Source organism: Tiliqua scincoides, chromosome 2, assembly GCF_035046505.1.
Source record: "Tiliqua scincoides isolate rTilSci1 chromosome 2, rTilSci1.hap2, whole genome shotgun sequence".
NCBI lineage: Eukaryota > Metazoa > Chordata > Lepidosauria > Squamata > Scincidae > Tiliqua > Tiliqua scincoides.
This window is the reverse complement of record NC_089822.1, coordinates 265,624,706-265,766,297: the sequence shown is the minus strand read 5'-3', so window position 1 is coordinate 265,766,297 and position 141,592 is coordinate 265,624,706. Positions and strand designations below refer to the sequence as shown.

The following is a 141,592-nucleotide window of genomic DNA, read 5'->3' as shown; positions in this document are numbered from 1 at the left end:
GAGTCTTTTTATGGAAGATAAGATCTGGGCTGGTGCTGAAGCTCTTTCTTGTCTCAGACGATATAAATGCTGGCCTTCCCTCCTCCCACCTTGATCCATCCTGGTCTCTAGAAGTTACTTCCTGTACATCATGCATGTTTGTTTCTGGTGACACCACATGTGGGTCTCTTTTATCCTCTTCTCTGTTGCTTCCTGGAACAGAAAGAGAAGCCTGATGAGCAGCCCAATAGAGAAATGGGACCTCTAATGCCCACAATTTGGTGTATTTTCTCAGAAGGAAACGCCGGCAGGTTCAGTGGCACTGACTCCCAGAAAGGTATTTATTAATTTATTTTCAGTATTTTCCTCCTTCCTTTCTCCCCAGAGGATTCCAAGGCGGTAATTCAAAGCATTGCTTAGGACTGCAGCCCTCTCAGCAAACCATTCAAAGTTGGCTTTTGTTCAGGAGTAAAAAATTACGGCTGCCTGGCTTGTTGCAACCTGACTCAGCCTGGGATTGGGGCAGCTTTTTTCTCCTTTGTAGACAATGTTTCTTTGGAGAAGTCACAAGAGGGGTCCTCCCTCTGGATTTCCTAAGGCTTCACAACAGTTTCAATGCCATATTATCTGTGCCACAGGGCAGCACAGACGTCAGGTCTGCAACTGCTTTTTCCTCAGAGGACATGTGGCCAAAATTTTGCTTACAGTGGTGAGGTGTCCCCATTCAGCCAGCACTCACTGATCCAAAGCTACTGTTGTATTAAGCAGTATTGTGTGTAATGGAATTACCTGCTGAGACCTCTTCTTCCTGAAGCTTCTGGAAAAATGTACTCTCCTCTTTCTTCAGCTGAGTAACAAAGGCAGGTTTGGGAAACTCCTCTGAGAAAGAAACAAGAGAATGAGTTCCTTCTAGATACAAAATATCAACCCTTCCTCCCCACCTGCAAAATGGCTTGGAATGGGACAGGACAAGAGGTGACCTCGCAGACCTCTTGCACATGAATGAGCTGCATGGTCAGCTCTGAAAGTGTCTGTCTGGTTTATGTAAGTACGGGCTCACTGCTCATGAGCGCTAGAATGATGGACCAGTTGGGAATACAGTTGCGAATGTGAAACCAGCCACACTCTCAGCACATGGAATGGAAGCCTCAACCTGATGGCCAGCTGTCCCCCTCCTTTTCTGGCAATTCCCTCTCTGCAAAAAGACTGGGAATTTAGACAATCAGAGAAACGAGGTGGCCTTCTCCTGCCTTTTCATCTCCTCAGCAAGACTCTCCCTAGAGCACCAGATTCTCACTCTGGAACAGCCATAGCTAAGTGGATGAGTACTTGTTTTGCACAAAAAAGTCCCAAAATCTATCCCTGGCATCAACTCAAGAGAGAGCAGGGAGACATCCCTGCTTGAACCCCTGGACAGCTTCTGTCAATCAGTGTAGACAGTATTGAGCCAAATGGGTCAGACACAAAAGGCAGATTCCCTCTGTCCCAGAACACCATGAATACCTCCCCAGACAAACCCAGACTGAGGAGGAAGAGCTGCTTAAAGGGCTAAGACCCCCTTGGCTCACAATGTTCTTGAGCAAACCCGTTTTTCATAACAGGAGAAAATGCTAAGATCTGTCACTGAAGGAAAACAAAACAAGGAGGACTTAAGTTGACAGTTTCTCCATTTGCATCCAATGCCCAAATAGCGGTGGTACTCCAGCAGGTTCAAAAGATTTTGCTGATCCAACATCCAAGACGGCATCAACCACAAGCCCTGATCTGGCAAACATACACAGCTCTTGGTATCAAAAAGAGATGAAAATAATCTTGATTCCTCATTCCACTCCTCCCACATTCTGACATGAAAACCTCCCACATGCTGGAGAAAGAATGGCTTTGAGGAACAAGAGACCCCTGGGCTATCATTTGACTCAAACTGGCAGTTGAACCTCCTCCTGTACAAAGCCATTTCTCCTAACAAGAAAAAGTATCAAGATCTGATCACTAAAGCACACCAAGAGATGGGGGGATGCAGTGGCCTCTTCGTCTGGCAAAAGTGGCAAAAGCCTTTTTTGACACCTGCACAGACCAAGTCCAAGATGGCATCAGCCACAAGCCCTGGAGGTGATCTGGAAAACATATGAAGAAATAATCTTCAATCCCGAGCCCCCTTCACTTTAGACCTAAAACCTCCTATACAGTGAACGAGAGGAGACCCACATCATGCTCCCAGCACAACACACCAGTGTTGCTCTGGAGACATCAAGAACATATCACGGATACGCATGTCATGGATCCTTCAGTCAGCCAGAGAAACCCCAGATTCCACTGGTGATAGGACCAACAGGGCAGGTCATACGAAATCCCCCAAACAGCAGCATCTAATCCTCGACAAATCACCAATTCATTGGATAAGAAGCTGAAGAATACAGAAGGAGGACTGCAGGAGGTGTAACAAGCATGGTCAGGTACAAGTGGTGCATTTTGAAGGTCCAGAGAGCATCTGTCAGGCCATGTTCAGCTATCTAACAGCAAGGAATATCAGGCATATCCAGGACATGACTTCCATCCTCACATCCCCCATTTTATGGTGCAATCCTAACAGTGGGAAACAGGAAGAGCAGCTCACGCCTTTGGTTCCTACACACCAAGAAGAAGGACACCCTTACCCACAGAGGCCACCATCCCGTAATTCTCTGGCATGACATCCCTGTACAAAGCCTTTTGGCCTGGATCTGACAGAGCCCCCTCTTCCTCTTTGACATGCACACTCATCACCTTGGAGGATACCAGACCCTGGAAGGAAAAAATAAAACAGTTCTGTTCCCAGAGATAACGTCCCACCCTTTTGATAGAACATTTCGGCATTCACTGAGCCTGCTCTTGACCTGGGCCATAATCTGGTTGGGCCACATCACAACCTCAGCCTGTCTTCAACCACCTTCTCTTGCTCACCCTCACGCACAAGCATCCTGTTGCGTCCATCTGGCATTCATTCAAACCCTGAAATCGAAAACAAATCATGATGAAGCAAATGCCAGCAGAAGCAGCTGGGCCATGGTTTCCAACTGGAAGAGGAGGGGGTAGAGGCTCCCTGGCGAGACTCACAGGACACTTAAAACTGTTTGGAAGGACAGTGCAGTGTGTGACGGACTTATAAAGGGCTCGGGAGAAAAGGTTCCCTGCCACTCCTCACTCCAGCCACCATGATCAAGGCCCCTACCCCCCGATGCAGTGGAAAAAGGAAGAGTGCTGCTTAGAGAATCAGATTCTCAACTTTAAGAAACATCCGACAACATGCGATGGCATCTTATTAAATGGAGACAAATTATAGGATTTTACTGGTTAACTGACATTCCAGCCGTTGGAGATCTCTGGAGTTCACACACTTCTTCTGAGTGGTCAAATACAATATTTAAAGCACCAAACAAAAAGCCCTGGAAGACAGAATGACAACAAGGTGTCCCTTGCACATTGCTCTGATGATCTGCCCCTTACCTGAGCAGGCTGCATAGTAGCTGATTCTGCTCCATGAGGAAGAGGAGACGGTCTGGAACGTGGCCCTGATGGCATCCCACTGCCTGTGAGGGAGACAAACCTGATGACCCTTCGTGCCTTCTTCCTTCTGCAACTTCACTATTTCCCTAACCCAAAAATGCCTCTGTTGGGTGAGACACTCACATCCTCATTCTTCCCCTCTCTGCCTGTCTAGTCACCTCCATCCTCTCCTTGCAGTCCTTGCTCCTTCAGAGCGTTTCAGGCACACTGAGACCCACATTTCCTGCTGCAGTGTCTGCCTTCACTCAGGCCCCCTGCAGCTATTCTTTCACAAAGCCCAGTCCCTAGGAGTGACCTTGAGCAGCACACAAGACAGGTGTAGTACCCATTCCAGGTGATGTCCTGGAACTCAGATCATTATACCTGATGGTGGGAACGGACCCTGATTTGCCAATGCATGGGGCAGGAGGAAGTCAAATGTAATGGGGGCATCTTGGCAGGGCTGTTTCCCAGAACAGCCGCAGGTGGAATCTCTCTAAGAGCCCAGTAGTAAATGGGCAATAGTGCTGCAGCTCAGGGCCAGTGCTAGGTCTCATAATGTTGGCATTCTTCAGTCTCGGAAGACTATGGTATCACGCTCTGAATAGTGGTTCTGGAACAGAGTGTCTTCTCCAGTGCGCGAAGCCTGGGTAAAGTAGATATGGAGGATAGACTGTTACCCATGCAGCAAATCCCCCCTGTCCATGTCGCTGAAATGGTCCAATGGAAAGGCAGAAGCCAATACGATTGGTTCCAGCAGTGTCGCAGGAGTTGCCAGAACATGACTGTGTTCAGCCATGAACTGCCTCAGTGACTCTGGCTCCGGATTTTGCCTCAAGGTTGACTCCTGAAGCCTTTTCCATAACTGGATGTAGCCACAAGGCAGTGGAGGTTTGGGATCAGAGTTTTCCTTCTCTCAGATGAGCTGCCTTCCTAGGCGAACGAGTTCCATTTACCTGATGGCTGTTTAGTCGCCTCTTACGACAAGTATAGCCAAATTGAGGGCCTGTTCTTATCCCCAGCCCCCAGGGGAGTAGGTATCATATACATGCCGTAAAGCATGTTTATGGGACCCTTGAGTACCTCCTGTAGAAAGCCATTTCTTGTGTGCCGTGAGTGGTCCACGGGTATGCCACAGGAATTTGGGGGAAAGTCATTTATTAATAGGGACAATGGAAGATGTGAGTCCCCACTGGCAGCATGGTGTGCCTTGTCAATTGTAAAAACCTGATAGTGTGCCTTGACCATTTTTGTGCCTTGTCAAGTGTGCCGTGAGATGGAAAAGGTTGACAATCACTGATCTAGTCACTAAAGAACACCAAGAGATGGAGGACTCCATTGGCTTCTTCTTCTGTTTGGATGCCAAATAGGACTGGCAAAGTGGCAGGTTGCAAAAGCCTTTTTTGACACCTGCACAGACCAAGTTCAAGATGGCATCAGCCACAAGCCCTGGAGGTGATCTGGAAAACATATGTGGGTGTTAGGAGAAATAATTTTCCATCCTGAGCCCCCTTCACTTCAGTGCTAAATCCTCCTATAGAGGAAACCAAAGGAAACCCACATCATGCTCCCAGAACAACAGGATGTCTTCTGTGGAGACATCAGGCACAGGTCATGGGTCCACAGCCCCTTCAGTCAGCCAGAGAAACCCCAGATTCCCCTGGTGATAGGACCAACAGGGCAGGTCACTCAAAATCCCCCCAGCAGCAGCGTCTAGTCCTCAACAAACCACCAATTCATGAGGTAAGAAACTGTACAATACAGAAGGACTGGTGGAGGTGTGATCAGCACTGTCAGGTATAAGTGGTGCATTTTGCAGGTCTAGAGAGCATCAGTCAGGCCAAGTGCAGCTCTGTAACAGCAAGGAACATCAGGCATGTTCAGTACACGAGTTTCAACCATACATGCCCCATTTTATGGTGCAATTCTAACAGTGGGAATCAAGATGAGCAGCTCACGCCTTTGGTTCCTACACATCAAGAATGAAGGACACTCTTACCCACAGAGGCTACCATTCCATAATTCTCAAGCATGATATCCCTGTACAGAGCCTTTTCGCCTGGATCTGGCAGAACCCCTTCTTCCTCTTTGACACACACAGTCACCACCTCAGAGGACACGAGACCCTAGAAGGGAAAAAAAAGTTCTGTTCCCAAAGATAACATCGCACCCTTTTGATAGAACATTTTCCTGCTCTTTTGCCCAAAGTTGGAAAGAGAAATTCAGTTGGGATCAACTGGCGTTTTCCTGTAGTATATTTAGCAAATCAGAACTGTTTTTGCATGTGATTTTCTCCTCCCTTTTCTAACGGAACTGGCGCCATCTGTGTATGACACACGTGGCCCTCAGGAAAAATACCACATCGCTTGAGTGACCACATCTATGGAATTCAGTGGCCACATCTATGGTATTAAGTGGCCACATCTATAGTATTAGACTGAGAGGCAGGACGGCTTACCAGCAATTGAAAAGTAGTCCAGGAAACATTCAGACTCTGTCAGTGTTTCATCACATACACAACACGAGACACAAAACATGATTTAACCTTCCTTTCAATAGTTGATATTCCCAAGAGAAGGATGAAGGTGCTTGAAGACAGACTCCAGCGTGCAGAGAGGGCAGCAGCCACATAGTTGTGTTGTTTCTTACAGAGAACCATGAAGTTCATGACATCACTGTGCTGCATGTATCAGGAATAGCAGACTCTAGTACACCAGGCCAAAGTTTGGACATGCACACACTCATCCCGTCCTGAGTGAGCAACCTCCATCGTGTTGCGGGTTGCATCCCTTTTTGACCCTCCCTCTTTGGCCCTTTTGCCTCCCTGGGAACTCCTCTCCTCAGCCACTGCCCACTCAGCACTGTACTGCTCTTCCTGTGGGCAGAGTTTGTTCTTAACACACAGCCTGCCATTCCAGGTTTTGTAGCCGTTTGCTTGCTCTTTTCAGCTACTCACAATGGAAGCTCTGCCTGGGAAAGGAGGATAGCCAGTTCACTGAGCCTGCTCTTGCCCTGGGCCATAATCTGTTGGGTTGAGCCACATCACAACCTCAGCCTGTCTTCAGCCACCTTCTCTTGCTCACACTCATGCAGAAGCAACCTGTTGCGTCCATCTGGCATTCATTCAAACCCCAAAATGTAAAACAAATCATGACGAAGCGAATGGCCAGCAGCAGCAGCAGCAGCTGGGCCACCGTGTCCAATGGCAGAGGAGGGCCAGAGACTTAAAGACGCTTAAAACTGTTTGGAAGGACAGTGCTGTGTGTAATGGACTCAGGAGAAAAGGCTCCCCGCCGCTCCTCACTCACTTTACCTGATCAGGCTGCAGAGTTGCTCCATGCAAAAGAAGATACGGTCTAGAATGTGGCCCTGATGCCATCCCACTGCCTGTGAGAGAGAGAAACCTGATGACCCTCTGTGACGTCTTCCTTCTGCAACTTGACACTATTTCCCCAACCCAAAAATGCCTCGGTTAGGTTAGACACATCCTCATTCTTTCTCCCTCCGACTGTTTTGTCACCTCCATCCTCTCCTTGCAGTCCTTGCTCCTTCAGAGTGTTTCAGGCCCACCGACACCCACATTTCCTGCTGCAGTGTCTACTTCCATTCAGTCCTCCTGCAGCTGGCCTTTCACAAAGCCCAGTCCCTTGGAATGACCTCGAGCAGCACACAAGACAGGTGCTGTATCCATTCCAGGTGATATCCTGGAACTCAGATGATTATACCTGATGTGGGGGGATCCTGATTTGCCAATGCAGGGGACAGGAGGAGGTCAGATGTAATGGGGGCATCTTGGCAGGGCTGTTTCCCAGAAGAGTCATTGGTGGAAGGGTGGAGCATTGGGAGGAACCAACCCAGGAGAGGGTGGGACCAGCAGAGGCCTCTTCTGCCAGATCCTATCCTCTGTGTTGCGCTGAAAAGCCCAACACCAATCTTTTTCCAATCTGCACCGGAAAGGATCTGGCACAGGTTTGAGGATTCCCATTGTGGGATCTGTGTCCTTATTCAGGGGAAGAGTACAAGTGTCCCGTGAGGATACCTCAGGCCATCTTCACTGGGCAGCTGGTGGCAATGCTGCACCTGGCGCCACTGGAGCGCTTAAGATTTCGCTCATTGAAATGATTCAGATGTTTTGATACAGGCTGTGTGAGGGCAGGGCAGAGATCTGGGGCTTTGTCGTCCCTGGGTCAGGCCTGGACACTGGAAGGACCCTTTTCGGCTGCAAACTCCAAGTCTCTTAGGAAAGAGTTTTATTCCACCTTCCTCTGTTCACACCAGGAGCAAAGAAGCAATAGAGGATGATGGTAAAGATATAACATACAATGAAAATACACTTTAACACACTTGAAAGCACCCACCCCCTTCCACTTCAGGGACAGTCCCAGGCCTCGTAGTTCTCCAGCGTCCCTCCTTCATCCTGCTATCTAGTGCAACTCCTTTAGCTTTGACACTGTTCAGCCTTCTGTGTTGTCCCTGTGAAACAAACCTCCCAGCAAAGTGGGGGAGGGATGGAATTGTCACAGGTCTTCTTTCCAGACATCCCCTCTGCTGACTTTTGAGTCTGCGTGTCTCCCCTCAGGTGGGGTCTTCTCTCCCCCCTCCCATGACTTCCCATTCACTCCCACCCTTCACCCATCTAGGAATCTGGAGCCACTGCTTTTAACCCTGAGAATGCCTGTGAGCAAAGGAAAGACTCCTTGCAGAGGATTCCGGGCTGGACGCTCCACTCCCAGGCGGGATGGGAGACACATTTCTGGCCAGGCATTCTGTCGTCCTCCTCCCTGATGCAGCATCTCATGCACAATGAGCAGCTAAGACTCTGCGGCTCAATCCGGAGTGATGAGCTTCTCTCCCCCAAAGGCTGCAAGTAGCAAACTCTGACCCAAGCTGTCAGTACCACACTGGTGGTACTTCTGGAAGTGTCTGGTGGTATGCATGGGACCCCTGGACACCAACTGCCTGGCTGTGGGACCAGCAATGCAACACAACAGCTGTCCCATCCATCCAAAGCCCTTCCTGGTGTCTGTCACATCATATCTGGGCTCCCAACCTGGAAGTGACTATTGATGATGTCGCCAGTTCCTTCCAGTGGCAGAAGACAAACATGGAGAAATGCTGTTTACGGGGAATGAAACCCCCACCACCACCCGCCTCGCTGAGACACACACCTGGAATGATGACACAGGCTATGGGAGGCAGGGCAGAGATCTGGGGTTTTGTCTTCTCTGGGCCAAGTCAGGAAGCTGGATGGGTCCTTTTCGGCTGCAAACTCCAGCTCTCTTATGAACTATTTTTATTCCACCTGCTGCTGCTCACACCAGGAGCAAAGAAGCTAAAAACAGTCCAAGCAAGAAGGGAGGATCTGAAGGGTATACAATTAAAAGACAACACTTGAGTAGCCCCCACCCCCTTCCGTTTCAGGGACAGTCCCAGGGCTCAAACATGGTTCTCGGATGTCCCTCCTGCACCCGGCTCTTCCTGCCACTCTTCCGGCTCTGACACTGCTTCCCCTTTGGCATTGTCCTTGTCACACAAACCCAGGCAGAGCCCTCTAAGGCAGAGGGTAGCATGCAATTGGGGGGGCAGGAGTGTCACAGTTCCTCTCCAGCCCCCCCTTCCCTTCCCTGGCTGGTCTTTCAGCCTGGCTGTCTCTCCCCTTTGGGGCTTCTCTCCCACCACTCCCTCTCCCACCCACCCCCAGGAACGCTGGGACCCACTCACTGCCCCAAAGGGACCCACCAGGGAGGACTGCAGGCCTGGAGGAGGGAGGCAGAAGAAGGGCGGAGCAGGAACTGGCTTCCAATTCACTCCTCCTGTTAACCCTCGCGGTGCCTGTGCAGAGGAAGGACTCCTGGCAGAGCTTCCAGGCTGGACCCTCCACTCCCAGGAGGTGCATCTCCCGCAGGGCTTCCCTCCTCCTCCCCCGGGACGCAGCATCCGATGCACAGCGAAGGGCAAGAGTGGGGTTTCTGCTGGTCCCCCGCCTGGTGCTTGCAGCGGGGCGGGCGAGGGGCATCTTTTGGGGGCGGGGCTTCCTGTCTCCCTCCTGCCTGGTCTCTCTGCAGCCCTGCGGGGCAGGCCTGAAAGGCCCTCCGGGCGCCCCTTCCCTCTGCTGTCCTCCCACGGAGGCTCGGGTCTTGATACCACATCCCATTCCCTGCATCCAGGTCCTTCCTACTTGTGCGCAGCCCCCCTCTGGGGGTCAACATCGGATGCCTCCCAGGCAGGTCCTGATGGCTTTTGGATGTTGCTTCCCACCTGTTCTCCTGCCTGCTCCTTCCTGGGGCTTCCACTGACCTGGGCTAGTCCTGCGAGGGCACCGCATCAGGCCCTGGAGACACTGCTGTCTGTGCCCCACACATCCAGCTGCACAGGGTGGGAAGCCACTGAAGCCGAGAGGTGAGGGCTTCACCTGCCTGCCACAGGCCTGACTCCCAACTCAAAGCACACCATATCAGTAGTTCCCAAACTTTTTAGCATTGGGACCCAGCTTCTAAAAAGTTTCACTTTACCAGCCACTCAAGTCTCTGTGGCTTTAATGGGAATTGGGCAACAGTGCACCCCCCCCCCCAAGAAGTGGGCATGTGTGTCTGTCATTAAAAATGCCCATAGCTGTCTCAATTCACACAAGGGAAATCTGGCTGCTACTTACTCAGTTACAATCAAGCTTTTCAGCACTACAAACAGGGTACATATCATGAGTGGTTTGGCCATCATCATCACTGGCATCCTTCAGTCTCGGAAGACTCTGGTATTGCGCTCTGAAAAGTGGATCTGGAACAGCGTCTAGTGTGGCTGAAAAGGCCAATTCGGGAGTGACAATCCCTTCCACACTGAGAGCATAATATTGGGCTATTAAGCCTGCAGTCCTGTGCATGCTTACAATGAAAGTAAGGCCCATTGAATTCCATGGGTCCAGCTTCTGAGTAGACATGCTTGGGATTGCACAGTGAGTCACTTTCTTTTTGCCCCTGGCAGAGTAAGAGATCCAGCGAGGCACTGGTTTCATCCAATTTTTCACTGGATCCCTCTCCTTGCCAGCCACCACTGTCACCATCCTGGCTTTCTCTGCTTCACCAGACATGGACCACACCTGTCCAAGCCTCTTTTGGCATAGTAAGGGCCAGAAACTTGCTTTCCTGTTATGGAAGAAAAGAGATGGAATTGTTCAGATCCTCACTCTGCAGACCTCCAGAATCAACTTCTGTGCCTTTGGATCAGAGCCCAGTTCATATTCCTTCTTTCCTGGGTGTGTTATTTTGTGCCCACTGCTGCCCAGTCTCGGAGGCCTGAACTGGACATTGAGCACAGTGGGGGCAGAAGAGAATCAGAGGAGGAGGTCTAACCAGGAGACTTTCAGAACAGGCACCTCCCAGGCTATTCCCAGCTTCATCTCCTGCCAACAGAGCACCTCAGACATGCACAAAAGAAAGAGGCCTCCTCTCTCTCTCTCTCTCACACACACACACACACACACACAGCACTGAGTGGCCTGTGGAGGCCAAGTCTTTTCTTTGAATGGCCAGGGCTGGACTCCATGGGGGTGTCTCAGGGCTCAGCCCATGTGTCACTTCAGGAGCATGTTGGGACCCTAGACTGCATGATCCTACCAGCTGAAGGGAGGAGGTGTTGGCATGAGGGCTTCACCTGGTGCTGGTTGGAGTACAGGCCCCCACTCTCAACACCCATCCCCTATCCCTGGGAATTTGGCCCAGATTCCACCTCGCTGCCCAATTGCTCCTCCTTGCTCCTGGGCTGTGCTTCTTCATCTTGAGCTTCTCTTTTCACATGCTTTTGTCCCAAACAGGTCCCCTCCCTTTGTCAACCCCCCTTCTCCTTTGTCTCTCCATACATCCCTTCAGCTCTTCGAACTCTTGGAAGAGTTTTAAGGGCTGAACCTCTTTACACCTCTAAAGCATTTAAATGGTTCTACTTTTGACAGGATTTGTTACTGAACTGTGAGCAATGAATGAAACCTTTTCCCACACTCCAAGCGTTTATACCAGGGGTATATAGTTTGGTACAGTTTCTCCCCTGTGTGAGTGATGCAGTCAGGTCTGAGCTCTCGTTGAACCAGTTTTCACACTCCAAGCAGTTATACCTGGGGTGGCCAAATTGTAGTTTGTGAGCCATTTGAGCCTCTTTGACATGGAACAGGTGGCTTGTGGAAGTAGGGTGGCGGAGCTTCTTTCTGCATCACAGTTAATATAAAAGGTTAAAAAAAGTGAAGGTGGATACAGTGGCTCTCACACCTGTCTTTACAGCACCAGACAAAAGAGCTTCCTTCAAGGCCTGGAAGACAGAAGGAAGACAAGCATTTTCTTGCACGTTGTTCTTGTGATCCGTCCCTTTCCTGCGCAGTAAGATAAGGCATCCTGATCTCCCCCTCTGCTGAGGCTGGAGACAGAGCTTGCCTGGTCCTGGTAGAAGTGACTGAGTTTAGAGTTCCTGACCCTCTCCATGCTTGGCGATGGGGCTCAGCAGAGATTGGGTCACAGTGCAAGAGTTTATTTTCCTCCCACAGACTTAACCTGCCAAATGGAAGTGCCTCCGCAGTAAGAGGTGCACTGCACATGTCTGGGGGAAGGCATGGCCGTGACTGGGGCTTTTCCTCGCCAGGTCCAGGATCCAAGCCTCCAGTTTCTGAGAGTGCACAGCACAGGACACGTCAACTCCATAATGGCCAACCCTGCAGGGGAGCTACGTCTCCCTGCAACATAGCAGCAGCCCCAGTGTCCATTCTGAGTGACAGATGCTGCAATCCTGTTTCAGCCCCTCCATCCCTGCCAGGTTCACACCTGAGGAGTAGGAGGAGCCTCAGCCCCCTCCTCACAGGAAGCCCAGTCCTCAAGTGGCCACAGCACTACTTCTGAGAAAGCACAGAACATCTGAGACTGTGTTGCCCGTTCATGCCTCAACACAGTGAGGCAGAATGTTCAGGAGCTCACAGGGCTCCTGCCGGCTATGCTCCTTGCTTTGGCACATTGAGTATCAGGCAACCTTAAAAGAGATCTCGTGCCCAGCCTGTCCTGCACTCCCCAGCTTTTCCCCTCCACGTTTGCTGAGGAGCGCCTTATGGACACCATTTTATGAGTTGTGGTTCCCTCGAGGGAGGCTTCGACATGACAACCAGCACTCACTTAAGGGTACTGGGGGAAAGTTTGGCTGGAGGTCATCCTGAGGGGGATTTGGGGATGCCACTGGGGCAGCTGTTTCTCCCAAAGGCATAGGCTGCCTTGCAGTGTCCCTGGAAGCACAAAATTTAGTGTGAGGCTTATTGAAGGGTGTATGGACCAGACAGTGGCTGACAGAGGTGACAAACCCTCACCTCAGGACGACTTTGTAACCTCACCTGCCTGCTTGAGAGGGAGGAGCTTCCCAGATGAACCTGTCATGGAGACCACCGAGAAGGGGGATTCACCTGTAAGTCCAAACCTCCCCATTTTCATATGTAGTAGGAAGGAAGGACCTTATATGATGCCAAGAACGGCCTAGAGGAATGGTGGGATATAAATGAAATAAATCCTTAGAGGGGCACATGCAAAATACTGGCCATTATTTATTTATAACAGTGTGATTCACCTTTTTGCTCCATAATGAAAGCCCAAGAAGTTAAAAACACCCTTTACAAAAATACAGTGTAAAAGAAAAGTCTAAAAATGAAGCTAAAAACACAAAGAGAATGTGCAGCACCAGTAGAAACAACAGATCACCAAAGGGGACAACTTACAAAGCAGCAAACCAAGATGACTAAAATATACAACTAACCAACACCCTTTTTTGTTGGTGTACAATGAGAAAAGCTAACAGGATTTTCTCTGTTTAGGACTTGATACACTCAAACCAAAAAGGGAAGTCAATGCAGGAATTTCTCATGATCAGGAACCTCTGATGCAATGACTGACTTGCACATGCAGAGCACCTCACAGGAGCCTCGAGAGGGAATCGGTCTGCAGAGAATTGGTCTGCAGATTCATTTTGCTAATATCTCACACGTGACATAACAGTAGTTGGGGTCCCTTCCGGAGAGAAACAATATAATCAAATCATAGGGTGGTGGCCATTGGCAAAGCCACCTCAGGCTTACCTCCCTTGAGGGCTCCAAGTGTCCAGAATCAGTGGCACCAAGTCTTCCAGTCCACAAGAATGGACGGCCAGGGTGTCTCAGGGCTCAACCCAGGTGTTGCTAACTGGACTCCAGGATCCTACCAACTGCAGGGAGGAGGAGCTGGAAGGAGGGCTTGCCCTGGAGCTGGCTGGAGTTCAGGATCGTGTAGAAACAAGACCCCCACTCTCAGTGCCCCTCCCCATCCCTGAGGATTTGGCCCATCCTCCTCCTTACGTCCAATTCCTCCTCCTCTCTCCCGGGCTGTGCTTCTTCTTGAGCCTCTCCTTTCACATGCTCTTGCCACCAACAGGTCCCCTCCCTTTGTCAACCCCCCTTCTCCTTTGTCTCCCCATATATCCCTTCAGCTCTTCAAACTCTTGGGTGAGTCAAAAGGGCTGAGATTCTTTACAGGCCTACAGCACATACATGGTTCCGCTTTTGATTGGATTCGTAACTGAACTGTGAGCAATGAATTAAAACTTTTCCCAAACTCCAAGCATGTACACGAGGGGTATATGGTTTGGTGAAGTTTCTCCCCTGTGTGAGTGATGCAGTCAGGGCTGAGCTCTGCTTGAACCTGTTTTCACACTGTAAGCATTTATACCTAGGGTGACCAAACTGCAGTTCTGTGAGCCATATGAGCCTCTTTTACATGGAATGGGTGGCTTCTCAGAGCTGCTTTTTGCATCACAATTAATATAAAAGCTTTTTTAAAAGTACAGCTGGATACAAACTAAGAGTCTAGTGCAGGGGTGCCCAAACCCCGGCCTGTGCGCCACTCGCGGCCCTCAGGGGCTCTCAATCCAGCCCACAGAGAGCCTCCAGTCTCCAATGAGCCTCTGGCCCTCCTGAGACTTGCTGGAGCCCATGCTGACCCAACGCAACTACTCTCGGCGTGAGGACGATTGTTGGACCTCTCACCTGAGCCGAGGGCTCCCTCTACTACATGCTGTTTCATGTCTGTGATGCAGAGTGGCAGTGACATAAAGGCTGTCCTTGCTTTGTGCAATCCCTTGTATAGGCCTTGAGCTACAGCAAGACCTTCATTCATTCATATAAGTTCCATCTCAAATATATTCATTACGTAAATTTATTCAAATTTAAAATGTAAATTAATTTTTTTTTTTCTCGGCCCCAGACACAGTGTCAGAGAGATGATGTGGCCCTCCTGCCAAAATGTTTGTCCACCCCTGGTCTAGTGCAGGGGTGCCCAAACCCCAGCCCTGGGGCCACTTGCGGCCCTCAAGGTCTTTCAATGCAGCCCTCAGGGAGCCCCTGGTCTCCAATGAGCCTCTGGCCCTCCGGAGATATGTTGAAGCCCACACTGGCCCGATGCAACTGCTCTCAGCGTGAAGGCTGACCTCTTGCATGAGCTGTGGGATGAGGGCTGTCTCCACTGCTTGTTGTTTCACATCTGTGATGCAGTAGCGGCAGCAAAGGAAGGACCAGCCTTGCTTTGTGCAAGGCCTTTTATAGGCCTTGAGCTATTGCAAGACCTTCATTCATTAATATAAGTTCATCTTTAATATATTCATTTATGTAAACTTATGTAAATTTATTCAAATTTTAAAATGTAAATTAATTATTTTTTTCCCCAGCCACCGACACAGTGTCAGAGAGATGATGTGGCCCTCCTGCCAAAAACTTTGGACACCCCTGGTCTAGCGAATTAAAGCCTATGTTTAAGTGAGTAAATATATAATATGTAAATCTTTTGCCAAATTTAAATACTTCTTAACTATTGTGGTTCTCAAATTTCCAAAGTCTACTGCATGTGGCTCTTATGTTAAGTAGGTTTGGCAGTCCCTGATTTATATGATTTCTCCTCTGTGTGCGTTGTTTGATGTCGGATCAGATGCGAGCTCTCACTGAAGCTCTTTCCACACTCCAAGCATTTATACGGCTTTTCCCCGGTGTGGTTTCTTCGATGCACGGTCAGGCTGTAGCTCCTAGCGAAACACTTACCACACTCCAAGCATTTATATGGTTTCTCCCCTGTGTGGTTTCTTTGATGAACAGTTAGGTTGTAGCTCTTAGCGAAACACATTCCACATTCCAAGCATTTATATGGTTTCTCCCCTGTGTGGTTTCTTTGATGCGCAGTCAGGCTGTAGCTCCTAGCAAAGCACATTCCACACTCCAAGCATTTATATGGTTTTTCCCCTGTGTGGACTGTTTGATGATTACTCAGGTCTGAGTTGTGATTGAAGCTCGTTCCACACTCAACACTTTCATATGGTTTCTCCTCTTTGTGGGTTCTTTGATGCCGGATCACATGTGAGCTCTGACTGAAGCTCTTTCCACACACCAAGCATTTATATGGTTTCTCCCCTGTGTGGTTTCTTTGGTGCAAAGTCAGGCCTCTGCTCTCACTGAAGCTCTTTCCACACTCCAAGCACTTATATGGTTTCTCTCCCCTGTGGTTTCTTTGATGCACAATCAGGCCTCTGCTCTCACCAAAGCTCTCCCCGCACTCCAAGCATTTATATGGTTTCTCCAATGTGTGGCTACTTTGATGCTTAGTCAGGGAATCACTCCTGCTGAAGCTCTTTCCACACTCTAAGCACTTAAATGGTTTCTCCCCTGTGTGAATTCTCTGATGCAAATTCAGGCTTGAGCTCCGACAGAAGCTCTTTCCACACTCAATGCATTGATATGGTTTCTCTCCTGTATGAGTTCTGAGATGCAAAGTCAGCTCCCCACTATGAATGCACCTCTTTCCACACTTTGAGCATTGATATGGTTTCTCCCCTGTGTGAGTCCTTCGATGCACAATGAGGTTTGAGGAAAGACTGAAGCTCTTTCCGCACTCCAAGCATTTAAATGGTTTCTCCCCTGTGTGGGTTCTTTGATGCATAGTCAGGCGTTTTCTCTCACTGAATCTCTTCCCACACTCCAAGCATTGATATGGTTTCTCCCCTGTGTGGATTCTTTGATGCACAGTCAGCGATGAGCTCACACTGAAGCTCTTCCCACACTCCAGGCATTGATATGGTTTCTCCTTTGTGTCATTTATTTGATGCACAGTCTTTCCAGTTTCTCTTTCTGGATCAACTGGGATGACACTGAAGTCCCTCCCATGAAGAGCATCACCTTTATTACTCCATTCCTTTGTGTCACTTCCATGCTGCTCCTCTGATCTGTCGTAATGCCCAGCTTTCTCCCTTGCATGAGTGTTTTTATGAAATGTAAGATCTGGGCTGTTGCTCAAGCTCTTTCTTGTCTCAGACAATTTAAATGCTGGCCTTCCGTCCTCCCTCCTTGATCCATCCTGGTCTCTAAGTGTTACTTCTTGTCCATGATGCATGGTTGTTTCTGGTGAAACCCCACACGGTTCCTTTTTCTCCTTTTCTCTGTTACTTCCTGGAACAGAGAGAGAAACTTAATGAGCTGCCCAATAGAGAAATGGGACCTCTAATACCTGCACCTCAGCATATTTTCTCAGAAGGAAATGCCTGCAGGTTCAGTGGCACTGAATCCCAGGAAGGTGTTTATTAATTTATTTCCAATATTTTTCTCCTTTCTTTCTCCCCAAATGGTCCCAAGGCAGCAGTTCAAAACATTGTTTAGGATTGCAGCCTTCTCAGTAAACCATCCATGTTGTGCCAGAATAATAAATTACAGCTGCCTGGCTTGTTTTAACCTGATTCACCCTGGGATTGGGGCAACTGTCTTATCCTTTGTAGACAATGTCTCTTTGGAAAAGTCACAAGGGGGGTCCACCGTCTGGATTTTCTCAGGCTTCACAACAGTTTCAATGCCATATTATCTGTTCCACAGGGCGGTACAGGGGTCTGGTCTGCAACTGCTTGAGTACTTGCCAGATGGGACTGGCTCAGAAGGCAGATTCCGCCTGTCCCTGAACACCAGGAATGCCTCCCCAGACAAGCCCAGGTTGGGGTGGAGGAGCTGCTTAAAGGGCTAAGACACCCCTTGTCTTCCTCTTAGCTCAAAATGTTCTTCTTGATAAAACCCATTTTTCATAACAGGACAAAATGCTAAGATCTGTCACTGAAGAAAACCAGAAGAAAAACAATTTAGGTTGGCACTTGGATCTGATGCCCAAATAGGGCTGGCACACCAGCAGGTTCCAAAGATTTTGTTGATGCTACAACAGACAACGTCCAAGATGGCATAAGCCACAAGCCCTGATCCTGCAAACATACATGATGTCAGAAAGAGATGAAAATAATTTAGATTCCTCATTTCATTGCTACTGAAATGAAAACTTTCCATATGCTGGAGAAAGAGTAGCTTTATGATAGGCCAAGAGACTCCTCACCTATCCTCTGACTCAAACTGGCAGTTAAACCTCCTCCTGTACAAAGCCATTCCTAACAAGAAAAAGTATCAAGATTTAGTCACTAAAGAACACCAAGAGATGGAGGACTCCAATGGCCTGTTTGGCTCTGATGCCCAAATAGGACTGGTAAAGTGGCATGTTCCAAAAGCCTTTTTCGACACCTGCACAGATCAAGTTCAAGATGGCATCAGCCACAAGCCGTGCAGGTAAACTGGAAAACATATGTGGGGCTCAAGAGGTATAATTTTCCATCCTGAGCCCCCTTTACTTTAGACCTAAAACCTTCTATAGAGGGATCCAGAGGAGTCCCTCATTATGCTGTGAGCATAACAGGTCAGTGTTTCTGTGGAGACATCAGGCACACGTCATGGATCCACAGCCCCTTCAGTCAGCCAGAGAAACCCTAGATTCCCCTAGTGACAGCACCAACAGGCAGGTCACCCAAAATCCCCCCAACAGCAGTGCCTAGTCCTGGGGTCAGCAACCTGTGTTTTTGGAGCCGCATGCGGCTCTTTCAGTCCTCTGATGCGGCTCCCCAGTGGGGGCTGGAAGCGGGGCACCTTGGCCGCCACCCAGCCAGCCCAGCCCCGAGGGCGCCTCACTCCGGAGCGATGTGCTGCGGGCGCTGGCTGCTGGTGAGTGCAGGGCCAGGGCGCCACTCCTCTCTGCAAAGCTGCAGCTCCTTCCCTGCAAGCTCCTTCCCTGCAAAGCGCCCCCCACGTGCACAGCAGCTCCTTCCTCGGCAGGCAGGGAGGGGCAGCGGCGGCTCCTGGACCTGCTCTCCGCACCCCACTGCAAGCAGGCGCCCGCAGGCGCCCCACTGCGAGCAGGTGTGGGGGGCAGCCGGGCACCTCTCCCCTGCACTCTTCCTTCTTTCGCCCTGCAGCGGGCAGGGGGCTGAACAGAAGAGGCGAGGCTGGTTGGAGAAGTGCGGGAGAGGCAGCGCTGCTGAGGTGATGGGCAGGAAGGAGCGAGGTGAGCTGCACTCCTGTCCACACTTCCCTGGGAGGAAGCCCCGTTGACTCTGCTGGGGCTGACTTCTGAGTAGACAGGGAGAGGAGCCGCTCTCAAACTGCACTCCTGTCCACACTTCCCTGCGAGGAAGCCCTGTTCACTCTTCTGGGACTGACTTCTGAGGAGACAGGCAGAGGATGTCCCCTGGTTCTGGTGTTATGTGAGAGTGTAAAGAGCATCTCTCTATCCACTCTGTCCATCCCCTGCATAATTTTGTATGTCTCAGTCATGTCCCCCCTCAGGCGCCTCTTTTCTAGGCTGAAGAGGTCCAAACGTAGCCTTTCCTCATAAGGAAGGTGCCCCAGCACCTACAAGAGACCTACAAGAAGGGGCTACATTATAAAAATGGGACCTGTAAGAGGGGAGCGCATTATAAAAGTTGCATATACAAGAGGGGAGTGCATTATAAATTGGGACATACAAGGGGGAGTAATAACTATAAATCTCTTTATTGTATTGAAAAATACTAGTCATTAGATTTTGTATTTCATTGTACCTCTTTTACATTACTGTGGAAAAGACACAAAGATGACTATTTACTGTTGGTCAGGATTTTCTGCTAGGGAGGGCACCAGCCCAAGTCTTGCCAATAGCACCAAATTGGCTAGGGCAGGCCCTGAGAAAATAAATTAGTATTTAATTTAAATGTATTTTATTTTAGCTCTTTTGTTTTTTATATGTAATTCTAAATTTAAGATTATGGTGATCTTGTAACATTAAAATATGTTACATATTGTTTTCTCTGTAGCAGTTCATTTCAAAAATGCAACACACTATAGTTTTTTTTTATACATAGCATAAAGGTAAAAAAAACTATATATGCAGTGTTATCTTCATTTTAGATGTCAAAAGGGTTTTGTGGCTCCCAAGGTTTTTTTTCCTCCGGAAAATGGGTCCAAATGGCTCTTTGAATGCTTAAGGTTGCCGACCCCTGGCCTAGTCCTTAACAATCACCAATTCATGGGGTAAGAAGCTGAATAATACAGAAGGAGGAGGCATGACAAGCACTGTCAGGTACAAGTGGTGCATTTTGCGGGTCCAGAGAGCATCAGTCAGGCCATGCTCAGCTCTCTAACAGCAAGGAACATCAAGCATGTCCAGGACATGACTTCCAGCTCACATGCCCCATTTTATGGTGCAATCCTAACAGTAGGAAACAAGAAGAGCAGCTCATGCCTTTGGTTCCTACACACAAAGAATGAAGGACACCCTTACCCACAGAGGCCACCATTCCATAATTCTCAAGCATGACATCCCTGTTCAGAGCCTTTTCGCCTGGATCTGGCAGAACCCCTTCTTCCTCTTTGACATGCACAGTCACCACCTCAGAGGACACGAGACTCTAGAAGGGAAAAAAAAGTTCTGTTCCCAGAAAGAACATCCCACCCTTTCAATAGAACATTTTCCTGCTCTTTTGCCCAAAGTTGGAAAGAGAAATTCAGTTGGGATCAACTGGCGTTTTCCTGTAGTATATTTAGCAAATCAGAACTGGTTTTGCACATTATTTTCTCCTCTCTTTTCTAACGGAACTGGCGCCATCCGTGTATGACAGATGTGGCCCTGAGGAAAATACCACATTGCTTGAGTGACCACTATGGTGTCAGTATATATGGTATTATGGTATTGGGGCTATGGAATTCAGTGGCCACATCTATGGTATTAGACTGGGTGGCAGGACAACTTTCCAGCAATTGAAAAGTGGTCCAGAAAACATTCAGACGCCATCACTGTTTCATCACATACACAACACGGGACAAAGAACATGATGTAACCTTCCTTTCAATAGTTGATAGTCCTAAAATCTCTTTCTGAACCATTCCTTGAATTCCTCAATTATATTGATACCCAAGGGCAGGAGGCAGGCGGTTGAAGGCAGCAGAGAGGGCAGCATGCAGAGAGGGCAGCCGCCAGCAGCCACACTGGTATCTTCGCAGACCTGGAAATCCCTCTGTCCCAGCAGAGGTCAGACAGGAATGCCCAAGAGTGGCTTCCCTTTGAGGGACTGCTACCTACTTGGATCTTGCAAAGAAGCTGTGTTGTTGCTTATAGAGAAGCACAAAATTCATGACATCACTGTGCTGTGTGTAACAGGAATAGCCAACTCCAGTTTAGCAGGCCAGAGTTTGGACACGCACATGCTCATCCTATCCTGAGTGAGCAACCTCCATTGAGCTGCTGTGCTAAGTCCCTTTTTGACCCTCCCTCTTTGGCCCTTTTGCCTCCCTGGGACCTCCTCCCCTCAGCCACTGCCCACTCAGCACTGTACTGCTCTTCCTGTTAGCAGAGTTTGTTCTTAACACACAGCCTGTCACTTCAGGTTTTGTAGCAGTTTGCTCTGCGCTCAGCTGCTCACAACAGATGCTCTGCCTGGAAAAGGCAGCCGGTTCACTGAGCCTGCTCTTGCCGTGGGCCATCATCTGTTGGGTTGGGCCACATCACAACCTCAGCCTGTCTTCAGCCACCTTCTCTTGCTTACACTCATGCACAAGCAACCTGTTGTGTCCATCTGGCATTCAGACAAACCCCAAAATCTAAAACAAATCATGACGAAGCTAATGAGCAGCAGCAGGGCCATGGTGTCCAATGGCAGAGGAGGGGCAGAGACTCGAAGACACTTAAAACTGTTTGGAAGGACAGAGCTGTGTGTGACGAACTCAGGAGCAAAGGCTCCCTGCCACTCCTCACTCCACCCACCATGATCAAGGGCCCCCTCCCCTATGCAGTAGAAAAAGGAAGAGAGCTGCTTAGAGAACAGATTCTCAACTCTAAGGAGCATCAGACAACATGTGAGGGCATCCTAATAAATGGAGACAAATTACAGGATTACACTGGTCGACTGACGCTCCAGCTGTTGGAGTTCTCTGGCGTTCACAGGCACTCTTATGAGTGGTCAAACACAATATTTAAAGCACAAGAGAAAAAGGCCTGAAAGAGAGAATCACAACAAGGTGTTCCTTGGATGTTACTCTAGTGATCTGTGCCTTACCTGATCAGGCTGCAGAGTTGCTCCATGCAAAAGAGGAGACGGTCTGCAATGTGGCCCTGATGCCATCCCACTGCCTGTGAGGGAGACAAACCTGATGACCCTTCGTGCCTTCTTCCTTCTGCAACTTGACACTATTTCCCTGACCCAAAAATGCCTTGGTTGGGTGAGACACATCCTCATTCTCTCTCTCTCCGCCATCTAGTCTAGTCTCCGTCTAGTCACCTCCATCCTCTCCTTGCAGTCCTTGCTCCTTCAGAGTTTCAGGCCCACCGACACCCACATTTCCTGCTGTAGTGTCTACCTCCATACAGTACTCCTGCAGCTGGTCTTCCACAAAGCCCAGTCCCTAGGAGTGACCTTGAGCAGCGCACAAGACAGGTGCTGTATCCATTCCAGGTGATGTCCTGGAACTCAGATGATTATACCTGATGGGGGGATCCTGATTTGCCAATGCAGGGGGCAGGAGGAGGTCAGATGTAATGGGGGCATCTTGGCAGGGCTGTTTCCCAGAACAGTCATTGGTGGAAGGGTGGAGCATTGGGAGGAACCAATCTGGGAGAGGATGGGAACGTCAGAGTCCTCTTCTGCCAGATCCTATCCTCTGTGTTGGGCTGAAAAGCCGAACACCAATCTTTTTCCAATCTGCACCGGAAAAGGATCTGGCACAGACTTGAGGATTCCCATTGTGGGGTCTGTGCCCTTATTCAGGGGAAGAGTACAAGTGTCCTGTGAGGATACCTCAGGCCATCTCCATTGGGTAGCTGGATGCAGCAGTAGCCTGCTTGGCAATGCTGCACCTGGCACCACTGGAGCGCTTAAGATTCTGCTCATTGAAATGATTCAGATGTTTTGACATGGGCTGTGTGAGGGCAGGGCAGAGATCTGGGGCTTTGTCTTCCCTGGGTCAGGCCTGCATGCTGGAAGGATCCTTTTTGGATGCAAACTCCAGCTCTCTCAGGAAAGAGTTTTATTCCACCTGCCTCTGTTCACACCAGGAATGAAGAAGCTGAGAAAACTCCAAGCAAGAAGGGAGGATCTGAAGGATACACAATTAAAAGACAACACACTTGAGAAGCCCCCACGCCCTTCCCTTTCAGGGACAGTCCCAGAGCTCAAACATGGTTCTTGGGCGTCCCTCCTGCGCCCGGCTCTTCCTGCCACTCTTCCAGCTCTGACACTGCTCCCCTTTGTCCTTGTCCCTGTCACACAAACCCCAGCACAGAAGCAGAGCCCTCTAAGGCAGCCCCAGAGGGTAGCATGCAGATGGGGGGGGGGGGAAGGAGAGTCACAGTTCCTCTCCAGCCACCCCCTTCTCTTCCCTGGCAGGACTTTCAGCCTGGCTGCCTCTCCCCTCTGGGGCTTCTCTCCCACCCACCCCAGGAGCCCTGGGACCCACTCACCGCCCCGAAGGGACCCACCTGGGAGGACTGAAGGCCTGGAGGAGGGAGGCAGAGGAAGGGGCGGAGCAGGAACTTGCTTCCCAGTCACTCCCCCTGTTAACCCTCGCAGTGCCTGTGCAGAGGAAGGACTGGCTGGCTGGACCCTCTTTTCCCCTCCTCTTCCTCCTCCATCCGAAGCATCCAATGCACAGTGAAGGGCAAGACTGGGGTCTCTGCTGGTCCCCCGCCTGCTGCTTGCAGCGGGGCGGGCGAGGAGCATCTTGGGGGGGGTGCTTCCTGTCTCCTTCCTGCCTGGTCTCTGTAGCACTGCGGGGCAGGCCTGGAAGACCCTCTGGCGCCCCTTCCCCCTGCTGTCCTCCCACCCAGGCTCAGGTCTTGATACCACACCCCATTCCCTGCATCCAGGTCCTTCCCACTTGTGCACAGCTCCCCCTCTTGGGTCGCCCTGGGATGCCTCCCATGGAGGTCCTGATGGCTTCTGGATGTTGCTTCCTACCTGTTCTTCTGCCTGCTCCTACCTGGGGCTTCCACTGACCAGGGCTAGTCCCGTGAGCCTGCCGCATCAAGCCCTGGAGACACTGCTCTCTGTGCCCCACACATCCAGCTGCACAGGGTGGAAGCCTCTGTAGCTGAGAGGTGGGGGCTTCAAGCCCACCGCCCTGCCACAGGCCTGGGCACACCATATGAGTGGTTCCTAAACTTTTAGGATCGGGACCCACCTTTAAAAATGTTTCCCTTTACCAGCCGCTCAAGTCTCTGTGGCTGTAATGGGGATTGGGGAGCAGTGCACCCCCCAAGAAGCGGGGTGTGTGTCAGTGGTTAAAACTGCCCATAATCCTCCATAGCTGTATCAGTTCACAAGAGGGAGGTCTGGCTGCTACTTACTAAGTTACAATCAAACTTTTCAGCACTGCAACCAGGGTGTATATTGTGAGTGGTTTGGCCATAATATCAGGCTATTAATCCTGCAGTCCTGTGCATGCTTACAATGGAAGTAAAGCCCATAGAATTCCATGGGTCAAGTTTCTGAGTAGACATGCCTGGGATTGCACAGTGAGTCACTTTCTTTTTGCCCCTAGCAGAGTAAGACATCCAGCGAGGCACTGGTTGCTTCCAGTTCTTCACTGGGATCCCCCTTTTTCTCAGCCACCACTATCATCATGTTGACTTCCTCTGCTTCATCAGACACTGAGCACAGCAGTACACCCCCCAAGAAGTGGGCATGTGTGTCTGCCATTAAAAATGCCCATAACCCCCCATAGCTGTCTCAATTCACACAAGGGAAATCTGGCTGCTACTTACTCAGTTACAATCAAGCTTTTCAGCACTACAAACAGGGTACATATCATGAGTGGTTTGGCCATCATCATCATTGGCATCCTTCAGTCTCGGAAGACTCTGGTATCGCGCTCTGAAAAGTGGTTCTGGAACAGCATTTAGTGTGGCTGAAAAGACCAATTTGGGAGTGACAGTCCCTTCCACACTATCAGGCTATTAAGCCTGCAATCCTGTTTAAAGCCATGCTTACAATGGAAGTAAGGCCCATTGAATTCCATGGGTCAAGCTTCTGAGTAGACATGCCTGGGATTGCACAATGAGTCTCTTTCTTTTTGCCCTGGGAGAATAAGAGATCCAACGAGGCACTGGTTTCATCCAGTTTTTCACTGGGATCCCACTCCTTGCCAGCCACCACTGTCACCATCCTGGCTTTCTCTGCTTCGCCAGACATGGACCACACCTGTCTAAGCCTCTTTTGGCATAATAAGGGCTAGGAACTTGCTTTCCTGTTATGGAAGAAAAGAGATGGAATTGTTCAGATCCTCAGTCTGCAGACCTCCAGAATCAACTTGTTGTCTGGTGTGCTCCCTGGAGCATTTGGTGGGCCTCTGTGAGATACAGGAAGCTGGACTAGATAGGCCTATGGCCTGATCCAGTGGGGCTGTTCTTATGTTCTTAACGTCTGTGGCTTTTGATCAGAGCCCAGTTCATATTCCTTCTTTCCTGGGTGTTTTCCTTTGTGCCCAGTGCTGCCCAGTCTAGGAGGCCTGAACTGGACATTAAGCACAGAGGGGGCAGTGGGGGCACAGAAGAGGATCAGAGGAGGGGGTGCTGACCAGGAGACTTCTAGGGCAGGCTCCTTCCAGATGATTCCCAGTTTCATCTTCTGCCACCAGAGCACCTCAGACATACAGAAGGATCTCTCCAAACTGGCAGAATGGGCAGCAAAATGGCAAGTGCGTTTCAATGTAAGTAAGTGTAAAGTCATGCACATTGGGGCAAAAAATCAAAACTTCACATATAGGTTGATGGGTTCTGAGCTGACTGTGAAAGATCAGGAGAGAGATCTTGGGGTGGTGGTGGACAAGTCGATGAAAGCATCGACCCAATGTGCAGCAGCAGTAAAGAAGGCCAATTCTATGCTTGAGATCATTAGAAAAGGTATTGAGAACAAAACGGCTAATATTATAATGCTGTTGTACAAATCGATGGTAAGGCCACACCTGGAGTATTGTGTCCAGTTCTGGTCGCCGCATCTCAAAAAGGATATAGTGGAAATGGAAAAGGTGCAAAAGAAGGCAACTAAGATGATTGCTGGGCTGGGGCACCTTCCTTATGAGGAAAGGCTAAGGTGTTTGGGCCTCTTCAGCCTAGAAAAGAGACTCCTTGCCACAGGATGTGATGATGGCGTCTGGCCTGGATGCCTTTAAAAGGGGATTGGACAAGTTTCTGGAGGAAAAATCCATTACAGGTTACAAGCCATGATGTGCATGTACAACCTCCTGATTTTAGAAATGGGCTATGTCAGAATGCCAGATGCAAGGGAGGGCACCAGACTGAGGTCTCTTGTTATCTGGTGTGCTCCCTGGGGCATTTGGTGGGGCCGCTGTGAGATACAGGAAGCTGGACTGGATGGGCCTATGGCCTGATCCAGTGGGGCTATTCGTATGTTCTTATGTACACAGGAAAAGCAGGCCCCTCACACACACAAACACAACAGTGCCTCAGACACAAATGCACACAAAGACATAGTGTGGGGTAGCATGAGGTGAGGTGAGGTGATGTATCGTCAAATGCACCAATAAGTGACCTGTGAAGGCCAAGTCTTTGCTTTGAATGGCCACGGCTGGACTCTGTGTGTGGGTGGGGGGTCAGGACCTCAAGGCAGAGCCAGGAGAACCAATGGCTTTGAGCAGCTCCACCTGGGTGCCCAATACTTTAGGTACACCACTGACAAATTGCACTCTTTGGAAACCAATTACACTGCGCTATCAACTTTTCACACTTTGCCATTTCACACATTGCCCAATGATAACCTGAACAGACAAGTGACAGTGCCCTGCGTTGCACCCAGTACAGGTTAGTTGCAGGCTTGAGGTCACCTCACGGTAAGGGGATATTTCTTCCCTTACCCCTATGTCCCCCCAGCCTGCCCAATGGGACTAGTTAGATAGACCTGAGCAAGCTATTTAGCTGGCACAAATCCAAGTAGCCCATGTAAGGCTGCCTGGACCAGGACGGGGGTTAGGATGCAGCCCGCACCACCATGGCTGATCCTGCCCCCTTCACAGGCCCAGTCTGCCTCTTCGTCTGCCCTCCACCCAAAAAAACACCCCCTCCTCATCTGGAATGTCCTCCCACCACCCTGTCCCACCCCCTGCACTGCGAGGCAGAAACTTACCCCGTTGGGCCGGCGCAGGGTCCACATCTGGCCTTCCCAGCGGACTCCTGAGTCGACCCAAACATGCCTTATGGCACATTTATGACATTTTGGAGCTGGTGCAGGGGACCTGCGCCAGCTGAACACATTGTCAGGATTGTGCCCGGATGCAGTTTGCTATTAGCTCCAGATGCTGCTATTTTACAGAAACATCCTGCTGACCTGTGTACATTTACTGACTATAAAAATGAAGAGTTGGCTGGTCCCAACTCAGATAGGGGTGGGCCTTGCGACAGGCCTTCCTCGGAGGCCCGCAGTGTGTGGGCAGGTTTACACAGGAAGTCCGGTCCCTTTTGGACCCCAAACAGTGCTCGGCTTTACAGGCTAAAGACGTTGCTTTGATATGAGCCCAGAAACAAATAGGAAGATAAGGAAGCTGGTAAGGCAGCACTTTCATGTGAACAGAAAATCAGCTCCCCTCAGCCACCCCTGCTGCATTCTCCACTGAAAAACTTGCACTCACAAAGCACCTCACAGGAACCTCAGGAGGGAATTGGTCTACAGGGCAACACAGACGTCTGGCCAAGGAGGCGCATGACCTGGCACATATGAAAAGCCCGGCTGGATTGTGCCAAAGGGGGCTCATCCAGTCCACCATCCTTTTGCCCATGGTGGCCCATCACCTGCCTCTAGGAAACCCCAAACCTGGACAGAAAGACCTGTGTCTCTCTCGCTGCTGATCCCCTGCAAATGTGATTCAAGGCAGAAATGAAAGACAGCAGAAAGGTGCCCTTCAGTGGATGGATTCATTTCACTAATGTCTCACAAGCGACAAAAGAGTAGCAGGGGAGGACTCTTCTGAAGAGAAACAATATAAACAAATCATAGGATGGAGGCCATTGGCAAAGCCATCCTTGGGGGCTCCAACAGCCCATGAATCTGGAGCTTTCAGTGGCACCAACCCCTAGGAATGGACAGCCAGGGTGTGTCAGGGCTCAGCCCACGCGTCGTTCAGGAGCATGTTGGGATCCTAGGCTGCACGATCCTACCTGCTGCAGGGAGGCAGTGTTGGCATGAGGGCTTGACCTGGCACTGGCTGGAGTTCAGGCCCCTACGCTCAGCACTCCTCCCCTATCCCAGAGGATTTGACCCAGATTCCACTTCACCACCCAATTCCTCCTGCTCTCTCCTGGGCTGTGCTTCTTCTTCTTGACCTTCTCACTTCACATGAGAACGCAACCGTTCTCAGCAGAACTCAACTGTTCTCAGCGGAAGCAACAACTGTTGGATCTCTTGCGCGAGCTGTGGACTGAGTTTTTTCTCTGCTGAATGTCTGTGTAGTAGCAGCAGCAGTGAAAGAGAGTCTGGTCTTGCTTTGTGCAAGGCCTTTTATAGGCCTTGAACTATCGCGAAACCTTCATTCATTCATTCATATGAGTTCCACCTCTAATATATTCATTTATGTAAATTTATTCAAATTTTAAATGTAAAATTAATTCCTTTATTCCCAGCCCCTGACACAATGTCTGAGGGATGATGTGGCCCTCCTGCCAAAAACTTTGGACACTCCTGGTCTAGTGAATTAAAACTTATGTTTAAGTGAGTAAATATTTAGTTCATAGTAAGTAAAACTTTTGCCATATTTAAATACTTCTTGACTATTCTGGTTCTCAAACCTCTCTGTTGTGCTCCTCAAATTTCTAGTCAATTGTAAGTGGATCTTACATTAAGCAAGTTTGAAGTTCCCTGATTTATATGGTTTCTCCTTTGCGTGTGTTCCTTGATGCCGAATCAGATGTGAGCTCTCACTGAAGCTCTTTCCACACTCCAAGCATTTGTATGGTTTCTCCTCCATGTGGGTTCTTTGATGCACAGTCAGGCTGTAGCTCCTAGCAAAACACTTTCCACACTCCAAGCATTTATATGGTTTCTCCCCTGTGTGGTGTCTTTGATGCACAGTCAGGTCTTTGCTATGACAGAAGCTCTTTCCACACTCCAAGCATTTATATGGTTTCTCCCCTGTGTGGGTTCTTCGATGCACAATCAGCTTTGAAGTATCATTGAAACTTATTCCACATTCGAAGCATTTATATGGTTTCTCACCAGTGTGGGTTCTTTGATGAATAGTCAGGCTGTATCTCCTACTGAAACATATTCCACACTCCAAGCATTTATATGGTTTTTCCCCTGTATGGATTCTTTGATGATTAGTCAGGTCTGAGCTGTTACTGAAGCTCATTCCACACTCTAAGCAATCATATGGTTTCTCGCCTGTGTGGGTTCTTTGATGCAAAGTCAGATGTGAGTTCCGACTGAACCTCTTCCCACACTCCAAGCATTTATATGGCTTCTCCCCAGTGTGGCTGCTTTGATGAATGGTCAGGGCTGAGCTCTGACTGAAACTCTTTCCACACTCTAAGCACTTATATGGTTTCTCCCCTGTGTGGCTTCTTTGATGGTAATTCAGGCTTGAGCTCCTAGAGAAGCTCTTTCCACACTCAATGCATTGATGTGGTTTCTCTCCTGTGTGAGTCCTGAGATGCAAAGTCAGCTTCCTGCTATGAATGAACCTCTTTCCACACTTTAAGCATTGAAATGGTTTTTCCCCTGTGTGCGTTCTTTGATGCAAAGCCAGGCTGTCACTCCTACTGAAACACCTCCCACAGTCCAAGCATTTATACGGTTTCTCCCCTGTGTGGATTCTTTCATGCACCGTCAGGTGTTTTCTCTCACTGAAGCTCTTCCAGCACTCCAAGCATTGATAAAGTTTTTCCCTAGTGTCATTTATTTGATGCACAGACTTTCCAGTTTCTTTTTCTGGATCAACTGGAATGACATCGAAGTCCCTCATATGAAGAGCATCACCTATATTACTCCATTCCTTTGTGTCACGTCCATGCTGCTCCTCTGGTCTGTCATAATGCACAGCTTTCTCCCTTGCATGAGTCTTTTTATGGAAGATATGGTCTGTGCTGGTGCTGAAGATCTTTCTCGTCTCAGACAATATAAATGCTGGCCTTCCCTCCTCCCTCCTTGATCCATCCTGGTCTCTAAATGTTACTTCCTGTACATCCTGCCTGTTTGTTTCTGGTGACACCCCACGTGGTTTCCTTTTATCCTCTTCTCTATTGCTTCCTGGAACAGAAAGAGAAGCTTAATGAGCAGCCCAATAGAGAAATGGGACCTGTAATACCAATACCTTAGCATATTTTCTCAGAAGAAAACACCAGCGGGTTCAGTGGCACTGACTCCCAGGAAGGTATTTATTAATTTATTTCCGGTATTTTTCTCCTTTCTTTCTCCCTAAAGGGTACCAAGGCGGAAATTCAAAGCACTGCTTAGAACTGCAGCCCTCTCAGTAAATAATTCAAAGTTGGCTTTTGTTCAGGAGTAAAAAATTACAACTGCCTGGCTTGTTGCAACCTGACTCACCCTGGAATTGGGGGAGTTTTAATCCCTTGTAGACAATATTTCTTTGGAAAAGTCACAAGAGGGGTCCTCCCTCCAGATTTTCTAAGGCTTCACAGCAGTTTCAATGCCATATTATCTGTGCCACAGGGCAGCACAGGGGTCAGGTCCGCAAATGTTTCTCCCTTAGAGGACATTTGGTCAAAATTTTGCTTACAGTGGTGAGTTGTCCCCATACAGCCACTACACACTGATACACAGTTACTGTTGTATTAAGCGGTGTTGTGTGTAATAGAATTACCTTCTGATTCCTCTTCTTCCTTGAGCTTCTGGAAAAATGCACCCTCCCATTCCTCCAGCTGGGTAACAAAGGAATGTTTGGGAAACTCCTCTGAGAAAGAAACAAGAGAATGAGTTCCTTCTAGATACAAAATAGCAAGCCTTTACAAACGACCGCCCCCCCCACCTCCAAAATGGCTCAGAATGGGACAGGACAAAAGGTGACCTCACTGAACTCTTGCACATGAATGAGCTGCATTGTCAGCTCTGAAACTGTCTGTCTGGTACAGGCTCACTGCTCATGAGTGCTGGAATGATGGACCAGTTGGGAATCCAGTTGTGAACCCAGCCAAACTTCTCTCATCAACCTCACAGCACATGGAAGGGAAGCCTCCACCAGAAGGCCTGCTGTCCTTCTTCTCTTCTGGCAATTCCCTCTGCAAAGAGACTGGGAATTTAAGCAAGCAGACAAATCAGGTGGCCTTCTCCTGCCTTTTCATCTCCTCAGCAAGACTCTCACAAGAGCACCAGAGTCTCAGTCTGGAGCAGCCATAGCTAAGTGGATGCATACTTGTTTTGAACACAAAAGACCCAGAAACCATCCCTGGCATCGACTCAAGAGAGAGCTGGGAGACATCCCTGCTTGAACCCCTGGACAACTTCTGTCAATCAGTGTAGACAGTACTGAGCTGTTTCTCTGAACAAGAAAAAGAATCAAGATCTAGTCACAAAAGAACACCAAGAGATGGAGTACTCCAGTGGCCTCTTCATCTGTTTGGCTCTGATGCCAAATAGGTCTGGCAAAGTGGCAAGTTGCAAAAGCCTTTTTTGACACCTGCACAGACCAAGTTCAAGAAGGCATCAGCTACAAGCCCTGGAGGTGATCTGGAAAACATATGTGGGAGTCAGGAGAAATAATTTTCCGTCCTGAGCGCCCTTCACTTTAGACCTGAAACCAGTAAACCAGAGGAGACCCACATCATGCTCCCAGCACAACACACCAGTGTTGCTCTGGAGACATCAAGAACAGGTCACAGATCCACATGTCATGGATCCTTCAGTCAGCCAGAGAAACCCCAGATTCCACTGGTGATAGGTCATACAAAATCCCACCAGCAGCAGCACCTAATCCTAGACAAACCACCAATTCATGGGAGAAGAAGCTGAAGAATACAGAAGGAGGACTGCAGAAGGCATAACAAGCATGGTCAAGTACTAGTGGTGCATTTTGCAAGTCCAGAGAGCATCGATCACGCCATGTTCAGCTCTAACAGTAAAGAACATCAGGCATATCCAGGACATGACTTCCAACCCCACACCCCCCATTTTATGGTGCAATCTTAACAGTGGGAAACAGGAAGAGCAGCTCACGCCTTTGGTTCCTACACACCAAGAAGAAGGACACCCTTACCCACAGAGGACACCATCCCGTAATTCTCTGGCATGACATCCCTGTACAAAGCCTTTTGGCCTGGATCTGACAGAGCCCCCTCTTCCTCTTTGACATGCACAGTCAACACCTCGGAGGATACCAGACCCTGGAAGGAAAAAATAAAACAGTTCTGTTCCCAGAGAGAACATCCTACCCTTTTGATAGAACATTTCAGCATTCACTGAGCCTGCTCTTGCACTGGGCCATAATCTGGTTGGGCCACGTCACAACCTCAGCCTGTCTTCAGCCACCTTCTCTTGCTCATTCTCATGCACAAGCACCCAGTTGCATCCATCTGGCATTCATTCAAACCCCCAAATCTAAAACCAATCATGATGAAGCGAATGGCCAGCAGCAGCAGCTGGGCCAAGGTGTCCAACTGGTGGAGGGGGCAGAGGCTCCCTAATAAGGACACTTAAAACTGGACAGTGATGTGTGTGAGGGACTCCTGAAGTGCTCAGGAGAAAGGCTCCCAGCCATTCCTCACTCCAGCCACCATGATCAAGGGCCCCCCCACCAATGCAGTAGAAAAAGCAGGAGTGCTGCTTAGAGAACAGATTCTCAACTCCAAGGAACATTACACAACATGTGAGGGCGTCTTAATAAATGGAGACAAATTACAAGATTTTACTGTTTTTCTGACTCGCCAGCCCCTTGAGTTCACATGCATTCTTCTGAGTGGTCAAATACAATATTTAAAGCACCAGACAAAAAGGCCTGGAAGACAGTAGGAGGACAAGGTGCTCCTTGCATGTTGCTTTGGTGATCTGCTCCTTACCTGAGCAGACTGCAGAGTGGCTGATTCTGCTCCATGAGAAAGAGGAGATGGTCTGCAATGTGGCCCTGATGCCATCCCACTGCCTGTGAGGGAGACAAGCCTGATGGGAATTTGTTGACCCTTCGTGCCCTCTTCCTTCTGCAACTTGACACTATTTCCCCGACCCAAAAATGCCTCAGTTGGGTGAGACACTCACATCCTCATTCTTCCCCTCTCTGCCTGTCTAGTCACCTCCATGCAGTCCTTTCTCCTTCAAAGCATTTCAGGCCCACCGAGACTCACATGTTCTGCTGCAGTGTTTGCCTCCATACAGTCCTCCTGCAGCTGGTCTTTCACAAAGCCCAGTTCCTAGGAGTGACCTTGAGCAGCACACAAGACAGGTGCTGTATCCATTCCAGGTGATGTCCTGGAACTCGGATGAGTAGACCTGATTGGGGGGACACCCTGATTTGCCAATGCAAGGGACAGGAGGAGATCTGATGTAATGGGGGCATCTTGGCAGGGCTGTTTCCCAGAACAGTCATGGATGGAAGTTCTGTTATCTCTCTAAGGGCCCAGTCCTCATGGCCATTGGTGCTGGAGTTAGCACCAGCTCTAGGGGTCATAAATGTGCCATACAGCAGGCTCCAGGCTAGTGCCAGGTGAAGGATGTGCAGCCACTGGAGGCAAGTCTACTGGGCAGCAGTGCAGAATTTTGGGGCAGTGGAGAGGTGCTCTGGAGTGAAAGATGGGCAATGCATTGGGAGGAACCAACCCGGGAGAAGGTGGGGCCAGCAGAGACCTCTTCTGCCAGATCCTATCCTCTGTGTTGGGCTGAAAAGCCCAACACCAATCTTTTTCCAATCTGCACTGCCAAAAGAGCCAGCACAGACTTGACGATTCCCATTGTGGGGTCTGTGTCCTTATTCAGGGGAAGAAGACAAACGTACCATGAGGATACCTCAGGCTGTCTCCGTGGGGACACTGGATGCAGCAGTAGCCTACTTGGCAATGCTGCACCTGGTGCCACTGGAGCGCTTAAGATTCGGCTGATTGGAATGATGCAGAGGTTTTGACAAAGGCTGTGTGAAGGCAGGGCAGAGATCTGGGGCTTTGTCTTCTCTGGGCCAGGCCTGGAGGCTGGAAGGACCCTTTTCGGCTGCAAACTCCAGCTCTCTTAGGAAAGAGTTTTATTCCACCTGCCTCTGTTCATACCAGGAGCAAAGAAGCAATAGAGGATGATGGTAAAGATATAACGTACAATGAAAATACACTTTAACACACTTGAAAGCACCCACCCCCTTCCACTTCAGGGACAGTCCCAGGCCTCGTAGTTCTCCAGCGTCCCGCCTTCATCCTGCTATCTAGTGCAACTCCTTTAGCTTTGACACTGTTCAGCCTTCTGTGTTGTTCCTGTGAAACAAACCTCCCAGCATAGAAACAAAGCCCTTTAAGGACAGACCCAGAGATTAGCAGGCAAAGGGGGGGACGGATGGGATAGTCACAGGTCTTCTTTCCAGACATCCCCTCCACTGACTCTTCAGCCTGCTTTTGAGGGGGTCTTCTCTCCCCCCTCCCATGACTCCCCCTCCCTTCTCTCCCCCCTCCCCCTCCTCTCCCCCCCATCTTCCCATTCACAACCACTCTTCACCCATCTAGGAATCTGGAGCCACTGCTTTTAACCCTGAGAATGCCTGTGAGCAGAGGAAAGACTCCTTGCAGAGGATTCCTGGCTGGACCCTCCACTCCCAGGCGGGATGGGAAGCGCATCTCCTCCAGCCAGGCATCCCATCAACCTCCTCCCTGATGCAGCATCTCATGCACAATGAGCAGCACAGACTCTGTGGCTCAGTCCGGAGTGATGAGCTTCTCTCCCCCAAAGGTTGCAAGTGGCAAACTCTGACCCAAGCTGTCAGTACCACACTGGTGGTACTTCTGGAAGTGTCTGGTGATATGCATGGGATCCCTGGACACCTACTGCCTGACTGCGGGACCAGCAATGCAACACAACAGCTGTCCCGTCCACCCAAAGCCCTTCCTGGTGTCTGTCACATCATATCTGGGCTCCCAACCTGGAAGTGACTAGTGATGATGTCCTCACCAGTTCCTTCCAGTGGCAGAAGGTCAAACGTAGAGAAATGCTGTTTAAGGGGAATGAAACCCCCACCACATCACCCACCCAAGTGAAACACATACCTGGAATGATGGTTTGACAAAGGCTGTGTAAGGTTAGAACAGAGATCTGGGGCTTTGTCTTTCCTGGTTCAAGCCTGGACGCTGGAAGGATCCTTTTCAGCTGCAAACTCCAGCTCTCTCAGGAAAGGAGTTCCTCTGCCTCTGTTCATGTCAGGAGAAAGTTGAGAATAGTCCAAGCAAGAAGGGAGGATCTGAAGGATACGCAATTAAAAGACAAGACACTTGAGAAGCCCCCACCCCCTTCCCTTTCAGGGACAGTCCCAGGGCTCAAACATGGTTCTCAGGCATCCCTCCTGTGCCTGGCTCTTCCTGCCACTCTTGCAGCTCTGACACTGCTCCTCCTTTGGCCTTGTCCCTGTCACACACACCCCAGCACAGCCCTCTAAGGCAGACCCAGAGGGTCACATGCAGCTGGGGGGGGGATTGTCACAGCCCCCGCTTTCCCTTCCCTGGCTGAACTTTGAGCCTGGCAGTCTCTCCCCTCTGGGGCTTCTCTCCCATCTGTCCCTCTCCCACCCACCCCCAGGAGCCCTGGGACCCCACTCACCGCCCCAAAAGGGATCCACCAGGGAGGACTGTGGGGTGGGGGAGGGAGGCAAAGGAAGGGGCGGGGCAGGTACTGACTCAGGGATTCACTCCTCCTGTTAACCCTCACAGTGCCTGTGAAGAGAGGAAGGCCTGCTGGCTGAGCATCCCTGGCTGGACCCTCCTCCTGGATGCAGCATCCGAGGCACAGTGAAGGGCATGGACTGAGAATCTCTGCTGGTCCCCCGCCTGTTGCTCACAGTGGGGCAGGCGAGGGGCGTCTTCGGAGGGGTTTTTCCGTCTCCCTCCTGCCCGTCTCCCTCCTGACTGATCTCTCTGCAGCACAGCAGGGTAGGCCTGGAAAATCTCATCCGGGTGACTCTTCCCCCTGCTGTCCTCCCACCCAGGCTTCGGTCATGATACCACATCCCATTCCCTCCATCCAGGTCCATCTCACTTGTGCACAGCTCGCCCTTTTGGGTCATTCTGGGATGCCTCCCAGACAAGTCCTGATGGCTTCCTGATGCTGCTGACCACCTGTTCTTCTGCCGGCTCCTACCTGGGACTTCCACTAACCAGGGCTAGTCAAACTAGGACGCGGCATCAGACCCTGGAGACACTGCTCTCCGTGCCCCACACATACAGCTGCACAGGTTGGAAAGCCTCTGAAGCCAAGAGGTGGGGGCTTCAAGCCCACCATAAGAACATAAGAAGAGCCCTGCTGGATCAGGCCAAAGGCTCATCTAGTCCAGCTTCCTGTATCTCACAGTGGCCCACCAAATGCCCCAGGGAGCATGCAAGACAACCGACACAATCTGCATCCTGGTGCCCTCCCCTGCATCTGGCAATCAGAGGCAGCCTGCCTCTAAAAACAAGAGCTTGCACATACCTTCTCTTCCACCTACCCCACTATGTAGCGGAGTGGGGAAGAGAAGAGTAGCTCCCCTACTATGACTTATAACCCGTAATGAACTTTTCCTCCAGAAATTTGTCCAATCCCCTCTTAAAGGCATCCAGGCAAGATGCCGTCACTACTTGGCAAAGAGTTCCACAAACTAATTACATGCTGGGTAAAGAAATATTTTCTTCTGTTTGTCCTAACTCTCCCAGCACTCAACTTTTGTGCATGTCCTCTGGTTCTGGTGTTATGTAAGAGGGAAAAGAGCATCTCTCTGTCCATCCCCTGCATGATTTTGTATGTCTCAATCATGTCCCCCCTCAGGTGCCTCTTTTTCTAGACTGAAAAACCCCAAACGCTGCAGCCTTTCCTCATAGGGAAGGTGCCCCAGCCCAGTAATCATTTTGGTTGCTCTCTTTTGCACCTTTTCCATCTCCACTATATGGATAAAACCGATGACCTCTCACAGTGGTTTTATGAAGATGTTAAACAGCATGGAGGATAGGATTGAACCCTGTGACACCTCACACCTCAAGGGCCAGGGTGTCAAACAGACATCCTGCAGTACCACCATCTGAGACCTGAATGTGAAGTTGAAGTAGAATCACCACAACTCAGTGCCACCAACCACTCACTTGGCCAGTGAGCCTGGTAGGACACTATTGTTGGTGGTGTCAAAAGCCACTGAGATGTCCGGCATGATGATTGAGGATGCACTCCCCCTGTCCAGTCCATGGTGTAGGACATCTAGCAAGGTGACCAAGGCTGTTCCTGTCCCAAAATCTGGCCTAAAACCAGATTGAAAGGAATCCCAGAATCTTCGGAGCTGAGATGTCATGAATTATGTTCTGAACCCTAGCAAGGTACAAGTGTTTTGTTAATACCCCTTCTTTTTTCATGTTAGAATTCACTGTGACAGCCTTTAGAGCAGGGGTCTCCACACTTTTTGGCCAGAGGGCCGCATCAAAGATCTGGCATGGTTTTGAGGGCTGGGAAAAAAATTTAAATATAAAATTTAAATAAACAAATTGGAGATGGAACTTAGATGAGTGAACAAATGAATGAATGGGCTCATTTTCAGCACTACGAACAGGGCACATATCATGAATGGTTTGGCCATAATATCAGGCTATTAAGCCTGCAATCCTGTGCATGCTTACATGGAAGTAAGGCCCACTGAATTCCATGGGACTTGCTTTGGAGTACCATGCCCAGGGTTGCACAGCGAGTCTGCTGTGTTTTGCCACGGGGAGAGAAAGAGATCCAGCAAGGAACTGCTTGCTTCCAATTCTTCACTGGGATCCCTCTCCTTGTCAGCCACCACTGAATTTCGCCATCCTGTCACCATCCTGAATTTCTCTACTTCACCAGACACTGACCACACCTGTCCAAGCCTCTTTGGGCATAATAAGGGCTAGAAACTTGCTTTTCTGTTATAAAAGAAAAGAGAAGGAAAGGTTCAGATACTCCAGACTTCTGTGCCTTTGGGATCAGAGCCCAGTTCATGTCCCTTTCCTGGGTGTGTTCCTTTGTGGCCACTGCTGCCCGGTCTCGGAGGCCTGAACTGGACATTGAGCACAGAGGGGGCTGTGGGGGCAGAGAAGAGGATCAAGGAAGGGGTGCTGACCAGCAGACTTCTAGGACAGGCTCTTCTCAGATGATTCCCAGCTCCTGCCACCAGAGCACCTCAGACATATACAAGAAAAGCAGGCCCCCTCACACACACACACACACACACACAACAGTGCCTCAGATACAAATGCACACACACACACACATAGTGTGAGGTAGCGTGAGGTGAGGTGATGTATGGTCAAATGCACAACTAAGTGGCCTGTGAAGGCCACGTTTATCCTTTGCTTTGAATGGCCAAGGCTGGAAACCATGAGGGGGGTCAGGACCTCAAGGCAGAGGACACATCAACCAATGGCTTTGAGCAGCCCCACCCTGCTTGCCCAATACTTTAGGTACACCACTGACAAATTGCTCCACAGCTGATTGGCCAGCTTCTCCTCCGTTCCTGGCAGGCACCCTCTCCACATGCCCTGATCCTTGGTGAAGCAGGGCTCAGCTGCCCTGGCCAGAGATACCTAAGTAAGGCATCTTGCTGGCTTGCTCCACTGTCCCTACCCTCCTGTCATCCCCTCTCCCTTCAGCAGACCAGTGGCACATAGAGGGCTTAGGAGTTAAGGGTGCTACAATCCTATTCATGCTTACCTGGGACTAAGCCCCATTGACTATAATGGGACTTACTTCTGAGTAGGCATGCCTACTATGGGGCTCTCAGTGTCTCATTTCCTCCACACATCCCCACCCTGTCAATCTCTGCCAGGTTCATTTCAACCTCCTACCATCCTATCCCACCGCCTGCGCTGCCAGGCATAAACTTACCCCGTTCGGCCGGCGCAGGGTCCAGATCTGGCGTTCACTGACTGTAAAAATGAAGAGTTGGCTGGTCCCAACTCAGAGGGGCGGGCCATGCAACAGGCCTTCCTCAGTGGCCCACAGTGTGTGGGCAGGTTTACACAGGAGGTCCGGTCCCTTTTGGGCCCCAAACAGTGCTCGGCTTTACAGGCTAAAGACGTTGCTTTGAAACGAGCCCAGAAACAAATAGGAAGACAAGGAAGCTGGTAAGGCAGCACTTTCATGTGAACAGAAAATCAGCTCCCCTCAGCCTCCCCTGCTGCATTCACCACTGAAAAACGTGCAATCACAGAACACCTCACAGGAGCCTCAGCAGGGAATCGGTCTGCAGGGCAACACAAAGCTCTGGCCAAGGAAGTGCATGACCTGGACGTAAGGAAAGTCCAGCTGCATCACACCACAGGGGTTCATCTAGTCCACCATCCTGTTTCCCCTACATAATAATAATAATAATAATAATAATAATAATAATAATAATAATAATTATTATTATTATTATTATTATTATTATTATTATTAGCCACTCTTTATAGCCTTCATAGATCTCACGAAGGCTTTCGACCTGGTCAGCAGAGACGGCCTCTTCAAGATTCTCCCCAAGATTGGATGTCCACCCAGGCTCCTCAGCATCATCAGATCTTTCCACAAGGACATGAAGGGCACTGTTGTCTTCGATGGCTCCACATCAGACCCTTTTGACATCCGAAGCGGAGTGAAGCAGGGCTGTGTTCTTGCACCAACCTTGTTTGGGATTTTCTTCGCTGTCTTGCTGAAGCAGGCCTTTGGAACTGCAACAGAAGGCATCTATCTCCGGACCAGATCAGATGGAAAGCTCTTCAACCTCTCCAGACTGAGAGCAAAATCCAAAGTCCAGCTGAAATGTCTGCGTGACTTCCTCTTTGCCGACGATGCAGCTGTCACTACCCACTCTGCCAAAGATCTCCAGCAGCTCATGGATCGTTTTAGCAAGGCCTGCCAAGATTTTGGACTGACAATCAGCCTGAAGAAAACACAGGTCATGGTTCAGGATGTGGACTCACCTCCCTGCATTACAATCTCTGAGCATGAACTGGAGGTTGTCCATGACTTTGTGTACCTTGGCTCAATGATCCCCGACACTCATTCTCTCGATACCGAGCTAAACAAGCGCATCGGTAAAGCATCTACCACGTTTTCCAGACTCACAAAGAGAGTCTGGTCCAACAAGAAGCTGACGGAACATACCAAGATCCAGGTCTACAGAGCTTGCGTCCTGAGTACACTTCTGTACTGCAGCGAGTCATGGACTTTCCGCTCACAACAGGAGAGGAAAATGAACGCTTTCCACATGCGCTGCCTCCGACGCATCCTCGGCATCACCTGGCAGGACAAAGTTCCAAACAACACAGTCCTGGAACGTGCTGGAATCCCTAGCATGTATTCACTGCTGAAACAGAGACGCCTGCGTTGGCTCGGTCATGTCGTGAGAATGGATGATGGCCGGATCCCAAAGGATCTCCTCTATGGAGAACTCGTGCAAGGAAAGCGCCCTACAGGTAGACCACAGCTGCGATACAAGGACATCTACAAGAGGGATCTGAAGGCCTTAGGGATGGACCTCAACAAGTGGGAAACCCTGGCCTCTGAGCGGCCCGCTTGGAGGCAGGCTGTGCAGCATGGCCTTTCCCAGTTTGAAGAGACACTTTGCCAACAGTCTGAGGCTAAGAGGCAAAGAAGGAAGGCCCATAGCCAGGGAGACAGACCAGGGACAGACTGCACTTGCTCCCGGTGTGGAAGGGATTGTCACTCCCGGATTGGCCTTTTCAGCCACACTAGACGCTGTGCCAGAACCACCTTGCAGAGCGCGATACCAGAGTCTTTCGAGACTGAAGGTTGCCAATACAATACTGCTGCCCAGTCTCGGAGGCCTGAACTGGGCATTGAGCACAGTGGGGGCAGAAGAGGATCAGAGGTGGGGGGGTGCCGACCAGGAGACTTCTAGGGCAGGCTCCTCCCAGATGATTCCCAGTTTCATCTCCTGCCACCAGAGCACCTCAGACATACAAGGGAAAAACAGGCCCCTCACACACACCAGTGCCTCAGACACAAATGCACACACACACACAAAATTATGCAGGGGATGGACAGAGTGGATAGGGAGATGCTCTTTACACTCTCACATAATACCAGAACCAAGGGACATCCACTAAAATTGAGTGTTGGGCAGGTTAGGACAGACAAAAGAAAATATTTCTTTACTCAGCGTGTGGTCGGTCTGTGGAACTCCTTGCCACAGGATGTGGTGCTGGTGTCTAGCCTAGACGCCATTAAAAGGGGATTGGACAAGTTTCTGGAGGAAAAATCCATTACAGGGTACAAGCCATGATGTGTATGCGCAACCTCCTGATTTTAGAAATGGGTTATGTCAGAATGCCAGATGCAAGGGAGGGCACCAGGATGAGGTCTCTTGTTATCTGGTGTGCTCCCTGGGGCATTTGGTGGGCCGCTGTGAGATACAGGAAGCTGGACTAGATGGGCCTATGGCCTGATCCAGTGGGGCTGTTCTTATGTTCACACACACACATAGTGTGGGGTAGAGTGAGGTGAGGTGATTTATGGTCAAATGCACCACTAATTGGCCTGTGAATGCCAAGACTTTGCTTTGAATGGCCAGGCCTGGACTCTGTGTGTGGGTGGGGGATCAGGACCTCAAGGCAGAGCCAGGTCAACCAATGGCTTTGAGCAGCTCCACCTGGGTGCCCAATACTTTAGATACACCACTGACAAATTGCACTCTCTGGAAACCAATTACACTGCGGTATCAACTTTTCAAACTTTGCCATTTCACAAATTACCCAATGATAACCTGGACAGGCGACAGTGCCCTGCGTTGTACCCAGCACAGGTTAGTTGCAGGCTTGAGGTCACCTCACAGTAAGGGGATATTTCTTCCCTTACCCCCATGTCCCGTCCCCGTCCCCGTCCCCCCCCGCAGCCTGCCCTATGAGACTAGCTAGACGGACCTGAGCAAGCTATTTAGCTGGCACAAATCCAAGTAGCCCATGTAAGGCTGCCTGGACCAGGACAGGTGCTAGGATGCAGCCTGCATTGCCGCAGCCAATCCTGCCCCCCTCACAGGCCCAATGTGCCTCTTGTTCTGCCCTCCCCCAAAAAACACTCCCTCCCCAGCCCGGAATGTCCTCCTGCCTCCCTCTCCCACTCCCTGCGCTGCCTGGTATAAATTTACGCCGTCAGGCCAGCACAGGGACTGGATCTGGCCTTCCTGGGTTGGTGGAGACCTCTGCGCCGGCCAAGTGGACTCCTGAGTTGACCCAAACATGCCATGGCACATTTATGACACTTTGGAGCTGGTGCAGGGGACCTGCGCCAGCTGAACCCATTGTCAGGATTGTGCCCGGAGGCAGTTTGCTATTAGCTCCAGATGCTGCTGTTTTACAGAAACATCCTGCTGACCTGTGTACATTTACTGACTATAAAAATGAAGAGTTGGCTGGTCCCAACTCAGAGAGGGGTGGGCCATGCAACAGGCCTTCCTTGGAGGCCCACTGTGTGTGGGCAGGTTTATGCAGGAGGTCCAGTTCCTTTTGGACCCCAAACAGTGCTCGGCTCTACAGGCTAAAGACGTTGCTTTGAAACAGCCACCCCTGCTTCATTCTCCACTGAAAAACTTGCACTCACAGAGCACCTCACAGGAGCCTCAGGAGGGAATCGGTCTGCAGGGCAACACAAAGCTCTGGCCAAGGAAGTGCATGACCTGGAACATAAGGACAGCCTGGCTGGATTGTGCCAAAAGGGGGCTCATTTAGTCTACCATCCTGTTTCCCCTATATCCTCTTTCCACACTCAGGGTTGGTCAAACCATGGTTTGTGAGCCACATGCGATTCTGACATGGAATGTGAGGCTTGCAGAAATATGGTGGCTGAGCTCCATTTTGCTTCACCAGTACAGGTGTGCACCATTTAACAACAGGGATATGTTCTCCAGTTCCCGTCATTAGGCGACTAGGTCATTAGGTCATTAGGTCATTAGCCCAATCTAATATCTTTGTTGTGTTAAGAGACACTCTGCTACAGGATATGGGAATACTGACTGCTTCATTAAGAGCCTCTTTGCTGTGCTTTGACCACCACTGTATATGTGGTCTGTTGTTGAGCGGAAGGTTGTTAAGCAGCGCACACCTGTAATATAAAATGTAAATGAAAATTTTTCAAGCTTTGTAATTATTTACTGGGTGTAAACTAAGTCTCAAGTGGAGTAAAATGGATGTTTTATGTACATGCTAAGTAAATATATTTAGGAATTGCGATAGTTGCTCAAACACTCCAGGCGGCAGCCCCCCCCCCCCCCCAGTAAAAAAGGATGAAAACAGGGTTGAGCAGCAGATAATGGTAAACTTAGGGGAGGGGGTCTCTTAAAGTTAGGTGGGTTCCGATAGAACCATTTTGAAAAGTGGGTTGTGGTGCTCAAATGTTGGTGTATGATTCGCCTTTTCTTGCCAAGACAATTAAAAACACTCTACCAAAAAAAAAAATCATGTAAGATTCTGAAATTGAAGCTAAAAATCACACCAGAAGCTGTATAAATACTGCATTATATAGAGACAGAGCTTACAAAACAGCAAATCAAGATGACCAAAATATACAACTAACTTCTTCTTCTTTAGCGTTTGTCCGTGTGGTGGCGGGGTTCGCTATTTTGGATTGGAGTTGCCATTTTTCTCAATTGTAGGCTTGGTCTGGGTATAGGCGGGTGATTTTCATGTTGCTGTGCAGGGTGTTGAACCAGTGCTGCTTTGACCAGCCCTTTGGTCATTTGCCATTGACCTCCAATTGAAGGCCCTTCTGCACCAGCATATCGCTGTTGGCACGCAGTTCAAGCTCAAGTTGATCAGCACATAAGCCATACACCTATTTATCTAAAATCTTAAAGACAGAGGTTAAAACCACACAGAAACAGAATTTGGCTATATCCACAACACACTCTTTGCAAAGACTACTTATCAGTAATTTCAATCTTAAAGGTCCGAAAACATAGAAAATTTATGTATCCATTTCTTTAAGAATCTATCTCTCCCTGCTGTATATTTTGGGCATCAGAAAACGATATGCGCCAGGGTGTCTAATTCAGTTAAGGGACAATCACAGTAACACTGCTCAGGAGGGATCCTTTGAAAACGACCCTTCATTTGTGCAGTTGGTAAAGCATTACATTGTGCAATCATATAAGCAGGCCTCAACTTTCAGTACATAAAAATAAATGGGTAAAGAAAATTTAGTGGAAAATTTAATTCCGAAATAAGAAGGGGAGCATTTACGCTTAGCCTCCCTTAGAAGGCAATCCCAATCTTGAATTAATAGCTTTTCAACAAGCAGCGAATGGCTTCTTCCACTGAATTTTTCTAGTGACTGTAAGCCCAGCGCACGTATTTTCATATTAATGTTGTTATTCCATTTTACCCAGCAGCATTCTTGTGCTGCTAGTTTTGTGAAAATAGGAAGATTTTCAGCAATTGTAAGTCTGTATTTAAATCCAGACTTTAATAGCTTTCCAAATCATAGCTTTCCAAATCAAGGTTGAAATCTTTTTAAGTCCCAATTCCAACCATATACCTTCAGAGGCTATACATGGGGATAGGGCTAAAAGCTTCTGAAAAAAGACTTGCAGGAGTCACTCAAGCTGTTCTATTGGTCCCAAAAACCAGATCGATGAGCCATATAACATACGTGGCAACACCATTGCTTTATATGTCTTTAGGAGTGCTGGCACATATTGTCCTCCTTTGATGTAAAAAAAAAAAAATTTCCTCAATGCTAGTAGCGTCAATTCAATTTTCCCCTTAAGGTACTGGATATGTCTGGACCATGCAAGGTTAGACTGGAACACTACTCCAAGATAGCAAAATTCATTAACCAGCTGCAACTTATAGGGGCCAATTTTCCATCTTTTATTGGTCCTTCTTATTGATTTTGTAAAAACCATTATTTTAGATTTATCCTCATTTATTTCTAATAGTACTTCACTATAGTAAGCAATAAATGCTTTAATAACAGATTAAGACCAATCTGAGTTCTGGACAATAGAACAAGACCATCAGCATATAATAAGGCAGGAACTGGTTTGTTATCTAGGCACGGTGCATGTATATCTAAATCAAGTAATTTAGGAACAAAGTCATTGAGATAGAGATTAAATAAATGCGGCGCAAGAACACATCCCTGCCTAACCCCTCTTTCAACAGATATGGGGCGGGAAATACCTCCAACTTTGTTTAGTTTAACGTATAAGGAGTTTCCAGTATATACATTCATTATTAATTTTAAAAACCTTTTAGGCATAGATGTAGAATTCAATTTATTCCAGAGTCTTGCGTGAGACACTGAGTCAAAGGCAGCTCTTAGATCTATAAATGCTGCATATAATGTGCCAGGAACATTTAATGCATATTTACTTATCAATGATGGTTGGGGCGTAGAATGTGGCCGTATCATTGAAACCGGGTTTCTCTCAACTTGTCGGCGATTGGAGCGACACCGTTGCGCTGCCAGATGTCGTCACTGCAGATGTGTTCAAAACGAGTGATACCACTGATTCAACACAGCATCTTTGTCTCCATGACACCAAGGCAATGTTCGACTTCCCTTGTCGCCGGCCAGCATTCAGTTCCATAGCGTGCAAACAGCCAGATGACCATTCGGTAGATCTTCGACGTGAGACAGTCGCTGATCTTCTTGTCACAAAGGACACTGGTCATTGTGCGCCTATACATGTGTGAATATACAGCTAACATGCTTTTTTATTGGTGTCCAAAGAGAAAAGCTAACAGGATTTTCTCTGTTTAGGACTTGATACGCTCAAACCAATGCTTTGAATTCGGACCAAAAACCAAAAGGGAAGCCATGGAGCTGCTAATGCAGGAATTTCACATGATCAGGAAACCAGCTCCTGCTGCATTCACCAATGAAAAACTTGCACCCCCAGAGCACTTCATAGGAGCCTCAGGAGTGAATTGATCTGCAGGGCAACAGAGGTCTGGCCAAGGAGGCACATGACCTAGAACATATGAAAAGCCCGGCTGGATTGTGCCAAAGGGGGCTCATCCAGTCCACCATCCTGTTGCCCATGGTGGCCCATCACCTGCCTCTAGGAAACCCCAAACCTGGACAGAAAGGCCTGTGCCTCTCTCAACACTGAACCCCTGCAACTGAGATTCAAGGCAGAAATGAGAGACAGGAGAAGGGTGCCCTTCAGTGGAGGGCACCCTTCACTAATCATTTCACTAATGTCTCACAGGTAACTAAAAAGAGTGGCAGGGGAGGACCTTTCCAAAGACAAAAAAAACAAAAACAAATCATAGGATGGAGGCCATTAACAAAGCCACCCTTGGAGGCTCCAACAGCCCATGAATCTGGCCCTTTCAGTGGCACCAACTCCCAGGAATGGACAGCCAGGGTGTCTCAGGGCTCAGCCCACGTGTCGTTCAGAAGCATGTTGGGACCCTAGGCTGCATGATCCTACCAGCTGCAGGGAGGCAGTGTTGGCATGAGGGCTTGACCTGGCACTGGCTGGAGTTCAGGCCCCCACGCTCAGCACTCCTCCCCTATCCCTGAGGATTTGGCCCAGATTCCACTTCACCACCCAATTCCTCCTGCTCTCTCCTGGGCTGTGCTTCTTCTTCTTGACCTTCTCATTTCAAATGCTCTTGCCCCCAACAGGTCGCCTCCCTTCGTCAAGCCCCCTTGTCCTTTGTCTCTCCATACAGTGCTTCAGCTCTTCAAACTCTTTGCTGAGGTTTCAGGCCTGAAGAGGTCTGAGTGGTTGAACCTGTTTTTAAGCATTTTTACCTGGGATAGCCATGTGTGGCCCTCAGGGATGCCCAATCCAGCCCACAGGGAGCTCCCAGTCTCCAGTGAGCCTCTGACCCGCAGGAGACTTGCTGGAGCCCTCACTGGCCCAACGCAACTGTTCTCAGCGGAAGGGACAACTGTTGGATCTCTTGCGTGAGCTGCGGACTGAGTTTTTTCTCTGCTTCTTGCTGTTTCATGTCTGTGTAGCAGCAGCAGCAGCGAAAGAGAGTCTGGTCTTGCTTTGTGCAAGGCCTTTTATAGGCCTTGAGCTATCGCGAGACCTTCATTCATTCATATGAGTTCCACCTCTAATATATTCATTTATGTAAATTTATTCAAATTTTAAATGTAAAATTAATTCCTTTATTCCCAGCCCCTGACACAATGTCTGAGGGATGATGTGGCCCTCCTACCAAAAACTTTGGACACTCCTGGTCTAGTAATTAAAACTTATGTTTAAGTGAGTAAATATTTAGTTCACAGTAAGTAAAACTTTTGCCAAATTTAAATGCTTCTTGACTATTCTGGTTCTCAAACCTCTCCGTTGCGCTCCTCAAATTTCTAGTCAATTGTAAGTGGCTCTTACATTAAGCAAGTTTGAAGTTCCCTGATTTATATGGTTTCTCCTTTGTGTGCGTTCCTTGATGCCGAATCAGATGTGAGCTCTCACTGAAGCTCTTTCCACACTCCAAGCATTTGTATGGTTTCTCCTCTTTGTGGTTTCTTTGATGCACAGTCAGGCTGTAGCCCCTAGCGAAACACTTTCCACACTCCAAGCATTTATATGGTTTCTCCCCTGTGTGGTGTCTTTGATGCACAATCAGGTCTTTGCTATAACAGAAGCTCTTTCCACACTCAATGCATTGATGTGGTTTCTCTCCTGTGTGAGTTCTGAGATGTAATGTCAGATTCCTGCTATGAATGAACCTCTTTCCGCACTTTAAGCATTGAAATGGTTTTTCCCCTGTGTGCGTTCTTTGATGCAAAGCCAGATTGTCGCTCCTACTAAAACACCTCCCACAGTCCAAGCATTTATATGGTTTCTCCCCTGTGTGGATTCTTTCATGCACAGTCAGGTGTTTTCTCTCACTGAAGTTCTTCCCACACTCCAAGCACTGATATGGTTTCTCCCCTGTGTGGGTTCTTTCATGTTCAGCCAGGTGTGAGCTCTGAGTGAATCTCTTTCCACATTCCAAGCATTTATACGGTCTCTCCCCTGTGTGGATTCTTTGATGCACAGTAAGTTTTGCAGTTTCAGTGAAGTTCTTTCCACACTCCAGGCATTGATATGGATTCTCCCTTGTGTGGATATTTTTATGGAAGATAAGGCCTGTGCTGGTGCTCAAGCTCTTTCTCATCTCAGACAATATAAATGCTGGCCTTCCCTCCTCCCTCCTTGATCCATCCTGGTCTGTAAGTGTTACTTCCTGTGCATCCTCCCTGTTTGTTTCTGGTGACACCAACCATGGTTTCTTTTTATCCTCTTCTCTGTTGCTTCCTGGAACAGAGAAAGAAGCTTGATGAGCAGTCCAAGAGAGAAATAGGACCTGTAATACCCATACCTCAGCATATTTTCTCAGAAGGAAACACCAGAGGGTTCAGTGGCACTGACTCCCAGGAAAGTATTATTAATTTACTTCCAGTATTTTTCTCCTTTCTTTCTCCCCAAAGGGTCCCAAGGCAGAAATTCAAAGCACTGCTTAGGATTGCAGCCCTCTTAGTAAACCATTCACAGTTGGCTGTTGTTCAGGAGTAAAAAATTACAGCTGCTTGGCTTGTTTTACCTGATTCACCCTGGGATTGGGACAGCTTTTTTCTCCTTTGTACACAATGTTTCTTTGGAAAAGTCACAAGAGGGTGCTCCCTCTGGATTTTCTCAGGCTTTCACAACTGTTTCAGTGCCATATTATCTGTGCCACCGGGCAGCACAAGGGTCAGGTTCACAAATGATTTTCCCTTAGGGGACATTTGGTCAAAATTTTGCTTGCAGAGGTGAAGTGTCCCCCATTCAGCCAGCACACACTGATCCACAGATACTGTTATTAAGTAGTTTTGTTTGTAACAGAATTACCTGCTGATTCCTCTTCTTCCTGGATCTTCTGGAAAAATGCACTCTCCCATTCCTCCAGCTGGGTAACAATGGAATGTTTGGAAAACTCCTCTAAGAAAGAAACAAGACAATGAGTTCCTTCTAGCTACAAAATATCCAGCATTTCCAAAATGACTGCCGCCCACCTCCAAAATGGCTCGGAATGGAACAGGACAAGAGGTGACCTCGCTGAATTCTCACACATGAATTAGCTGCATGGTCACCTCTGAAAGTGTCCGTCTGGTTTATGTAAGTACAGGCTCACTGCTCATGAGTGCTGGAATGATGGACCAGTTGGAAATCCAGTTGTGCACATGACATCAGCCATGCTTCTCTCATCAACTTCACAGCACATGGAAGGGAAGCGTCAACCTGAAGGATAGCTGTCCCCGTCCTCTTCTGGCAATTCCCTCTCTGCAAAGAGACTGGGAATTTAGGCAAGCAGAGAAACAAGGTGGCCTTCTCCTGCCTTTTCATCTCCTCAGCAAGACTCTCACTAGAGCACCAGATTCTCAGTCTGGCACAGCCATAGTTCAGTGAATGAGTACTTGTTTTGCACACAAAAGACTCAGAAACCATCCCTGGCATCAACTCAAGAGAGGGCTGGGAGACGTCCCTGCTTGAACCCCTGGAGAGCCTGCTATCAATCAGTGTAGGCCAGTGGTTCTCACACATTTAGCACCAGGACCCACTTTTTAGAATGAGAATCTGTCAGGACCCATCAGAAGTGTTGTCATGCCCAGAAGTGACATCATCAATCAGGAAAATTTTTCACAATCCTAGGCTGCAATCCTACAAACTTACCCAGGAGTAAGTCTCATTGACTATCATTGTTAAAAGCAGTGCTTTTTTTGTTTAAAAAAAAAAAAAGTGCAGGAACGCATAACTTGTTAATCTTTCATTTATTTATTTATTTATTTTTAAAACGAACTTTGAGGAGTTTTGCAGCCTCAACTGGCCCCCCTTTTGGCAACTGGCAACCAACCTTTATATTTTGCAGCCATGGAGCACCTCCTCTCCTAAAAAAAAAAAATTTCTTCCTCATAGGGATTTGAACCCCTAGCCTCTGGCTCCACAGACCAGCACTTTAACAATTGAGTCATAGGAATTCTTAGACTCAAAGTATTTGGAACGAATACTTGAGGTGCTGATGGCCACCAGCTGGGCTCAAGACCTTATATATTGGTTCTGAGCACTTTGACTACAGGCTTTCCTATAGCCCAATAGAGAGAGTGCTGGGCTGTGGAGCACGAGGTCAGAGGTTCGAATCCCTCCCTAGCCCGCAGTATTAAAAAAAAGGGTGGAGCACAAGGTCAGAGCCAGGGGTGCCAAAAAAAAAAAAAAGGTGGAGCACGAGGTCAGAGGTTCGATTCCCTCCCTCAGTGAAAGGGGAAAAAAGGTGCCGGAACGCCGTTCCGGTGCGTTCTATTACAAAAAAAGCCCTGGTTAAAAGAATATACATAGTAGCTTGTTAAAAGTAAAGGTCTGTAACATTTCTCCAAATGAAGTCACATACCATGGTAGCATCAAGTCTAATATATTAAAAATAAAACTTTGAAATGAATGGGGACTCACCTGAAATTGGCTCACAACCCACCTAGTGGGTCCCGACCCACAGTTTAAGAAACACTAGTGTAGACAGTACTGAGCCAGATGGATCTGACTCAGAAGGCAGATTCCCTTTGTCCCAGAACACCATGAATACCTCCCAAGACAAGTCCAGCTGAGGAGGAAGAGCTGCTTAAAGGGCTAAGAGACCCCTTGTCTACCCCTTGGCTCACAATGTTCTTCATGAGCAAATCCATTTTTCATTATAGAACAAAATGCTAAGATCTGTCACTGGAAACCAAAAGAAGGAGGACTTAAGCTAGCACTTTCTTTGTTTGGATCTGATGCCCAAATAGGGCTGGCACACCAGTAGTTTCCAAAAACTTAGCTGATGCCACCACAGACGACCTCCAAGATGGCATAAGCCACGAGACTTGGACGTGGTCCAGGAAAGATACATAGCTCTTGGTATCAGCAAGAGATGAAAATAATCTAGATTCCTCATTCCATTCCTACTTAAATGAAAACTTCCCACATGATGGGATGAAGAGTAGTTTTATGGGCCAAAAAACCCCTGGGCTATCCTCTGACTCAAAATGGCAGTTCAACGTCCTCCTGTACAAGCTGTTTCTCCTAACAAGAAAAAGTAGCAAGATCTGGTCACTAAAGAACACCAAGAGACGGAGGACTCCAGTGGCCTCTTCCTCTGTTTGGCTCTGATGTCAAATAGGGCTAGCAAAGTGGCAGACTACAAAAGCCTTTTTTGGCACCTGCACAGACCAAGTCCAAGATGGCATCAACCACACGCCCTGGAGGTGATCTGGATAATTTATGTGGGAGTCTGGAGAAATAGTCTTCAGTCCTGAGCCCCTTTCACTTTAGACCTGAAACCTCCTATAGAGTGAAGCAGAGGAGACCCACATCATGCTCCCAGCACAACACACCAGTGTTTCTCTGGAGACATCAAGCACAGGTCATGGATTCACAGCCCCTTCAGTCAGTCAGAGAAACCCCAGATTCCCCTGGTGATGGGACCAACAGGGCAAGTCACACAAAATCCCACCAGCAGCAGCACCTAATCCTCGACAAACCACCAATTCATGGGGTAAGAAGCTGGACAATACAGAAGGAGGAAAACAGGAGGCGAAACAAGCACTGTCAGGTACAGGCTCAGCTCTCTTAACAGCAAGGAACATCAGGCATATCCAGGATATGACCTCCAGTCCCATATGCCCCATTTTATGGTGCATTCCTAACAGTGGGAAACAGGAAGAGTAGCTCACACCTTTGGTTCCTACACACCAAGAAGAAGGACACCCTTACCCACAGAGGCCACCATCCCGTAATTCTCTGGCATGACATCCCTGTACAAAGCCTTTTCGCCTGGATCTGGCAGAGCCTCCTCTTCCTCTTTGACATGCACAGTCACCACCTCGGAGGATACCAGACCCTGGAAGGAAAAAATGAAACAGTTCTGTTCCCAGAGATAACGTCCCACCCTTTTGATAGAACATTTCGGCGTTCACTGAGCCTGCTCTTGCACTTCGACATAATCTGTTTAAGTCACTGTGTTGGGCCAAGTCACAATCTCAGCCTGCCTTCAGCCACCTTCTCTTGCTCACACTCACACACAAGCACCCTGGTGCATCCATCTGGCATTCACTCAAACCCCCAAATCTAAAACAAATCATGATGAAGCGAATGGCCAGCAGCAGCAGCTGGGCCAAGGTGTCCAACTGGCAGAGGGGGCAGAGGCTCCCTGGCGAGAGTCGCAGGACACCCAAAACTGTTTGGAAGGACAGTGCAGTGTGTGACCGACTCTTGAAAGGCTGGGGAGAAAAGGCTCCCTGCCACTCCTCACTCCAGCCACCATGATCAAGGGCCCCCCCCCCCCATGCAGTAGAAAAAGCAGGAGGAGCAGGAAAAAGATTCTCAACTCCAAGGAACATCACACAACATGCCAGGGCATCTTAATAAATGGAGACAAATTACAGGATTTTACTGGTTATCTGAGTCTCCAGTGGTCAGTTTACACACTTCTTCTGACTGGTCAAATACAATATTTAAAGCACCAGACAAAAAGGCTTCCCTCAAGGCCTGGAAGACAGAACGACAACAAGGTGTCCCTTGAACGTTGCTCTGGTGATCTGCCCCTTACCTGAGCAGGCTGCAGAGTGGCCGATTTTGCTCCATGAGAAAAAAGAGATGGTCTGGAATGTGGCTCTGATGCCATCCCACTGCCTGTGAGGGAGACAAGCCTGATGGGAGGTCATTGAATCTTCGTGCCCCATTCCTTCTACAAGTTGACACTTTTTCCCTGACCAAAAAATGCCTCATTTGTGTTAGACACATCCTCATACTTCCTCTCTCCACCTGCCTAGTCACCTCCATCCTCTCCTTGCAGTCCTTTCTCCTTCAAAGCACTGTAGGCCCACATTTCCTGGTGCAGTGTCTGCCTCTGTTCAGTCCTCCTGCAGCTGGTCTTTCACAAAGCCAGTCCCTAGGAGTGACCTTGAGCAGCACACAAGACAGGGGCTGTATCAATTCCTGGCGATGTCCCGGAACTCAGGTGATTATACCTGATTGGGGGGGGGGGAGAGAACCCTGATCTGCCAATGCACAGAGCAGGAGGAAGTCAGATGTAATGGGGGTGTCTTGGCAGGGCTGTTTTCCAGAATCGTCATGGGTGGAAGTTCTATTATCTCTCTAAGGGCCCAGTCCTAATGGCCAATAGTGCTGGAGCTCAGCGCCAGTGCTAGGTATCATAAACGTACCATAAAGCATATTTATGGCACCCTTGGAGTAAGGAGTGCCCAACCAAGAAGTGACTATTGATGTTGTGTCACCAGTTCCTTTCAGTGACAGAAGAAAAACATGGAGAAATGCTGTGTAAGTGGAATGAAACCCCCACCACCAGCAGCCCCGATGAGACACACACCTGGAATAATGATGCAAGCTATGGGCAGGGCAGAGATCTGGGGCTTTGTCTTCTCTGGGCCAAGCCAGAAAGCTGGATGGATCCTTTTCAGCTGCAAACTCCAGCTCTCTTAGTAGCAAGTTTTTTTATTCCACCTGCCTCTGTTCAAGCCAGGAGCAATGAACCTCCCACGCTTCCCTTTCAGGGACAGTCCCAGGGCTCAAACATGGTTCTCGGGCTTCCCACCTGTGCCCCGCTCTTCCTGCCACTCTTCCAGCTCTGACACAGCTCCGCCTTTGGCCTTGTCCCTGTCGCACAAACCCCAGCACAGAAGCAGAGCCCTCTAAGGCAGCCCCAGAGGGTAGCATGCAGCTGGAGGGGGGGGGGCGGGTAGGAGTGTCACAGTTCCTCTCCAGCCCCCCCTTCCCTTCCCTGGCTGGCCTTTCAGCCTGGCTGTCTCTCCCCTTTGGGGCTTCTCTCCCACCCACCCCCAGGAGCCCTGGGACCCCACTCACCACTCCACCCACCAGGGAGGACTGTGAGGTGGTGGAGGGAGGCAAAGGAAGGGGCGGAGCAGGCACTGACTTCCCATTCACTCCTCCTGTTAACCCTCGCAGTGCCTGTGAAGAGAGGAAGGCCTCCTGGCTGAGCATCCCTGGCTGGACCCTCCTCTCCCCTCCTCCTCCTGCCCCCCCCCCATGCAGCATCCGAGGCACAGTGAAGGGCATAGACTGGGAGTCTCTGCTGGTCCCCTGCCTGGTGCTCATAGCGGGGGTAGCGAGGGGCGTCTTCAGAGGGGCTTTCCCGTCTCTCTCCTGCCGGCTCCCAACCTGGAAGTGACTAGTGATGATGTCCTCACCAGTTCCTTCCAGTGGCAGAAGACAAACGTGGAGAAATGAAACCCCCACCACCATCCACCCAGCTGAGACACACACCTGGAATGATGCAGATGTTTTGACACACACTGTGTGAGAGCCGGGCAGAGATCTGAGGCTTTGTCTTCTCTGGGTCAGGCCTGGACTCTGGAAGGATCCTTCAACTCCAGTGCTCTTAGGAAGGATTTTTATTCCACCTGCCTCTGTTCACGCCAGGAGCAAAGAAGCTGAAAACAGTCCAAGCAAGAAGGGAGGATCTGAAGGATATGCAATTAAAAGACAAGGCACTTGAGAAGCCCCCACCCCCTTCCCTTTCAGGGACAGTCCCAGGGCTCCAACATGGTTCTCGGATGTCCCTCCTGTGCTCAGTTCTTCCTGCCAGGTCTGACACTGCTCCCCCTTTGGCCTTGTCCCTGTCGCACAAACCCCAGCACAGAAGCAGAGCCCTCTAAGGCAGCCCCAGAGGGTAGCATGCAGCTGGGGGGGAGGGGCAGGAGTGTCACAGTTCCTCTCCAGCCCCCCCTTCCCTTCCCTGGCTGACCCTGGCTGTCTCTCCCCTCTGGGGCTTCTCTCCCTCCCACCCCAGGACCCCTAGGACCCACTCACCACCACAGAGAGACCCACCAGGGAGGACTGTCTGCCTGGAGGAGGGAGGCAGAGGAAGGGGCGGAGCAGGGACTGACTTCCCATTCACTCCTCCTGTTAACCCTCGTGGTGCCTGTGCAGAGGAAGGACTCCTGGCAGAGCATCCAGGCTGGACCCTCCACTCCTGGGAGGCGCAACTCCCGCAGGGCTTCCCCCTCCTCCTCTCGGACGCAGCATCCGGTGCACAGCGAAGGGCAAGACTGGGGTCTCTGCTGGTCCCCCGCCTGGTGCTTGCGGCAGGGCGGACGAGGGGCGTCCCCAGAGGAGCTTCCCGTCTCCCTCCTGCCTGGTCTCTGCAGCACTGCGGGGCAGGCCTGGAAGACCCTCTGGGCGCCCCTTCCCCCTGCTGTCCTCCCACCTGGCTCCGGTCCTCACGCCGCATCCCATTCCCTGCATCCAGGTCCTTCCGCTTGTGCGCAGCCCCCTCTGGGGATTGTCCTGGGATGCCTCCCAGGCAGGTCGTGGTGGCTTCTGGATGCTGCTGCCCACCTGCTTGTCCTCGGGGCTTCCACCAACCAGGGCTAGTCCTGCAAGGGCACAGCATCAGACCCTGGAGACACTGCTCTCTGTGCCCCACACATCCAGCTGCACAGGGTGGAAGCCTCTGTAGCTGAGAGGTGGGGGCTTCAAACCCACCGCCCTACCATGGGCCTTGGCACACCGTATGAGTGGTTCCTAAACTTTTTAGCATCAGGACCCACCTTTAGCATCCTAAATTTATCGTAAATTTAGCATCCTAAATATTCCCTAAACATTTTCAACATGTGAAAAAACTTTTTGTGGCTTCTCTTCAGTCTGGTCTGTCTCTAAAATGTCTTATTCTCATAAACCAGAAGCCCAGAAAAGACAAAAAAGAACGAGATGAAACTCATAGAAGGAGTCAACAAACACTATTTCAGTTTGGGTGAGGTGCAGCTTCACATGCACAGAGTTCTCCATTGAGCTCACCTGTAGAATTGGAACAGGAAGAAGATGTTGAAAGCCTTATCCCCAAATTGATTTGGGTGCTTCTGCACAGAGTTTTGATAAAGAGGCAGATGCAAAAAATGAAAATGAAAAGCAGAAAGAAGCAGACATAGAGATGCATGTGAAAGTGAATTTGGAAGGAGAGATCATAATGTAGACCTTGACACTGGATATATCACAACTGAGTTTCCACCTCAAAAGGAAATAGAAAAGTATGAGTTATGAGTGGAGCCTTTACCATCAGTGCATAAAGCAAATTCTAGCAACAGTAGCTTCTACAGAGTGGTCATTTAGCAAACTAAAGCTAATTAAGAATTATTCAAGATCTACAATGTCTCAGGGACGTCTTGTGGCAAATTTGGCCAGGCTAAGTATCAAATCAGGCGTTGCCACAACAATTAATTTCCATGTTGTGATTCAAAACTTTCCACAGAAAAAGGCCAGGAAAGCTCTTTTTGCAAAGTAAATACTAAAGCTACAATTCTATACACACGTTTCTGGGTGTAAGCCTTATTGAACACAATGAGGCTTACTTATGAGTAGACATGAATAGGATTGCACTGTAAGTTTTTAATAATAGTTATGTCTTCTGATGTTAATATCTGCATATTAATATAAAATGATGTTTCAGTGTGAATTCGGTTTCCTTATCTGTATTGTTCTTTCTCATCTGCATTATAGTGTAAACAAATATGTTCAAATCAAATGTGCTTTGTTATCAACTTTTATTTAATATACTCATTGACCCCTGTCACTACCCTCCCCCTTGACCCCTCCCCCTTTGGGAAGGGGCCCAAAAGAAACTTTGTATCCCCTGCCAAAATTCCTCTCAGAGGCCCTGCCCTTACCCCTCCTTTCTGCCCCTCAACTGCTCCACAGCTGATTGGCCAGCTTCTCTTCAATTCCTGGCAAGCACCCTCTCCACATGCCCTGATCCTCAGTGAAGCAGGACTCAGCTGTCCTGGCCAGAGATACCTAAGTCAGGCATCTTGCTGGTTTGATCCACCGTCCCTACCCTCCTGTCATCTCCTCTTCCTTCAGCAGACCAGTGGCACATAGAGGGCTTGGGAGTTAAGGGTGCTACAATCCTATTCACGCTTACCTGGGACTAAGCCCCATTGACTATAATGGAACTTACTTCTGAGTAGGCATGCCTAGTATGGGGCTCTGAGTGTCTCATCTCCTCCACCCGTCCCCACCCTGTCAGTCTCTGCCAGGCTCATTTCTTTAGGGCAGTCAACTCCTCTCCATCCTTTCTCCCATCTGCAGGAACCATTTCCACACACCTCTCCCCAGTCTGTGTTGTCCTTCTCCTCTTCTGCCCCCATTTTCTCTGTCACACTCAGCCACTGCACTCTTCCCCCCTCCCACAAGTCCATCAATGAATTAGCAGCGACCAGGAGCTGATCAATCAATGGTCTGGAGGAAAAGACTGCAGCTGTTGCTGCATAAATCATGTGAGAGCTGTGCCAGGCTGCTGGAGGTGTTAAATGAGAGCAAGTTGGAGGCTTGAAAAGTCATTGTCATTGTTAAATAGTAGGTCCATGTGAATAAATGAAGGCCAAGCAATAATAGCTCAATGCATTTATATAATCTTATGAAGAGCACCTAGTACATAAGAACATAAGAACAACCCCACTGGATCAGGCCATAGGCCCATCTAGTCCAGCTTCCTGTATCTCATGCTAGGGATTCCAGCATGTTCCAGGACTGTGTTGTTTGGAACTTTGTCCTGCCAGGTGATGCCGAGAATGCGTCGGAGGCAGCGCATGTGGAAAGCGTTCAGTTTCCTCTCCTGTTGTGAGTGAAGAGTCCATGCAGTACAGAAGTGTACTCAGGACGCAAGCTCTGTAGACCTGGATCTTGGTATGTTCCGTCAACTTCTTGTTGGACCAGACTCTCTTTGTGAGTCTGGAAAACGTGGTAGCTGCTTTACTGATGCATTTGTTTAGCTCGGTATCGAGAGAAAAAGTGTCGGAGATCGTTGAGCCAAGGTACACAAAGTCATGGACAACCTCCAGTTCATGTGCAGAGATTGTAATGCAGGGAGGTGAGTCCACATCCTGAACCATGACCTATGTTTTCTTCAGGCTGATTGTCAGTCCAAAATCTTGGCAGGCTTGCTAAAACGATCCATGAGCTGCTGGAGATCGTTGGCAGAGTGGGTAGTGATAGCTGCATCATCGGCAAAGAGGAAGTCACGCAGACATTTCAGCTGGACTTTGGACTTTGCTCTCAGTCTGGAGAGGTTGAAGAGCTTTCCATCTGATCTGGTCCGGAGATAGATGCAGCGAGTCATGGACTCTTCGCTCACAACAGGAGAGGAAAATGAACGCTTTCCACATGCGCTGCCTCCGACGCATTCTCGGCATCACCTGGCAGGACAAAGTTCCAAACAACACAGTCCTGGAACGTGCTGGAATCCCTAGCATGTACGCACTACTGAAACAGAGACGCCTGCGTTGGCTCGGTCATGTCGTGAGAATGGATGATGGCCGGATCCCAAAGGATCTCCTCTATGGAGAACTCGTGCAAGGAAAGCGCCCTACAGGTAGACCACAGCTGCGATACAAGGACATCTGCAAGAGGGATCTGAAGGCCTTAGGGATGGACCTCAACAAGTGGGAAACCCTGGCCTCTGAGCGGCCCGCTTGGAGGCAGGCTGTGCAGCATGGCCTTTCCCAGTTTGAAGAGACACTTGGCCAACAGTCTGAGGCTAAGAGGCAAAGAAGGAAGGTCCATAGCCAGGGAGACAGACCAGGGACAGACTGCACTTGCTCCCGGTGTGGAAGGGATTGCTACTCCCAGATTGGCCTTTTCAGCCACACTAGACACTGTGCCAGAACCACCTTTCAAAGCGCGATACCATAGTCTTTCGAGACTGAAGGTTGCCAACATACATAATTTTGTATGTCTCAATCATGTCCTCCCTCAGGCGTCTCTTTTCTGGGCTGAAGAGGCCCAAACGCCGTAGCCTTTCCTCATAAGGAAGGTGCCCCAGTCCAGTAATCATCTTGGTCACTCACTTTTGCACCTTTTCTATTTCCACTATGTCCTTTTTGAGATGTGGCGACCAGAACTGGACACAATACTCCAGGTGTGGCCTTACCATCAATTTGTACAATGGCATTATATTAGCTGTTTTGTTCTCAGTACCTTTTCTAATGATCCCAAGCACAGAAATGGCCTTCTTCACTGCCGCCACACATTGGGTCGACACTTTCATCGAGCCGTCCACCACCACCCCAAGATCTCTCTCCTGATCTGTCACAGACAGCTCAGAACCCATTAGCCTTTATGTGAAGTTTTGATTTTTTTGCCCCAATGTGCATGACTTTACACTTACTTACATTGAAGCACATCTGCCATTTTGCTGCCCATTCTGCCAGTTTGGAGAGATCCTTCTGGAGCTCCTCACAATCACTTCTGGGCTTCACCACTCGGAAAAGTTTGGTGTCGTCCGCAAACTTAGCCACCTCACTGCTCACCCCTGTCTCCAGGCCATTTATGAAGAGGAAAAGCACCGGTCCCAGGACAGATCCTTGGGGCATACTGCTTTTCATCTCTCTCCATTGTGAAAATTGCCCATTGACACCCACTCTCTGTTTCCTGGCCTTCAACCAGTTCTCAATCCATGAGAGGACCTGCCCTCTAATTCCCTGACTGTGGAGTTTTCTCAGCAGCCTTTGGTGAGGGACCGTGTCGAACGCCTTCTGGAAGTCCAGATATATAATGTTTACAGGTTCTCCCGCATCCACATGCCTGTTGACCTTTCCAAAGAATTCTAAAAGGTTCATGAGGCAAGACTTACCCTTACAGAATCCATGCTGATTTTCCCTCAGCAAGGCCTGTTCGTCTATGTGTTTTGAGATTTATCTTTGATGAGGCATTCCACCATCTTACCCGGTATAGATGTTAGGCTGATCAGCCTACAGTTTCCCAGGTCCCCCCTCCTTCCCTTTTTAAAAATCGGTGTGACATTTGCTATCCTCCAATCCTCTGGCACCGTGGCCGTTTTGAGGGACAAGTTACATATTTTAGTCAAGAGATCAGCAACTTCATTCTTCAATTCCTGAATAACCCTTGGGTGGATGCCATCAGGGCCCGGTGATTTATTGATCTTTAACTTATCAATGAGGTCTGAAACATCTTCTCTTTTCACCTCTATCTGACTTAATTCTTTGGTCAGGAGGGACCGTTTGGGCAGCAGTATCTGTCCCAGGTCTTCTGCCGTGAAGGCAAACGCAAAGATCTCATTTAATTTCTCTGCCATCTCTAAGTCTCCTTTTAGCTCCCCTTTCCCTCCCTCACCATCCAGAGGTCCAACCACTTCTCTGGCGGGTTGGGTTTCCTGCTTCTAACATATTTGAAGAAGCTTTTATTATTCCCCTTAATGCTGCTTGCCATGTGTTCCTCATAGTCTCTCTTGACTTCCCATATCACCTTCTTGCATTTCTTTTGCCACTGTTTATGTTCCTCTTTATTCTCCTCATTAGGGCAAGACTTCCATTGACAGAAGGGCTTCCTTGCCCTTTAAGGCCTCTCTAACTTGGCTCGTTAGCCATGCGGGCACCTCCTGGACTTAGTGAAGCCCTTCTTCCTTTGCAGTATACACTTCCGCTGGGCCTCTATTACTGTTGATTTGAGCAACCTCCATGCACTCTGGAGAGATTGAACTCTTTTTAACTTCCCTTTCAACCTCCTTCTAACCAACCTCCTCATTTGAGGGAAGTTCGCTCATTGGAAGTCAAGGGTTTTTGTGAGAGATTTGCCTGGTATTCTTCCCCCGACGTGCATGTCGAAATGTATCGCAGCATGATCACTGTTCCCCAATGGCTCAGTGACATTGACAGGTCTTACCAGGTCCTGAGTACCGCAAATATTAAATCCAGAGTCACCTGTCCTCTGGTGGGCTCCATGGCTAGTAAACACAAGGCAAACATCCCTTGCTTTATGCCCCTTAGCTCTGCCCAGATTCTTCAGGATTGGTACTGTTGAATCAGCCTCAGTCCACCTGATTGGCAGGCTAAACTAGAGGGCCAATCGATCCACCTCCTGATTGGCCAGCCATAAGACTGGGCCAATCAGTTATGCAGGATTTCAATCCTTATAAACTTGCATTCATAACAGTAATAATGACAGTGGGGAAGAGGAGCATCTTAGATGTTTCCTGCTTACACTCCCCCCCGCCCCCACTGCACAAGTTGTCGATATCAAGAGGCAGAGGTGGGGCACTCAAGTAAGAGGGCTTGCTAGCAGTTCCTTCTCCTGCTCCCTCTCCCTTGACTCGCCGGGCTTCAGTGTGGAGAGGGGTGGCAAAGCATGTAAAAATATGGAAGCCCAGTTCTTGGATCCTCTGTGCAGTTCATACAGGGAGCAAGGCCCAGCCTGGACTTGGTTGACTTGCTCCTTATCAAATGGCATGGGATGCAGCTGGCAGGCTCCCTTTGAGGAATGGTGGACAATGGGAATGATTGGAGTGTGTGTGTCACTCCTTACTTCCCCCTTACATTTTTTCCTCTCCTTTCTTGAAAGGGGGTGTGTGTGCAGGAGGGATTCTAGTATTAAGGAGGAGCCCCCTTGAGGAGTGGAGATGGGTTGATGGGGCAGTGTCCTCTCTCTCTCTCTCTCTCTACTGTGTGTTCCATTTAATTGCAATCTCCTGTTAAGTAACCAAGGCCAAAGTCCTAACCAACTTTTCAGCACTGACATAAAGGCAATGCAACTCTGAGGTAAGGGAACAAACATTGCCTTACCTTGAGGAGGCCTCCATGACTGCCCCCCAACTGCAAGATGCAGCACATGCCCCACTGGTACTGCTACGTCAGTGCTGGAACGTTGGTTAGGATTGCACCCCAACTCATGGTGCTTAAAGCTTTGCCTCAGTTTGCAGGCAGGCAAGGCCAGAGGGGGCTGCCTGGATGTTTTTGAAGCAAGGAAAGAGTAACGCTCTACTTGCATCACCCTTTGCTTGCCTCCCACTTCACCCACAGCAATTGGATTCTAAGCAAGACACTCTGGACACCCAAGAAATTCTTCCATTTGGAAGGTGGGGGTTACAGTAGTAGAGGTGAGGAGAGCAATGTATTCCCTGGTTGATTTCTGTTGTGGATTATTTTTCCCTCTTAGCAAGTAGCATGTTTTCCCCTGATCAAATATAGGTGCTGCCTAATGTGTGAGACCCACCTTCCTCAACAGGTCTCACTCCCCGGAAAGTACATAGAATCACGGCCAAGTCTGGGAGGAGGTTTGGGCTGACTGGAGATTCAGGGCAGCTCAGTCCTGTTTGTTAAACTGGATATTCCACCTTTCCCGATAAGGTCACCATGACAGGACGCAGCAGTCAGTCTTGAGGAGTACAGTTTATTAGCCCAACTCTGAGCTATACAGGTTTATGCTGTCAGCTGTAGTGGGGTGAGAGATTGAAGGGGGCCCAAAATACCTGAAAGCCTAGGAGCCAGGCCATGGGTTAATTCGGCCCTGCCTGCACTGTACCCAGAGCAGGTTAGCTGCAGGGTGGAGGTCACCTCAGGACAAGGGGATATTTTTCACCTTACCCCCATGTACAGCCCCAGCCTGTCCTATGAGACTAGATGTACCTGAGCAAGCTATTTAGCTGGCACAAATCCAAGCAGTTCATGTAAGGCTCCCTGGACCAGGACAGGGGTTAGGATGCAGTCTGCACCGCCACGGCTGATCCTGCCCCCTTCACAGGTCCAGTCTGCCTCTTCTTCTGCCCTCCACACAAAAAACACCCCCTCCTCATCTGGAATGTCCTCCCACCACCCTGTCCCAGCCCCTGCACTGCCAGACAGAAACTTAACCCGTTGGGCCGGTGCAGGGTCCACATCTGGCCTTCCTGGGCTGGTGGGGATCTCTGCACCGGCCCAGCAGACTCCTGAGTTGACCCAAATATGCCTTATGGCACATTTATGACACTTTGGAGCTGGTGCAGGGGACCTGCGCCAGCTGAACCCACTGTCAAGATTGTGCCCGGAGGCAGTTTGCTATTAGCTCCAGATGCTGCTATTTTACAGAAACATCCTGCTGACCTGTGTACATTTACTGACTATAAAAATGAAGAGTTGGCTGGTCCCAACTCAGAGGGGCGGGCCATGCAACAAGCCTTCCTCAGAGGCCCACAGTGTGTGGGCAGGTTTACACAGGAGGTCCAGTTCCTTTTGGACCCCAAACAGTGCTCGGCTTTACAGGCTAAAGACGTTGCTTTGAAACGAGCCCAGAAACAAATAGGAAGACAAGGAAGCTGGTAAGGCAGCACTTTCATGTGAACAGAAAATCAGCTCCCCTCAGCCACCCCTGCTGCATTCTCCACTGAAAAACATGCACTCACAGAGCACCTCACAGGAACCTCAGGAGGGAATCGGTCTGCAGGGCAACACAAAGCTCTGGCCAAGGAAGTGCATGACCTGGAACATAAGGAAAGCCTGGCTGGATTGTGCCAAAGGGGGCTCATTTAGTCTACCATCCTGTTGCCCATGGTGGCCCACCACCTGCCCCTAGGAAACCCCAAACCCGGACAGAAAGGCCTGTGCCTCTCTCGCCACTGATCCCCTGCAACTGGGATTCAAGGCAGAAATGAGAGACAGCAGAAGGGTGCCCTTCAGTGGATGGATTCAATTCGCTAATCTCTCACAGGTAACAAAAGAGTGGAAGGGGAGGACCCTTCCAAAGACCAAAAAAAAAAAACAAATCATAGGATGGAGGCCATTGGCAAAGACACCTTTGGGGGCTGCAACAGTCCAGAATCTGGCCCTTTCAGTGGCACCAACCCCCAGGAATGGACAGTCAGGGTGTCTCAGGGCTCAGCCCACATGCAGCTTCAGGAGCACGCTGGGACCCTAGGCTGCACGATCCTACAGGCTGCAGGAGTTGATGTTGGCACGAGGGCTTGACCTGGCACTGCCTGGAGTTCAGGCCCCCACGCTCAGCACTCCTTCCCTATCCCTGAGGATTTGACTCAGATTCCACTTTGCCACCCAATTCCTCCTGCTCCCTCCTAGGCTGTGCTTCTTCTTCCTCTTGAGCTTCTCATTTCACATGCTCTTGCCCGCAACAGGTCCCCTCCCTTTGTCAACCCCCCTTCTCCTTTGTCTCCCCATATATCCCTTCAGCTCCTCGAACTCTTGGGTGAGTCATAAAGGCTGAGATTCTTTACATGCCGCAGCACTTACATGGTTCCGCTTTTGACTGGATTTGACTGAACTGTGAGCAATGAATGAAACCTTTCCCCACACTCCAAGCGTTTATACCAAAGGAATATAGTTTGGTGCAGTTTCTCCCCTGTGTGAGTGATGCAGTCAGCTTGAGCTCCAGTTGAACCTGTTTTCACACTCCAAGCATCTATACCTGGGGTGGCCAAGATGCAGTTCATCAGCCATCTGAGCCACTTTGATATGGAAGGGGCAGCTTGAGTAGGTTGGCGGAGCTTCTTTTTGCATCACAATTAATATAAAAGTTTGTTTTTTTTAAATGATGGATATAAACTAAGAGTCTAGTGGATTAAAACCTCTATTTCAGTGAGTAAATATTTAGTTTACAGTAAGTAAATTTTTGGACAAATTTAAATACTTCTCCACGATTGCGATTCTCAAATTTCTAGTCTATTGTAAGTGGCTCTTTGGCATTCCCTGATTTATGATTTCTACTCTGTGTGGTTTCTTTGATGCACAGTCAGGCCTCTCCTCTCACTGAAACTCTTTCCACATAACAAGCATTTGTAGGGCTTCTCCCCTGTGTGGGATTATTGAGGTCTGAGCTGTGACTGAAGCTCATTCCACTTGAATGGAATGGAACCATTTATATGGTTTTTGCCATGTGGGTTCTTTGATGCACAAGCAGATATGAGCTCTGATTGAACCACTTTCCACACTCCAAGCATTTATATGGTTTTTCCCCTGTGTGGATTCTTTGGTGAATGCTCAGGCCTGACCTCTGTCTGAAGCTCTTTCCACACTCCAAGCATTGATATGGTTTTTCCCCCGTGTGGGTTCTCTGATGGGCAGTAAGTTTTCCACGCTCACTGAAGCTCTTTCCACACTCCAAGCATTTATATGGCTTCTCCCCTGTGTGGGTTCTTTGATGCTTAACCAGGGATGAGCTGTCGTTGAAACTCTTTCCACACTCCAAGCACTTATATGGCTTCTCCCCTGTGTGGCTCCTTTTATGGAAACTCAGCTTTGAGCTCCTAGAGAAGCTCTTTCCACACTCAGTGCATTCATATGGTTTCTCTCCGGTATGAATTCTTTGATGCACAGTCAGATCCCCGCTATGAATGAACCTCCTTCCACACTTTAAGCATGGATATGGTCGGTCCCCTGTGTGAGTCCTTCGATGCACAACTAGGTTTGAAGAACGAGTGAAGCTCATGCCACACTCCAAGCATTTATATGGTTTCTCCCCTGTGTGGATTCTTTGATGAAAGCTCAGGCCTGAGCTCTGTCTGAAGCTCTTCCCACACTCCAAGCATTGATATGGTTTTTCGCCTGTGTGGGTTCTCTGATGGACAATAAGTTTTCCACGCCCACCGAAGCTCTTTCCACACTCCAAGCATTTATATGGCTTCTCCCCAGTGTGATTCCTTCGATGGAAACTCAGGCTTGAGCTCCCAGAGAAGCTCTTTCCACACTCAATGCATTCATATGGTTTCTCTCCAGTGTGTTTCCTGTGATGCAAAATCAGCTCCCCGCTATGAATGAACCTCTTTCCACACTTTAAGCATTCATATGGTTTCTCCCCTGTGTGCGTTCTTCGATGCACAACTAGGTTTGAGGAACGAGTGAAGCTCATTCCACATTCCAAGCATTTATATGGTTTCTCCCCTGTGTGGCTTCTTTGATGCACACTCAGGTCTGAGCTCTGACTGAAGCTCTTCCCACACTCCAAACATTGATATGGTTTCTCCCCTGTGTGCGTTCTTTGATGCAAGGCCAGGCTGTCACTCCTAGCGAAACACTTCCCACACTCCAAGCATTTATAGGGTTTCTCCCCTGTGTGGATTCTTTGATGCACAGTCAGGGTGTCACTCCTACTGAAGCTCTTCCCACACTCCAGGCATTGATATGGTTTCTCCTTTGTGTCATTTATTTCATGCATAGTCTTTCCAGTTGCTTTTTCTAGGTCAACTGAGATGACATTGAAGTCCCTCTCATGAAGAGCATCACCTTTATTACTCCATTCCTCTGTCTCACTTCCATGCTGCTCCTCTGGTTTGTCGTAATGCACAGCTTTCTCCCTTGTGTGGATATTTTTATGGAAGATAAGATCTGTGCTGGTGCTGAAGCTCGTTGTTGTCTCAGACAATATAAATGCTGGCCTTCCCTCCTCCCTTCTTGATCCTTTCTGGTCTCTAAATGTTACTTCCTGTACATCCTGCCTGTTTGTTTCTGGTGACACCCCACGTGGTTTCCTTTTATCCTCTTCTTCATTGCTTCCTGGAACAGAGAGAAAAGCTTGATGAGCAGCCTAATAGAGAAATGGGACGCCAAACACTTTAGCATATTTTCTCAAAAGGAATCGCCAATATGTTCAGTGGCACTGACTCCCAGGAAGGTATTTATTAATTTCCAGTATTTTTCTCCTTCCTTTCTCCCCAAAGCGTCCCAAGGCAACAATTCGAAGCATTGCTTAGGACTGCAGCCCTTTAAGTAAACCATTCACAGTTGGCTGTTGTGCAGGAGAAAAAAATTAAGGCTGCCAGGCTTGTTGCAACCTGACTCACCCAGGGATTGGGACAGCTTCTTATCCCTTGTACACAATGTTTCTTTGGAAAAGTCACAAGAGGGGTCCTCCCTCTGGATTCTCTCAGGCTTCACAACAGTTTCAATGCCATATTATCTGTGCTACATGGTGGCACAGGAGTCATTAGGTCCCTTAGGGGACATTTGGTCAAAATTTGCTTCCATTGGTGAGGTGTCCCCATTCAGCCAGCACACACTGATCCACAGCTACTGTTGTATTAAACAGTTTTGTGTGTAACAGAATTACCTGCTGATGCCTCTTCTTCCTGGAGCTTCTGGAAAAATGCACTCTCCCATTCCTCTAGCTGGGTAATAATGGAATGTTTGGGAAACTCTTCTGAGAAAGAAACAAGAGAATGAGTTCCTACTAGCTACAAAATATCAAGTCTTTCCAAACGACTGCCCCCCACCTCCAAAATGGCTCGGAATAGAGCAGGACAAGAGGTGACTTCGCTGAATTCTCACACATGAATCAGCTGCATGGTCAGCTTTGAAAGTGTCTGTCTAGTTTATGTAAGTACAGGCTCACTGCTCATGAGTGCTGGAATGATGGACCAGTTGGGAATCCAGTTGTGAACGAGAACCCAGCCATGCTTCTCTCTTCAACATCTCAGCATATGGAAGAATCAACCTGAAGGATAGCTGTCCCTGTCCTCTTGTGGCAATTCTCTCTCTGCAAAGAGACTGGGAATTTAGGCAAGCAGAGAAACAAGGTGGCCTTCTCCTGCCTTTTCATCTCCTCAGCAAGACTCTCACCAGGACACCAGATTCCCAGTCTGGAACAGCCATAGCTCAATGGATGTGTACTTGTTTTGCACAAAAAAAGATCCAGAATCTATCCCTGGCATCAACTCAAGAGAGGGCTGGGAGACATCCCTGCTTCAACCCCTGGACAGCTGCTGTCAATCAGTGTAGACATTACTAAGCCAGATGGGTCTGACTCAGAAGGCAGATTCCCTCTGTCAAAGAACAACAAGAATGCCTTCCCAGACAAGTTCAGGCTGAGGAGCAAGGGCTGCTTAAAAGGCCAAGACACCTCTTGTCTTCCCTTCGGCTCACAATGTTCTTCTTGAGCAAACCCGTTTTTCATAACAGGAGAGAATGCTAAGATCTGTCACTGAAGGAAAACAAAACAAGGAGGACTTAAGCTAGCAGTTTCTCCATTGGATCCGATGCCCATATAGGGCTGGCACACCAGTAGGTCCAAAAACTTTGCTTATGCCCACAGATGACATCCAAGATGGCATAAGCCACGGGCCCTGATTGGGCAAACATACATGGCTCTTGGTATCAGCAAGAGATAAAAATAATCTAGATTCCTCATTCCATTCCTACTTAAATGAAAACTTCCCACATGATGGGATGAAGAGTAGCTTTATGGGCCAAGAAACCCATGGGCTATCCTCTGACTCAAAATGGCAGTTCAACCTCCTCCTGTACAAAGCTGTTTCTCCTAACAAGAAAAAGTAGCAAGATCTGGTCAGTAAAGAACACCAAGAGGTGGAGGACTCCAGTGGCCTCTTCCTCTGTTTGGCTCTGATGCCAAATAGGACGGGCGAAGTGGCAGCTTGCAAAAGCCCTTTTTGGCACCTGCACAGACCAAGTCAAAGATGGCAGCAGCCACAAGCCCTGGAGGTGATCTGGAAAACATGTGGGAGTCAGGAGAAATAATCTTCAATTCTGAGCCCCCTTCACTTTACGCCTAAAACCTCCTATAGAGTGAACCAGCGGAGACCCACATCATGCTTCCAGCACAACACGCCAGTGTTTCTGTGGAGACATCAGGCACAGCCCCTTAAGTCAGCCAGAGAAATCCCACATTCCCCGGGTGATAGGACCAATGGGTCATGAAAAATCCCACCAGCAGCAACGCCTAGTCCTCGACAAACAACCAATTCATAGGGAAAGAAGCTAAACAATACAAAAGAAGGACTGGAGGAGGTGTAACAAGCACAGTCAGGTACAAGTGGTGCATTTTGCAGGTCCAGAGAGCATCAGTCAGGCCATGCTCAGCTCTGTAACAGCAAGGAACATCAGGCATATCCAGGATATGACTTCCAGTCCCACATGCAATCCTAACAATGGGAAACAGGAAGAGCAGCTCACGCCTTTGGTTCCTACACACCAAGAAGAAGGACACCCTTACCCACAGAGGACACCATCCCGTAATTCTCCGGCATGACATCCCTGTACAAAGCCTTTTGGCCTGGATCTGGCAGAGCCTCCTCTTCCTCTTTGACACGCACAGTCACCACCTCGGAGGATACCAGACCCTGGAAGGAAAAAATAAAACAGTTCTGTTCCCAGAGAGAATATCCCATCCTTTTGATAGAACATTTCGGCGTTCATTGAGCCTGCTCTTGCCCTGGGCCATAATCTCAACCTCAGCCTCATAATCTCAACCTCAGCCTGCTTTCAGCCACCTTGTCTTGCTCACACTCACGAACAAGCATGATCAAGGACCCCACCCCCGATGCAGTGGAAAAAGGAAGAGTGCTGCTTAGATAAACAGATTCTCAACTATAAGGAACATCCAACAACATGCGAGGGCATCTTAATAAATTGAGACAAATTACAGGATTTTACTGGTTATCTGACTCTCCAGCTGTTGGAGTTCTCTGGAGTTCGCACATTTCTTCTGAGTGGTCAAATTCAATATTTAAAACATCAGACAAAAAGGCCTGGAAGACAGAACGACGACAAGGTGTTCCTTGCATTTTGCTCTGGTGATCTGTCCCTTACCTGAGCAGGCTGCAGAGTGGCTGATTCTGCTCCATGAGAAACTGGAGACGTTCTGCAATGTGGCCCTGATGCCATCCCACTGCCTGTGAGGGAGACAAGCCTGATGGGAAGTCATTGAACCTTTGGGCCCTCTTCCTTCTGCAAATGGACACTATTTCCCTGACCCAAAAATGTCTCAGCTGGGTGAGACACATCCTCATTCTTCCTCCGTCCGCCTGCCTAGTCACCTCCATCCTTTCCTTGCAGTCCTTGCTCCTTCAAAGCATTTCAGGCCCACCAAGACCCACATTTCCTGCTGCAGTGTCTGCCTCCATTCAGTCCTCCTGCAGCTGTTCTTTCACAAAGCCCAGTCCCTAGGAGTGACCTTGAGCAGCACACAATACAGGTGCTATATCCATTCCTGGTGATGTCCTGGAACTCAGATGATTATACCTGATGGGGGGGGGGACACCTTGATTTGCCAGTGCAGGGGGCAGGAGGAAGTCAGATGTAATGGGGGCATCTTGGCAGTGCTTTTTCCCAGAACAGTCGTGGGTGGAATTTCTATTATCTCTCTAAGGGCCCAGTAGTAAATGGCTAATAGTGCTGCATCTCAGGGCCAGTGCTAGGTGTCATAAACATGCCGAAAAGCATGTTTATGGTACCCTTGGAGTAAGTAGTGCTGTGCCGTAAAGCATGTTTATGGTACCCTTGCAGTAAGTAGAGCTGGCTCCAGGCCAGCCCCAGGCAAAGCTGCAAAAGGGCCAGGAGGTGGAGGATGCACTGTAACTGGAGGCAAGTTTGATGAGTGGCGGTAAGGAGATTTGAGGCAGTGGAGAGATGCTCCGGGGTGGTGGAAGGGCGGAGCATTGGGAAGAACCACGGTCAGGTACAAGTGGTGCATTTTGTAGGTCCAGAGAGCATCAGTCAGGCCATGCTCAGCTCTCTAATAGCTAGGAACATCAGGCATATCCAGGATATGACTTCCAGCCCCACATGCCCCATTTTATGGTTCAATCCTAACAGTGGGAATCAAGATCAACTCATGCCTTTGGTTCCTACAAACCAAGACTGAAGGATACTCTTACCCACAGAAGCCACCATCCCATAATTCTCTGGCATGATATCCCTGTACAAAGCCTTTTGGCCTGGATCTGGCAGAGCCTCCTCTTCCTCTTTGACACGCACAGTCACCACCTCGGAGGATACCAGACCCTGGAAGGAAAAAATAAAACAGTTCTGTCCCCAGAAATAACATTCCACCCTTTTGATAGAACATTTCGGCGTTCATTGAGCCTGCTCTTGCCCTGGGCCATAATCTGGTTGGGCCACGTCACAACCTCAGCCACCTTCTCTTGCTCACACTCACAAACAAGCAACCTGTTGAATCCATCTGGCATTCATTCAAACCCTGAAATCTAAAACAAATCATGATGAAGCAAATGGCCAGCAGCAGCAGCTGGGCCACGGTGTCCAACTGGAAGAGGAGGGGGTAGAGGCTCCCTGGCGAGACTCGCAGGACAGTTAAAACAGTTTGGAAGGACAGTGCAGTGTGTGACAGACTTATAAAGGGCTCGGGAGAAAAGGCTCCCCTCCACTCCTCACTTCAGCCACCATGATCAAGGCCCCCCTCCCTGTGTTACGTGAAAATCCCCCTTTTCCTTTTCAGTTGTGATTTTATATCTGGTTATGTTATTATGGACTAAAATATCATATAGGACACACTTCTCATACAGGCCAAAAAGGAGTCAAGTCATTTCTCACTCATTTCTCTAGGGACACTGGAAGAGGAAATCCATTGTTTAAATGTCTTTATTGTTTAAGTCAATCACTGAATGTGCAAACACCTTAGGGGAGAAAAACTCTAGCAACAAAGACTCTAGCAGCAAAGTCTGAATCATTGTATTACTTAACCTCCACCTAAATCGTTGCTTATTGTTAACTCAATCACTGCTTATTGTTTACATCCTGACTCCAAATTCCCCACAGAGGTGACAGAAAGCAAGCTACCCTCCCCCAGGAGGTCAGCCTTTGCTAATAGCTGACTCCTTGATCTTCCTGATTTTTTCTTGCATGCTCCAGTGTCCCACTGTATGTAGTGAGCATGCGCATCCAGCTCTAGGCCACATCCGGGTCATTCAGGTCAGCAGAAACCCTTAAAAGAAGGCTGCCATGTACTCCCTCTCTCTCTCTCTCTCTCTCTCTCTCTCTCTCTCTCTCTCTGGCTGCCTTCCAAGGCAGAGGTCCTCAATAAGGACTCTTCCCCCCTCCCATCCAACTGCTCCTCAAGACAGGTAACTATATCTTGTGTCTGGAACCTTTTCCCTTCTCCCCCCCCCCTTTTTTTCTCCCCTTCTCTACTCATCTTTAGTCAGCAACTGGGTTGGCAGATCTGGGACCCCTAAAATCCTTTCCTAAAATCTATCCTTTTCTGATCTCCTCGGAATGCACCAAATACACTCCACATGCAACCACCAGAAGCTAGGTACACTAGACACAAGTACTAGAAACATATACTTATCAATTTTCCATGTGCATTATGTATTCCTGTGTGTTTTTGTAATAAAAATATAATCTTTGATTGAAAGTTCTCTTTCTCCCAGTCTCTTTTCAAGCTAAAAAGGAATTTCTTTGCATTATGCTGTCTTGTTATCTAGCCTGCGATCCTGAAGTTTCCAAAAGGGTAATATAATAATTCCCCTTAAAACATAACAGCCCTTTTTGGTAACACCCTGATGCAGTGGAAAAAGGAAGAGTGCTGCTTAGATAAACAGATTCTCAACTTTAAGGAACATCCGACAACATGCGAGGGCATATTAATAGATGGAGACAAATTACAGGATTTTACTGGTAATCTGACTCTCCAGCTGTTGGGAGTTCTCTGAAGTTCACACACACTCTTCTGAGTGGTCAAATACAATATTTAAAGCACAATACAAAAAGGCCTGGAAGACAGTAGGACAACAAGCTGTTCCTTGCATGTTGCTCTGGTGATCCGCCCCTTACCTGAGCAGGCTGCAGAGTAGCTGATTCTGCTCCATGAGAAAGAGGAGATGGTCTGGAAGGTGGCCCTGATGCCATCCCACTGCCTGTGAGGGAGACAAACCTGATGACCCTTCGTGCCCTCTTCCTTCTGCAACTTGACACTATTTCCCTGACCCAAAAATGCCTCAGTTGGGTGAGACACTCACATCCTCATTCTTCCCCTCCCTGCCAGTCTAGTCACCTCCATCCTCTCCTTGCAGCCCTTGCTCCTTCAGAGCATTTCAGGCCCACCGAGAACCACATTTCCTGCTGTAGTGTCTGCCTCTATTCAGTCCTCCTGCAACTGTTCTTTCACAAAGCCCAGTCCCTAGGAGTGACCTTGAGCAGCACACAAGACAGGTGCTGTATCCATTCAAGGTGATGTTCTGCCACTCAGATGATTATACCTGATGGTGGGGATGGACCCTGATTTGCCAATGCAGGGGGCAGGAGGAAGTCAGATGTAATGGGGGCATCTTGGCAGGGCTGTTTCCCAAACAGTCGCAGGTGGAATTTCTATTATCTCTCTAAGGGCCCAGTCATAATGGCCAATAGTGCTGCAGCTCAGGGCCAGCGCTAGGTGTCATAAACATGCCGTAAAGCATGTTTATTGTGCCCTTGGAGTAAGTACTGCTGTGCCATAAAGCATGTTTATGGTACCCTTGGAATAAGTAGTGCTGGCTCCAGGCCAGTGCCAGGCAGAGCTACAAAAGTGCTGGGAGGTGGAGGATGCCCTGTCACTGGAGGCAAATTTGATGAGTGGCGGTAAGGAGATTTAAGGCAGTGGAGAGATGCTCCGGGGTGGTGGAAGGTCGGAGCATTGGGAGGAACCAACCCGGGAGAGGGTGGGACCAGCAGAGTCCTCTTCTGCCAGATCCTATCCTCTGTGTTGGGCTGAAAAGCCCAACACCAATCTTTTTCCAATCTGCACCAACAAAAGAGCCAGCACAGACTTGATGATTCCCATTGTGGGGTCTGTGCCTTTATTTAGGGGAAGCGGACAAACGTCCCGTGAGGATACCTCAGGCCATCTGCGTGGGGCAGCTGGGTGCAGCAGTAGCTGCTTGGAAATGCTGCACCTGGCACCACCAGGGCATTTAAGATTGGGCTTAATGTCCGAGTTCCTCAACCAGTGATAGGGGTACCACTGGTGGTATTTGAGGCATTGTCTGGTGGTTTGTATGGGACCCCTGGACACCTACTGCCTGGCTGTGAGACCAGCAAAGCAACACAATAGATGGTAGTAGGAGGTTGTGCTCGGAGTTGAGAGCTTCAAAGCATGCTCTTCTGCACTTGAAAAATCCTTCCCATCCACCCAGAGCCTCTTACTGGTGTTTGTCACATTGCATAAGACCTCCCAATCCAGAAGCAACTGGTGATGATGCCATCACCATTTATTCCCAGTGGTAATTCCAATAGGTGCACCACATCAAGTGGTCCGGAAGATGGGAAACGTTGAGAAATGCAGCATAAGTGGAATGAAACCCCCCCCCCCACCAGCTCCACTGAGGCACACACCTGGAATGATGCAGGTGCTTTGACAGAGGCTGTGTGAGGGCAGCGCAGAGATCTGGGGCTTTGTCTTCTCAGGACACTTGTAGCCTTTTTGGCTGCAAACTCCAGCTCTCTTAGTAGGAAGGATTTTTATTCCACCTGCCTCTGTTCATGCCAGGAGCAAAGAAACAATAGAGGATGATGGTAAAGATATAACATACAATGAAAATACACTTTAACACACTTTTAAAGCACCCATCCCCTTCCGTTTCAGGGACAGTCCTGGGCCTAAGAGTTCTCCAGCGTCCCTCCTTCATCCCGCTCCCTGGTGCAACTCCTTTAGCTTTCACACTGTTCCGCCTTCTATGTTGTCCCTGTGAAACAAACCTCCCAGCATGGAAACAAAGCCCTTAAGGGAGATCCAGAGATTAGCATGAGAGGGAGGGAGTGGGAGGGTATTGGGGCAGGTCTTCCTTCTAGTTACCACCTCCACTTTTATGCCTGTGTGTCTCCCCCCACATGGGACTTTTCTCCCCCCTCCCATGACTTTCCATTCACTCCCACCCTTCGTCCCTCTAGGAATCTAGAGCCACTGATTTTAACCCTTAGAATGCCTGTGAGCCAAGGAAAGACTCCTTGCAGTGTCTGCAAGTGTCTGCAGTGTCTGGGCTGGAACCTCCACTCCCAGGAGGGGAGACACATCTCTGGTCAGGCATTCCGGCATCCTCGATGATGCAGCATCTCATTGCACAGTGAGCAGCACAGACTCTGCAGCTCCTCCGGGAGTGATGAGATTCTCACCCCCAAGGCTGCAAGTGGCAAACTCTGACCCAAGCTGTCAGTACCACACTGGTGCTACTTCAGGAAGTGTCTGGTGGAATGCATGGGACCCCTGGACACCTACTGCCTGGCTGTGGGACCAGCAATGCAACACAACAGCTGTCCCATCCACCCAAAGCCCTTCCCGGTGTCTGTCACATCATATCTGGGCTCCCAACCAAGAACTGACTAGTGATGATGTCCTCACCAGTTCCTTGCGTGGAGAAATGCTGAGTAAGTGGAATGAAACCCCCACCACCATCCGCCCAGCTGAGACACACACCTGGAATGATGCAGATGTTTTGACACACACTGTGTGAGAGCCGGGCAGAGATCTGGGGCTTTGTCTTCTCTGGGTCAGGCCTGGACTCTGGAAGGATCCTTCAACTCCAGTGCTCTTAGGAAGGATTTTTATTCCACCTGCCTCTGTTCACGCCAGGAGCAAAGAAGCTGAAAACAGTCCAAGCAAGAAGGGAGGATCTGAAGGACATGCAATTAAAAGACAAGGCACTTGAGAAGCCCCCACCCCCTTCCCTTTCAGGGACAGTCCCAGGGCTCCAACATGGTTCTCGGACATCCCTCCTGTGCTCAGTTCTTCCTGCCAGCTCTGACACTGCTCCCCCTTTGGCCTTGTCCCTGTCGCACAAACCCCAGCACAGAAGCAGAGCCCTCTAAGGCAGCCCCAGAGGGTCGCATGCAGCTGGGGGGGGGGGCAGGAGTGTCACAGTTCCTCTCCAGCCCCCCCTTCCCTTCCCTGGCTGAGCCTGGCTGTCTCTCCCCTCTGGGGCTTCTCTCCCTCCCACCCAGGAGCCCTGGGACCCACTAACCGCCCCAAAGGGACCCACCAGGGAGGACTGCTGGCCTGGAGAAGGCAGGCAGAGGAAGGGGCGGAGCAGGAACTTGCTTCCCATTTACTCCTCCTGTTAACCCTCGTGGTGCCTGTGCAGAGGAAAGACTGGCTGGCTGGACCCTCCTTTCCCCTCCTCCTCCATCCGAAGCATCCGATGCGCATTGAAGGGCGTGACTGGGGTCTCTGCTGGTCCCTCACCTGGTGCTTGCGGCGGGCGGGCGAGGGGCGTCCTCAGAGGGGCTTCCCGTCTCCCTCCTGCCTGGTCTCTCTACAGCACTGCGGGGCAGGCCTGGAAGACCTTCCAGGCGCCCCTTCCCCCTGCTGTCCTCCCACCTGGCTCCGGTCCTGATGCCGCATCCCATTCCCTGCATCCAGGTCCTTCCCACTTGTGCGCAGCCCCCTCTGGGGGTCGTCCTGGGATGCCTCCCAGGCAGGTCCTGGTGGCTTCTGGATGCTGCTGCCCACCTGTTCTTCTGCCTTCTTTTATCTGGGGCTTCCACCGACCAGGGCTAGTCCTGCAAGGGCACAGCATCAGATCCTGGAGACACTGCTCTCTGTGCCCCACACATCCAGCTGCACAGGGTGGGAAGCCTGTATAGCTGAGAGGTGGGGGCTTCAAGCCCACCACGCTGCCACAGGCCCGACTCCCAACCCAAAGCACACCATGTGAGTGTTCCCAGATTTTTAGCATGGAGACCCACCTTTAAAAAAGTTTCACTTTACCAGCCGCTCCCATCTCTGTGGCTATAATGGGGACTGGGCAGCAGTGCACCCCCCAAGAAGCAGGTGTGTGTCTGTGGTTACAAGTGCCCATAACCCTCTATCGCTGTATTAGTTCACAAGGTGGGGGGGGCAGGTCTGGCTTCTACTTATTCTGTTACAATCAAGCTTTTCAGCTCTACAAACAGGGTACATATTGTGAGTGGTTTGGCCATAACACCAGGCTATTAAGCCTGCAGTCCTTTGCATGCTTACATGGAAGTAAGGCCCATTGAGTTCCATGCAACTTGCTTCAGAGTAGCCATGCCCGCCTGCTTGCATAGCGAGTCTGCTTCTTTTTGCCCCTGAGAGCATAAGAGATCCAGCGAGGCACTGGTTGAGTCCAATTCTTCACTGGAATCCACCTCTTGCCAGCCAGCACTGTACCATCCTGACTGTCTGCTTCGCCAGACACAGACCACACCTGTCCAAGCCTCTTTGGGCAATAATAAGGACTAGAGACTTGCTTTTCTGTTATGCAAGAAAAGAGAAGGAAGGGTTCGGATCCTCAGTCTGCAGACCTCCAGAATCAACTTCTGTGCCTTTGGATCAGAGCCCAGTTCATGTTCCTTCTTTCCTGGGTGTGTTCCTTTGTGCTCACTGCTGCCCGGTCTCAGAGGCCTGAACTGGACATTGAGCACAGAGGGGCAGTGGGAGCACAAGAGGATCAGAGGAGGATCTCCTCTGATGACAAGGAGAGTTCTAGGGCAGACTCCTCCCAGATGATTCCCAGCTTCATCTCCTGCCACCAGAGCATCACACACACACACACACACACACACACACACACACAACAGTGCATCAAGCACACACTCACAGATAGTGTGGCATAGCATGAAGTAAGGTGAAGGATGGTCAAATGCACCATTGAGGCCTGTGGAGGCCATCCTTTGCTTTGAATGCAGGGCTGTGGAGGCCATCCTTTGCTTTGAATGGCCAGGGCCGGACTCTGTGGGGGGTCAGTACCTCAAGGCAGAGGTCAGTGCCCATGGCTTTGAGCAGCCCCACCCTGCGTGCCCAATACTTTAGGTACACCACTGACAAATTGCACTCTCTGTGGAAACCAATTATACTGCTCTACCGGCTTGTCACACATTGCCATTTCACATTGCCAGATCTTAACTTGCGCTGGTACAGACAGGCCACAGTGCCCTGTGCTCAGGGTCGTAAGTACCTCCATTAGGCTCCATTAGGCTGAGTAAGCTTCAGGCTAGGGGGCCATCAGGAACATACAGCAGTGCTGGAGCTATTGAGGAGGTGTTGGTGCAGCGCTGGCCCATCCGAGCTATCCAGGAGGAGGAAGGGGGGATGCCACACAAGCCTATCCTCTGGCAGGCATCTCCCTTACCCCTCCTTTCTGCCCCTCAACTGCTCCACAGCTGATTGGCCAGCTTCTCTTCAGTTCCTGGCAGGCACCCTCTCCGTGTGCCCTGATCCTTGGTAAAGCAAGGCTCAGTTGCCCTGGCCGGAGATACCTAAGTCAGGCATCTTGCTGGCTTGCTCCACCCTTCCTACCCTCCTGTCATCCCCTCTTCCTTCAGCAGACTAGTGGCACGTAGAGGGCTTGGGAGCTAAGGGTACTACTATCCATGCTTACCTGGGACTAAGCCCCATTGACTATAATGGGACTTATTTCTGAGTAGGCATGCCTAGTATGGGGCTCTGAGTGTCTCATCTCCTCCACCCCTCCCCACCCTATCAGTCTCTGCCAGGCTCATTTCCATAGGGCAGTCAACTCCTCTCCATCCTTTCTCCCTCAGCCCCCATCTGCAGGAACCATTTCCACACACCTCTCCCCACTCTTGTGTTGTCCTCCTCTTCTGCCCCCATTTTCTCTGTCACACTCAGCCACTGCACTCTTCCCCCCTCCCCACAAGTCCATCAATGAATTAGCAGCGACCAGGAGCTGATCAATCAATGGTCTGGAGGAAAAGACTGCAGCTGTTGCTGCATAAACCATGTGTGAGAGATGTGCCAGGCTGCTGGAGGCGTTAAATGAGACCAAGGCTTGAAAAGGCTTGAAAAGTTGGAGGCTTGAAAAGTCATTGTCATTGTTAAATAGTAGGTCCATGTGAATAAATGAAGGCCAAGTGATAATAGCTCAATGCATTTATATAATCTTATGAAGAGAACCTAGTAAACACAAGGCTTCATGCCCCTGGTAAGGCAGCACTTTCATGTGAACAGAAAATCAGCTCCCCTCAGCCACTCCTGCTGCATTCTGCACTGAAAAACATGCACCCACAGAGCACCTCACAGGAGCCTCAGGAGGGAATTGGTCTGCAGGGTCTCACCAAGGAGGTGCATGACCTGGAACATAAGAAAAGCCCGGCTGGATTCTGCCAAAGGGGGCTCAACTAGTCCACCATCCTGCTGCCCATGGTGGCCCATCACCTGTCCCTAGGAAACCCTAAACCTGGCCAGAAAGACTTGTGTCTCTCTCGCCGCTGATCCCCTGCAAATGGGATTCAAGGCAGAAATGAAAGACAGCAGAAAGGTGCCCTTCAGTGGATGGATTCATTTTGCGAATGTCTCACAGGCGACAAAAGAGTAGCAGGGAAGGGCCCTTCTGGAGGGAAGCAATATAAACAAATCATAGGATGGAGGCCATTAGCAAAGTCACCCATGGGGCTCCCTTGGGGGCTCCAACAGTCCTGAATCTGGCCAACCCCCAGGAATGGACAGCCAGTGTGTCTTAGGGCTCAGCCCACGCGTTGCTTCAGGAGCATGTTGGGACCCTAGGCTGCATGATCCTACCAGCTGCAGGGAGGCAGTGTTGGCATGAGGGCTTGACCTGGCACTGGCTGGAGTTCAGGCCCCCACGCTCAGCACTCCTCCCCTATCCCTGAGGATTTGACTCAGATTCCACTTCGCCGCCCAGTTCCTCCTAATCTCTCCTGGGCTGTGCTTCTTCTTCTTCTTGAGCTTCTCATTTCACATGCTCTTGCCCCCAACAGGCCCCCTCCCTTTGTCAACCCCCCTTTGTCTCTCCATACATCCCTTCAGCTCTTTGAACTCTTGGATGAGTTTTAAGGCCTGAAGTTCTTAACACGCCTAAAGCATTTACATGGTTCTACATTTGATTGGATTTGATACTGAGCAATGAATGAAACCTTTCCCCAGGTGCCAAGCATTTATACCAGGGGTATATGGTTTGGTACAGTTTCTTCCTTGTGTGAGTGATGCAGTCAGGTCTGTGCTGAAGTTGAACCTGTTTTCAAGCAATTATACCTGGGGTGGCCAAACCAGTTTGTGAGCCATTTGAGCCTCTTTGACATGGAACAGTCATGCACATTGGGGCAAAAAATCAAAATTTTACATATAGGCTGATGAGTTTGTCTGTGACAGATCAGGAGAGAGATCTTGGGGTGGTGGTGGACAGGTCGATGAAAGTGTCGATCCAATGTGCGGCAGCAGTAAAGAAGGCCAATTCTATGCTTGGGATCATTAGAAAAGGTATTGAGAACAAAACAGCTAATATAATGACGTTGTACAAATCTATGGTAAGGCCACACCTGCAGTATTGTGTTCAGTTCTGGTCACCACATCTCAAAAAAGACATAGTGGAAATGGAAAAGGTGCAAAAGAGAGCGACTAAGATGATTACTGGGCTGGGGCACCTTCCTTATGAGGAAAGGTTACGGCGTTTAGGCCTCTTCAGCCTAGAAAAGAGGCGCCTGAGGGGGGACATGATTGAGACATACAAAATTATGCAGGGGATGGACACTCTTTACACTCTCACATAATACCAGAACCAGGGGACATCCACGAAAATTGAGTGTTGGGAGAATTAGAACAGACAAAAGAAAATATTTCTTTACTCAGCATGTGGTTGGTCTGTGGAACTCCTTGCCACAGAATGTGGTGATGGCATCTGGCCTGGATGCCTTTAAAAGAGGATTGCACAAGTTTCTGGAGGAAAAATCCATTACGGGTTACAAGCCATTATGTGCATGTACAACCTCCTGATTTTAGAAATGGGCTATGTCAGAATGCCAGATGCAAGGGAGGGCACCAGAATAAGGTCTCTTGTTATCAGGTGTGCTCCCTGGGGCATTTGGTGGGCCGCTGTGAGATACAGGAAGCTGGACTAGATGGGTCTATGGCCTGATCCAGTGGGGCTGTTCTTATGTAACAGGTGGCTTGCGGAAGTAGGTTGGCGGAGCTTCTTATTGCATCACAGTTAATATAAAAGCTTTTAAAAAAGCAAAGATGGATATAAATTAAGAGTCTAGTGGATTAAAATCTATATTTAAGTGAGTAAATATTTAGTTCACAATAAGTACATTTTTTGTCAAATTTAAATACTTATTATTAATTAACAGTATTTATATACCGCTTTTCAACTAAAAGTTCACAAAGCGGTTTACAGAGAAAAATCAAATAACTAAATGGCTCCCTGTCCCAAAAGGGCTCACAATCTAAAAAGATGCAAATGAATACCAGCAGACAGCCACTAGAACAGACAGTGCTGGGGTGAGGTGGGCCAGTTACTCTCCCCCTGCTAAAAGAAGGAGCACCCACTTGAAAAAGTTACTTCTTAACTATTGTGATTCTCAAAACTCTTGCTTGTGGTTCTTAAATTTCTAGTCTATTGTAAGTGGCTCTTTTGTTAAGCATGTTTGGCAATACCAGATTTATATGGTTTCCCCTCTGTATGCCTTGTTTGATGCCGGATCAGATGTGAGCTCTCACTGAAGCTCTTTCCACACTCCAAGCATTTATACGGCTTCTCCCCTGTGTGATTTCTTTGATTAATAGTCAGGCTGTAGCTCCTATGTGTTGGCAACCTTCAGTCTCAAAAGACTATGGTATCGTGCTCTGAAAGGTGGTTCTGGAACAGCGTCTAGTGTGGCTGAAAAGGCCAATTCGGGAGTGACAATCCCTTCCACACCAGGAGCAAGTGCAGTCTGTCCCTGGTCTGTCTCCCTGGCTATGGGCCTTCCTTCTTTGCCTCTTAGCCTCAGACTGTTGGCCAAGTGTCTCTTCGAACTGAGAAAGGCCATGCTGCACAGCCTACCTCCAAGCGGGCCACTCAGCGGCCAGGGTTTCCCACTTGTTGAGGTCCACTCCTAAGGCCTTCAGATCCCTCTGTAGCTCCTACTGAAACATGTTCCACACTCCAAGCATTTATATGGTTTTTCCCCTGTGTGGGTTCTTTGATGATTATTTAAGTCTGAGCTGATTCAATACTCATTCAGTACTGAAGCTCATTCAATACTCTAAGCATTTATATGGTTTTTTTCCCCTGTGTGGGTTCTTTGATGTGCAGTCAGATATGAGCTCCGATTGAACCTCTTTCCACACTCCAAGCATTTATATGGTTTTTCGCCTGTGTGGATTCTTTGATGAAAGCTCAGGCCTGATCTATGACTGAAGCTCTTTCCACACTCCAAGCATTTATTAGGCTTCTCCTTTGTGTGGCTTCTTTGATGAGCGGTCAGGCCTGAGCTCTGACTGAAACTCTTTCCACACTCCAAGCATTTATACGGCTTCTCCCCTGTGTGGGTTCTTTGATGCTTAACCAGGGATGAGCTGTCACTGAAACTCTTTCCACACTCCAAGCACTTATATGGCTTCTCCCCTGTGTGGCTCCTTAGATGGAAATTCAGGCTTGAGCTCCCAGAGAAGGTCTTTCCACACTCAATGCATTCATATGGTCTCTCTCCGGTGTGAGTTCTGTGATGCAAAATCAGATCCCCGCTATGAATGAACCTCCTTCCACACTTTAAGCATGGATATGGTTTGTCCCCTGTGTGAGTCCTTCGATGCACAACTAGGTTTGAGGAACGAGTGAAGCTCATTCCACACTCCAAGCATTTATATGGTTTCTCCCCAGTGTGGCTTCTTTGATGTAAAGTCAGGCGTTTTCTCTCACTGAAGCTCTTCCCACACTCCAAGCATTGAAATGGTTTCTCCCCTGTGTGCGTTCTCTGATGCAAAGCCAGGCTGTCGCTCCTCGCGAAACACTTCCCACACTCCAAGCATTTATACGGTTTCTCCCCTGTGTGGATTCTTTCATGCACAGTCAGGTGTTTTCTTTCACTGAAGCTCTTCCCGCACTCCAGGCAATGATATGGTTTCTCCTTTGTGTCATTTATTTGATGCACAGTCTTTCCAGTTTCTCTTTCTGGATCAACTGGGATGACATTGAAATCCCTCCCGTGAAGAGCATCACCTTTATTACTCCATTCCTCTGTCTCACTTCCATGCTTCTTCTCTGGTCTGTCGTAATGAACAGCTTTCTCTCTTGTGTGGATATTTTTATGGATGGTAAGATCTGTGCTGGTGCTGAAGCTCTTTCTTGTCTCAGACAATATAAATGCTGGCCTTCCCTCCTCCCTTCTTGATCCATCCTGGTCTCTAAGCATCACATCCTGTACATCATGCATGGTTGTTTCTGGTGACACCCCACGTGGTTCCCTTTTCTCCTCTTCTCTGTTACTTCCTGGAACAGAGAGAAAAGCTTGATGAACAGCCCAATAGAGAAATGGGACCCCTAATGCCCACACTTGAGCATATTTTCTCAGAGACTGGCCACCCAGTCTCAAGCTTGGATCCTGGGAGTGGCCAGAGACCCAAGGCCCACAGGGGGAAAGAAAAAGCGTAAAAGGAAACCCCCCACCCTCCTCCTCCACCTCTGACTCCAGTAGCCCCGAAAGGGAGCCCCCCGCAAGCGGCACCCATGCTAAGTAGGCCAAGGAGTCAAGCAGGGCTGCCTCATCAGATCCCTGGGAATCAGTCATCTCAGACCCATCTGAAGACTCCAGGGAGGAGGGGGAGCTCACGGGTAAGGAAGAGGAACACGCAGAGGAAGGCAGGGGCAAGCTCTTCCTGCTGGATATATACCCCCGCCTACTGGCTAAGGCAGCAGGCATTTTGGATCTAGCCCCTGAAAGAGAAACCAAGGCGCCTGAAGCCTCAGAGCCTCGCAGGCCTAGCTCAAAGTTCCTTCTTCCCCAGAAAATTTCCTTCAGGCAGGTTCTGGAGGCAGAATGGGCAACACCCACCAGACCCCACCCAGAGCGCACCCCACGCTCTGTAGACAAATTCTACTTGCTACCAGTGGATGTCATGGAGCAGCTAAAGCTCCCGGGGGTAGATCCCCCAGTGGCAGCACTGTCCTCCTCTGCCATGCTACCTTCTAAGGGGGAGTGGGGCCCCAGGGACCCGTGTGATCATAGGGTGGAGAGCGCCCTCAAGAGGGATTTGGAGGCTTCTGCCCTAGCCATTAGGGCACCAGCTGCCAACTTCATCATGTCAAGGGCCCTCATGACTTGGGTGGAGGACCTGTTGGCATCAGATAAGTCCCTATCTAGACCTACTCTTAACACCCTCAAAAGATTTAACTAGCTGCAGCCTTCTCAGCAAATGCATCCCTGGAGACCATGCAGTTCAGCACTAGAGCAGTGGCGGCCAATGTGGTAGCAAGGAGAAACATCTGGCTATGGTAGCCTGGTGGCTTTCCCCTTCATGGGGTCTATGTCCCAGTGGCATAGTAGAAATCTGCTACTAGAAAGCAGGGACAAATGCAAGGTGCTCCCCACAGCCCACAAGGAGGCCAGCAAGTCAACCAGACCGGGCCGGCCCTTTCGTTCACAATGCCCAGCCTTCAGGCCCAGAGGCTCATTCAGGGACTCTGCCAACCACAAGCCCAGGTGGGCCAAGTCTAAATTCTTTCCGAAGTCTCGCCCCTCAGTGGAAGGAGACTCTTCCTCTTCCCACAGGCCTGCCAAGTCCAGCTGCTCCACATGACGCCAGGCCCCAGGCGGAGGGTCTCCAGATTGGGGGGGGGGGGTGTCTCCAGAACTTTGCAGCATACTGGAGCAAGATTGCCACAGACACCTGGGTGCTGAGACAGTGTCCAGGGGCTATTCCTTGGAATTCAAGACACAGCCCAGGAACCGCTTCTGGAGGGTCCCACGGTCCAAGGTCCAGGAAAAATACCAGTGCATGCAAGCAGCGATACAGCACCTCCTGGACATAGGAGCGGTAGAGCCAGTCCCACCAATGCAGAGGGGCAAGGGAGTCTACTCCATCTTCTTCCTGGTCCCAAAGAAGAACGGCAGCATGAGATCGGCTGAGCCAGTTCCTGAGGAAGCACCAGTTCAAGATGGAAACCTGGAAATCCATAGTGGCAGCACTGGAGGAGGGGGACATGCTTTGTTCGGTGGACCTCTCTGAAGCTTATATGCATATTCCTGTGCGCCTGGACCATCGCCACTTTCTGCGCTTCTGCTATTGTTCATGTCATCTACAGTTCCGTATTCTTCCTTTCAGGCTCATCACAGCGCCACGCGTGTTCACAAAAGTCCTTGTGACCCACCTATGCCTACATGGGGTTTTCCTGTATCCCAACTTGGACGAACTTCTCCTCCGGGCCCCCTCCAGGGCGTGTGCCCTGACGGACATCCAGATCACAGTGGGCACTCTCGTGGAAGCGGGGTTCGTGATCAACAGGGAGAGGAGCTGCCTGCAGCCAAGTCTCCAGCTAGAACATCTGGGCCTGCTCCTGATCACTACCAACACCACAATTTCCCTGCCCCCAGAGAGATGCGAGAAAATGCGGCAGCTTCTGGAAGCGCACCTCTCTGCGCAGCAACAGGACGTGTTGGCACTGGGCAGGCTACTGGACATGATGGTGTCTTGCCAGTACATTATCCCATGGGCACATTTCCATGCCAGAGTGCTTCAGAGATTCCTCCTTCGATTCCAGCAGGAGATAAGAGGACAACTCCCACTTCAAGACTTCCACTCCCCCCAAGGTCAGGAAGGAGCTAGAGTGGTGGCGGAGTCACTCCCGTCTGGCAACAGGCTCCCCTTTCCCCAACCCGGAATGGACAGCGATCACCACAGATGTCAGCCTTTTGGGTTGGGGAGCCCACACCAAGGGGGTGGTGGCTCAAGGGACCTGGTCCAGGGAGGATTCCCACAGGCACATTAATCTCCTGGAGCTCAGAGCCATCTGTCTGGCACTGGACAAGTTCTCTCTTGTGATCTAGGGCCACCAGGTCCTGGTGAAAATAGACAATGTGAACACTGAGGTCTATGTGAACAAGCAAAGAGGCCTGCAGTCTACAACTCTCCACAGAGAGGCAGCGGCCATCATCACTTGGGTCGAAACACACCTTGGAGCCATACGGGTGGAACACGTGGCCGGGATAGACAATTCCACAGCAGACTGGCTAAGCAGGCAGCAGATCCTGCAGATGGAATGGCAACCAAACCCACGAGTCTTCACCCTGCTGAGCGAGAGATTTGGGTCGCCACTCATGGACCTCTTCGCCACAAGGGAGAACGCGCAGCTCCAAAGATTCTTCTTACGGGGCCCTCAAGAGGGAGCAGAGGCCATAGATGCTCTATGCAATCCCTGGCTGCACAGTCTGCTGTATGCCTTCCCGCCGGTACCACTACTGCAGAGACTCCTCAAAAGAGTAAAGCAACTCCAGGCAGAGATCATTCTGATTGCCCCAAGGTGGCCCAGACGACCATGGTTCCCAGAGCTCCTATGCCTGTCAACATACAACCATTGGACCCTTCCGCTACAGCAGGACCTTCTGCTCCAGGGTCCGACTGTCCACCCCCAGCCACACCTCTTCAATCTAGCAGCGTGGAGGTTGAGCAGGGCCTGTTAGCCAGGTTGGGTGATTCTGACAGGGTCACAGCTACCATGTTGGCCTCACGGAAGGCCTCCGCTAAGAAGGTGTACCAGCCCACCTGGCACACCTTTACCAGGTGGGTGGAGGCTAGGGGGGTCAGAGTGGTGAGAGCCAAGGTGAAGCACGTTTTGGCTTTCCTTCAGCAGGGCCTGGACAAGGGGCCGTCCACCAACACTCTCAGGAGGCAGGTGGCTGCCCTAGGCAGCATCCTGGCAACAGGCTCAGGGGATTCCCTCTCATCCCACCCTCACATCCACAGGTTCCTGCTGGCAGGGGGGGGGGGAGTCACGTTCCTGAAACCCCTGACTGTCCACAGGTTCCCCAGCTGGGATCTGAACAAGGTCCTAGAGGCTGTTACTCAGGCACTCTTCGAGCCACTGGACTCAGTCCCCATCAGGGAACTCACCTTCAAGGTGTTATTCCTGGTGGCAATTACCTCAGCTAGGAGGGTCTCAGAGCTTGGGGCACTCTCCATCAACCCCAAGCTCTGCATTTTTCACAAAGACCAGGTGGTTCTCCACCTGGACCCGACCTTCATTCTGAAGGTCAACTCCTTATTCCACAGTGCACAGGAGCTTATTCTTTCATCTTTCTGCCCCAAACCAATCCACCCCAGAGAAAAGGCATGGCATACCCTGGACGCGCGCAGAGCTCTGCGTTACTACGCCAAGCACCCCAGGGCTTTTAGAAAGTTGGAGGGCCTGTTCGTAACCTATAAGGGTTCCAACCAGGGCCACAAAGCCTCAGTTAGCTCACTAGCGTGCTGGCTGAGGGCATGCATACAACTGGCCTACCAGGCCAGAGGGGATTATGGTACACTCCCTCAGGAGTGCCGCCACCACAGCAGCATTTGTTGCGTACGTATCCCTTCTTGAAATCCATAGGGGAGCGACGTGGTTCCACACCTTTGCCAAGCACTACCGGATAACCTCAACCACTTCATCAGATGCCGCTAAGGGGCATAAGGTGTTGCAACAGGTGGTAAAACAGTGAGCAAACCCTCACTGGCCCAGCCTCCTGGTTGGCTCTGCTATATCCCAGCAGTAGGAATGCCAGCCCTTCCTTCCCAGAGAAAGTAGGAATTTCTTACCTGAGAATTCCAGTTCTGGGAAAGGAAGGGTGGCATTCCACCCGCCACTTCTCCAGCTCGGGGGGGGGGGGTACACTGCTAGCTCAAGTTCCCCCACAGGGTACAACCATCCTCCCTTCCTGCCTGGGGCAGGGTGGTTTTCCAGTTAGTTTATTCAATACTGTTTTTGGTTGTTATCTCTGTAGTTGTTCATCTACAGTTCATTAGGGTTTCTTCTACCAAGTCAGCCCTGGCAGTGGACACATCAAGAGACAGGCCATAGCCAAGGCACAGGGGAGCATTCAGGTTTTTTCCTGCTTTTTGAGTCTGGACTGGGGACCAGAAGGGACGCCCCCCAACGCGGGAGGAGTATCCATCAATCAAGGTTCCGATCCTGCCTCCCAGGAAGAGGGGCATCCCAGCAGTAGGAATGCCACCCTTCCTTTCCCAGAACTGGAATTCTCTGGTAAGAAATTCCTACTTTTATTTCCAGTATTTTTCTGCTTCCTTTCTCCCCAAAGGGTCCCAAGGCAACAATTCGAAGCATTGCTTAGGATTGCAGCCCTCTCAGTAAACCATTCACAGTTGGCTGTTGTGCAGGAGAAAAAAATTATGACTGCCAGGCTTCTTGCTACAACCTGACTCACCCAGGGATTGGGGCAGCTTCTTATCCCTTGGACACAATGTTTCTTTGGAAAAGTCACAAGAGGGGTCCTCCCTCTGGATTTTCTCAGGCTTCACAACAGTTTCAATGCCATATTATCTGTGCTACATGGCGACACAGGAGTCAATTGGTCCCTTAGGGGACATTTGGTCAAAATTTTGCTTGCAGTCGTGAGGTGTCCCCATTCAGCCAGCACACACTGATCCACAGCTACTGTTGTATTAAACAGTTTTGTGTGTAACAGAATTACCTGCTGATTCTTCTTCTTCCTGGAGCTTCTGGAAAAATGCACTCTCCCATTCCTCCAGCTGGGTAACAATGGAATGTTTGGGAAACTCCTCTGAGAAAGAAACAAGAGAATGAGTTCCTTCTAGCTACAAAATATCAAGCCTTTCCAAACGACTGCCCCCCACCTCCAAAATAGCTCAGAATGGGACAGGACAAGAGGTGACCTCACTGAACACCTGCACATGAATGAGCTGCATGGTCAGCTCTGAAAGTGTCTGTCTGGTTTATGTAAGTAGAGGCTCACTGCTGATGAGTGCTGGATTGATGGACCAGTTGGGAATCCAGTTGCAAATTTGAAACCAGCCACACTTCTCTCATCAACCTCTCAGCACATGGAAGGGAAGCCTCAACCTGAAGACCAGCTGTCCCCCTCCTCTTCTGGCAATTCCCTCTCTGCAAAGAGACTAGAATTTAGGCAAGCAGAGAGCCTGGATGGTGTAGTGGTTTGGTGGACCTAGACCTGGAAGATCCAGGTTCATATTCCCCCTCAGCCATGAAGCTTCCTGGGTGAACTTGGGCCAGTCACTTCCCCTCAGCCTCATCTACCTCACAGGGTTGTTGTGAAGACAAAAGGAGAGGAGCAGCTGTATACACCACCCTGAGCTCTTTGGAGGAAGAGTGGTATAAAAATGTGAAAAATATAATAAAATAAATAAATAAACGATGGCCTTCTCCTGCCTTTTCATCTCCTCAGCAAGACTCTCACTAGGGCACCAGATTCCCAGTTTGGAACAGCCATAGCTCAGTGAATGAGTACTTGTTTTGCACACATCCCAGAAACCCAGAAACCATCCCTGGCATCAACTCAAGAGAGGGCTGGGAGACATCCTTGCTTGAACCCCTGGACAGCTGCTGCCAATCAGTGTAGACAGTACTAAGCCAGATTGGTCTGACTCGGAAGGCAGATTCCCTCTGTCCCAGAGCACCATGAATGCCTCCCCAGACAAGACCAGGCTGAGGAGGAAGAGCTGCTTAAAGGGCCAAGGCACCACTTGTCTTCCCCTCAGCTCACAATGTTCTTCTTGAGCAAACCCGTTTTTCATAACAGGAGAAAATGCTAAGATCTGTCACTGAAAGAAAACAAAACAAGGAGGACTTAAGCTAGCAGTTTCTCCATTTGGATCTGATGCCCATATAGGGCTGGCACACCAGCAGGTTCCAGAAACTTTGCTGATGCCCAACAGATGATGTCCAAGATGGCATAAGCCACGAGCCCTGGTTGAGCAAACATACATGGTTCTTGGTATCAGAAAGAGAGGAAAATAATCTTGATTCCACATTCCATTCCTACTTGAATGAAAACTTCCCACATGATGGGATGAAGAGTAGCTTTGTGGGCCAAAACTCCCCTGGGCGATCCTCTGACTCAAAATGGCAGTTAAACCTCCTACTGTACAAAGCCATTTCTCCTAACAAGAAAAAGTATCAAAATCAAGAACACCAAGAGACGGAGGACTCCATTGGCCTCTTCCTTTGTTTGGCTCTGATGCCAAACAGTGCTGTGAAAGTGGCAGGTTGCAAAAGCTTTTTTTGACACCTGCTCAGACCAAGTCCAAGATGGCATCAGCCACAAACCCTGGAGGTAAACTGGAAAACATATGTGGGAGTCAGGAGAAATAATCTTCAATCCTGAGCCCCCTTCACTTTAGACCTAAAACCTCCTATAGGAGGAGACCCGCATCATGCTCCCAGCACAACAGGTAAGTGTTTCTGTGGAGACATCAGGCACAGGTCATGGATCCACAGCCCCTTCAGTCAGCCAGAGAAACCTCAGATTTCCCTGGTGATAGCACCAATGGGCAGGTCACCCAAAATCCCCCCAGCAGCAGCACCTAGTCCTCAACAAACCACCAATGCATGGGGTATGAAGTTGAACAATACAGAAGAAGGACCAGAGGAGGCGTAGCAAGCACTGTCAGATACAAGTGCTGCATTTTTTTGCAGGTCCAGAGGGCATCAGTCAGGCAGTGCTCAGCTCTGTAACAGCCAGGAACATCAGGCATGTCCAGGACATGACTTCCAGCCCCACACGTCCCATTTTATGGTTCAATCCTAACAGTGGGAATCAAGAAGATCAACTCACACCTTTGATTCCTACACACCAAGACTAAAGGACACCCTTACCCACAGAGGCCACCATCCCGTAATTCTCCAGCTTGATATTCCTGTACAAAGGCTTTTGGCCAGGATCTGGCAGAACCCCCTCTTCCTCTTTGACATGCACAGTCACCACCTCGGAGGATACCAGACCCTGGAAAGAAAAAATAAAACAGTTCTGTTCCCAGAGATAACGCCCCACCCTTTCGATAGAACGTTTCCCTGCTTTTTGCCCATAGTCTGAAAGAGAAACTAAGTTGGGATCAACTGGTAATTTCCTATAGTATATTTAGCAAATAAAACCAGTTTTTCCATGTGATTTTCTCCTAAGAACATAGGAACAGCCCCACTGGATCAGGCCATAGGCCCATCTAGTCCTGTATCTCACAGCGGCCCACCAAATACCCCAAGGAGCACGCCAGATAACAAGAGACCTCATCCTGGTGCCCTCCCTTGCATCTGGCATTCTGACATAACCCATTTCTAAAATCAGGAGGTTGCGCATACACATCATGGCTTGTACCCCATAATGGATTTTTCCTCCAGAAACTTGTCCAATCCCCTTTTAAAGGCATCTAGGCTAGACGCCAGCACCACATCCTGTGGCAAGGAGTTCCACAGACCGACCACACTCTGAGTAAAGAAATATTTTCTTTTGTCTGTCCTAACCTGCCCAACACTCAATTTTAGTGGATGTCCCCTGGTTCTGGTATTATGTGAGAGTGTAAAGAGCATCTCCCTATCCACTCTGTCCATCCCCTGCATAATTTTGTATGTCTCAATCATGTCCCCCCTCAGGCGTCTCTTTTCTAGGCTGAAGAGGTCCAAACGCCGGAGCCTTTCCTCATAAGGAAGGTGCCCCAGCCCCGAAATCATCTTAGTGAAATCATCCTCTCTTTTCTAACGGAATAGGTGCCATCCATGTATGACACACGTGGACCTGAGGAAAAATACCACATCGCTTGAGTGACCACCTCTATGGTATTCAGTGGCCACATCTATCGTATTAGACTGGGAGGCAGGTCGACTTACCAGTAATTGAACAGTGGTCCAGGAAACATTCAGACTGTGTCACTGTTTCATCACATACACAACATGGGACACAGAACAAGATGTAACCTTCCTTTCAATAGTTGGTATTCCTAAAGATCTCTTTCTGAACCATTCCTTGAGTTCCTGAATTCTATTGATGCCCAAGAGAAGGATGAAGGTGGTTGAAGACAGACCTCAACTTGCAGAGAGGGCAGCAGCCACACTGGCATCCTCACAGACCTGGCAATCCCTCTGTCCCAGCAGAGGCCAGACTGCTGCCCACTACGATTGTGCAAAGAAGCTGCATTGTTGCTTACAGAGAAGCATGAAACGCATTACACCACTGTGCTGCATGTAACAGGAATAGCCAACTCCAGTTTAGCAGCCCAGAGTTTGGACATGCACACGCTCAGCCTGTCCTGAGTGAGCAACCATCGTGCTGCAGGCTGTCTCTCTCTTGGACCCTCCTGCTCTGGCCCTTTGCTTCCCGGGACCTCTTCCCCTCAGCCACTGCCCACTCAGCACTGCACTGCTCTCATGGCCTCTTCCTGTGGGTAGAGTTTGTTCTTAATACTGTCTGCTTGCTCTGCTCAGCTGCTCACACTGAAGGTCTGCCTGGAAAAGGAGGGCAGCCAATGTGCTCTGAGCTCTACGGCTCTTGTCCTGAGCCATAATCTGTTGCGTTCAGCCACATCACAACCTCAGCCTGTCTTCAGCCACCTTCTCCTGCTCACACTCATGCACAAGCACCCTGTTGCATCCATCTGGTATTCAGACAAACCCCCAAATCTAAAACCAATCACGATGAAGCAAATGTTGAGCAGCCGCAGCTGGGCGATGGTGTCCAAGGGCAGAGGAGTGGACCGAAGATCCCTGGTGAGATTCACAGGACACTTACAACAGTTTGAAAGGACAATGCTGTGTGTGACTTGGGAGGACAGTGCTGCCTGTGACTTGGACTCCTGAAGGGCTGGGGAGAAAAGGCTAACTACCTCTCCTCACTCCAGCAACCATGATTGAGGCCCCTCCCATGCAGAGAAAAAGGGAGAGTGCTGCTTAGAGAAACAGTTTCTCAACTCAAAGGAACATATGACAAGATCTGACAACAATTAGGACGTCCTAATAAATGGAGACAAATTACAGGATTTTACTGGTCAACCAACACTCCAGCCATTGGAGTTCTATGGAGTTTACATGTACTCTTCTGAGTGGTCAAATGCACTATTTTACAGCACCAGACAAAAAGGTTTCCTTCAAGGCCTGGAAGACAAAAGGAGGACAAGGTGTTCCTTGCATGTTGCTCTGGTAATCTGCCCCTTACCTGAGCAGGCTGCAGAGGTGCTGATTCTGCTCCATGCAAAAGAGGAGACGGTCTGGAACGTGGCCCTGATTCCATCCCACTGCCTGTGAGGGAGACAAGCCTGATGGGAGGTCATTGAACCTTCATGCCCTCTTCCTTCTGCAACTTGACACGATTTCCCCAACCCAGAAATGCCTCCATTGGGTAAGACACTCACATCCTCATTCCCTTGCTTCACATTCTTCCTTCTGCCACCTGGTCCCTGTTTCTTCCCTTCCCTGCCTGTCTAGTCACCTCCATCCTCTCCTTGCAGTCCTTGCTCCTTCAAAGAGTCTCAGGTCCACCGAGACCCACATTTCCTGCTGCAGTGTCTGCCTCTATTCAGGCCTCCTGCAGCTGTTCTTTCACAAAGCCCAGTCCCTAGGAGTGACCTTGAGCAGCACACAAGACAGGTGCTGTATCATTCCAGGTGATGTCCTGGAACTCAGGCGATTAGACCTGATGGGGGGAACCCTGAATATCTATTATCTCTCTAAGGGCCCAGTCGTAATGGCCAATAGTGCTGCAGCTCAGGGCCAGCGCTAGGTGTCATAAACATGCCGTAAATCATATTTATGGTACCCTTGAAGTAGTGCTGTGCCGTAAAGCATGTTTATGGTACCCTTGGAGTAAGTAGAGCTGGCTCCAGGCCAGCCCCAGGCAGAGCTGCAAAAGTGCCGGGAGGTGGAGGATGCACCGTCATTGGAGGCAAGTTTGATAAATGCCGGTAAGGAGATTTGAGGCAGTGGAGAGATGCTCCAGGGTGGCGGAAGGGCGGAGCATTGGGAAGAACCACGGTCAGGTACAAGTGGTGCATTTTGTAGGTCCAGAGAGCATCAGTCAGGCCATGATCAACTCTCTAACAGCAAGGAACATTAGGCATATCCAGGACATGACTTCCAGCCCCACATGCCCCATTTTATGGTTCACTCCTAACAGTGGGAATCAAGAAGATCAACTCATGCCTTTGGTTCCTACAAACCAAGACTGAAGGATACCCTTACCCACAGAAGCCACCATCCCATAATTCTCCGGCATGACATCCCTGTACAAAGCCTTTTGGCCTGGATCTGGCAGAGCCTCCTCTTCCTCTTTGACACGCACAGTCACCACCTCAGAGGATACCAGACCCTGGAAGGAAAAAATAAAAAAGTTCTGTTCCCAGAGATAACATTCCACCCTTTTGATAGAACATTGCGGTGTTCACTGAGCCTGCTCTTGACCTGGGCCATAATCTGGTTAGGCCACTTCAGAACCTCAGCCTGCCCTCAGCGCACACGCACCCTGCTGCGTCCATCTGGCATTCATTCAAACCCTGAAATCTAAAACAAATCATGATGAAGCAAATGGCCAGCAGCAGCAGCTGGGCCACGGTGTCCAACTGGAAGAGGAGGGGGTAGAGGCTCCCTGGCGAGACTCGCAGGACACTTAAAACTGTTTGGAAGGACAGTGCAGTGTGTAACGGATTTATAAAGGGAGAAAAGATTCCCCTCCACTCCTCACTCCAGCCACCATGATCAAGGCCCCCCTCCCTGATGCAGTGGGAAAAGGAAGAGTGCTGCTTAGAGAAACATATTCTCAACTTTAAGGAACATCCGACAACATGCGAGGGCATATTAATAGATGGAGACAAATTACAGGATTTTACTGGTAATCTGACTCTCCAGCTGCTGGAGTTCTCTGGAGTTCACACACACTCTTCTGAGTGGTCAAATACAATATTTAAAGGACAATACGAAAAGGCTTGGAAGACAGTAGGACAACAAGGTGTTCCTTGCACGTTGCTCTGGTGATCTGTCCCTTACCTGAACAGGCTGCAGAGTAGCTGATTCCGCTCCATGACGAAGAGGAGATGGTCTGCAAGGTGGCCCTGATGCCATCCCACCGCCTGTAAGGGAGACAAGCCTGATGGGAACTCATTGACCCTTTGGGCCCTCTTCCTTCTGCAAATGGACACTATTTCCCTGACCCAAAAATGCCTCAGCTGGGTGAGACACATCCTCATTCTTCCTCCATCCGCCTGCCTAGTCACCACCATCCTCTCCTTGCAGTCCTTGCTCCTTCAAAGCGTTTCAGGCCCACCGAGACCCACATTTCCTGCTGCAGTGTCTGCCTCCATTCAGTCCTCCTGCAGCTGTTCTTTCACAAAGCCCAGTCCCTAGGAGTGACCTTGAGCAGCACACAAGACAGGTACTGTATCCATTCCAGGTGATGTCCTGCAACTTGGATGATTATACCTGCTTTGGGGGGGGGGGGGAGGACACCCTGATTTGCCAGTGCAGGGAGCAGGAGGAAGTCAGATGTAATGGGGGCATCTTGGCAGAGCTGTTTCCCAGAGCAGTCGCAGGAGGAATTTCTATTATCTCTCTAAGGGCCCAGTCGTAATGGCCAATAGTGCTGGCGCTCAACGCCAGCAATAGGTGTCATAAACATATCATAAAGCACATTTATGGCACCCTTGGAGTAAGTAGAGCCCAACCGAGAAGTGTCACCAGTTCCTTAGAAGACAAACATTGAGAAACACTGTATAAGTGGAATGAAACCCCCACCACCACCCGCCCCGCTGAGACACACACCTGGAATGATGCAGATGTTTTGACCCAGGCTATGGGAGAGCAGAGCAGAGCAGAGATCTGGGGCTTTGACTTCCCTGGGTCAGGCCTGGATGCTGGATGGATCCTTTTCGGCTGCAAACCCCAGCACACTTAGGAAGGATTTTTATTCCACCTGCCTCTGTTCACGCCAGGAGCAAAGAAACTGAAAACAGTCCAAGCAAGAAGGGAGGATCTGAAGGACATGCAATTAAAAGACAAGGCACTTGAGAAGCCCCCACCCCCTTCCCTTTCAGGGACAGTCCCTGGGCTCCAACATGGTTCTCGGGCGTCCCTCCTGCGCCCGGCTCTTCCTGCCACTCTTCCAGCTCTGACACTGCCCCCCCTTTGGCCTTGTCCCTGTCACACAAACCCCCAGAACATGACCCACTCACCACCCCAAAGGGAGCCACCAGGGAGGACTGCCGGCCTGGAGGAGGGAGGCAGAGGAAGGGGCGGAGCAGGGACTGGCTTCCCATTCACTTCTCTAGGAATCCGGAGTCGCTTCTGTTAACCCTCGCAATGCCTGTACAAAGGAAGGCCTCCTGGCAGAGCATCGCTGGTTGGACCCTCCTTTCCCCTCCTCCTCCTCCTCCTCCATCCGAAGCATCCAATGCGCTGCGAAGTGCAAGACTGGGGTCTCTGCTGGTCCCCCGCCTGGAGCTTGCGGTGGGGCGGGCGAGGGGCATCCTCGGAGGGGCTTCCAGTCTCCCTCCTGCCTGGTCTCTCGGCAGCACTGTCGGGCAGGCCTGGAAGCAGTGGCGTAGCTAAGGAGGTGCAGGGGGTAGCAGTTGTACTGGGCATCTAGCTTTAGGGGGGCAACAAGCTGAGCTTGACACTAGTGACCAAAATTGTGAAAATCTTGGTATGTATGAATAATACCATCATGTTATATATCGTTGGAAAGGTAATTTAATGCAGAGTGCAATGCAACAAGCTACACTGGAATATCTGTATTCTATCAAAAGTTATGGCCAATTAACCATAAAATGAAAACACAACTGCCTTATGGAACAAAAAGTGGATTTTCTTAACTCAAAACCTATTTATGAGACTGATTGTTCTCAGAGCCAGTGACATATTATTATGTTATTGACAGGTTGCAATATGTTGTCATGATACAGCATGAAACCAATTGTGTTAATATGAGTCAGCTCTCATTTACATATATCATAATACAATTCCCCCTGCTAACTGGGTAAAAGGCACTTTTTCAAGAGGTGCCCCTCTTATATTTAGCAAGGAGAGAATAACCATCCCTCTTCACCCCAGTACAGTGTCTCGAACCTATCAGGGGCACACTTTTTATTTATTGATTGATTTTGTCAGGGGGGGGGGGCTACAAATCTTTGACTCCAGGTAGCATATAGATGCCTTAGCTATGCCACTGACTGGGGGGAGGCAGCAGAGCAAGTGGGTAGAGAGCTGCTGGGGGGAGGAGGTGGGTTCCTCCCAATTTTCACTTTTAAAAAAGCCCAGGTGTGACATCACTTCCGGTCATGACATCACTTCTGGGGCAACAATTTGAGCATGGCACCAGGCTACATGATCATTAGCTATGCCACTGGGTGCATCTAACAAGAAAAGAAGACTCAGGGATGTGCAGTGAGTGGGGAGGCAGGGGAGTCCTTCAAAAAGCGCTACTGCCACGTGAGGCATACAACCCACGCTTTTTTGAGCTGTGCCCACCAAAGCAAGCCTCCTACTGCTGTTGTGTTGTTTTCCTGGTCTTGCTGCCAGATGGCAGGAGTACCACCAGATACCACCTCAAGTAGCACTGCTGGTACTGGTTGAGAAACGCTGCCTTAGACCAATTCCCTTACCATGGCAGCCAAGGCTTAAGTCCGTGGGACTGAAGCTGGCTGCCTTGGCACTGACCTAAGCTCTCTCCTGGGCTGCAGTTCATGGGACTGAGCCCATAACAAAACTTTTCTATCCATTATATACTCTGCTGTCAGAAGATTGCAGACCCCCATGCCCACACTTGGCAATGGGCTAGAAGGTTCTAGCCTTCTGAGGCAGTATCTGCTTGTTTAGCCAGCTCCAGCCTTTTCACTTGAGGCAGGAAATTCAATTTAGGTGGGAATATTCTTTAACATTTTCAGGTTCTTTAGTCCTATTGGTGGTAGCCCTTACACTTAATACCAGAGTCTTAGAACATTTGCACTGGTTTCCTCTCAACAGTTAGGCTTTTCCTTTTATCAACTTAAGAGGGGTTCCCCCCCTCCAACAATTGCATAGGAGGCTTTTGTCTGCTACAGCAAGGACACAGAGAGTCCACTTCCACTGTTCTGCAGATAAGATCCACAAAATGGGTAGATAACTCCGAAGAATATAAGAGTCTACAAATGTCAATGCAGGTTATAAGACAAAACTAATTTCCCTCCCTCTGATCTCCCCCCTCCCCTCTTACTCCTTCCTCTCTTATCCCTCCACCAGTCCTTTAAACAGACTGGTAGCAGTGCCCCCACCCTTGACTTAGCTGATTGTTGTCTCCATGTGTATGTGCAACCTCCTGATTTTAGAAATGGGCTATGTCAGAATGCCAGATGCAAGGGAGGGCACCAGGATGAGGTCTCTTGTTATCTGGTGTGCTCCCTGGGGCATTTAGTGGGCCGCGGTGAGATGCAGGAAGCTGGACTAGATGGGCCTATGGCCTGATCCAGTGGGGCTGTTCTTATGATCTCCTGCACTACTTCTCGCAGCTGTGACAACATCCAACTCAGCAGAGTCATCAAAGGCCTAGCAAGGACATCATTGCTATGTGCTGTCAGCCCCACTGGAGCCTTGACTCCAATCAGACATGAGCCAAGCAAAAACAGGGAGAAAACAGATGGATGCCACCATTTTTCTGCAGTCCCTTGGCTGGTGGGCCAAGAAGGGACAGTGGTATGTTTTGGCAAGCACATGTTTGCATATGAGTTTTTCAATCTCATTTTCAGATTGGGTTGCTGCTCTCCCACAAACTTACCCAACTCAGAAGAGTTGCTCCTCATTCCTGCCAATAAAAAAAAAACTCTTGCCAGCTGTCCCTCCCTAAGCCACAGCAGGCCCATAGTCAGGATTCTAGAGATGGGTGGATGACTATTTTTTCAGGGTGGGCAATTATGATGGGTATATAAAATACTGGTGTGCAAAGTTAAAGGATAAATATGGAGAAACATCAAAGGCCCATAAATGAGAAGGTGGGCAAACTGCTGGACAATTCCCACCCTGGCCCCCCTCCAGCTACAGACCTGAGCCACTGATGGAAGAACAGTCAACTTATTTGTGGAAGCTGAGGGCATGTCGTCTGCACGCAGCCCTGTACTGATAAAGGGAAGAGGCATGGAATGAAAAACATAGTAGGTTGGACAGAGGGAAGTTCTTTTCCTTCCTGCACAACACCAGAACCAGGGGACATCTGCTCAAATTGACAGGCGGGAGAGCTAGAACAGACTCAGGGCACAATCCTAACTCCTTATGTCAGTGCTTTCCAGCACTGACATAAGGGCAATGCAGCTCTGAGGTAAGGGAACAAATGTTCCCTTACTTTGAGGAGGCCTCCCTGAGTGACACCCAACTGCAGGATGCAGCACACGGCCCATTGGCACCGCTATGCCAGTGCTGGAAAGCACTGACATAAGGAGTTAGGATTGCGCCCAAAAGGAAATATTTCTTGACCTAGTTAGTGTGTAATTAATCTGTGGAACCCCTTTCCACAGGATGTGGTGATGGCAGCTGGCCTAGAGGCCTGTAAAAGTGGATAGGACAAGTTGATGGAGGAAAAGTCCAACACAGGTTACAAGTGTTGTACAGCAGAGTGGGAGGGAATATAAGAAGAGCCAGGCTGGATGCCAGTGATCAGGCCCCTGAGTTCTTCGCACCTGTCTTCATGGCAGAAGTGCTCAGGCAGATTAGGCCGGCGGACCAAAACTCGATTGGCAAAGAACAGGTAAAAAGCAAGGCCTCCGTCTGATTCCATCTTGAGAACCTGCTCCATTTTGCATCAGCAGTAAGAACTTAGTCTGCATTCTTTTTTTAGATAGAAAATATGAGGAAGCGACATTTCTAGCCTGCTAGTAGCATGTTTGGTGTGATTCTAGCACAATTCATTTAAAAACAGAAAGCAAATCACGTGGAACGTACTTTGGGGTATTTTTACATTTAATCATTGCCCACTTTTTTAAAACAACACTCTTTTGGGACCCACCTAGGTTTACCTGGTCTGTTAAAAAGGAGATCAAAGCGTTCACCTCCGTTTTGCTCCCATCATCCGGAATGGCTCTGAAGGAGAGGAGCCGCTTTGCATGGCGCATTCAGGCACCTGTAAAACTGATGCTTAATGCTTTGGTACCCCCCCCCTTAAGAAATTACCAAGAGTCTCAAAGGCCATTGTCATGCTGGGCCACTAATAAAAGTCACAAGTGAGCATGGGATCAAGCAGGATACATTTCATTACATGGTGCACACTTCCAGTATGGTGGGTGGGGGAAATAAATGTCACGCACTTGATGAAGGCTGTTTTTAATTTTTCTACAAATGAGGTATCCCTTCCCAGCCAGAAACATATAGCAACACCATTCTGAAAGCAAAATTACTAGCAAGATACATTGCTAATCACACTTAAGGAGAAAAAGCTAGTGACAAATTGGAAAACAACACACAAACCTGGACATCACTTTCCCCTCAAAATAGTACATTCATCAAGCGAGACAGTCCTAACATTAGGAAGGACAGGGACAGCCACAAATCTCAATCGGCACATGCAATGCCATAAAAGGAGATGAATAAGCTACTGGGGAGGGGGGGTTATGATCCACAGCAGCCATTTTCAACCGATGTGCCATGGCACATTGGTGTGCTGCAGGAATTTGGAGTGCAGTGTTTGAAAAGAGCTGAAAATCTCTCCTGGGTTCTGCAGCTCTGTTTTGAGGGCAACTGTCTGTAGTAACAAACAAATAAACAGAGCCGGCACAGGAAGAGGGTCACACAATTCATTACTACAGACACTTGCCCTAGAGAAAGAAGTGCAGAACCCAGAACAGCCGAAACCCAGAAGTGACATCACAAGAGGCGAAGACCATAGAGGTCAGGGACATGTGGTGGGTGGGGAGGCAGAACCTCCCCACCAGAGTCCTTCGAAAAGCGCCACTGCTGGGGGAGGCACACAAGTGCTCTCAACCCATGCGCAAAGCTTTGCATGTGGGTTGAGAGTGCTTGCATGCCTTTCACAGCAGCAGCGTTTTTCAAACCTCCAGTGGGGAGGCTCCGCCTCACCTGCCTCCCCACCCACTGCATGTCCCTGATAGAAGTCAGTGTGCCATGTGAAGAGAAACATTGAAAATTGCTGACCCACAGGGTACCAGACTTCTGTTCATGTCAATGAAACCTGAGCAGGAGAAAGCCATTATGGATTGTGTCCTCTGTTAATGAGTGGGAGAAAAGTCCATTCGGCTTTGCCAAATGGAACAAGAAATCTGATCAACTTGCGTCCTGAGTACACTTCTGTACTGCAGCGAGTCATGGACTCTCCGCTCACAACAGGAGAGGAAACTGAACGCTTTCCACATGCGCTGCCTCCGGAGCATTCTCGGCATCACCTGGCAGGACAAAGTTCCTAACAACACAGTCCTGGAACGCGTTGGAATCCCTAGCATGTATGCACTGCTGAAACAGAGACGCCTGCGTTGGCTCGGTCATGTCGTGAGAATGGATGATGGCCGGATCCCAAAGGATCTCCTCTATGGAGAACTCGTGCAAGGAAAGCGCCCTACAGGTAGACCACAGCTGCGATACAAGGACATCTGCAAGAGGGATCTGAAGGCCTTAGGGATGGACCTCAACAAGTGGGAAACCCTGGCCTCTGAGCGGTCCGCTTGGAGGCAGGCTGTGCAGCATGGCCTTTCTCAGTTTGAAGAGACACTTTGCCAGCAGTCTGAGGCTAAGAGGCAAAGAAGGAAGGCCCATAGCCAGGGAGACAGACCAGGGACAGACTGCACTTGCTCCCGGTGTGGAAGGGATTGTCACTCCCGGATTGGCCTTTTCAGCCACACTAGACGCTGTGCCAGAACCACCTTTCAGAGCGCGATACCATAGTCTTTCGAGACTGAAGGTTGCCAATACAATATAATACCTTACTCCTATGGCTCACTGACCTGTTTTTTTGGTGGCACAACTTACCATACTCACATGAAATTGAGTACATTTATAGTACATGAAATTTTTGCCAAGTAATCAAGCTCCAATTATCACCTCACCTTATCCCCGGGTCAATCAGAAGGCAGAGCCTTTCAGCTCTGAACAGTTTCTTTTCTCAGCTAAGCTCAGGCAGGCACCTCCTTAGTTGCTATAGTACGTACTTTTCCTAGGACATTCCAGCCAAAGTTAACCTTTTATTCTCCTTCCTTCTGCTGCAGCCTGGTTCTGCTTTGCAAGCATTTGCAGGCAATGCAAGCAATTGCAAAAAGCAAATTGCAAGCAATTTGCAAGCAAACAGATGTTTTTTGAAACACCAGGATGGGACCCTCCTTCCCAGGATACAATTCAGTGCACCATTATTTAAGAATAACACCCATGGAAAGCAGTGGATCTACTTCTGAGTAAAAAGGGTTGCAAATATCTCGTCTCTCTGCTGTGCATTGAATTGCACACTCCCAGTTATGTGTTATGGGTTGTATGTTGTACGTAGAGCTTTTGGCTTAACACACCAGACACCTTAAAGGTGGATTTGATTCATGGATCTCCTGCAGTGGTTCCCAACCTTTTTCACTTGCATATCCCTTGGCAGCCCATTTCCATAAATTGCACCCTTCATATTAGCAAAATATCTGTAATAATACAAGCCTTCACCTCCTCCATATGGAAGCTCAGACTTCATATATTCATCACATATTTTCTCTTTCCATCTGTTTGAAGAACAGAACACTCTGCCTTTGCACTGTTTTGCACCAGAAGTGTGCTGAGAAATTCTGGGTAATTGATCACTTTGCATATTATGTTTCAGCTTTTTTACTGTGCTGGTTTTCAATCACTGGTTCATACATGAATTGATGACCAAAAACTAGCTATTGGTGGGGCTTTCACAGCCAACTAGCTACCTCCCTTCCTGCCTTGCTGACCCTGCAAAGCATTCTGGAGCATTCTTTTTCTACCATTATTCCATTCTTTTTCAAGTACCTCTAAAGGTCTTGTTGAGTGTTCCTGGGAGTACATGAATACCAGGTTGGGAACCACTGTTCTACTGGTATGTTGTTTACAATGCACTTACTCTGATAGTGCTTACAAAAAGGTGGTGAAGACCAGAATTTAAATCTTATGATTTAAATCTTATAATCTTAGCTGCCTTGGGTGCCCTTCGGGGAGAAAGGCGGAATACAAATCTAATAAATAAATAAATAAATACTATGTTTTTAATAAATTAGAGACTACAGTTCTTAGGTAACAATTAGTGGTATGTTATTTTTCAGGATCTGGCCTGGGGTAAAAGCAGACAAAACTATACTCAGACACCCCCCTAAGTTTAACCCCCAACTTATCAGAGGGTCATAGAAAATTCCATGACTGTTGGCTCAAAACCTGCCCTCGGCTTATCTGTGGGGGTCGACTTATAGGCGAGTGTCTGCGGTAATTTGGAATCTCTGCCTTAGAGGAGCAAAGACCCAACCTTATTTATCTCTTACTTACAGACCAAATCTTGTATTCCAGACAGATACACAACAGTCTTTTGACAGCCATGGTGAATGGTACCAATATTTTGTTTCAACAGGACAGGAAAAAGCTCACAATCATAATGTTGCCGCAGCCACAGTTTTTGAAGAAATGTTTGTTGGTCCTTACGGTTCCTTAGACATCATGGCCCACAGCCAACAGTTACACCACAGGTGAAATCAGAGACCCATTCTCTACCCAAGGCCCTGTAATGATTACTGACTGTGGGAATCAAACAGAACAAGGTTCCCTGTAGAGTTTTTTTTATAGCTTGTCAAAGTATTGTGACCAGGGTAGTACAAGGAACCCAAGCACCTTGTAAGTAGTTCTGTATGCCCGAGACATCTTTGGGTCTCTGTTTCTCTAACAATAAGCCCTTCTGCCACAAAGCAAACTACTTCCACAATGGAGATTCTCAAAAAGCGACTTTAGCTGTGCTGTGGGGTAGGTCTGCTATTAAAAGAGAAGCCTAGATTCCCTCTGAGCAAGCCTAACACTATCTGTTTGGATCCCAACCAAAGCTTTTATGCCTGACTGTGAAGCATCTCCTTTTCATACTCTGTCTGTGTGTGTGTTTCCATAAATGATCGTGTCACACCATGTAATAAGTTCAATAAGTTAAGGTTTTGGCTGTTACATAGTGGTAGAATTCAAATGAAATGGGGATGTTTGAAGGGAGGTGGTTGTAGTTTGTCTAAAATTTGTTGGAAACAATCTGTTTCTTGTCATTCATACCTCCTTCTGCCAACTAGTCCAACTCAGTTTGCAATCAAGGTTGAAAAAGCATTTCACTGACTTGTTAGTAGAGAGATTTTAACTGTTGGGAGGGTATGAGAGTTCTAGAGACTGGGGGGAGGCTTGTATTTTACCAAACTTACTGCCCAGCCTGCCTCAATGGCTATATAATTATATGTTGTGGGTAGCTCTCTGCCATCACCTGTGCAAGTTATAAAGTAATTTTTTAAAAAAATTAAGGAAGCCATTTCTAATCGGAACACCTGCCACTACAACTCCTCCCATTTTTACCAAAATCCCTGCCAACGTTATGCAATGTGTCTATGTCAAACATGCTGGATAGAAACTACAACTGATACGATGAGGGGATTGCAAAGCCAGTTTAAACCAGCAAGATGATGTCTTGCTATATGACAGGCAGGACCCAAGATATGGCAGGACCCATTTGTATCACTAGGCAGGCCTATAACAGATGGAAAAGATGATGTCCCAGTTGTGGGCCAAGCTGCCTCCCACCGTACAAACACCCCCTCAGCAATGATGATTGGAGCACACTTTGAAATTCTGATTTTTACCACAATTGCAGGGGCAGGGAAGTTAACAATAATTAGAAACATCCAAATACACACTCTCAGGTGACAGCTACTAGAGAACTATGAAGAGTCAGAATGGCAACATAGTGGAGAGTCAGTGCCGAACATATCCAAATCCACCTGTCAATATATACATAGATACACATAGTGGTACACAGAGACACAACACAGCAACTGCATTTGCCAATATTTTTTCAGATGTGACCCGCCTCTTTGGTTCTTCTTTCTGGGTCAGCACACTCATTCCGTATGTGTGGTTCAGAGCAGAATCTGTGCATGGGGAATCTAACTGCCCCTTGGCAGCTGTCAGCAAAACATCAATCCATATTGGCAGGTGCTTCCTAGTGCCTAAAGTGGCAAGTCAAATACTGTCCTGCCTTCACTACTGGGTGACGTACCAACCTGTTCCTCCCACTCTCTGGATTGGAGAAGAAAGCGGGAACATAGCAGAAGGGTAGCAGACAGGAAAGTGTTGAGCTAGAGTCTCTGACCCTCCAGCCCAGAGGCATCAAATTCATTTCATAACAGCAGGACAAATAGCATTCATGGCGCCTGCTGAAGGCTGGAAGTGACATCGTTAAGCAGGAAGTGATGTCATTAAGCAGATGATGGCCAGAAGTAAGCACTTTGTTCTCATGCAAGAACTCATTAATTGCAAATGACAGAAAAGTGGCAAATCTTGAACATACTTTCAAGAGATGGGACAGCCCAACGATCAGGCTGAGAGAGCCCAATCATCACACAGGCTGCTTTTTCAGCAGCGCCACTTTTACCAAGACATCACTTCACAGCTGAGGTGCTCTGTGAAGTGACACCTTAGCAGAAGTGGAGCTGCTGAAAGGGCAGCCGCACAGGGATAACTGGGCTTGGATGCAGGCTACGGGCCTTATATTTTATACCTCTGCTAAAGCCCATCACTTTCCTCTCTTCCACAACTCCGCTTCCACCCTGTCCACAGCTTCCTTTTCCAATCCAGGGAGGGTGCAGTTGAGGCAAATGGGTCAACCAAGACAGTACCCCCTCCTAATTGGGTGTCTCTTAGGCAGCTGCCTCAAGTCAGCCCCATGGATGGGCTGGCCCTGCGAACTGGCATGTGAAACTACATGATACCTTCATTCCAGAAGGTTCTTCCAGCCTTCCCCTAAGCTGCAGACAAAGCTCATGAAGCCACATGCTTATCCCTTCCTTTGGTTCAAACAGTTCCTTACAACCCAAGCACCAGGTGAAAGGACGTGTGACCTACAAGGGGTTTGGGATTCATTTGCTGCACCCGGGAAGTCAGGCAACAGGAAAGGTCCTTCTTCCTATATCTCCCCCTCCCCCAGTCTTCAAACATTATGACAGGTGCTACAGAAAACAATTACAAGATTTAAAACAAAAACTCTGCTACAGCTGCAGACGGGACCTCAAGAAATATTTTCTGCAACCCTAAGAATAGAACATCATTAAAACTGGCCACAGTGGAGTTCTTGGGAGATAGAAAATGGTTGCTTGGCACTCGGAGCTTTAGGCCCGAGATCTTTTGGGGAAAGGCGGGCACCACAAAATGATGCAAAGCTTCCTTCTCCTGCAGTAGCCAAGACTGTGTCAAACTGCTCTTAATGTTTCAGGTGGCTCTTAATTCTTTGTCAAAACCCTCAGAATCCTTTGCTTCCACTCAAGTCAAGTCAAGTCAAGTCAACCTTTATTAGGCATAAATACTCAAGGTTTCCAACAGCTTTTAAAGCATGATGGCACCTGTCCTGTGGTGTATTGCAAGGTTGCGTGACCATGCTCTGAATGTGACTGGCTAACTCCTATTTAAGGCAGCAGAGACGAACATCAGGAAAGGAGGAGACGGTGGGTGAAGTCGAACTGGCACCCTGAAGCGGAAGCAGGGGTGCAGAAGCAGTGGCAGGGGACACCAAACTGCTGTGAATGAAACAGCGTCCAGAGTGTGTCAGTCTGCTTCACCAAACAGATTTTACTACCCTCAAGGCTAGCTGCTCAATCTGAGACATGTTTACCTGGCAGCAAGTCCCATCGTGTTCGGTGGGACTTGCTCACAGGTATATGTGCCCAGGTCTGCAGTTTAAGAAGCTTCTGGGGACTAGAGTCTGTGTCATCAGGTGCAGTAAGGTTCATCCCCAGTCAGTGGGTGTTACAAATGGGGACGCAAGGAGGGAACGGAAAGAGTTAGGAGTCAAAAGGCTGTGGGACAGTAATTAGTTCCACCCTTTCCTGGGACTGGCTCCACCCCTTCAGGCTGTGGTAGAGAACTATTGCTCCTATCTCAGAATCTTAGTTCATTAACCCTGCCGCTGATGGGAATTATCACTACCAGTTTCTTAAATGTTAACTTTACATAATAATGGCCACTGACTGTCACTTCTTCCATTCCACAGCCCTTTGATCCCACCTTTTACAATGTCTTTCTCTCTCTCTCTCTCTCCTCCCATGTATTCCCATATAGAGTTCTAAATATCTTCCAACAAAGGCATCTGTTGAAGTGGACTGCATTCCCCAAAAGCTTTCGTTGGAAGCAATTTGTTAATCTTTCAAGTGCCAGAAGACTCTTTGACTAACAAATTGCTTTCTTCAAAAGGCATCTTTTCTGCTGAAACCTCTTGATCAGCGGTGTAGCTAGAGGGGGTCCATAGCACTAAGTTTTGCAGGCACCTGAACAAGCCATGCAAGTGGCCCCTCCCCCTCAAAGCCATTCTGGGAGGTGGGAGCAAAACAGAGTTCCCCTCCATTTTGCTCCCACTGACCGGAATGGCTCTGAAGAGGCACGTTCAGGCGCCTGCAAAACTTACTGCTGTGCACCCCCTCTAGCTATGCCACTGGACCAGATGAAATTTTGGCTCAGTCCTGGTTACCGTTTCAAGGCATGGAATCCTTCCAGAAGGCTACTCCCCCAACTGAAAGTTGGTATAAAAACCACATCATAATAATTAAAGGTACACTAGCGGCCCCAGACAGACTGCAAAGTTGTGGAAGTCATTATCCAGTGGACACATCCAAGCTGGAGAAACCTGCCTGTATTAAACATCCCATGGAATGCTTTATCTTTATTTTCAGCCAGAAGGATTGTGGGATGTCCTCCTGAATTTTGGTTCTAACACAAAAAGCAGTCTTTATTCCATGCTAACTTGGTCTCTACCACTTCTAGGACCTCCTCTTCCACGTGGGGTGGCCAATGAGTTAAGCCTAATGCACAGCAGAATATTCTCCCAGCCTTTCAGAAGATTCCAAAAGATGATGGTCCTGACTATGACCTCCCAAAGGCATCTGGTTGGCCGCTGTTGGAAACAGGATGCTGGGCTCCAGAGAACTGGCCGTGATCCAGCCAAGAATGTGTCTTTCCCCTCTTAAATTTGGGAGGGCCCCGGCGACTGCAGAAACCTTCTAGTGACAAGATGTACTTTGCCAAACACTTGCAATATTAAGCATTTTTAAAGAAGGAAACGCTCAGTGTTTCAAGCCCCACATGGGTTTTCTGATGATGAATGAGCTTATCTTTCCGCAGGAAGCTTTTTTTACACTCGGGGCACTCATACGGCTTCCTTTCCACGTGGGTTCGCTGATGTCTTACCAACTTTTCTTTCTGGAAGAAGCTCTTCCCACACTCAGAACACGCAAAAGGTTTCTCCCCTGTGTGAATTCGCTGGTGTCTGATTAACTGGGCGCTCTGACAGAAGCATTTCCCGCACTCCAGGCATTTGTAGGGCTTCTCCCCTGTGTGCACTCTCAAGTGGATGTCCAGATAAGATTTCCTACTGAAGTTCTTCCCACACTGAAGACATTCATAAGGTTTCTCCCCCGTGTGCATTCTCTGGTGCCTGATCAGCTGTCCTCTTTGACAGAAACATTTTCCACACTGTGGGCACGCATAAGGCTTCTCCCCGGTGTGGATTCTCTGGTGTCTGATCAGCTGCCCACTCTGGCAAAAGCTTTTCCCACACTCTGGGCACTCGTACGGCTTCTCTCCGGTATGGATTCTCTGGTGTGTAACCAGCGAGGACTTGTTGCTGAAGCTTTTGGAGCAGTGAAGGCATTCATAAGGTTTCTCGCCTGTGTGGATTCTCTGGTGAGTAATGAGATGTGACCTTGTGCTGAAGTGCTTGCCACACTGAAGGCATTCATAAGGCCTCTCCCCTAAGTGGATTCTTTGGTGTGCAAGCAGATTCTCCCTCTGACAGAAGCTTTTCCCACACTCGAGACACTCATAGGGTCTCTCTGCTGTATGAATCATCTGGTGCACAATCAGTCCTGACTGGTGCTCAAACGTTTGCCCGCATTTGCGACACATGTGGCTCTCCTCTCCCATGGGAATTACACCAATGTTATCTGCCATGACATTTTCCACTTTCTGAACAGATACGCCCCACATCCTCACAGTCTGGTGCCACTGCTGCCTGTCAGACTCATAGGCTTGACCGCAGGATTCGGATTTCACAGAAATGTCCCCCCGAAATCCTCCTGGTGACGACTCAGGTGATCCGGCTGTCGCAGCACCTTCTCGCTGTGTGGTCCCTTCCTCACTCTCACTAGCAATATCATCACCTGTTGGGAAGAGGAAGACAACAGGTAGGGATCACTTCATATAACTGATGACAAACAGAACAATAGGGCTGAAAGACACTTTTGATCCAGGTGGGTGTCTTACTCAACTATACTCAAATAGTACTGAATATAGGCTAGGGGCCTTCAAAAAAGGCTACATACAATACTATATTATCCATCAATGTATGTTTCCCAAGGCCAAGATCACTCTACAAGGTTTACAGACACATAAGTCCAGTTCAGCAAAAGTTCCTTGCCCTTCTTATTGCTTCAGTGTCACTAGCTGGCAGAGGAAAAGGGACGGACAATTCTCTACTACAGATAGGTGCCCTGGAAACAGAGCCACAGAACCTGGAAGTTTTTCAGCGATTTTCAACTGCTTGGTGTTCTAAACTCCCATGGAACAGCTGCGGACCTGTCTGGGCACACTGGTTGAAAATTGCTAAGTTAGAAACACACTTTTTTTTTCTTTTTCTTTTTTCTTTTTGCAACAGAAGAACTGGCAGCTATCATCCCTGGCAAAGATTTTATTGAAACATGTTGTACAACTCAAATGATTTTTGCTTGGCACTCGCTGGAGATTTATCTCCTCTTTTGTGTCAGTTTGAAGCTGTCCTCTTCTTTTTTTGGTCAGACCATGTGTCAGGTCCTCCTTCCTCAATAGCATCTACTGCAATTGGCAATGGCTCTCCAACATTTCCCAGCCCTACCACCAATGATCTTTTAACTGGAGAGGCTAGGGATTGAACCCGAGATCTTGCATCTTGGGCTATGCCATGATCTTTCTCCTTCTCCCCCCCCCCCCCGCCCCGGCCCCACAATGACTACTCACTCTCACAATCCTGAGTTGACAGGCAAATATCCTCTTGAGATTCACCTGGGGAAATCTCGGGTATTTGTCCTGGTTTAAGGTCTTCCTGCCCCTGAGGATTTTCTTTTTTGATTTTATTCACAGAGGTGAAATCTGTTTGGGACACAGACAAAGAGAGAACCTCAAAGAAATCATTCCCTGTTTCAGAGAGGGAGAAAATCTAAGAACACGGAATGAGATGTGCAAAGTTGGCCCATAACTATGCACACAGCACATGGGGGAGGATCCATTTCCTGCTTGAGTAAGTAAGCAGCCTGAATCTTACTCCCTCCTCCTATTGCAGATGGAGCAATGTTCCCTTCATGGGTGGGCTGGCCATGGTAATACAACAGAGTATTCTTGATTCAGATCTTAATATATCAATGCTATATCTTCACCCTTAGTCTGCATGCAGCTTCTTACACTAAGACAGTCCAGTGGTCTATCTAGCTCAGTATGTCTGGCCATCAGCAGCTCTCCATGGTCTTGGGCAGAGGACAGAGCTGAGATGCCAGAGATTGAACTTGGGACCTCTTGCACACAAAACAAGTGTTCTAAGCTGTTGTTCCTGCCACGTAAGCCATTTGAAACCCATGAAACTTTGCACAAGCTCCTTATCATTTCCGCTAATAGACAACACAGCTCCCCTTCTGCAGATTTCTCAGACATTCCTAGTTCCACCACAAGGGCTACCTGCAGAACTCTCCCGTTCAGTTTTTGCAAACTTCTGGACAAAGACATCTTCCCCTCCTTCCAGCCAGGAGATGAAGTCTGGTTTGGGGATCAAAACTTCTTTATGGGAGGAAACAAAGAGAGGGAATATAGGGGTTACTTCTGGCATTCTCAAGTTCAAAAAACCAACGCTAGAAAACATGCTTCTGACATGTAAGCCTTCTGTGTTTGCTTTTTGAGGTTTTAAACAGAACAGAGCACTTGCCAAGTCCAGTGCCCACCTGGAATGGGAAGTGATCTAGTCCCACTACATGTGTTTTGATTGGCCCTCCCAAGATGAAAAGACGTTTGCGCCTCCCCTTTCTCAGACTCCAACATTTTCAGAGCCAAAAACAGGGATATTTAATTTACATGCTGCCTGTCCTAATACAGAGGAGGATGGAGGGGAGGGGAGTTGTGGGCTACAGCAAGTGCTGCCTTATGTGTGAATTGTTGAGCATACATCCCTCCCTCTTCAGCACCTATCAAGTCATCACACTTAAGGGCAAAATGTTCCTTACCCAGAGAAGCTGCATTCCCATAATTCTCCAGCATGACCTCCCTGTACAGAGCTCTTTGGGCTGGATCCAGTAGGGCCCATTCCTCCTCTGTAAAATACACAGCCACCTCTTCAAAAGTCACCAAGCCCTGAAAAAATAAAAACATTTTTTCCTCGGTCCAAAAATAACCTCACACAGGATGTGATTATCCAAGTCACAACATGGCCAAGAGATGAGACACAGGGGACAGTGATGCAGCGCAGAGGCTTACAGTGTGAAAAGAGACCCTGCACAAAAACTGGGGCGGGAGCTTACACAACCCATAAGAAGAGGCCTGCTGGATCAGTCCATCTAGCCCAGCATCCTGTTTTCAACAGTGGCCAGCCAGGTGCTTCTGGGAAGTTCATAAACAGGACATGAAAGAAATGGTCCTCCTCATTTAAAGAGATATACTGCCTCTGAACGTGGAAGTGTCATTTAGCTATGGTTAAGGGCTACTGACAGTCCTCTCTCTGCTACATGAATTTGTCAATTAAAAGAGCCCTACTGGATCAAACTAAAGGACCATCTGGTCTAGTGCCTTATTTCCAGACACTCACAGCTGGCCCATCCATGAGGCCAATTGGGATTGTCACCTCAGGCAGCCCAATGGCAGGGTCACCCACCCTCCTACTCACTTCCTCTGCATGTCCACCTCCTCCTGCTCCCCAGATTGGAAAAGGAAGAGAGGGATGGAGCAGAAGACAAAGTTTGGAGAAGAGGAGAGTGTTGGGCTAGAGTGGTAGGCTCAGTATAAGGAGCTTCACATGAAAGAGGGATGAAGATGTAACATTGAGAAGTTTAGCTTTGGATCCAGAATCCCTCCCCCTCAACACCTGTTTAAATTTGGCTAGGACACACATAGGATAGGGCCTTTTCTTGGACAGTGCCCACACTCTGGATTGCTCTCCTTCAGGAGGCTCCTTCTTTAGGACACCTCCTTCAGGAGAGTGTTCTGATCTTTGCAGCTTCCCAGAGGATGTTGAAGCCTTGCTTGTTTCTGTTGTGTTTTCTGTTTGTCTGACTGAGAACGGGGAGGGGGGGGTCCCCTGGTGTCCCCTGCACGCTCTTGCATGCTTCATAAGTTTCCCTGCTATAGATCTACTGATTTATAAGGAAATCAAAATAAAAAACCAGAACAACACAAAACACCACCAACAGGTACCGATGACAGCTAGATGTGGCTTTTCTTGCAGGATTTAAAAGCTGCATCAGAACAAAAAAAAATCTGTAATAACTGCATCTGTTCTAGCAAAAAAAAAATCAATATCCAAGAGAAACAGAAGGGAATGCAGGAGAGCAGCATCCATCACCCTCAGCCCCATACCAAACAAACCCCCCTGCTTCATCCCCTTCCCCAGGCCTTACCTGAGCTGGCTCCAGAGCTGCATGAAAAGGGGGTGAGCCTGAACGCATCAGAGGTGTCATTCCACTGACTTCAAGGGGGGAGGATAAAGGCGAGAAGGTAACAGTTATTACGCTGGTAACATTTCTAAAACACATTTTTATCCCACATTTTTACCCCATCTAAGGCAGGGATTTTCAACCTTTTCCATCTCCCAGCACACTGACAAGGCACTAAAATTGTCAAGCCCTACTAACAAATGATCCTCCCCCAAACTCCCAGGGCACACCTGCAGACCAATGGCTGAAAATGGCTGCTCTGAGTGGTGTATGTGGCGTCTGCCCCTCCCATAATTTCTGTTCACAACAACCTTGTGAGGTATGATAGGCTAGACTGGCTGGCTCAAAGGATCTATGATATAACTACCAAAATGATCTGTCAGGTGTATGTGGTGGCAGTGGAGCAGCTAGAGGGGGTGCAAAGCACTAAGTTTTACAGGGAGCCTCACCACAGCGTGCAAGCTCCTCCCCCCTCCCTTTCAGAGCCATTCCAGGCTGTAAGAGCAAAATGGAGGCAATGCCATTTGAAGGGGAGGGGCCGCTTGCATGCCACAGTGAGGCTCCCTGCAAAACCTAGTGCTTTGCACCCCTTCTAGCTATGCCACAGTGTGGTGGGAACTAGCCTAAGCTAACATTGCTCTGCTGCTTCCTCTGCACGCATCTGAGATTCTGTTTCTTGCTCCCAAGGAAGCACGATGAAATGTTGGAAGAATGAATGGAGCATTGGAAACTGCTTTTTATATTTGTGTGTGTAAACATGCGCAGAGAAAGGGATGCCACATGATGCAGCTCTTCAGTTGTTTTTTTTAAAAAGAGATTGGGTGAACAAAGGAGCTTCTTTGTTCACCTGGTCACTGGAAGTCCTGTACTTCCAGGTGTGCCGAAACCACACAAGGAGTGTAGTAAGGAGACAGAGGAGACATTTCCCACTTGAGTGGATCAGGTCAATGCAGCTCTCAGCTGTGGGAGGCTGGTGGGAGATGGCAGCAGACACAGTGTGAAGGTCACCTCGAATCTGTCACGCACACACACACACACACACACCTCCCCTCCGATGATCAAGCCATGCCAGGTCACCTCTTGGCCCCAGTGCACAGAAAGGCATGGCTTACCTCTCGTGTCACTACTGGTGGTGACCACTGTGGTAAGGGAACACACACACACTCAAGTTTCCAGGAAACAGGACAGCCTGTGTTCAGGGTAGAAGACTGAAGGGAGGCCTTTCTTATTCAGCTGAGGGAAATAAAAACTCTGAGTAGACACAGTTAAGCTGGATCTTGCCAGTCACTCTCAACAGGCCCTGGTCATCCTATAACAAGAAAGACCCTTACCAAGCAAGTGGAGATCCTCCTCTTCCTTGACCCCTTTCTGCAGCTGCCCCGGTTTGATCACCAAAGATGACTGAACACACATTGCGGTCCCCTTGTTTTCTTCCTCAAATGACCCCAGCTGTATCTGGAAAAAGAGACAGCACTATTTTGTGCAGGACAGAATGGGAAGGGGGAACATCGACAGGAAAACACCACTTGGGGGGGGGGAAGCCTTGCTGGATCAGAACAAGGAGCCACTTGGTCCAGCAACCAGTTTCCCACAAAATGGCCAGCCTGATAAGCTCTACAAACCAGGAATAATGACCACACTCATTCAGCACTGTGGCTCCACAGCCCCTGGCATTCACAGGTCTGTTGGTAGTAGGGCGCTTAACCATCTTGGCAGAAACCACAAAATTTCTCCATGTGACACACACTGAGCATTCACACACTCAGCACACACTCATACTCATGAGGCTATTTGCAATGTGGGACACCTGAAATCCCCAGTTCTTTGTCTCACCTCTCGTCCCCAACCCGTGAGTTCCTCCTGACTCAGCAGAAAATCTTCTGCCAAGGCCACTGCTTGGGCGCAGGTCTCTGGAACCTCCTCCTTGACCCAGCTCTGCATTTCCTGGGGCAGGATGGCCAGGAACTGCTCCAGGATCAGCAGCTCCAGGATTTGCTCCTTGCCGAGTCTCTCTGGCTTCAGCCACTGATGGCAAAGTTGTCGGAGGTGGCTACAAACCTCCCGAGGTCCCTCCATCTCTCGGTAGCAGAAGTGCCTGAACCGCTTGCGCTGGATCTCAGCACTGATGTCTTCTCCAGCCAGAATGGGCTCTCTTGTCATCTTGCTGTCTACGTTGTCCCCAGCTCCCAGATTCTGACAAACCTCTGGGGCTTCTCCATGGAGACCTGATGAGATCTGGACCACCACTTCTGCTCTAGCGTTGGTGTCTGCTCCATGCTCCAAGGAGACCACAGGTAATGCCCTGGCATTATTCTCCCTCCATTGCAGCTGCAGATTACCCCATCCTGTGGGTTCAGGATGCAGAGCCTTCAGAAACTCCTGCCACTGGGCCTCCCAGTGCTGGGCCAACCCATCTTCTGGTTCCTGCTTCACCTGTTGTTGTGCCCCCCATTTTGGAAACCCTTTAGCAGCCCCAGCTTTAACAAAAGTGAGAGGTTTCCTGACTCCTCTTGAGTCCTCCCCATTCATTTGGTTTGGTGCTTCTGTCTCTTCCGTTTTAATTCCCGTAGGGAACTCATGAAACTGGTGGTCCACGGCTGCCATTGTGCCCCCTCCAGATAGGATATGAAGGGGACTCAAAACTACTCAGAACTGTACTGTGCCTCTTCACCCGAAATGCTGCAAGAGGAAGTAGGTCACCTTTCGTTTCAGGTCACTCAGAAAGTTGCAGAGATTGGAAGTGGGGAGATGTTACATGAGTTCTGGTTGCTTTCCCCGACCACAAGAACTTCTCCCTGAAGGAGAAAAAAAATGATGTAAGCAACACATCAACAGTCAAGTCCAGAATATCTTCAGCAACAGCAGCCAATAATCCTCAACCCAGAGGTATAAGAAGAGCCCTGTGGGATGAGGCCAATCAAGAGTAGTTTCTTGTCTCTCACAATAGCCACCAGATGCTGATGGGCATCTCACAGCTGGGCATGAAGGCAATAGCCATGCCCTGGTGCTGTACCCCAGTAACTGGAACTCAGAGGTATACTGCCCCTGAAGGTGGAGGTTCCATAATAGCAATGATGGCTAACAGTAATTGCTAGACCTCTCCTGCTTTCCTGTTGGCTTTGTATTTTGTTGTTGATTTTCATTCCATGCTCCGGGTTGGCTGCTTTAAGTGTGCTCACATAGAAAAGCAGGTGAGAATTGCATTTAAATAAATAAACAAGCTGACATGGGGTGCTGGCTTGGCTTCTTCCCAATTGATACCACTACTTTCACCTGTCCCTTGATGTGCCAACATTAGATGGTACTGTATTGTAATAATGTTTTATCTCCACTTGTGCATGAAATAGGTGTTAAAAGGCCACCGAGTGGCCTGAAATCGTGTTTTGGCAACTTGACAACCTGATCCCCCGCAAGCCAATAGTTAGCCCTGGGAGGTGTGCAAAACATTCTTACAGCTGTAAATGAAAGGGAAGTTCAGGGACATCAGACAACCAACTTGCAGGGAGACTTGTTTGTCACCAAGTACCTTCTCATTAACAGCATATATGGATGTATGAAGCTGCCTTATGCCAAGTCAGACCACTTGATATTGTCTAGCTTGATATTGTCAAACACTGACTGGCTGCAGCTCCCTAGGATTTCAGACCGGAAACCTTTCCCCAGTAGTACAGCTAGAGGGGGTGCAAAGCACTAAATTTTGCAGGGAGCCTCACCGTGGTGTGCAAGCAGCCCCTCCCCTTCAGAGCCATTCCAGGCAGTGGGGGCAAAACAGAGGCAATCAGCTGCACCACTGATCAGGAATGCCTCCATTTTGCTTGCACGCTGCAGGGAGGCTCCCTGCAAAACTTTGTGCTTTGCACCCCCCTCCAACTACACTACTCTTTCCCAGCCCTATTTGTGGATTGAAAGTGAAATCTTCTGCATGCAAAAGAGGTGCCACTGAGCCACTGCTTTTCCTATGGCAGGAAGCCCAGCAAGCCTCTGTTCCAGGGTTCCATGGAATGCACTTTGAAAACCACAGTTTGAAGAAGCCAGGTTGCACCCAGGTCGAAAAATCTTGTTCAATTACTTTGATAACTAGCGTCCTGCAGAGGGCCAAGTGACTCAGCTATGATTCAGGACTTCCCCACTTCTGCCCTGAGCTCACTTAGTGACCTTGGGCATCAGTTTGCTCTATGCAGAGCTCTCTGAACGTGAGCCATCTAGTGTTCTTCAACCTTGGGGTCATGATCCCAATGGGGTCACAAAGCCTCAGTTGTGGGGTTGTGGCAACTTACAGGAATGAAAAAGGTTGAAGACCCCTGGATGAGAGCATCACCAGGTAAAAGGGGAGGCACGTGGTGTCTCCCCTCAGGTACCAGGAGACAGTGCCCGTCATAAGAACATAAGAACAGCCCCACTGGATCAGGCCATAGGCCCATCTAGTCCAGCTTCCTGTATCTCACAGCGGCCCATCAAGTGCCCCAGGGAGCACACCAGATAACAAGAGACCTCATCCTGGTGCCCTCCCGTGCAGTCCTGCTCAAGTTGTTAGCAATGGCGCTAAAATAGCTTTCACTAGTGCCTGGCTTCAGGGTAACCTTTTCTGCTCTATCTAACAAGAATATTTGGCTATAATGAACAGTGCTGGGCGGGCATTATGGGGGCAAGGAGTGGTGGGCAGCAGTGGGGGTGGGCAGACAGGGTAGTGGGAGGGGGGCAGGTTACATGGTGGGTCCCCAGTCTCCTACTTTATTTGTTTACTTGGTTATTGGGGTCATGGCAGGAAACTGGTTGAAGACCACTGGACTAGAGCACCACCAAGCCAAGAGGGAGGCATCTGGTGCACCCCTTTGGGTACCAGAAAATTGATTCCCAGTCCTGCGCAGGTTCTTAGCAATGGTGCTAAACAGCTTTCACTAGCACTAGGCTTCAGGGTAACTTTTTCAGCTCACTCTGATAAGAACATTTGGTTACAGTGACCAGTACCAGGAGGCATAAAATGGGCAGTGGGAGGGCAGGTAGGGTCCCGGGAGGGGGTCAGGATCAATGGTGGGTCCCCAGTTTCTTTCTTGGTTGGTTGGTTGGTCGATTGGGGTCCTGGCACAAGAAAGATGGAAGACCCCTGGTCTAGATGAAGGTGCAGGGCTTGCTGCAGCCTTGGGGAGGGGGCACATCCTCTCTGCTCCAAGCCCACTACCAGTTTTGCCTGCCTCCTGCTGCAGCTGCCCCTGCTCGCTCAGCCCTCCAGCCTCTGCACCACCACCTCCCTTCCTTTCAACTCACCACCTTGCAAGGACACCTCTGTGCCTCCCAGGGACCCTGAGGAGCCAGAGAGACCTGGGAAACCCAAGCAGGCAGGCTGCCCCCCATCCAGAAGGGGAGGGTGCAGAGTGGCACAGGAAGGTCCTTCCCCTTTCTGCTTCCCCCTCTCTCCAGCTTCCTGGGTCGTTCTGGGAGCTTGAGCTCTGTGTGCTTAACCCCTTCGTGTCTGCGAGCCTCTCCATCAGCAACAGGCAACAAGGACAGGGGCTGGATCGAAAGGATGGAGATGCTCTTTTCCCTCTCACACAACACCAGAACCAGGGGACAGCCACTAAAATTGAGTGTTGAGAGAGTTAGGATGAACAAAATAATATATTACTTAACCTAGCGTGTAATTAGACTGTGGAACTCCTTGCCACAGGATAGAAGGATGCTCTTTTCCCTCACACACAACAGAACCAGGGGACATCCTCTAAAATTAAATGTTGGGTGAGTTAGGACAGACAAAATAATATATTTCTTAACCTAGCATGTAATTAGACTGTGGCACTCCTTGCCACAGGATAGAGAGATGCTCTTTTCCCTCTCGTGCAACACCAGAACCAGGGGACTTCCACTAAAATTGAGTGTTGAGAGAGTTAGGAAGAACAAAAGAATATATTTCTTAACCTAGCGTGTAATTAGTCTGTGGAACTCCTTGCCACATGATAGAAGGATGCTCTTTTCCCTCACACACAACAGAACCAGGGGACATCCTCTAAAATTAAACATTGGGTGAGTTAGGACAGACAAAACAATATATTTCTTAACCTAGCATGTAATTAGGCTGTGGCGCTCCTTGCCACAGGATAGAGGGATGCTCTTTTCCCTCTCATGCAACACCAGAACCAGGGGACATTCACTAAAGTTGAATGTCAGGAGAATTAGAACCGACAGAAGCAAATATTTCTTTAATTCAGTGTAATTCCATATATATTTAATCTATGGAACTCCTTGCCACAGGATAGAACAATTGTCTTTTTCCTCTCACACAACACCGGATCCAGGGGATATTCGCTAAAATGGAGTGCTGGGAGAGTTAGGACAGACAAAAGCAAATATTTCTTTACTCAGTGTGTGATTAGTTCTGTGGAACTCCCTGCCACAGGATGTGGTGATGGCATCTCGCCTAGATGCCCATAAGAGGGGACTGAACAAATTTCTGGAATAGAAGTTCATCACGGGTTGCACAGCCATGGGAGGTATGTGCAAGCTCCTGGTTTCAGAGGCTGGCTGCCTCTGATTACCAGATGCAGGGAAGGGCACCAGGATGCAGGTATCTTGTTGTCTTGTGTGCTTCCTGAAGCATTTGGTGGGCCACTGTGGTGTAGGGGTGGTCTAGTGGTGGCCTACTAGATGGGCCTTTGGCCTGATCCAGTAGGGCTCTTCTTGTGTTCCTAAGAACCATGTGCAGGGGGACCAGATGACATAACCCCAAAGAGGAAAAGGCATCCCCAAATGTAGGACACCCAAGAAAAATGTAGGACGTGCCAACATAAAAGCTGTAAACACCCACCTATTGATATCATGTGGTTAATTTAAACACTATATCACTTAGTATTAAATTTAAAACTACATGTAATTTATGAATGACAAGAAGGCTACGCACTGCCTGCTAGCAGGGAAAGGAGGACATTTAAGTTCCTTTCCAGGGCACTAAGCTAAAAAAGAGGACATGTCCTGGAAAAATAGGTCACCCTGACCACATGGTACGGACAGTGGGGCTTCTTATTTGGTCTCCCAACCCAAGCAATGCAGTGGACCTTAGCCATAAGGCTGGAGAGGCTGCAGGACACTGATGCAGGCAAGAAGCCCATGGCTCAGTCCTTTGCATTTCCAGAAACAGCTGGGAAAAACCCCTGCCCCAGACTCCTGGGAGCTGCTGTCAGTCAGAGTGGACAGTGTCATTGTCCTGACTCAATGATGAATGAGGGCTATTGCCATCAAGCCCAGAGGCAGGGCTTCTCAGAAGCATCAGGTCAGACACTGTGAGAAAAAAGATGTGGGACATGGTGGGCCAAGTTCCAGTCTTCTTGTGTCTTTTTGTGTTACACAGAAGATGATGCTTGAGAGCTGAAACGAGAAACAAAAGGGACACTAACAACCCATTTGAAGGCTGAAGTAAATCTAAATACTGTATTGCACCCTATTTTTTTATTTTATTGTTTTCCAGCTATAAACAGCAAACAGCAGAAAGTGCAAGGAACAGACAGCAGACTCGAAAAAGGAATAAAAATAACCACAGCTTGCAAGCCATTGTGAAGGAATCATACATTGTTTGTAGTGTATTTTTAAAAGTATCCCTCTCCCACCTCTGACAAATGTAACATATGAACTTGTAGAGTAATAAAACAGACACAGAGTAACTTTTAAAAAAAATTATAACAAAAGAGAGGTTTTTATGAACTATGCTACTGTTTGTCTTAGGTATATTTTTTTTGTTTGTATATACAAACAACTTTTCTTTTTCAGATCCCACTCCAACAGCCTAATTCTTAATCACCAATGTAAGTTTCAGCTTCCTGAGAATCTCTACTTTCTATGTTTAAAAAACAAACAAAAAAAACCCACGTTTCTGGCCCTCAGGAGTAAAAGATGGACAAAGCCTGCTGAAATTCAAGGAGCCAAAAGGCATAAGAAGAAAAATCCAAATTCACAAAGGCACCTGCTAGTGCCTTTCAAGCTGACTGTTGGCCCTTCCCCTTCATAGTGGCCACAGAATCACCAACAATCACCTGCAGAGAGGAAGAAAAAGAGGAGAAGCCAGGGAAGTATAGTCCCCTCTCCTGACACCTTTCCATTTGGGATGATTTCCCATTGTTCAATTTTATGTAAGCCACTCAGGAGCCCTGTTGGCCGAAGATACAGATGCGATAAATAAATAAATATATAAATAAATATTTCTGGTGGTCATGGGACTGGGCTTCAGGGTGTACATGGCTTTCTTCTCTCTCTCTCTCTCTCTCTCTCTCTTCCCCCCCCCCCAACTAGCAAGAGCAAGAGATAATTAAGCACGTACAGAAAAAACAGACATTAAGGGCATATGGTTAATTTGCATGGTTTGTGATGGATTCCTGGGTGCACTATTTGGATTCTATCTGGTGCTAATAAAACTGTAGGGCCACTAACTCAAACATTTAAACAATAGGTATCATTTGTATTGTATCTGAAGTCTAAAACATATGGCTGAGCCCTTACTTGTGTTCAGCTGAATTCATTGCAAGCTTTTTACTCCATCAGCTTCATTGCTCCCAGTTCCTCAGATAAGCCAAGGAGCTGAACCAGCTCTGCCCAGAGGGATGGGGTGCTTGACTTAAGTCATTCTCATATTCCAAAAAGTGACCAGGGCATCAACCAGAGTGCCAGCAGTGTGAAAATTCCCCAAGGACAGTCATACCCCCTCCACCCCTGAAATGGTGGACTCCTGGTCCTCACTGACACATGCGGGCATGTGCGATAGCACCTTTACGGAAACAAGATGAGTTTGAGTCCAGTCAGTACACGTGTAGCATATTGATAAAAGGAAGGCAGGATATAAAAGTAATAAAAGCAAAACTTCTTAGCACTGCTACCCTGGAAAACAGAATTCTCCTTTTTTGATGAGTGTCTGTTACTTAGCTTTGTTAATCTTAAAGGCTGCAATCCTAGGCACTCTTTCCTCGGAGTAAGCCTCACTGCGTACAGTAGGGGTACAGTAGATCTATTGCATACAGTCAATAGACATGCATAGGACTATGCATAAGATTTCATTTTTTAAATTTTGTATCTAAGCTGCGTTCTAGAATAAAAGCCACAGAAAAGGCCAGTGGATCATTCATATTTAGAAAAAGTTAACTCCCAATAAATTAATTTCTTTCTAAACAGCATAATTATCAAACACGTAGATGATGGTAGTGTTTTTTTGGTGTCTTCTTAAAAGACTCCACCACTGCATGATCATAGCTAACAAGTCAAATGACAGACTCTGTGCAAGACACCAAACATCCCTCTCAGAGCTTTATGCTTCACTAACTTTGAGATATAACGAGCAAGTTCGATGATGAATAAGGTCATGTTCTGGAGATCCTCTGATCCTTCACACAGGATTGCTATGGAGCAAAACATGCCCCGTACCTCAAGAATTTGAAAGGCTTCTTTCTTGTGCGGGTTCCCTGATGGTAATGGAAAGGCAATCTGTCAAGCAAAGCACTTTCCACACTCTATGCATTTTTAAGGTTCCTCTCCCATGCGAGTTATCCATTGATTGCACCTTTGAACAAGAGCTGATTTGGAAAAAAAACAGATTTCTCATTCTGTGCATTTGTACTGTTTCTCTCCTGTGTGTTTGCCAGCAAAACCCTTCCCACATTCCAACAATTTATAAGGATTCTCTCTTGCACGGACATTCTGATGATAAACAAGGCACGCTCTGTCAGCAAAACATTTTCCAAGTTCCAAAGAACTTTTTCTTGTGCGGGCTCTCCGATGGTGAATGATGGGATGATTGGCCTGCAAAACACATCCCACACATCCCCAGCATTTATAAAGATTTCCTCCGTTGCAGATTCTTTGGCAGATTCTCTTTCCAATGCATCCCACACTCTGAGCACTTAAAAGGCTCCTCGTCCTTGTGGAGTCTCTGATGTCTCACAAGTTCAGAATGTTCCACATAGCACATACCACATTTATGAGGCTTCACTCTTATGTGGATTCTCTGATGTGCAACAAGATTCCCTTTCTGGGTAAAACATTTCCCACAGTCCAAGCACTTATAAGGTTTCTCCCCTGTGTGGAGGCGCTGATGTCTTGTAAGAGTTGAATTAAGAGCAAAAGATTTCCCACATACTGGGCATTTAAAAGGTTTCTCTCCTGTGTGGGTTCTGTGATGGCCCACCAGAGTTGATTTGTCCGCAAAATATTTCCCGCACTCCAAGCATCTATAGGAAGTCATTCCTGTGTGGATTCTCTCATGCGCGATAAGAAGCCTTTTACGAGCAAAAGATTTTTTGCATTCTGAGCATTTGTGAGGCTTTTTTTCCAGATGGATTCTATGATGGCAAGCAAGGGATGATTCATCAGCAAAAGTTTTCTCACACGTGAAGCATTTATGAGCCTCTTCTCCCATGTAGATGCTCTGGTGGTAAAGAAGGGACGAATGGTCAGGGAAAAACATCTCTCACACTCCAAGCATTTGTGAGGTTTTGCTATCAGGTGGACCCTCAGGTGCCACAAAAGCTGTGGAAGTTCATTAAAGAATTTCCCACAGTCCAGACATTTATAAGATTTCCCACCTGTGTGGCGTCTCCAATGTCTGAGAAGCTGAGACGCCTCAGCAAATCACTGCCAACACTCTGGCTCAAGCTTTCCTTCCTGGAGTGGCCTGAGGGGAGAAAAGGCAAACACATCAATGATTCTCAAGCAAGGAACACATAGTTCAGGGGTCTCCAAACCCCGGCCTGGGGGGCCAGATGCGGCCCACAGCAAGCCTCTATCCAGCCTGCAGACAGCCTCTTTTCCCCAAAAGCCTCTGGCAAACAACTGAACACGATTGGAACTGTGCTCTGGTTGCATCTGGAGAGTGTTCTGAGGGCTGGAGAGGTTGAATGAATGAGCCCATTCATTCATTCATTCACTCCTCTAAGTTCCATCTCTAATTTATTTATTTAAATTTTGTTTTTAAAAATTTTTCCAGCCCTCAACACCACACCAGATATTTGATGCGGCCCTCTAGCTAAAAAGTTTGGAGACCCCCGACGTAGATGAAAAGATAAGGACCTTGAAGGAACCTGAACATATTGCAAAGAAACACTGCTTCCTCACTGACCTCCTGTCTTCTATTTCACCCCAATATTCTAAAATCACCCACATCAACGTGCTGCTTTCCAATACTTAAGACCCAATTCACCCAAGCATGTTCTCAGACTGTTGAAAGCCACATGAATAAGATGCCTGTTAAATAACCTCCTAAAACCAGTTCAGATACAATGCTTTCCAAAGAAGCAATCACACATTCAAGGTGGAGTCACAAAATGGACACTGGTGGAATGTAGAGAAACCAAGGAATGCCATGAATGCGTGAACCAGGCCTAAAAACAGAAGGCTCTGAAAATAAGTGGGGCAAATGCTCTGCTGTCCCCACCCCAATTTTTTTGCTCATGTTCCCTTGGTTTGGGGCAATCTAGCCCCTTGAAGAGACTGCCTGGGATGCTCCTGTGAAGTTATTTGTTTGAAACATCATTCTCAAAAAGTGACAGATGCAAGATGTGGACTCCATTCCTTCATATGTGGAACCAGCTGTAGACAACAGCAAGGTCTCCTGCCGAAACTGGCCTGTGAACACTGACTGGGCATCCAAGTTCATCTGTCTCAAGTAAGCAGCAGATAGGGAATAAAGTTAATAATAAACTATGAAAAGATTATGCTTCTGGAGCAGGTGCTTGGATGGCCTTTGATTCCCCCCCCCCCAAATATGCTTTATGAGAACAATAAAAGGACTTAAAGGAACAGGAGATCACTCCAGAGGCAGCAACATGCATGGGGATCGCAGCAAATATTTTCTGGTCCCAATATCATCCACCCCAGCAGTAGGACCCAGGAAACCACACAGCTCCACGAATGGGGCTTTTCCTTTAACCAATGTTGAATAAAGGAGTTGGTGTCTGTGGCCTTGCCATAGCTGCTGGGAATTGTAGTGATCTTTGGCTGGGAAAGGAAAAGCCAGAACTGTAGAAAGGAGAGGAGCTGGGAAGGCTGAAAATGGGCCCACAGTCAAGGGACCGATGCTGGTCTTAGGCACTAGTTCATTCAGACTGCAATTTCTGATATAACGTAATACACTACGGCGACGGGAATCCGTTGAAGCAATTCCTGGATAAGCAGAATTAAAATATTTAAAATAAAAAAATTCTTCAAATGTTTTAACAATTAGTGCCACTATCTGATGGCACTTTTGACACTGCTTTTGGCTTACCCCAACTGGAATCAGAGGCATCCTCATCCGAGAACTGAGAATCTAACATCCACGGCTCTTCCCATCGTTCCAAGTGGGAGATAAGGTCAGGCTTGGGGACTGGAGGACCTTCTTGAGATAAAAAAGGAGAAAACAGATTGTCAGGAGGCTCAACTTACTGTACTAATCCTGCCTGATGACCATTCAAGGACTTCTCACCCTAGAGAAGCCTGGCAGCTCCCTGATTGCCCCTGCCCATGTGTTCTGCTTCTGTCAGTCTCATGGTTAAGAAAATATTCCTATTGCTTTGCTCATACCCAGACTGTTGACTGGACCTGTGGTCTGAAACAGCAGGTCTCTTCTTCTACATGCAGCAGGGGTCCATCAGCAATGGGGACTATTGGCAATGATGGGTCAACGTTCAGAGGTATGTATTTATGTCACCATATACCAGCTTTTTATTGAAAATAACGCCTACTAACTGAGCAAAGAAGCGCCACTCAAAGCAATGGCTCTCTTATATTTAGCAGGGGGAGAGCTGCTGTCTCTATTCATCCCAGCAGATGTCCCCCCCCCCCCCCCCCCCGCTGTTGCTGATGACTCTGTAGCATCTTCTTTAGATTGCAAGCCCCTTTGGAACAAGAAACCATTCTTTTGCTGAGTAAGCCACTTTGAGGAAAAGTGGTATACAAATTTTTTAAGCGGCAGCAACAGTGGGGAGGGCTGCTGCCTCCATCTCAGGATTACAGGCTGAGATGGTGACCACCAGGGGAAGCAGGATGCTGAACTAGATGCGCCCCCTTTATTCAGATTCAGCATGACTCTTTTTTGTGCATTAACAGCCAGGAATTCTCCATTCCCATTATCAGCCATTTTTTCCTCTGTCAAGAGTGCAGAACATCTCTGCTTGACAGAGAAAAGAAAACAGTCAAGTTCTTGACTAAGCCAGTTCAGCATCCTTTGTTGAAGGCCATAAAGAAATTAAACCCAATAACGAAATACTTGTAAATCAAGCTGAATTTTTTGAATTTTTTTGGTGGGACACTGTGAGAAACAGGAAGCTGGACTAGATGGGCCTATGGCCTGATCCAGTGGGGCTGTTCTTATGTTCTTATGAAGACACCAGCCAGTACTTCAGGGCCAAATCCTAACCAACTTTCCAGCACCAGTGCCGCTGTGCCAACAAGGTGTATGCTGCAATGGAGAGGGGTGCAGTCACAGAGTCCTCTCAATGTAAGGGAACATTGCAGCTGCATCAGTGCTCAAAAGTTGATTAGGATTGGGCCCTCAAGGTCTTTTGACTCCTCCAATATTAAGGAAGAGGCTCCTTACCCAACATAGCCACGTTCTTGTAATTCTCCAGCATCACCTCCCTGTACAATGCTTTTTGATCTGGATCCAGCAGAGCTGCTTGCCCCTCTGTGAAATACACAGCCACATCTTCAAAGGTCACTGGCCCCTGGAAGAACAAAAGAACCTTCACCTAGTCTCCTGTATGTCAGAACCTGTCTCCGGGGAGCAGTAACAAGCAAGAAACTCAAGTCTTTCTCCTGAGAGACAGCATTTCCTTTATGCACCTAGACCAGTGGTTTGCTAACTTTTTAGAGGCCCTAGAGGCTGCTGCAAGTTTTATAAATGCCAAGCAGTATGGCTGTTATGGTGATTGGGCAGCAATGGTGTCCCCCCCACAAGTAGCAGCTTGCTTAACCCTTGATACGCATAGCCTCATCTGCCCTGTCAGTTTCACGAACCACCAAAAATGGATCATGACCCATTGGTGGGTCCCAGACCCACAGCTAGAGAACCACTGATCTAGGCAGTTATTTCAGCATGAAACTCTGCATTCCTTACTGGTGTGAGTTAAACTGAAAGGGGGAGAACAGCATTAACTTCAACAGCCCCATCTAGGATGGGCTTCCAGGAAGCCCAGGAAAGCTAAGTAAAGACATTTTCTACTACCTTCCCATAGGCCAGTTGGTCTCCAATGGGTCTCCTCAGACCTACACTAGTTTTTTGGCTGGCATAAGTCTGAAGACCTTAGGGGAAGGGGCATGTGGTGGGCGGGGAGGCAGGTGAGGCAATGCCAGCCCATCATAGGCCTCTGAAAAGTGCGGTCGCAGCGTGAGGTGTGCAAGCACTCACAACCAATGCAGTGGGGTGGTTCTGCCTCCCCTGCCTCCCCACCCACCACATGTCCCAGCCTCTGGGGTGGGTCCAGACCACAAAGGGGGGACAGGATCCAGCATGCATGGTTGCTGCCAACATCCACCCTTCTCTTGCCCCAGCCTGATCTCCACCCTGCCACCACCTTACCTGCTCCAGTAGAGGTTCTGCAGCCTGCCACTCCCAGTACAGGGCTTATGGGCTCCTGGCCTGGTGGTAGCAAGCTGCAGAACGACAGAGTGGCTTTATGCTGGCAGATAAGCAAGACCGCCTCCTTCCTTACAACCCTGCCCGTACTCTTAGATCATCTGGGGGGGCCCTTTTGACTGTGCCGCCACCAAGAGATGTGAGAGGGGTGGCGGCCAGGAAGAGGGCCTTCTCGGTGGTGGCCCCCGAACTTTGGAAAACTATCCCCTTAGAATTGAGGAACTGCTCCCTCGTTAATATTTCGGTGTGGACTGAAGACCTTTTTATTTCAAAAAGCTTTTAACTGTTGACAGGTTGGCTGGCTTTTCTTTTTCCTTTTATTTTAGAATCCACGGGGTTTGTTTTAGTTTTTTTTAATTATTTGAAAATTGTTTTTATTATTGTTTTTAATTGTTAACTTTGTATTTTAATTGTTATAGGACGCCTTGTGTGCCCATGGGGCAAAAAGGCGGGATATAAATTAATAATAATAATAATAATAATAATAATAATAATAATAATAATAAGGCTCAGGTAGGATTGGGTTACAAATAGCTTACTGGATCCTTCCGAGAATAACTGTCATGTTTTTCAATGTATTTTTTTTTTTGCAAATCTAATCTCCTGATTAGATTACAATTTTGAAACTCAGAATGTATTTCTGGTGCCCAACTTGTGCAAGGGTTCCCTTTCGGATAACCTCATTACGTAAGCTGCTTTGGACACACATGCACAGTTCCGTGGAAGGAAGGTTTGGGAAGAGCAGGGACGGAGCTGTACAAAGGGAAAGCAGGCAGGCAGGAGGCCCTACTCTGCACACAGCACAGCAGGAGGTGCGCAGGAGGGGCGCGGATAAGCCTAAGGAACAGCACTGCACACAGTGTTCAGCACTTCACTGCACTCACGAAGAGCCTAGGCACAATTATACATTCTGAATACTAAGCAATTTCTTTTGTAACATAAACTTTCAGAAGAGAAGAGGCAGGCAGTACATCATCAAGGTCACCATCATCCGGGAACAGCACAGTGGCGCTGGAAGGCTGTGGAGATGCTGGAGGTGAAGGTTGCTCAACCTTCTTTACAAGTGTGCCGAGAGAGGGCTGGACAGTGGCCTCCTCCTTCTTCTTCTTCCCTTCATAGATCTCCTTATAGCAGGCCAGCAGATTGTCAATCCCTCGGCTGACTTTCGAGAATCTCGCTGGATTGGGGTCCATCTTCTCAAACCGTGCCAGGGCTGCGGCCATCTCCTTGAACGCGAGCGCCATTTCCCCCGTCATGAAATGCTGCGGCTCTTCCTTGGGGGTGTCCGGCTCGGCCTTCTCCTCCTCGGCTGTTTTGGCCGCCTCCAACTCCATCAAATCTTCATTTGATAACTCTGCCCCGTGAGACTGTATGAGCTCCTCCACACCATCAGCATCCACATTCAGGCGCAGCTGCTCTGCAAGCTTAACAATCTTATAAGTCACCTCTTCGTATGTTTCATCTCTCTCAGGCTCCGTGAAGCTGTGCACCAACCGGGGGCACAATTTTTTCCAAACCCTGTTCAAACACACTTTGGAAACTTCTTCCCATGCCTTGGAGATGTTCAGGATGGCTTGGTATATATTGTATGACTGCCAAAAATCATGCAAGGTAATGTTCTCGTTGTCTATGGCAGCCAAGGCCTGAGCAAACGTCGTACGTACATAGTAAGCCTTAAAGTTGGCAATGACCCCCTGATCCATGGGCTGGAGGAGCGAAGCTGTGTTTGGGGGCAGAAACATGACTTTCACATTGGGATGAAAATCATCGAGGTGAGAGGGGTGGCCGGGAGCATTATCTAAGGTCAGCAAAATCTTGAATGGGATGCCCTTTTCTTGGCAGTAGTTCTCCACCTCTGGAATGAAACAATTGGCAAACCAGTCCTCAAAAATGGCTTCGGTGATCCAAGCCTTTCGGTTTGCATGGTAATAAACAGGAAGGGTAGCTTTACTGATGTGCTTCAAAGCACGGGGAGTTTCAGAGTGATAAACTAGCAGTGGCTTCAGTCTGTTATCCCCAGCTGCATTACTCCCCAGCAAAAGCATCAGCCTGTCCTTTGCAACCGTAAAGCCTTGCATTGTCTTTCCCTCTTTGGAGATGTAAATACATTCTGGCATTTTCTTCCAGAACAGACCAGTCTCATCAACATTAAAGATCTGCTGTGCCGTATAGCCACCTTCCTCGATAATCTTTTTTAGCACATCGGGATACATTTCTGCTGCTTTATGGTCAGTCCCGGCCTCGCCACTCACTTTCACACTGTGAAAATTAGAACGCATCTTAAATCTGTTAAACCACCCATTGCTAGCCATGAATTTCACATCAGGGTTATCGAACTTCCCCTTTACGTCTTCAAAAAGGCTTCGAGCCTTCGCCTGAATCACACGTAGGCTAAGCGGCATGCATTTTTGAATCTGATCCTCCATCCATATGGTCAATAGCTTCTCCATCTCATAGATTGCACCAGAACGCTTCTTTGTTATGACGGTTGATTTTAACGGCGCCGAACCTCTCACGTGTTCTTTAATGCGAGCGCTGTCCTTCAATATGGTGCTCACAGTCGAAGCAGCAAACCCCAGCTCACGCGATATGGAGGACAGGCTTTGTCCGCCTTCATACTTGTTTATCATCCTCATTTTCATTTCTAAGTCAATCACTTTACGTTTACGAGAAGCTCCTGAACTCTTATTTACACCTGGTCGCTTCCCACTCATGACTGCAACGGATTTATGGTATGGGTCAAATGTCACTTTAAACTGTGAGACGATTAAAGCACTATGAACATTTTACTGTTGTGGCTTATAGATGCTTGTGTCAAGTCAAAATTATGCAAGTCGAGGCTTAGGTGGAAGTTGGGGGCCTTCTGCAGTTTGAAAATGTTCATAGTTTTCCTTTAAATTCTTTTTTTTTTTAAGAACAAAAAAACGAACACTTCCTGCTCTTTTCTGCCACATCACAAACCCAGCAACAGTCTTAAGAATCTGATGCCCAAGATGGATCCCTTGCACCCACTTGCCTTCCCGTGAAAGGAGCAGATAATCCAGACAGAATCAAGGACATCATTCTGTGGACACAGGAAGAGAAAAGCCTTTTAGAAAGATACTTAATCAGACATCACATACCATAAAATAAACACACTCTGGTTCAGATCCTCAGGAGTGAAAGACTTGTGGAGATCTACTAGACCAATGTTGCTCAACGTTTGTCCTCTGCAATAACACTTCACATGGTTCACCCAGTGGCGTAGCTAATGATCGTACAGCCCAGTGCTGAGCTCAAAACAATGCCCTGGAAAGTGATGTAACACCAGGGCTTTTATAAAAGTAAAAATGGGGGGGGGATCCACCTCCCCCCCCCAGCAGCTAGCCACCCACTTGCTCTGCCACCTCCTCCCAGCCAGCGGCATAGCTAAGGCATCTACTGCCAGGGGGCCCAAAAAGATTTTGTAGCCCCCCCTACACAACAAAATCAAATTTAATTACGGTAAGTACATAAGAACATAAGAGCCCCGCTGGATCAGGCCAAAGTCCTATCTAGTCCAGCTTCCTGTATCTCACAATGGCCCACCAAATGCTTCAGGGAACACACTCGACAACAGACACAACCTGGTGCCCTCCCCTGCATCTGGCAATCACAGGCAGCCTACCTCTACCTTGCACACAGCGATCATGACTTGTAACCCGTGATGAACTTTTCTTCCAGAAATGTGTCCAATCCCCTCTTCCTGAAATGTGTCCAATCCCCTCTTAAAGGCATCTAGGCAAGATGCCATCACTATTTCCTGTGGCAAGGAGTTCCACAGACTCATTGCAAGCTGGGTAAATAAATAAATAAAAACAGTGCCCTTATTGGTTAGAGACACTGTGCTGGGGTGAAGAGGGACAATTATTCTCCCCCTGCTAAACATAAGAGGAGCCCCACTTGAAAAAGTGCCTGTTTACCCAGTTAGTAGGGATATTATGATACATGGAAATGAGAGCTGACTTATATTAACACTGTATTGGTTCCATACTGTATCATAACAACATCTCACTGGCTCTCAGAACAGTCAAAGGTCAGTTTTGAGTTAAAGAAAGTCACTTTTTCTTCCATAAAGCAGTTATGTTTTCAGTAGAGTACCACTGGGGTACCCATATCACTGCTTGGGAAACAATGATCTAGACTTAGCATTTCTCAAGGTTTGCACTTTGCATTGTCCACCTGTTGGTAGTACCACCGGAAGTAACTGGCGATGATGTCATCACCAGTTACTTCTGAATTGGGAGGCCAAAGGTAATGCAACAAACACTATTAAGAGGCTCAGGGTTGATGGGAGGGCTTGTCTGAGCACTCAAAAAATGCATACTGGAGTTCTGCCCACCAAGCCAAGCCTCCCACTGCTTCTTGTCATGTTGCATTGCTGCCAGGTAGTGGGGGCCTGGGGACACCACAAGTATCACAGGACACCACCTCAAGTAATACTGATGGTATGAGTACTACTGTGCTAAAGCATTTAAGCCTCCTATCACTATCTGTCACATTGCATTGCTGGTCTCACTGTTAGACGGTGGGGGTATGGGGGTCCCACAAGTACCACTGGACACCACCTCAAGTACCACCAGTGGTACTAGTACCACTGGTTGAAAAACACTGATCTAGACCAACCCACCCCCCTCTCTCTGTCTGTCTGTCTCTGTCTGTCTCAAGTCACAGGATATTCTACAGAGAGCTGCAGAAAAATCAATTGGTCAGCCAAACGAGAAGGTACTGCCAGTCAGACAACCATTAGCTAATGGTTTTCTGAAGCCCTCTGCAACAACTGCAACTGTCATAGAATTTCGGTATAAGCACTATGTCCAAGTTTCTCAACATCTGTCCCCTGCTGGACCACTTTGCATGGTACACCCTAATGGTTCTCACACATTTAGCAGCGGGACCCACTTTATAGAATGAGAATCTGTCAGGACCCACTGGAAGTGATGCCATGGCTGGAAGTGACATCACCAAGCATGGAAATTTTTTAACCATCCTAGGCTGCAATTCTACCCACACTTACCCAGGAGTAAGTCCCATTTACTATCATTGTTAAAAGAATATGCATAGTAGCTTGTTAAAAGCACAGGTCTGTCACATTTCCCCAAATGCAGTCACTTACCAGGGTAGCATCAAGTCTAACATATTAAAAATAAAATATTGAAATGAATGGGGACCCACTTGAAATGGGCTCACAACCCACCTAATGGGTCCTGACCCACAGTTTGAGAAACATTGATCCACCCATTTGAAGTACCACTGGAAGCAACCGGTATTGATGTCATCACCAGTTATTTCTGGATTGGGAGGCCAGGCACAACATGACAAGCGCCAGTAAAAGGTTCAGGGCAGACTGGAGGGCTTTTTCAAGCATGTGAAAAGGGCACACTGGAGCTCTGCCCACCAAGTTGAGCCTCCCTCTCCGGCTTGCCACATTGCATTGCATGTCTGGTTGGGAGTCTGGGGTTCCAAGAGTACCACCGGACATAAGAACAGCCCCGCTGGATCAGGCCATAGGCCCATCTAGTCCAGCTTCCTGTATCTCACAGCAGCCCACCAAATGCCCCAGGGAGCACACTAGATAACAAGAGTCCTGCATCCTAGTGCCCTCCCTTGCGTTGGCATTCTGGCATAGCCCATTTCTAAAATCAGGAAGTTGCACATACACGTCATGGATTGTAACCCATTATGGATTTTTCCTCCAGAAATTTTTCCATTCCCCTTTTAAAGGCATCTAGGCCAGATGCCATCACCACATGCTGTGGCAAGGAGTTCCACAGACCACCTCAAGTACCACCAGTGCTGCATGCACCAGTGGTTGAGAAACACTGCACTGTTAAATCAAGCACTATGCTCCATTAGGACATTGCTTCTCTATTAGTGAAAAAGGAGGCTAGCCCTTCCTTCTGGCCCCTCCCCATGAAACCTGCAAAAGGAGAGCAGATGCATGCAAAGCCCTTTCCTGGGACCCCTCACTCACCTGCATTCACAAGTTGCAGAGTCCAGACACTCCTCCAGGCTGCTGCATATTCCCAAAGGACAGTCCTGCAAGCAATGAGACTCCTGCTTCCGGCACACTTCCCAAAGACCCTTCCCCAGTAGGGGTCAAAGCCAAGTCCAGCCACACTCCTCTCCCCTCCAGCAGGACACCCTGAAAATGGAGATGGGGAAAAGTCAGTGAGCCCAGTGTATGCTGGTACTTGAAGTCTTTCCCCGCCTCCTTTCCCAGGCAGAGCATTCTGGGAGTTGTAGTTTTTTCTTTTGCCCTGTCCCTGTGCTGAAAGGGTCTTCAGCTGCCCTGGTGCTTTGGGAACATCTGGTGTATTCTGATGCACTCAATGGAACCAGATCCAAAGGGGGGTTAAAACTCTTGGTGCATTTAGCAGTTGTGCAGCCAAGAGAATTTTGGGAAGTGCAACTTTGCATGCCAGGAGAAGAAAAGCTGCATTTGCCTGAATTCCCTCTTTTACAACAGCCCTCGCCCTTGTTTGCATCTGGTCATCCTAGCCAGAGTTAAGGAACTTAAGAAGAGCGCTGCTGGGTCAGGTCAAGGCCTATCTAGTCCAGCTTCCTGCATCTCACAGTGGCCCACCAGATGCCTCAATGAGCCCACAAGACCACAAGAGACCTGCATCCTGGTGCCCTCTCTTGCATCTGGCATTCAGAGGCAGCCTACTTCTAAAATCTGGACGTTGAACAAACCCATCATGGCTTGTAACCTCTGATGGACTTTTTCTCCAGAAATCTGTGCAATCCCCTTTTAAAGGCATCTAGGCCAGATGCATCCCCACAAACACTGCCAAGGAGTTCCACGGCTAATTACACACTGTGTAAAGAAATATTTTCTTGTCTTTGGTGCTTCGGCTATCAGAGGCAAGGATATCTGCAGCCAACCAGGAAAGAAAGGAAGAGCAAAAAACAGCCTCCAGAGCAGAAGCAATATTAGGTTGCAGTGGTAATGACCTACAAAAGACACACCTTTTCTGACAAGGAGGCTTGAGCATCTTATCCCACACTGCAACTATGGCTTCTTCTAAGATGCAGGAGCCATCTCGGTGGATCAGAACAAGTTTTCTTTCCAGGATGAACTGAAAATTGTTTAGTTTTAGAACAGAAAGTCCTTAAGGAAAAGTACTGTATAACAAATGACTAATAAACTAAAAATAACCACAATTATATTCCACAGAATTTTGGAAAACATCTATTGTTCTCTGATATGAATGCTGTCTGATGCCATCTCAGGCAGTGATGCATGATGGGTGGGGAGGCAGAGCCTCCCCACCGGAGTCCTCTTAAAAGTGCAGCTGCATGTGAGGTGCTCAAGCACTCACAACCCAGGGGGGGGGGGCAGAGGAGCAGGCAGGCAGAGGCTGTGGGTTGTGAGTGCCTGAGCATCTCACATGGTGGAGGTGCTTTTCAAAGTGATGGTGTTGCGAGGTATCTTCCGGGTTCAAGAACAAACTCAGCAGACTGAAGTTGTGGTGATTATTATTATTATTATTATTATTAATACCATAGTCTTTCGAGACTGAAGGTTGCCAACTATTATTATTATTATTATATTAATTTGTACCCCACCTTTTTGCCCAATTTTCATTTAGTTATTTGATTTTTCTCTGTAAACTGCTTTGTGAACTTTTAGTTGAAAAGCGGTATATAAATACTGTTGTTAATAATAATAATAATAATAATAATTTTCAAACTTTATTCATTGCCAGCAATGGGCTTCTCTTGGTGGTTCAAAATGGGGAGCACAGAGAGCTGTGGTAACTCTCAGTGCCTCCAGAGAATAGCAATGTTCCAATGTATGTTTCAGTTTAAATACTCCTAGTCTCTTTGTCTGGAAAACCCCACTATCATTGGCTGAAGAGCTGGTGATATCAGAAATGGAGCTTCCTTTGATTGCCATATATGGAGGGAGAATCTCAGGTTACCTGCATATCTGAAAAATGCATTTTTTCGGAAAACACTGTTTTTAACATCCTGTAGGTGGCACTGTGCCTCTATCCCATTCAGAGCTGATTTCTGAATACAGTGGTACCTGGCATAACGAATGCCTCGCGCACCGAAAAACTCGCATAACGAAAGCGTTTTGCGATTTTTGGTGACTCGCACAACGAACTTTTATGACCCATGCTTCACAAGACGAATTTTTGTTTTGTTTTGTTTTGTCTTAAGGGGGGGATCTTCATGTCAGTTTATGTAAGTAAGTCCCATTGTGCTTGCTCCCAGGAAAGTGTGCACAGGATTACAGCCTTCAAACTCCCCACTCAGCATCCCCCCCATCGCTCATTCACCCTCTCACTGCCCCATTTCCTTCACGTTTCCCCCCATGATCACAGCAAAAGCAAGCAATTGAGTGCAGCTGCTCTGTCCTCCCCAGCTTAGAGCACAATCCTGTGCGTGTCTCCTCAGAAGTAAGTCCCATTGTGCTTGCTTCCAGGAAAGTGTGCATAGGATTACAGCCTTCAAGCTCCCCACTCAGCATCCCCCCCCCTCGTTTTTGAAATCCTCTGTACAGTATGTATGCCTTTAAAGAGCACTTAATAAACACTTTGTAAACCAAATTTGACTTTGTTCTGACTTTTCTTGCCCATAGGAACGCATTAATTAAACTTCAATGCATTCCTATGGGAAAACGCGCTTCACAAAACGAAAAACTCGCATAACGAAAGGACTCGCAGAACGGATTAATTTCGTTATGCGAGGCACCACTGTAATTCTCTATTTATTTATTTATTTATGCATCTTACATACTAGAGTTTAGATTCCTTTTATTTGTCTTGGGATGTACTAACTTAAACTAATCTTGAACAGTCTATATTTTGCTTTTAAACAAGGTTTTTTTTAAGCATTTTCTAAGTCTTTGTTTCTCTATTAACTTTAGAATACAGTGGGGTTTTTTTAGGAATATTTTCAACCTGGGCCCCTCTTGACATTCTCCAGATGTTTTGCTAATGAGTCTCTGTCAACTTAAGATTTGTAGTTACCTAATTATCCACTAAGTTTCATATCTGTTCTGTCAACCAGGATTTACTATTCTCTTATTAAAAATACTGTGGCGCCAGGGAAGTCTGAGCATTCTCTTAGTTAATTGACAAACTTGAAATATTCTTTGCTTAGATAAAGGGTCCCACATTCCAAATTAACTGTGCTGCATCTGTTTCTCAGGGCTCATTTGAGGCAGACCTAAGTCTTCTCCCTATTATTAATCTATCTAATTTTTAAAAGCTAGAATTCACTTTAATATTACTAACATTGCTACTGTCTAAAGCAATAACTGTTACATATTGATTAATGCCTGTTGACTGTGTAATCCTGTGACACTTCCCATGTGCTACTTCTCCTTAAACAGCTCTCCAAGTGCATGCTTTGTTTTAGAGAAGGTTGTCTAATCACTCGCTTTCCCTTTGGAGCAGGGTTTCAAGTTTAAATGCTCCTGCTTCTGTTTTAGTCTAATCCATCATTCTAATTAAGCTTCTTAATTCTGTGAAGCTCATACAGCTTCTATACAGAAGAAGCTTCATTCCTGAGATAGAAAACTCTATCATACTAATTATGTGGTCTTAACATGAAGCTTAGGTGCAACATAGCTTCTTTTATGGATGCCAAACTTTATTTTATTCTTAAAAGAGAAGCCCAAAATGAATCCAAAATGCTTCTCTTCTAGTCTGTGAGAGCCTGACAGCTTCCAGATACCTCCTTGCTAATGATTTTATAACCTCGGGTAATTCTCATTAGATTTTATTAGTGCCAGTAGCAGAATCTGTAACATTTTCCCAAGGCACCCACACACCATGGTGTTGCTGAAACCTTTCTGATTCTACTAATTTTGGAAAACTTATTTAGTTATATATTTTTTTTAATCTTACAAAATTCTGGATCTGTTTAAATCCTATTTTTCCTTTGTCCACAGGCTGGAAGCTGTGGATTCCTGTAACAAGAGAAGGGAGTAATTGCAGTTTCTCTTTGAAGCTTGTTATCTAATCACTTTGTCACCTTTGGTTTATGACCATCTCCAACTGGAAGGTCTCTTTGTACCATCCCAGCCCAGCACTTTGGAGTGTTCAATTTGAGTTCATACCTTATTCCCTATTTCCGAACTAATTTTCCCATTGCATTATTAAACATTTGTTTTGTACTGATTAAATGACTTAGGTGTTCGCTGCAATTTTGTCCTTTATAAAAAAACAACAGAAGAACAGAAGGGGATATATTTTAAAACTTCCCTGTGTCATCTGCTTAGAAAGCAAGGGGGGCATTCCTTTGCTTTAGTTTTATTGCCTCTTGTACAAACAGACTCTCTCAGATGGAGAGCAAAATTGCTTTTCTGGGCCTGCTTGAGCATCTGCTGAACCAATGTTTGTGAACATATGAACTGAACTGTCCTAAGCACATACATATTGCTCTGTTTAAATGATCTGCCTTTACATGAATGGTTGGCTTTGGTCATGCTAAATACATATCCTTTTCCCCCTAACATAACATTATTAAGCTTATGAACTCCTACTTAAATGATTAGTTTTAACTTGCTTCATAGCCTTGCTCCAATGGAAGGCATAGTTATGCTATAGTATGCTCACCTGAAACATAAACAGCATGTTTCTGATCCTTCTGTATGTGTAAGCATACAGTAGATAAGGGGTGCTCAATAGGTGGATCGCGATCTACTGGTAGATCGTGAGGCAAAATGAGTAGATCGCGGAGTGCCGACCCCCCCTTCAGGTGCCTCTGGGAGGAAACGCTGGGAGTAAGACGCATTGTACGTCCCAGGTAAGTGTGGCTAGGATTGCAGCCTCACAGCCTAATCCTAGGCATGTCTACTCAGGAGTAAGTCCTGTTATACTCAGTGGGGCTCAAGGTACACCAACATACATTGTACACATAAATGTTATATGTTATGATGGCGCGAACATTGTAAAAAAAAACTCTGGTAGATCTCCGGGCCTTGCTGGGTTTCAAAGTAGCTCTCGAGCCAAAAAAGTGTGATCACCCCTGCAGTAGATGTAGATACTACTACCCAAGATGTAGATGTAGATACCCGGGTAGATGGGACTCGTCAGCCTAGGAAGGCACCTCATCTAAGAGAAGGAAACTCTGACCTCAAACCTCCACTGCCTTGTGGCTATATCCAGTTGTGGAAAAGGCTTCAGGAGTCAACCTCAAGGTAAAATCAGGAGCCGGAGTCCCTGAGGCAGTTCATGGCTGAACACAGTCACGTTCTGGCAACTCCTGCGACGCCGCTGGAACCAACCGTATCGGCTTCTGCCTTTCCATTGGATCATTCCAGCAACGTGGAGAGGGGGGATTTGCATGGGTATCCTCCATACCTTCTTTACCCAGGCTTCGCGTATACCACAGTCTTTCGAGACTGAAGGTTGCCAACATGTATGTGTAAGTTAAAGAGAAAAAAAATGGTTTCGGTTTAAAAGTCAAGCGGTTGGCTGAACTTGGCCGCATGCCACAGATGTTCTCTGCAGAACAATGTTGATACATTTGCATCAATAGGCCTTTGTTCTCCGAAGAAGAGGAAAAAAAAATGTTTGTGCTTTTAAAATCGGTTTGAAGGCTTTTTAAGAGCAACAGGCTGCACACAAATACTGGAAACAGTATTATAGCAAATATTTACACCAGATCTCATAGAAAATATTAGCCAGCTTCGTTTTCCTTATTCTTCTTATTTTAAAACCAGTTTGGTGCCTAAACAAGTGTAACTAACATAATAAAGCCATTTCCAGTTCACATCAAAGCTATTTCCGGTTAACATCAAAGATCAGATTCCCAGAGAAAGGCGTAAGGCTGCAATTTTTTTTAGCTGAACCCGCAAACCCCATGGCAAGTAAATTGCATTTCAAGGATTCTTTTGGATACTTGAAGATGATGTCATGAGATGGTTATGAGATGAGGTCAGTTTTGAGCAAAATTGAAAGTGCAGTACCACCTACTGACTGCTCAAAATCTGTGAACTGTATATGTTGAATGTAATCTGAACAACTGGTGGTTCTGGTGTTATGTGAGAGTGTAAAGAGCATCTCCCTATCCACTCTGTCCACCCCCTGCATAATTTTGTATGTCTCAATCATGTCCCCCCTCAGGCGTCTCTTTTCTAGGCTGAAGAGGCCCAAAGGCCATAGCCTTTCCTCATAAGGAAGGTGCCCCAGCCCCGTAATCATCTTAGTCACTCTCTTTTGCACCTTTTCCATTTCCACTATGTCTTTTTTGAGATGTGACGACCAGAACTGGACACAATACTCCAGGTGTGGCCTTACCATCCATTTGTACAACGGCATTAGAATATTTGCCATTTTGTTCTCAATACCTTTTCTAAAGGCCAGGTGGCCAGGTCTGAGCAACCCAGGTATGGTTGTAACTGGCGAATCAGCTGAAGCTGAGCAAAGGCTCGCCTGGCCACCGCTGCTACCTGGGAATACAGGAGCAGTTGTGGATCCAGGATCACCCTCAAGCTGCAGACCTGCTCCTTCAGAGGGAGTACAACCCTATTCAGAGCAGGACATTAGTTCCAATACCCGAGCCTTGGACTTCTGGACCAGAACCTCTGTCTTATCAGGATTTAAATTTCAACTTGTTCACCCACATCCAATTCCCAACAGCCCCAGACAGCGGTCCAGGACTTTGACTGCCTCCTCGGAATCAGGAGGAAACGAGATAAAGAACTGGGTGTCATCAGCATATTGATGGCACCCTACCCTAAACCTCCCAATGACCTCTCCCAGCGGCTTCATGTAGAACAGCATGGGGGATAGAATGGAACCTTGCAGCACCCCACACCGAAGAGGCCAGGATGCTGAACAAGCATCCTCCAGCACCACCTTCTGGGATCTCAGCCAGGAAGGAGCAAACCATTGCAGAACAGTACCTTCAAGCCCCAACTCAGCCAGCTGATCCAGAAGGGCACCATGGTTGATGGTGCCGAAGACCACTGAGAGGTCCAGCAGAATTAAGAGGGACGCACTCCCCCTGTCCATTCCCCAGCATATGCCATCCACCAAGGCGACCAAGGCAGTCTCTGTCCCAAACCCCAGCCTGAAACCAGACTGAAAAGGATCCAGATAAACAGCTTCGTTCAGGACCTTCTGGACCACCCGCTCAATCACCTTGCCCAGAAATGCCCAGTATCTTGCCCAGAAATCTGTATGAAGCAGGTGGACAACAAGGATGCTAGGAAAAGGGAGAAGCAGCAACTTGTTTTTTTTTTCCTCCTGAAGTTTGAAATGTAAAGGCTTGTGACTCTTGGTTTTGTTTTTTCATATTGCTTCTCTTTTATTTTAAAATTGCGCTTTCATCTGTAAACAGAAAAGTCCAACCTCAGAATTATATCAACTTTATTTCCAACGATAGCAACAGAGTATGAGCTGTTTCTCAATTATTTTGTTACATTCCAATGTGATTAATAACTGCATCCACCCAGGAAAGGATGATGGAGATGAATGAGCAAGGCCGCAGAGGAGATCAGATACCATTCCAACTAAGTGAAGCTACAGGAGCAAGGAGCAAGTTCACCATGATGAATGCCCTGGTGTACCTCCTGTCTTTCTCTACCATGTAAGTGAATATTTTTCCCCCTTTAAACAACAGTAAATCATTGACATTGACTCTAGTAGGAAAAAGTAAAGTGAGGCACATAGCAATAATATTAAGGGCCTGCAATAATATTAATATTAAGTAAAAATATTACTATTACTTACTGTAATAGTAAGGGCCTGGTATATTCCCCACACCTAAGGCTCTCCACCCCTTGCTGGCACAACTCACATGGGAAATGCAATATATGGGTGTGCAGAAAATGCATTATTCATGGGTACATGCACCATGGTCTGAAGGCACACAAGGCAGCAACCTTGATGAAGCTCTTTGTAAGGTCTGATTCACACATGCATGACATTGATTGTTGACAGTCACATGAAGAGAATGGGCTTCCACAGACCAGACTTTCTTATATCCTAAACATCAGCTCAAATACAATGATTTCCCTCACTAGCGATATTCAAGCAGAGGCTCCACAAGAGGCTCTAAGAGGACTTCCTGCGTAAGGCAGGCGGTTGGACTTGATGACCTATCAGGACCCTTCCAGCTCTATGATTCTCTGATATAATTCTATGATTTTCTAAAGAGTGAAATCACATATTCACCTGGAGTAACGAAACATAAATTAACCAAGTACAGAGAAATCTAGTCATGTCCTGTATGTCTGAACTGAGCCTAGGGAACAAGAAGGTTTTAAGGGGAACAACTGTAAGAAAAGCAATGACTGTTTATCCAAAGAAGCTGAAAAATGGGGCTGAAGCTGAAAAAGAGTGGGTAGATGGGATGTTACCCAAAAACATTTTTTAGCCATCATCAGAGTTGGTGAAAGGGGCTCCTGAAGGAGTTCAGTAGGACTGGCAAACTCCAGATGCGTTCAACCACAACTAGAAAAGATTAATGCCCTACTGCAGCATTTCCTGGACAGAACAGAAACCCCACAGATACCAGGGCATACCTGCAGTTTCATTAGATTATCATCTCTTATGAGTAGATAAAACTGTTGTGCTTCTGATAAGGTATTTCTGAATGTTAGTTCTCATGGATATTACAATGCACATGCAATACCGCAATGCCTAGTATGGATTATTTTTTATTGCCAGGGGAGGTTTGTGATTGAAGCTCTTTCCACCCTTAAAGCATGAATCTGGCAATTATCATGTGTCTGTAGCTTGATGTGACTTAAGGCTTATCCTATGGCAAAAGCTTGCACCACACTCCAAGCATTCAAACAGTTTCTCTCCAGTGTGAATTAGTTCATAAGAAATAGGGATTGGGCAGTGATGGGAGGACCTTATACACTCAAGATATTTATATGGTTTCTTCCCTGTGAGGGTTCTTCAATGAGAAGTCAGAGAGAACATCGCTCCAAGTAAAGCTCTCTCCACACTCAAGGTATTTATAAGGCATTCTCCCTCTGTGTTCTTTGATGCAGGTTCACATGTGAGCTCTTA

The 141,592-nt window shown here is 48.4% G+C and overlaps 4 protein-coding genes across 14 annotated transcripts in view; all 4 read right to left on the bottom strand.

Moving 5' to 3' along the window:
- The window catches only part of LOC136640319 (zinc finger protein 420-like), a 152,490-nt gene extending 143,209 nt beyond the window's left edge, over positions 1 to 9,281 (bottom strand). The window contains exons 1-9 of one of the 4 annotated variants that reach the window (XM_066615356.1): positions 9,241 to 9,281; positions 8,670 to 8,833; positions 6,815 to 6,888; positions 5,501 to 5,627; positions 3,463 to 3,545; positions 2,920 to 2,967; positions 2,634 to 2,760; positions 769 to 858; positions 1 to 192 (exon numbers count right to left, since the gene is read on the bottom strand). The exon at positions 1 to 192 is cut by the window's left edge and continues 3,456 nt beyond it. In XM_066615356.1, the coding sequence (XP_066471453.1) occupies positions 1 to 192; positions 769 to 858; positions 2,634 to 2,760; positions 2,920 to 2,967; positions 3,463 to 3,545; positions 5,501 to 5,627; positions 6,815 to 6,880 (733 nt within the window). In that variant the 5' untranslated portion in view covers positions 6,881 to 6,888; positions 8,670 to 8,833; positions 9,241 to 9,281. Of the gene's footprint in view, positions 193 to 768; positions 859 to 2,633; positions 2,761 to 2,852; positions 2,968 to 3,462; positions 3,904 to 5,500; positions 5,628 to 6,814; positions 6,889 to 8,669; positions 9,148 to 9,240 lie in introns of those variants that run through there. The other 3 variants (XM_066615357.1, XM_066615358.1, XM_066615360.1) reach the window with 3 other exon arrangements.
- Positions 9,282 to 28,330: 19,049 nt separating this feature from the next.
- On the bottom strand, positions 28,331 to 35,635 carry LOC136640394 (zinc finger protein ZFP2-like). 5 transcript variants are annotated; one of them, XM_066615500.1, is made up of 7 exons: positions 35,590 to 35,635; positions 35,043 to 35,183; positions 34,145 to 34,272; positions 32,868 to 32,950; positions 32,069 to 32,195; positions 30,680 to 30,769; positions 28,332 to 30,105 (listed from the first exon to the last, which is right to left on the bottom strand). In XM_066615500.1, exons 3-7 carry the CDS (start codon positions 34,200 to 34,202, stop codon positions 28,697 to 28,699), a joined length of 1,767 nt encoding a protein of 588 aa, XP_066471597.1. In that variant the 5' UTR covers positions 34,203 to 34,272; positions 35,043 to 35,183; positions 35,590 to 35,635; the 3' UTR covers positions 28,332 to 28,696. The 5 variants fall into 5 exon arrangements, with proteins under 5 accessions (XP_066471600.1, XP_066471597.1, XP_066471598.1 ...); XM_066615501.1 differs by having other exon boundaries at positions 34,145 to 34,259; XM_066615502.1 differs by lacking the exon at positions 34,145 to 34,272 and having other exon boundaries at positions 28,333 to 30,105.
- Positions 35,636 to 62,155: 26,520 nt separating this feature from the next.
- Positions 62,156 to 117,354, bottom strand: LOC136640377 (zinc finger protein 850-like). 3 transcript variants are annotated; one of them, XM_066615458.1, is made up of 11 exons: positions 117,269 to 117,354; positions 113,837 to 114,798; positions 113,335 to 113,458; positions 111,968 to 112,035; positions 110,582 to 110,708; positions 110,043 to 110,141; positions 109,332 to 109,463; positions 107,424 to 108,499; positions 84,997 to 85,002; positions 81,446 to 82,284; positions 62,156 to 65,864 (listed from the first exon to the last, which is right to left on the bottom strand). In XM_066615458.1, exons 2-11 carry the CDS (start codon positions 114,605 to 114,607, stop codon positions 64,592 to 64,594), a joined length of 4,515 nt encoding a protein of 1,504 aa, XP_066471555.1. In that variant the 5' UTR covers positions 114,608 to 114,798; positions 117,269 to 117,354; the 3' UTR covers positions 62,156 to 64,591. The 3 variants fall into 3 exon arrangements, with proteins under 3 accessions (XP_066471555.1, XP_066471553.1, XP_066471554.1); XM_066615456.1 differs by lacking the exons at positions 81,446 to 82,284; positions 84,997 to 85,002; positions 107,424 to 108,499; ... (5 more) ...; positions 113,837 to 114,798; positions 117,269 to 117,354 and adding exons at positions 66,779 to 66,868; positions 68,678 to 68,804; positions 69,274 to 69,356; ... (3 more) ...; positions 74,873 to 75,039; positions 75,435 to 75,474 and having other exon boundaries at positions 62,156 to 66,225; XM_066615457.1 differs by lacking the exons at positions 81,446 to 82,284; positions 84,997 to 85,002; positions 107,424 to 108,499; ... (5 more) ...; positions 113,837 to 114,798; positions 117,269 to 117,354 and adding exons at positions 66,779 to 66,865; positions 68,678 to 68,804; positions 69,274 to 69,356; ... (3 more) ...; positions 74,873 to 75,039; positions 75,435 to 75,474 and having other exon boundaries at positions 62,156 to 66,225.
- A 2,069-nt stretch (positions 117,355 to 119,423) lies between these two features.
- On the bottom strand, positions 119,424 to 132,733 carry LOC136640342 (tigger transposable element-derived protein 1-like). Of its 2 annotated transcripts, none has more exons than XM_066615395.1 (6): positions 132,577 to 132,733; positions 127,556 to 129,648; positions 125,547 to 125,673; positions 124,236 to 124,346; positions 122,557 to 122,645; positions 119,424 to 122,399 (listed from the first exon to the last, which is right to left on the bottom strand). In XM_066615395.1, the coding sequence occupies exons 2-6, from the start codon at positions 129,296 to 129,298 to the stop codon at positions 121,806 to 121,808; spliced, it is 2,664 nt and encodes an 887-aa protein (XP_066471492.1). In that variant the 5' UTR covers positions 129,299 to 129,648; positions 132,577 to 132,733; the 3' UTR covers positions 119,424 to 121,805. The 2 variants fall into 2 exon arrangements, with proteins under 2 accessions (XP_066471492.1, XP_066471494.1); XM_066615397.1 differs by having other exon boundaries at positions 124,236 to 124,343.
- Between the last annotated feature and the right edge of the window lie 8,859 nt (positions 132,734 to 141,592).

What these genes read in the sequence shown, in the direction of transcription:
- LOC136640394 (XM_066615499.1), bottom strand. Translation starts at nt 34,370, where the DNA reads ATGTCTGGAAAGAAGACCTGTGACTATCCCATCCGTCCCCCCCTTTGC. An exon ending in TGTCCCTGAAGTGGAAGGGG is followed by an intron (nt 32,951 to 34,144) that starts GTGGGTGCTTTC and finishes TCTCCCTCACAG; the next exon opens with GCAGTGGGATGGCATCAGGG. An exon ending in GGAAGAAGAGGAATCAGAAG is followed by an intron (nt 30,106 to 30,679) that starts GTAATTCTATTA and finishes TTTCTGTTCCAG; the next exon opens with GAAGCAATAGAGAAGAGGAT.
- LOC136640377 (XM_066615458.1), bottom strand. Translation starts at nt 114,607, where the DNA reads ATGGCAGCCGTGGACCACCAGTTTCATGAGTTCCCTACGGGAATTAAA. An exon ending in TCACGGGTTGGGGACGAGAG is followed by an intron (nt 113,459 to 113,836) that starts GTGAGACAAAGA and finishes CTCTTTTTCCAG; the next exon opens with ATACAGCTGGGGTCATTTGA. An exon ending in TGAACGGGAGAGTTCTGCAG is followed by an intron (nt 109,464 to 110,042) that starts GTAGCCCTTGTG and finishes TGTCCCAAACAG; the next exon opens with ATTTCACCTCTGTGAATAAA.
- LOC136640342 (XM_066615395.1), bottom strand. Translation starts at nt 129,298, where the DNA reads ATGAGTGGGAAGCGACCAGGTGTAAATAAGAGTTCAGGAGCTTCTCGT. An exon ending in TGCCTCTGATTCCAGTTGGG is followed by an intron (nt 122,646 to 124,235) that starts GTAAGCCAAAAG and finishes TTCTCCCCTCAG; the next exon opens with GCCACTCCAGGAAGGAAAGC. An exon ending in ACATTGGAGACGCCACACAG is followed by an intron (nt 122,400 to 122,556) that starts GTGGGAAATCTT and finishes CTTTACCACCAG; the next exon opens with AGCATCTACATGGGAGAAGA.